The 144179-nt window shown below is 36.5% G+C and overlaps 6 protein-coding genes across 11 annotated transcripts; 3 read left to right on the top strand and 3 right to left on the bottom strand.

Annotated features, from left to right (window-relative positions):
• Positions 1 to 25795: 25795 nt before the first annotated feature.
• LOC105443813 (neurogenic locus notch homolog protein 1-like) lies at positions 25796 to 64389 on the top strand. Its single transcript, XM_030982314.1, has 32 exons — positions 25796 to 26024; positions 27801 to 27832; positions 29462 to 29621; positions 30054 to 30158; positions 30584 to 30688; positions 31102 to 31206; positions 31806 to 31910; positions 33796 to 33900; positions 34455 to 34559; positions 36445 to 36549; positions 37104 to 37208; positions 39093 to 39197; positions 39752 to 39856; positions 41552 to 41656; positions 42211 to 42315; positions 44200 to 44304; positions 44859 to 44963; positions 46848 to 46952; positions 47507 to 47611; positions 49496 to 49600; positions 50155 to 50259; positions 52143 to 52247; positions 52802 to 52906; positions 54471 to 54575; positions 55130 to 55234; positions 56929 to 57033; positions 57588 to 57692; positions 59576 to 59680; positions 60235 to 60339; positions 62093 to 62197; positions 62752 to 62856; positions 64358 to 64389. Exons 1-32 carry the CDS (start codon positions 25796 to 25798, stop codon positions 64387 to 64389), a joined length of 3393 nt encoding a protein of 1130 aa, XP_030838174.1.
• Positions 64390 to 66858: 2469 nt separating this feature from the next.
• Positions 66859 to 71699, top strand: LOC105443814. Its single transcript, XM_030982322.1, has 7 exons — positions 66859 to 66945; positions 67277 to 67304; positions 67729 to 67760; positions 68096 to 68123; positions 68534 to 68654; positions 70190 to 70246; positions 71519 to 71699. Exons 1-7 carry the CDS (start codon positions 66859 to 66861, stop codon positions 71523 to 71525), a joined length of 360 nt encoding a protein of 119 aa, XP_030838182.1. The 3' UTR covers positions 71526 to 71699.
• Positions 71700 to 90473: 18774 nt separating this feature from the next.
• On the bottom strand, positions 90474 to 93708 carry LOC115922757. Its single transcript, XM_030982329.1, has 3 exons — positions 93550 to 93708; positions 92543 to 92579; positions 90474 to 91859 (listed from the first exon to the last, which is right to left on the bottom strand). The coding sequence occupies exons 1-3, from the start codon at positions 93706 to 93708 to the stop codon at positions 91657 to 91659; spliced, it is 399 nt and encodes a 132-aa protein (XP_030838189.1). The 3' UTR covers positions 90474 to 91656.
• Positions 93709 to 95150: 1442 nt separating this feature from the next.
• On the bottom strand, positions 95151 to 100016 carry LOC115922759. The gene is made up of 4 exons (XM_030982335.1): positions 98976 to 100016; positions 96647 to 96703; positions 95293 to 95430; positions 95151 to 95222 (listed from the first exon to the last, which is right to left on the bottom strand). The coding sequence occupies exons 1-4, from the start codon at positions 99240 to 99242 to the stop codon at positions 95151 to 95153; spliced, it is 534 nt and encodes a 177-aa protein (XP_030838195.1). The 5' UTR covers positions 99243 to 100016.
• A 4861-nt stretch (positions 100017 to 104877) lies between these two features.
• LOC105444075 (sushi, nidogen and EGF-like domain-containing protein 1) lies at positions 104878 to 108965 on the top strand. Its single transcript, XM_011677860.1, has 3 exons — positions 104878 to 105189; positions 107931 to 108068; positions 108795 to 108965. Exons 1-3 carry the CDS (start codon positions 104878 to 104880, stop codon positions 108963 to 108965), a joined length of 621 nt encoding a protein of 206 aa, XP_011676162.1.
• Positions 108966 to 123343: 14378 nt separating this feature from the next.
• LOC105443805 lies at positions 123344 to 139973 on the bottom strand. Of its 6 annotated transcripts, none has more exons than XM_030982254.1 (18): positions 138941 to 139973; positions 138401 to 138477; positions 137017 to 137226; positions 136716 to 136757; positions 135857 to 135928; positions 134471 to 134794; positions 133595 to 133702; positions 132832 to 133061; positions 130060 to 130238; positions 129728 to 129827; positions 128848 to 129198; positions 128434 to 128551; positions 128003 to 128094; positions 127417 to 127537; positions 126621 to 126980; positions 125850 to 126005; positions 124709 to 124920; positions 123344 to 123785 (listed from the first exon to the last, which is right to left on the bottom strand). In XM_030982254.1, exons 2-18 carry the CDS (start codon positions 138408 to 138410, stop codon positions 123570 to 123572), a joined length of 2901 nt encoding a protein of 966 aa, XP_030838114.1. In that variant the 5' UTR covers positions 138411 to 138477; positions 138941 to 139973; the 3' UTR covers positions 123344 to 123569. The 6 variants fall into 6 exon arrangements, with proteins under 6 accessions (XP_030838114.1, XP_011675727.1, XP_030838107.1 ...); XM_011677425.2 differs by having other exon boundaries at positions 136716 to 136760; positions 138941 to 139972; XM_030982247.1 differs by lacking the exon at positions 138401 to 138477 and having other exon boundaries at positions 136716 to 136760.
• Between the last annotated feature and the right edge of the window lie 4206 nt (positions 139974 to 144179).

A 144179-nucleotide genomic window follows, 5' to 3' on the forward strand; every position in this document is an offset into this window, starting at 1 on the left:
CGGAATTTAGTGCATGTATTCACTTGTTTTCTTTTATTTCCTGGTGCTATATGCATGCACACACAAAAGGCGTTTTTCCTCTTTATTGAGGGGGTAAGATTTTTTTAATTCTATTTAGTTGTATCTTGTTTTCTTGATTATTTGGTCATTACCCAGTGATTCATCAATTGTTATACGTCACCATTTCATTCCTACCATTTCTGTAAAGTCACATAGATTTGAAAAGAAGTCTTCGGGTTATAGATAAAATACAAGATAATATCTTTCTTTTTCCTACATCCATGTGACTCTCTTCCAAATGTACTCTTGTTTTGTATTTACTGATTTTCTTTGTCTTTGCCGAACAATTATTTATCACCTTCATCCGTTATGCTGTGCTGACTCGCATGATTACCGTATCGTCATCACCACATAATTGGCATTATCTATATCAGGCCTTCTCAACTAGTTTATTAGAAGTGCCAAAACGAAAAGAATTTTTAGTTGAAGTGCCAACCAGTATGTTTGATTTCGCTGCGAGGGAGAGTAGCGACCGATCCGACGACGGGCGGGTTGCAGGGGCCGGAGCCCCCGGAAGCTGATGTATTTCAGGGCTTTCTAAAGGGTCAGATGTGGCATTTTAACACCTTTTTATTCTAAAATATAGAAATCAGAATTTCGTACAATTCCTGGGTATACATTCACACTAGAGATAAATTTATATGTAGTTATTTTGGTGCATTAAACACGGGAATTATCCAAATTAAGTGAAAATCAAACAAACAGAAACAATACAAGATGTTTCCAGAGATTGGCAATGTAAAAATTGGTAGCACATCGTAAAGCTTTTTGTTGTTTAGAGCTCAGGTCAGTTAAGAGTCGTATAAGATAGTAAAACAAGGTTAGATTACCCTTTTTTTCCTGTTTGTTAAGCAGACATTTTGGGTCTTTTTGATTTTGCTAATTTTTAAATTCTAAAATACATTTTTTTATTTATATATACCGTATATATATATATATATATATATATATATTTGTTTTGCAACAGTTGCGCTGACTGGCCGCAAGCGCCACAAGTGGCGCGCGCGCCGCCAGTTGAGAAGGCCTGATCTACATCATCATTGCATTCATCGATTGACTGTCTCATTATCGCATCAACGCCGTCATCGTCTTCATCATCGCCGTCTTCATCATCACCGGCTTCATCATCGTCTTCTCCATCATCGCCGTCTTCATCATTGTCTTCGTCATCATCGCCGTCATTATTGCCGTAATCATCAGTACTGTCATCATCGTCGACGCCATCGTCAGCATCATTTTACTTGACTTTGCCGTAACTGATTTGGTATTTTGAACGCTTTGCTGATATATTTGATGATCCCATTTTTGCTTGATTTTTGATGATTGGTAATTGTAATTGTTTTTGTATGATTTATTATTATTACTATATTGTGTTTTATTTTTTAACGTAACAGGGATTAACCTCCGGGATGTTTTATACGCCCTCAAGACGATTTAGTTCAAATGAAGTTAATTCAAAAGAGTCAATATCAAACAAATTAATGTCTTCGTTGATATCAGTCATTTTTACTGAAGAGTGAACATCGTAATGTTATGATGATGTGAGTAAAGAAACAAGATAAGGTGCAGGCGGAAGTTTTCATACGTGGTGCCTCCAATCCTGATTTCAAAGAGGTCGTCATTTAATAAATTGTTGGGTGAAACGGTTGATAACACGCTTTCTTGAAAATATAAAATCGACAATATTTTATAAAACTATTTCCCAAAATATTGGTTTTTTATCATTAAAGTAAAGACATATCTTCCTTCTCATTCATTAATGATGCTTTATAATTCTTTGATGCTCCCATACTTGAAATATGGTGGCTTAGTTTGGGGGTAACACATATCATTAGATTATATTACAAAAGAAGATTAGGCCTATTCGTAGTATTTATAATGCCCTCTTTCACTCCCATACAGACTCATTATTTTGTTTTATTTAGATACTAGAGGTAAAAGTTTCAATTTATGTATAATAATAAAAAATTACATGTTTCCATCTATTGTCAAGAATTATTATTTTTTCAATAACTCAGTCCATAATTACCCAACAAGACATTCAGGAGATTTTCATTTACCTCTTTTGCGGACCCTCTTAATAGCTCAAAATACATTCATATATGAAGGTCCACAATTATGGAATTCTTTGAGTAATAAACAATGCTCCATCAATTAACATATTTAGGAAAAAGATGGAATTGTTTTCATTACAATCTTATGAACCTCATAAAACTATATCGCCCATTTATTCTTTTCCCTCCTCATATCTGTCTTTTTTTTTATTTCTTAACTTAATTTTGCTTGTTTGTTGTTGCTTTTATTGAAAAAGATCATTATCTACTCGCTGACTCAAAATATAATTTCATATATTATATTGTGCCCTCTCTTGCATATCTCCTTTCTAATGCGCATTTCTCCTTGATCATCTTTTTCTCAACCCCACATGCAGCTCCTCGTTTTGTATTTTTTTCTGTACCCCGGTTTCTCACCTCTTGCTGGTAAAAAGAGTTGTGTTAATTATTAAATTTAATGAAATGTTATTAACATCACATCTCGTGAACAGAATATTAAAGAATATATAAAGAAGGACAAAGAAAACGAAGCTTTGTCTCGATTGTTTCAAATGTCAACTTTACTTGTAAGAGGTTGATTCGAAATTAGAATCTAACGATTATAAATCAAATCACTAATTGTACGCATATGTACTTTGTGGTAAAGGCAGGTTTTGGTATCCATTCCCAGGAATCTATAAATAATCATGAGAATCAGTTGTATTCAGACTAGGTATCAAGATTAGCCAAAAGAAGATAGGCCCTATAGTCTAAATTGGGCTCATTTGTCAGTTGTAGACGATCGTTCAAAATTCATTATTATAAACAACGGTTTGTCCATGTGAACGAATGACCAAAATGTATATCTATAGTTATGTTAGTAATCAAGTAGTATGAAGTCTATTATTTTGCTCTTGATCTTTGAACTCTAGTCGTTGTCAGGCTATCCCACAATAATTAAAGTGTATCATTGTGTTATTTGTTGTATTGGGAGTTAAGAAGGATAACACATGGAAACGTTAACTTATAGAAGAGACTTGTTTTTGGTCTGCGATACGATTGAATACCAGACATATGGGCCCGAATTCACAAAGGAGGTTTGTCGACAAACCTACTTTTGTTTAGCCAAACCTCCTTTTGTTCTTTACAAACCAGGTTTGTAATAAACGCATAAAAACGCGTCATATGACTTACGAAAACCAAGGTTTGTCGACAAACCTCCTTTGTGAATTCGGGCCAAATTGTTCGTATCTTTACTGAATGCATAATTATGTTGGGTCTAGGGCCGTTGTTCTGGTAGAATGTAATATGCATAGGCAGCTGCTCGTACATGTAGTACAGGTGTGCGAGCTTCCGCCATGGAGACTGGGAGTGCCATATTGCCATTAATTGGTGTGTAATTGAATCGCTTTCAACAATACAACTTTTATTTACAATGAAAGTGCGATGTTCAGTTACAACCAGGATCACAAGGTTTTACAGAGTTGTTAACTGTCGTTGAGTTTTCTCTCTGGTTTTTTTTAACCATGGGTCATGTGCGGCCAGTTTAAAAAGGAAACGAAGACAGTTTGTTAAACCTTCAAACGAAATAAACGGTCGGCTCCCTGTAATCGTCGTCAGGCAATAATTGAAGTGTGTTATGGTGTTATTTGTTTGTATTGGTAGTCAAGAGGAATGACAAATGAAATAAGATACGAAGTTATAGAAAAAAAACCTTCAATGATCTATTACCCATTTAATAAATGTTGGATCTAAGCCAACAGACTCCAATACTTCACCAAAAAAAATCATGGTCTATTGAATTGAAGCCGATACAAAGTCCCAGAATCTGACATAGAATTCCTTTGTAAGAACATCGACTTGTTACCATGGTTATTTTCCTGTAGGCATTTCGTTAACCCCTGTCTGGCACTATGCTTTTGTTAACTGGCCATCACAAATATCCCAAAATTCTTCTTGCAGGTGGTTACCTTTGATTCCTAGCGTTAATGTTCAACATACTTTGTTTAGTTCAAATAATAAAAATATCTTATTTCAATCAGAAATTTAATTGTATATTCTGTCTCCTCATTATCCACCAAAAGCTTACGAATGATTGATTCATTTTACTGCGCTTTTCAAAAAAAAACTTATTGCTTCTTCTCCACACTCAGTCCAGTTGGCTTTAGCTCGAATAATCAATCCATCTGAAATAAAGTAATACAACTGTAAGAGGATATCAGAAAGTATCTTAATTCTGTGTTAAAGGGCCCATGAAATCGAAATACAAGTGTATTCCTGTTGGTGTTCCAGTTCTGCATACATCTCATATTTTTATATGTAAACCTCTGAATTTGTTTCATAGATTTTTAAATATTTTTTGAAATATTTGTTTTTCAAACTTGCTAAGCTCCACCCCAAAAACCTCCAGATCTCATTCCCCTTGTGATATCATCTGCCAGTCATCAATGAGCTAACTTGAGAAAGTGGTTTGTATCTTTGCCGAAATCAACCACCTGTTACAATACGTAATACACTAGCAACATACAAGTTGCTATGTCAGACATGCTGTAGCATCACCAGGAAGACAAAGGCAATGATGATGTATTGTACATATATGTATGGATCCGAAGCATGCAAATCTATTATGAACGTATGCTAAGCTGGTGGAAATTACATACTATTGTCTATTTTAGAATATTAGTTAAGTCTGACATGTCTGACATAGCAACTTATATGTTGCTTTTGTTTGTGGTATTGTAACAGGTGGTCAACTTTGGCAAAGTTACATGCCACTTTCTCAAGCTAGCTCATTGATGACTGACATATGATGTCACCAGGGGAATAAGATCTGGAGGTTTTTGGGGTGGAGCTTAGCAAGTTTGAAAAACAAATATTTCAACAAATATTTAACAATCTATGAAACAAATTTAGAAGTTTACATATCAAAATATCAGATGTATGCAAGACTGCACACCAACAGGAATACACTTGCATTTCGATGTCATGGGCCCTTCAAACAATGATAAAACAAACGTAATGTTATTTAAACATATGTGTGGCTTACACCCAGTAAATAAGATCGATTGATCGATCTGTATTGAAAGCCATAAATATGTTTTAATAATTTTAAATTTCTCCCAGGAAGCATTACATTTATAAAAGTAATGTTGTTAGGCGCCCTACAAAGAAAGTTATATAATGTATCCTTTGGTCAACAAGTAGAATTTGTAAATATTCTGGGGCAAGTTTCCCTTTAAATGCAGAAGTAAAAGAAAATATAATATTCTTTTAATAAATAAAATAAAGAAATTGTTGAGTTGGTAGAAGCAGAGAGATTAAACAATGATGGGTAAAATTCAGTTAATTTAAGTTGTTTGTATATTCTAAATTCATTAATGTGGCATCCCTCACACTGTCCTTAACGTGGATAAATGAGGATTTAGATCAGTTGATTTCTGCTGTATGTGAGGTGAGAGGAGTCAAATTAACATAAAAACCTTTAATTTAGATTACCAGTTTGGGGGTCTGAAAGTAATGAAATTTAAATGGTTGATTATGGCACTTATGCAATCTCTCTGAAATAGGCCATTTTCGTAATGTTACCAAATTTAATGCATAAGTCTTTGTGAAGTGCCTCAATACAAATTGTTTTATTCACCTGATAGGAATAATAGTATTTCAATAGACAGAATCCGATCTGCATACATTAGTTGTTGCCAGGTTGGACAAACATTATGGATTGACCTACCTAGCAACACTTAATATATGTAGTTGCATTCTGACTATTGAAATACTATTGTTCCTATCAGGTGAATGAAATAATTTGTATTGAGGCACTTCACAAAGACTTATGCATTAAATTTTGTTACATTACGAAAATGGCCTATTGCGAAATGGACCTAGATATTGGAAACTGAATACTTCTAATCTCAGAGACAGCAATTTTAAGAGAGGAATCAGAAATATTATAACTAAATGTCTAAACAGTAATGAAAATTCAGATAATATGACATTGGAAATCTTAAAGATTAAATTAAGAGAATTCGTTCAGAAATTGATCATAGGTAAGTGTAAAAAGAAGGGAGAAAAAGAAAAATTAGAGATACAGTTGGCTAATTATGAACGTAATTTAGATAACCAACATGTTAACACATCAAAAGAAGCATATGTAAAAATGAAAGAAAATTTAGAGAGGTTATACAAAAACGAATGTAGGGGGGCTGGAATAAGGTCACGACTCAAATGGATAGAAGATGACACAAATACAAATCATTTTTTATCTCTTGAAAAGGAGAATGGTGAAAACACAATGATCACCCAATTGAAAGTGAAAGGGAAGAAAATGTTGTTACTATAATCAACAGCATGTTTTAAGAGAGGTCAAACGATACTATGAAGATCTGTGCACAAGTAATTCTATTGACTCATACCGTATTTATTACGACTATGTGTTCTCACAAGAAGTGAAAGAGCTCAGTCAAGATGAAATACGGAAATGTGAGGGTACAATGAATATATCAGAGTGCAAAAGGCTGTTTTTTCCGTGAAGAGGAACAAAGCACCAGGCATGAACGGCCTACCTATCGAGTTCTATCAAATTTTCTGGGATGAAATATGTGAACTTCTAGTCAATGCATTCAATGAATCTATAAGGAAAGGACAGATGTCAAAGAAAAGGGCAAATCACATTGGTTTATAAAAAGGGGAACAGCGATGAGTTGAAAAAATGCAGACCGGTTACACTGCTAAATTGTGACTACAAAATAATTGCAACAGTTCTGGCCTTAAGAACACAACAGATTTTAGCAAGTGTTATCATGGAAACACAAGTAGGATATATTGAAGGCCATTGACGGGGGTTTAACGTGATAATTGTGCACGATATGATTGTTGATATGCATGAGAAGACTCTTAAAGGAGCAATTATGATGGATGACTTCACCAAAGCTTTTGATTCCATTGATATACCTTTCAGAATGAAACGTTTGCAAAAGTTAAATTCTGGTGAGGAATTCCGGAACTGGGTCACGGTACTTTTCAAACAAATAGTAAGTTCAGTCATTGTTAATGGCCGGATAACAGAGCAGTTTCAAGTAGAGAGGGGAATTCGTCAAGGCTGTCCCATCTCCGCACTTTTGTTTGTCATTGAAGCCGATTCCTTTTCTAGCGAAATTCGTAAAATTATCATGTTATTATGTTTCAACGAAATCAGTGCATTTTGAGTTAAAGGTATTAATGCTGATGATACAACTTTCTGTGTGGGTGATGTCGGGTCATTAGCTGTAACTTTACATGAAATAGAAGACTTTGGAAAAGTGACGCGGGTCCTAATGTTTTGTTTTTTTTTAAATGCACTTTATGGATAGGTAAGAAAGATTAAACAAATGACCAAATTCCAGACATTGATTCGACATAGACAGAAAACCCAATAAAATATATTGGTTTTTTGTTTCATTCAATGAACAAATTGGGAAGATAAGTTGGCAAAAATGCAACGGCTTCAAGATAATTGGTGCAAGAGAAACTTAACACTTTTCGGTAGAGTGATGATTGTATAAAGATTGGCACTAGCCAAGTAGTGCAGGTGCATGTTTAATACAGTTCCACCATGATTATACAGAGTTTATATAAAATGTTTGTTTAATTCCTTTGGAACACAAGAGTAGAAAAGGTGAGAAGATGTGATGTTGTGAACAATTTTGCAATCGGTGGGCTGAAAATTGTTTATGTAGAAAATAAAGTGCTCAGTTGTACGCTAATGTGGTTAGGGAGATTGGTTAATGGCATGAATGCTATGTGGGAAAAACTTGGAAATTATTGGTTTAATCGTTTCGGAAGTCTAAATTTGATATTAAATTCAGTTTCAGTGATATAACGTCGATATATTTTTATAACCATCTGATACAGCAGGAAGGGGTTAATACACGATGTTGTTTTTTCTGGGAATTTTTTAAAAGGATGAATACAAAATGGAAAATATGTATTGAACTGAATTTATTACAAGTAAAAGAAAACAAATTGAGAGAATTTAATTGTAAAGTGTTGCATAAGTTATTGCCTGTGAAAAGAAATTTAGGTAAATGGAGAATTAGTGAAGATGCGAAATGCATTACTTGTCATGTAGATGAAGATATGATACATACCTTGGTTACGTGTAAATTAAATAAGACCTTTTGGGCATATGTTATCTGGTTGATTAAAAAGTTTGTCTATGTGCTTCTGAACTAAAAAAAGAGACTAGAAGCTTACAAGAAATGAACTGGTAAACCTTTGTGTAGAATTCCTAATGTATTATTTGATTTTGATATGAATGTGAAATGAAAGTCTTCAGCTTATGAATAAATGCTATCGAAAGAAAGAAAAAGATTGTTTGAATGCGAAAAAGTATGTTGATATGGAACGACTGTAATAATATTGTTGACTTTATATTCATTTCTGATCTAAGTTGGGAAAACATATTTTTTGGAATAACATTAATTGCTTCAGGAAAGGAGCAATTGGTAAATATTTTTTTAAATTCTGATAAAGTATTTGATTTTCATGGGAAGTGAAAGGAATTCATCTATAACCGTGGATGAAATTAAACGTATTTTTCAAAGAAGATGAATCGGCAGAAAAGAATTTGGCATTGACGAGAGTTAAACTTCCCCAGCATCTAAGAAATTTGGGAAATGGAAGTTAGAGAAGAAGACAAAAAGGGAGAGGACTTTGGGACAGATTGGATGTTTTAATAAAGGAATAACTTATGTATAATAATATGTTGAGAAATATGAAGATATAATTTTTAAAGAGTATCTAATTTTTATTCTGCAAAGAAGCGATGCTTGTTCTCGTTTTGGGGATGAAATAACTGTATATATTTAGTCTTAAACATTGTGAAGTTATGAAAAATGTATTTATGTTCTCGTTTATCAAATGATAAAAGAACTTTGTTATAATTTTGTTGGACTTTTGAAAAAAAATATATTCGACTGATACAAAAATCTGCAAATTTCTTGTAATATTTTAATAACACCTCTCTTACTTTCTTATACTCTTCGATCTTGTTTTTGATTTCTTATCCGATAAGGAGTTCATAATTGATAACCTCGTATTCTAACTCAATCCGTTTCGGATTACCCTCTTTAACTTTCTTCCTATTCTATATTTGTGTCATTCTTCGTATTTTAAACTTTAAATAATCCCATCAAAAAATGGGCTCAAATTAATCGCATTCTTTTCCCAAAACGGCAAATTTACTTTTCAGGGTTTCCCATTATATTACATTAGATCATAGAGAAGCATTAAGCTTCCGTTGCCTGGTTTTTCTTTTTTAAACCTACAAAATATTTTAATCACCGAGCCGTCTGTCAATATGGATGGAATAGTACATGTACTAGAATCTGATACAAAATCTTGATGCTCTTTAATCTTTAGTCATTAAATCTTTCCTTCTCGAAGTATATTTCTTAGATCCAGAATCATGATTGCGCTCATATCAATCATTTTTTCTATAAACAGAGCATGGACAAAAATTCATTTTTGAGGCACCTTGTCGATGGGGGTAAGTCATGGATATTCTCAACTCTTTGTTAGGTGTCCTGTACATGAGACCAAAAATTCGTTTGCTCTGAAAATATGTTTGGTGCATTAATTAATGTTCAACCAAATTAATGGTTTTTGCTCTATTTCGATGTGAACAAGAACATATCGACCTCCTGGTTCCGGAATTGATCCTTTCATAACATAATCAGAATTCAGAACCATTTCGAATGAAAATAAATATTCCCTAACCACAGTTTAGCCCACGTGTAAAGTGAATATCTCCTATTATTTGATTTCTCAAAAAAAATACCTTTCATGCTTCAGGCCTCACGTCATATAGAATGGAAAAGTGAAAATACCTTACATTGACTTAAATACTAAGCTTACTCTCCCTTGTCCATGACATTTGAAAAGGAAAATGAAAGAGGAAACGTTTATCTCTACTTCACATACACATTGGTGAAGGAGTCTAACTGCAAATGTATGACGTTAAGTTTCTCCGGAAATATGATTCTACTTTTTACCAGTCATATTGTGCTTAAAAAAATCCTCAACATTTACAAGCCCGGTGACTGTGTTGCCTTTATCATTTTAGTTTTAGTACTCTCTTGTCCGTCTGATTTAGGGAGAAAATCCCTTCTCCCTTTCATTTTTTAATTTTTCAAAAATTATTCTTCCTCTTCTTTTCCACCCTTTAATTATATCCTCCCCTTCATTCTTTTGTTTTCCCCTTTTTCTTTTTCTTCTTCTTCTTCTTCTTCTTCTTCTTCTTCTTCTTCTTCTTCTTCTTCTTCTTCTTCTACTTCATCTTTTTTTTCTACTTTTGTTTCTTCCTCACCATCTTTTCATCAGCACTGTAATTTATACCCCTCTTTTGTTATTTATTGTAATTGTAATGTTACATTTGCGCTTTTATGTATACAGTGTTTCGTGTCTACATTTTAATACACAGGTGCATAACCAAACCAAAACCAAAACCAGAAAGTTGTATTTCCCTTAATTTTTCTTTGAATTGTTATGCTTTACTGCTCAGCAAAGATAAAGATCCGGGATAGAGATTTAACTCATTGTCAAGATTAGTATTTTACCTACCCTTAAAAGGGCGTGTATGCGCGCGTTATTTTCTTGTTCTTTTTTGTGTGTCTGAGGCGGGCGCGCACGTCCTAATGGCGTACGAGTTGAGATATAAAGACAGGGAGGATAGTCCAGGCAGTATATTAGTAAGAGGCAAGAACTTGTAAGAGGAGGAGCCAGGGAGTTGAGCAACGAGAATATCACAGAAAGACAGACCAGGATCAGTAGAGCACAGAACGAAGGAAAAGAAGATACAAAATAAGAAATAGAATAATTGTTACTACTTCGAAGAAGGAGAAGGCGGAGAAGAAGAAGAAGAGGAAAAAGATTCTGATAAAATTGGAAGACTTATGACTCTCTAAGATGATTTGGAAAAAGCAAGTTGCTATTTTCTTCTGCGTCGCTTTCATCTGTGATGTACCAACGTCATCAGCAACTGCACCATTGATAGGTATGATCATACAAATAAGTTATATTCAACTTTACGAATTTAAAATATTTATATTTTAATAAGGTTTCTGTTTTTGTCTCTCGAAGACTTATAATTTATGTTTGATTATACCGCACAAATATCCCCACTCTCGCTCCCCCCCCCCCCCCCCCTCTCACTCTCGATCGTTCACACTAATTGTTAGTCATTGTTGGGCATAGATGAGCATAGTGTTTCAGAAATGATGACAAGAATGTTAGAATGATCCGAATGCTTTTTGTATTTTTGTTTCCTTGTTTGAGCAGGCGCGGATCCAGGGGGGGGGGGGCGAGCGGGCCTTGCCCCCCCCCCCGCAAAAAAAGAGAGAAGGAAAGAAGGGAAAGAGGGAAAGAGGAGAGAAAGGGAAAGAAAGAAGTAGAGGAAGAAGAAAAGAAAAGGGGAATAAGAAGAAGAAGATCGAGGGGGCCGAAAGGGCCTTGCCTCCCAGGCTGTTGCCTCGCCCCCCCCCCCCCCGCATCAAGAAAATAAGAGAGAAGGAAGGAAAGGAAAAGGAAAAAAAGAGATAAAGGAAAAATGAGGAGGAAGAAAAAAAAAGAAGGGGATATCAGATGCAATTTCCCGCCAACTAGTTGTGAATCGTGGGGGGGGGGGGCAAAATGCCTTTGCCTCCCCCTTCCCGCCCCCGCAAAATAAGAAAGAGAGAAGGGAGGAAAAGGGAAAGAGGAGAGCTAATAGGGAACATCGGGGGAGGGGGGGGGGACTGGTGTACTGATAGGGGGAGGGGACTTGAGGGAATACAATTCCTGATTTATTTTTTATTCCATACGGTGATTTAATGATGCTGAAATGACATAGTTTTCCGAGATTTTACTTTAATTTAAACTTTTTTATGCGCTTGTTGGAAATGACAAATTCCTACATTTACGGTATGCCTATGCTTATTGTGATGCCTACATGTCAGGGCCCACGGAACGGCGGGGATCGGGAGCCTCGAGCCCCCCCCCCCCCCCCCACTCAACTTTTTTGAAAAAGTATATTAAAGAGAAATAGAAAGAAAGAGAGCAAGAAAGAAAGTATAGTTAACTGCTAGTGTCACAAAATAATGAGGTATCAAAATATACTCATCTGACGGCAATCCCCCCCCCCCCAAAAAAAAAAAAAAAAAAAAAACGCTGGCCAGAAAGAAAAAAAAAAAGAGAGGAAGAGGACGTAAAAAGAAAAAGGAGCAAACAAAGAATATTTGTTGATATACAAAAAAAAGAATTAGGAGTCGAGAACGGTACAACGAAACGTCTTCTTTCTATAATAATGTAATGAAACGTCAAAGCTTCCGCGCTTCGCGCAAGAGGGGGAAGGGGACTTAGTTAAGAGTCGAGAAAGGTACAAAGAATTTTCTTCTTTCTCCAATGATTTATTGAAACGTAAAAGCTTCCGCGCTTTGCGCGGGAGGGGGAAAAAACTTAATCCAGACAAGGATTAAGAGTCGAGAACGGTACAGCGAATCGTCTTCTATCTCTAATAATTTAATGAACGTCAATGCTTCCGCGCTTCGCGCAGGATGGGGAAGGGGACTGAGTCAAGAGTCGAGAAAGGTACATAGAATAGTCTTCTTTCTTTAATAATTTAATAAAACGTCAGAGCTGCCGCGCTTCGTGCGGAAGGGGGAAAACTGAGTGCAGACAAGGATTAAGTGTTTAGAACCGTACAACGAATCGTCTTCTTTCTCTAATAATTTAATGAAACGTCGTAGCTACCGCGCTTCGCGCAGGAGGGGGAAGGGGACTGAGTTAAGAGTCGAGATAGGTAACAAGAATATTCTTCTTTCTCTAATGATTTATTGAAACGTAAAAGCTTCCGCGCTTCGCGCGGGCGGGAAAAAAACTTAATCCAAACAAGGATTAAGAGTCGAGAATATTATAATGAATCGTCTTCTTTCTCTAATAATTTAATAAAACGTCAAAGCTTCTTCGCTTCGCGGAGGAGGGAGGAGGAAACTCGCCCCTCCCTGCACCCACCCCTCCCTCATAACGTCACTGCTGATCACCATTATGTGCCAATATTTGGCTTGCATAATCTCAAACGTGCCCCCCCCTAAGAAATCCTGGATCCGCGCCTATGTTTGGTTTGGTTTGTTGATTATAATGATTATGACAAAACTTTCACAGGTGGAGCATATGGTGCCGCTATATTTCAGTTCCTTTATTGTTTGTCATGGTTGCTGAGCACCTTCGCGATGTTACTTTTTATTTGATTTATTTAATTTGTTTTTTTGTTACATTTTTATTCATGGTCTTTTTCTAAAGTTACAAACTAATTATAACATTACTATTGATAAAAATAAATAATATAATTGAAACATCATCAACGTAGAATACTTACAATACTAACCTTTATTGAAGTAATCATGAAGAAGGATTACCACGCCTCAAGCTTAGGCTATGTGGCAATCCTGTATAAAACTTAATAATTACTATATACAAAATTGATGTTAGGGATTGGAGAGAAAAGATATATAATAATAATAGCTAGTTCTTATATAGCGTTTTTCAGGGCCAAAGGCCAGGCTCTCAAGGCGCTTTACAGATATACATATTATTACCCCGGTCATCGGATACAGGCTTACCCGCACACAATGTATGCACATTTTTCACCCTGGGGAGTATTCCAGCCAGGCATCATTTTTAAAAGCGCACACTTGCTTATTTAAGCACTATTAGCTTTCGCATCCTACCGGTACCCATTTTACACCTAGGTGGAGAATAGCAAATGTAGATCAATGTCAAAGGACATTAGGGCGCTTTAGCAACGCGACGGAAGGCAAAGACGACGGGAGAAATCATTCGACCGAGATCGTTCTGTACTATTATATGCTCCCGTCTTCATTTTGTAACCTGTATAAAAGGCGCTTTTGCAAACACGACGGTAGACAAAAACGAGAATAACCGAGCTAAATAATCAATCTGCGCATGTGCGAACCTGAATTTTCTCCGTCTTGTTGATTTTCACGACCGTTCTCAGCTATAATAGCATTCGTTCCATAAACTCGACGGAAGAGTTGTATCGCCGTACAATAGACCATTTTCGTAATGTAACCAAACATAATGCATAAGTTTTTGTTAAGTGCCTCAATACAAATTATTTCATTCACCTGATATTAAGAATAAAAGTATTTCAATAGACAGAATCCGAACTGCATACATTATTTGATCTTGGTTGAGTAAATTCTCCCGTCCTCTTTGCCTTCCATCGCGTTGCTAAAGCGCCTTACTAGTGCCGCGGTTGGACTTGAACCGCGGACCTTGTGATCCACAGTCCGGTGACATATCCACTCGTCCACGACACCTCTATATAAACAGACGACAGCTAAAGATAGAGCGATACAGGTGATGGCTAGTAATATTATATGCTGAAAAGGAGATAACGAGATGGCGGAAGTGAGGAATGAAAGTCCGGGAGGTACAGATTTAGAGAATGGCGGGACAGAAAGAAAAGAGAGAGGGAAAGACGGAGAAAGAGAGAGAGAGAGAGAGACAGAGACAGAGATAGAGACAGACAGAGAGAGAAAGACACAACGAGAGAGAGAGAGAGAGAGAGAGAGAAGATTCACGTAATAATTCATTTGCGTTTGAAGTTATCATACTGATTAAAGGTAATACAAAGTTTTGGTATGGGGTCATGAATTTGGTTCAAATGAACATATTGGGAGCTATATTATGCGATTTTACAATATTCAATAATCGTTGTCGCGGTTGAAATCGAGTCTAAAGTGATGAAATTGTAAATTATAGCTCCCTCTCAAGACTGATATTACTTAAGCTTTAAAACAATATTTCTTGACTACAATAGACCGATTTTCTACTCCCGTTTGGAAACTTAATATAAACTGCATATTCTGAGATCTTCATGGTCACAGCTACCATTAAAGTGCGGGTTCATAGAAAATTACAAGTATGGCAAAGAGCGTATTACTAGAAACTGGTAAGCTAACAGGTGGCCATCATGCAAGTTTTCGGTCAATTACATATCGGGTGATTTATAAAAATACAAATAAAACAACCTCCATAGCATCTGGGATATGCGTTAGATTCGCCGGAAAAATAACAATGTTTTAATGCCGTCACAATATGAACCAACCCTGCCCAAGCAGACGACATCCCATAAAGAATGAACATAATTGCAATGCTTTTATTTTTCAAATGATAATGAGTTTAGTGTATACAAATGTGATGGAATCTTACACCATTCAAAAGGGGATATGACCCTCATTCTGATAACTATATTCTTTTGTTTGTAAATAAACAGGATAGGGGTAAATGAACAATAAAAAAAAAAACACTTTCAAATTAAAAAACCTCCGGAATAATAGCATGGACGTCATTTGTTCCCTCTTGAAACGCTGAACATGCCTGGGTGTATGCAGCTGAAAATACAATGGCGTCCTATTTTGTTTACAAGCGACGGATTCCTTTTTTCTTTTTATCCTTGCATTTTTCATCAAAATGATACCATGCACAGGGTTTAGAGTGAGGCAATAGATTAAACATTTCGCATGAGGGTATTGAAGTAAGAGAAATAACTGAAGAAAAGATGACAAAACAGGCACTGAAATTGTGTGAGATGTCATGGGACATCGTCTGCTTGTGCACATCATGTTCAACATGTGACGTCATATCTCAGCAGCGACCGGAGAGCTTTTCATGTGCTATGTCGGGGATGTATCTAAGCGTTTTTTAATTGTTAATAATCATTACTTCGAATGTTTCCAAGCATTGGCTTTTGATAACCTTGGCCAATCAAAGTGTCACTTTTGCAATAATGACATTAAAGTTAGTTTTTTTAAATCAATGAACCTTCTATTTAAATGGCCTTAGGCGCTATTTCAAATATTTGAAATTTACCGGGAGCACGGGTAAATTTTTGATTATTCAATTTCTCTAAAGCAGAAGTGTTTTAGGGGCTATATTTTCTGGTGCTAAGAATACATCCACAGGGGCATCGAAATATATCAAAACTTTTAAAAATTACTATCCATCCAATTATCAAAATTTTCCAAAACTTCGCAATACCTTTAAGGAGGTACTTTTTTTGCGGCTGGCATATATGAATAGAGAGAAGAGTGTGACCTGACAACATCTGGTAGTGATTTTCATATGTCAGAGACGGTGTGACCGCGTAGAATGTTACCCGCACCGATCGTCCGCCTATTAGGGATCGATCGAGAGCGGACGATCGGTGCGGATTTTATCCGCGCAGAATGTCCGTGTCGGACATTCCGTGCGCGCCTCAAATGTCCGACGGACAATCTGTGCGGAAGAGGTCTCGCACCAATAGTCCGCCTGCCGCACCGAATGTCCGTACTCTAGTCCACATATTCAATACAAGTATAAGTATGCTTAATGAATGAAACGACTGGATAACCCATATTCAGCTTTGCCAGCTAGCTAGGGATGACACTACAGGTCTTCCCGGCGCGGATCAAGGGGGAGAGAGAGAGAAGGTAAAGCGGAGAGTAAGGGAAAGGAAGAAGAGGAAGAAAAAAGAAAAGGGGAAAAAAGGAGATCGGGGGCGAAAGGCCTTCGTCACCCCCCCCCCCCCTTTCAGCAAAAGAGAGAGAGAGAGAGAGAAGGAAGGAAAATAAGGGAAAGGGAAAGAAGAAGATCGGGGGCAAAAGGGCTTTGCCTCCCAGGCTGTTGCCCCCCCCCCCCAAGCAAAAAGAAAGAGAGAAGGAAGAGAAGGGAAAGAAAAAGGGGAAAAGAAGAGATAAAGGGAAGAAAAGAAAAGAAGAGGGATATAAGTTGCAGTTTTCCCGCACACGAGTTGGGGATCGGGGGGGGAATGGCCCTCCCCCCCCCCCTTCTACAGTAAACTTAAAAGATAGAGAAAAGAAGAGAAGGGGAAGGGAAAGAAAGGAAAGGTACGGGAGATCAATTGTGATTTTTCCCACCAACGCGGTGTGGATCGGGGGCGAAAGGCCTTCGTCTGCCCTCCCCTGGCCCCTCAGCAAACAAAAAGAGAGAGAGAGAGAGAGAGAGAGAGAGAGAAGAAGGAAAAGAAGGGACAGGGAAAGAAGAGAAAAGAGGAAAGGAAGAAGAAAAGAAAAAGGGGTCCGACAGGGCCTTGCCGCCCATGCTGTTGCCTTCCCCCCCCCCCAAAAAAAAAAAAAAAACAAGAGACAAGGAAGGAAAGGGAAAGAAACAAAAGAAGAAAAGAGAAGAAGGGATATCAGTTGCAATTTTTCTGCAAACAAGATGTGGGTCGCGGAGAAAGGCCTTTGCCTCTGCCCCCCCCCCCCCTCCCCGCCAAAAAAAAAGAAGAAAAAGAATGGAAAGGAAAAGAGAGCCAAAATGGAACACAAAAGAGGAAGAAGAAAAGAAAGGGGTGAAAAGAAGCAGAGATCAGTTGCGATTAATCCCACCAACATCGTGCGGACTGGGGAGAGGGGGCGAAAGGCCCCTGCCTCCCTCAGCAAACTTAAATGAGAAAGAGAGAGAGAGAGAGAGAGCGAAGTAAGGGAAGGGAAAGGGTGAAAAAGAGGAAGAATAAAGGTGGGCAGATCAGTTGCAATTTGTCCCGATTTGTACCCCTCCCCCCTCCCCCCTATAAGCAAAGAGAGAGAGAGAGAGAGAGATGGAGAAGGGAAGTGAAAGGTAAAGAGGAGAGAAAGGGACAGAAAACAAAGAGGAATAAAAGAAAATGGATTAAGGAAGATCAGTTGCCATTTTCATTGGTTCTTCTATCATCATTGTACAACTATCAATGTACAAATGTATTTATATATTCATTTATTTATTCCTGTTTGATAACAAAATATGAATATATACTCACAACAGCAACAAAATTAAATGTAGAAGGAAACTATATCTAGCTGGGAGCAAGAAGCGCAGAAAATGATCATGCATTTGCATGTGCATGTAAGTGTATCATTAATATCATTCATATTGTTTATTTACATCTTGTGAAATAGTATGCATTCAAGCTTTGGGGATTTTTTTTTTGGAGTATTTGTATGAAAGAAAGCATTTTTGAGCTTATAATGCACATGTTGCAATTTCAGGTGCAACTTAGTGTTCAAATAAGGGTTACGCACGGCCAGGCATTAGTGTAGGAAATCTTTAAATGTTAATCAGGTATATGACTAAATTACTTGTCTCTTGCCTTACGAAAAAAAATATATTTAGTCAGGCCTGAATTGAGTCGCAAAACAATCATTGTGTTAAAAGGAAAAAACATATTTGATGACATTCGAAATTCCCCAATAACCAATACGATTGGAGATCGAGTACTCGTTTTGTTTTTCTTAAAAAATTACTCAACTATAAATAGCTGGCCCGGATACTTGGGCCTCTCACAAAACTCAATTATAGGCCTGATGTGTCGTCAGGGGCGTCGCTAGACCATTTTCAGTGGGGGGGGGGGGGGGTATAGAGGCCAACGATTACCGGCGAAAAATGTCAGACTTTTCTTCTTTTGAGGTGCACATGCAGCCTCAGACAAATGTGCCAAAGAAGTTTTGTCTTCTTGTGTTCCTGGAAACAAATTTTTTGGGCAATATTTTTCAAGTCCAGTTTATCTGTACGAGATTTATATATGAGTAATATTAAGCTTTAGTTGAGCTTTCATTGGGTCATTGTTCTTATCAGATACGTTTTGATCCCTTTCAAGAAAGAGAATGTTCTCTAGCAAGTTGCCGTTGTAACCGGGATTGTAAGGTAAATGAGAAGAAGAATGTGCACCTTTGAGAATGATATGTTATAGATTGGACTGTTGTTGAAAATCTCACAGATTGTTTTAATGTATTTGATAGGTTTCCTCTCATCGTCATACACATCTTGGAGGTTTGTTAGCTGCCAAGTTAATGCTACAAAGTCAATATCTCCGGCATACACTTCCCTCAACTCATCAGCACGAACAAAATATTGGGGGGGGGGGGCTCATGATAACCGAGCCCGGCCGAAATATTGGGGGGGGGGGGCTCAATGATATCTGAGCCCCCCCCCCATATAGATATATATATATATATATATTGTTGGGGGGGGGGCTATGCCCCCCAAGCACCCTCCGGTTCCTAAGCCTATGTACAGGTCAATGAAGTCTACTTTTTGAAACTTAAAGGGATTGGGTGACTTTGTCTCAGGTTCTGAAACAAAATCCTGGAATGATAGTTAGCGCTAGTTCTGATCGGAAAACGACCCAAATATCGAAGTATGGCTAGCTGCCCCAGGGCCTTGTCCTATATACGGATCAGGGAAAAAATACTTTAAAAAATTCGGGGCTACTTTTATGACTTTCGGGGGCTCTGTTTGGCATTTCGGGGGCTAATTCACCCTGAGCCCCCGTGTATTTTCCCCCCTGAAACGGATACGTGAGCGCCTTGATGGGTCCACTTCTAACTCGTGTTTTTAGCCCTTCTTTCTTTCCTTTTTCCTTTCCTTTCTTTTTCTTTCCTTTCCTTTCTTTTTTTTTAAAGAGGGGGGGGGGGGCGTCCGTCGCCCCCCGTATATCCGCGCCTGAGTGACACCCACATAAACTAACCTTATTTATTACCGAACAAAAATAAAGAAAGAGCCCCTTGACACCATAGGTCTAAGTATTCAGCCAGTTGCTACCCCCCCCCCCCACCAAAATAAACTTTAAAAGTGATTTTTTTTTGTTCTAATTTGATACCAGTGATTTGCAGATGCTGCTGAAACCGCCTTATTTTCCGGGATTTTTCCTCACCTTTTAGTAAATTATACTTTTTATGCGTTTGTGGGAGAATGATAAATATCAAAATTTACAGTCAGGCAAGAAATGTGCTTATTAACTATTTAGAGGCCTACTACGGCGGGCTTGGGGGCTCAAGGCCTCCCCCCCCCCCCACACACACACACACACACTTTTGAAAAATTATATTAAAAAGAATTAAATAGAAAGAAATAGAAAAGAAAGTATGCTCATGTGACCGTAATTAAATGCCCATACCCCTGAACTTATCTTTTGGGTCTACCAATATAGTTCTAATTAAGTAAAGTGTTTTTAGCTTATTTCCTACTATTGTCGTGCTATGGTTGTGAATCTGTCAGTGTTATATTTCTTTTGTTTATAAGTCATGATTATGTTGTTTTTTATCGACACGGCCCTGATTGAAACCAGTCTGCGAACTGTTTCGGGCTTTTACCGTGTATAAATAAAATAAACTCAAACTCAACTCAGTGACCTGCCAGTGTCATGAATAAGGTATTAAAATATGCTCATCTGACCGTAATTAAATGCCCCTACCCCCTGAGCATCCGCCAATTTGTGCTACGCTCTACCTAATTTTAAATACTCTAGCCTCCCACACTCACTTTCGACCCCATTTTTAATCACTTTTATTTCCCAATTAACTCCTTCATTAAACCTCGAAACGCCCCAATATACTTGGAGCGGGGCCTGTATCACGAGTATATACTAGTAGTGAGTTGGTTGAAGTACGACGCCACGTAGAAAAGTATAATCGATTACAACAGTTGTGGGGCCGATATCACGAGTTCATAAAATAAAGGTTTTAAAGAAAATATTCACTTCTACTTTCAAAAGGACTGGCCCATTTGCTTTAAAAAAATTGTCGAATTATTATTATGTAATTTCTAGAAAAAATGTCAACCACATGATTTACAATGAGTCTAAATACATTGATTTGCCGAGTTGCTTCCTTTTATCAAATATACACGTAAAATAATGGGGGGACAAAATGTGCGGATAGCAAACCGCACGGATCGTCCCTCGGACGATCCGTGCGAGCAGAAAACCCGCATATTATGTCCGACGGACAAACGAAACTGGTAGGACAAACGGCGCGGTCACACCGGCACGTCTGATAGACCTGTGTGCTAATTGGGTTTTGTGATTATTTATTAGTGCTCGAGATGAATAAATTAAATGTCTATTAACCATGGAACAATGGGTTTGCTCTATACCGTGTGATAGAAAATTGCTATTTTTTTAAAAAATCATCTATGAGCAGCAAAGTATTATACATCTTATGAAAGGGTGTTTTATCTTAAATCATTTGGTATCGTATTTGTGTGGTATGTGCTCACGCTTGGATGAACATGAGGCATTGTTTGCGAGAGTGCAAAAATCGACTTGCGCCAAAGTGATGCCTACAGCATGTATCATGTTGGGATTAGCGGAGTGAGAGAATGAATTAAATGTATCAAATGAAATGCATTGGATATGCTTTTTGCAGAAGCAAATTCACACACACACACACACACACACACACATGCACACACGCACAAATGTACGTTGATATTTGATATGTGTGGCATGATTGATTTTGTTAGGGATGTTATTTGGATCTGCAAAGACCGAATTAATACCCAAATCCCAATTGTTTTATTCAAACATCACACAAGCAACTTTGGCATAAATCGATTTTTGCACTTTCGCAAACAATGCCTCGTGTTCATCCAAGCGTGAATACATACCACACAAAAATTATACCAAATGATTTGGAATAAAACACTCTTTCATAAAATATATAATAATTTACTGTTCATAGATGATTTTTTAAATAATTTGCAATTTTCTAGGTGTAAACTTTTTTTTTGACTCACACTGTAGTGTGGTTCTAGGACACCTGCATGTACCCCATGGACATCCAACCCAGATAACCACCCCCAGTCAACTACCCCCTAGGACAACTACCCCCATAGGACAACTACATCCCGGACAACTACCACATTATCATAGGGGGTAGTTGTCCGTGGTTGTTGTCCTGGGGTAGTTGTCCTAGGGTTTTTTTATGGGGGGTAGTTGTCCGGGGGTAGTTGTCCTAGGGGGTAGTTGTCTGGGGGTAGTTGTCCCTGGGGGTAGTCGTCCTAGATGTTGTTTGTCCAAGGGGGTAGTTGATGGGGGTGGTTATCCGGGGGTGGATGTCCAGGGGGTAGGTGTCCGGATGCGCTATAATGTGAGCCCATGCATATACGTATTGCTTTCTTATGCAACATAAGAAGTTGATTAGTCTTTTATTTGCAGAATTTGCCGAAATCATATTGCAATATGATATGTGTGGAGGATTACCGAAATGCTTACTAGAAGCATAAAGAGTATAATTTGGTTAACTATTTGTGGTTATTTGTGAATACGGGACTTAGCAACCCGAAAGAATGTATTCAGATGTATATCTCATAAGAAACCATGCAGATACCTTCAACGGGTTCTCTCTTTGTAAATTTCAATAAACTTCTCGTGATAAGCCTGGCGTTGCTTCATTGTTACAACTGCGTATTACCCTTTTGTTGAAATGTACTAACTTGAACTCTTAGGAACCTATATAGGGCCATCTCTCTCTCTCTCTCTCTCTCTCTCTCTCCCTCTCTCTCTTTCTCTCTCTCTCTCTCTCTCTCTCTCTCCCTCTCTCTCTTTCTCTCTCTCTCTCTCTCTCTTTCTCTCTCTATCTCTCTATCTATCTCTATCTCTCTTTCGTTAGCTCCCCCTCCTCCTTCCTTTTCTTCCATTTGTTCTCCTTCTTCTTCCTTGTAAATCGTGTTCTCTTTCTTCTCTCCTCTTGCTCGCTCCCTCCTTTTTTCTCTCTCTTCCCCTTCCTCCTTCTTGTTATTTCACTTTTCTCATTCTCCTTCTCCCTTGTCTATCCTATTCCCTTCCATTTACCCTTTCTGTCCCTAAAGTAGGACGGTTGTATTGATATTTTGTTATTTATTCTTTCCAAGTTAGGTTTTCGTCAATACTATCTCCGAGAAACGTTAAACTCTCTCTCTAGATAAAGGTAGTCCGTCAATTATTTTTTAAATTAAATATATTAAACAAATAGATTTCTGCATATGTTTTATCAAAATGTGGGAAATTTGTCTCGTTGATATTTAAAGATAACTCCCGGAGGCAGGCGCGGATCCAGGGGACCGATTGGGCCTTGCCCAATCTAAAAAAATATTGTGACCAGAAATTTACCTTTTCGTTTTTTGCTGAAGGGGGGGGGGGGGGGGAGGGAGGTGTTTAGTATTTTTTGTTAAAGTCACAATGCCACTGAGCTAAATATCAACGCGATTTTAAATTTTCCGGGGTCAAAATAGACCAAAACAATTTAGTGCTCTCTACCTCCCCACCCCCTCCCTAATAAGGCACTGTCAGTGCCTGAAAAGGACGTCATACGTAGCAGTCCACTATGTCGACGTGCAAATCGAAAGGTCATCTAATGTTGAAGGGAGGACAACGACTCTTAGGTTGTCATTTCATGTAGATTGGAGAAGTTGTGGATCTGGTTTGTTGGTGTGATCGAGCTGTATGGTTAGTGTAATTTGTTTACCTGTCTGGTATGAATCTCACTGGTGTGACAGGCAGGGTATAAGCGAGTAGTACAAGTCGCAATTTGGAGAATGTAGTGTGAACGTGTCACGAAATTCTGCGGCAATAATTTGGGGTTTTCCCCTTGAGATCCCCGTATAAGCATTGTCATGAGTTTCGAAGTAAAATAATGTTGTTTGGCATGATAACCAAGAAGGATGTCCTACATCAACTTCGCTATTTATCCTCTTTCCAGGAACTTCTACACACAGGCTTTTTGAATAACTTTTCATCTACGCGGGGGGGGGGGGGGGGGGGGAGGCAAAACAGCCAACTGACAATGTTAGCCGAAGTGGAAATTAACTTTTTGATAACATTACTCTGCCTAAACTTAGAACAGTATCATGCACACATGAGAAATATAAATACCGATCGTTATCATATTACTCTTCTTAAGAAAACAAAATACTGGTAAAATACAAATATGGATGATGGCTAGGGAGCGTGCAACAACTTTTCATGGAATGTAAATTATATGTATTTATAATAAATATTTAGAAATAGAACAATGGGCACCATCACGCCTTTTATAACTGTTATTAAGTATGCTTAACCCTCATCCAGGGGCGTCTTTAAAGGGGGGTGTCAAGACCGGTACAGCAATTGTCGTCTTTCTATAATGATTCAATGAAACGTCAATCTCTTATTCAATACCAGTGATTTACAAATGTTGCTGTTATGACATGATTTTCCGGTATTTTTTCTCCATCTTTTTGTTAGTCATACCTTTTTATGCGTTTGTTGGAAAATAAGAAATTCCCAAATAACAGTCGAGCGAAAAATACGCTTATTTAGAAGCCTTTATATCATGGTCTGCAAAGTGGTTGGGCTCGACCCCCTTCCCCCCCCCCCCCCCCCCCCCAGCTCATTTTATGAAAAAGTATGTTAAAGAGAAATAGAAAGAAAGACAGAGAGAAAACATAAGTGACCTGCCAATGTCACAAATAAAGTATTAAAAATGCTCATTTGACCGTAATTAAATGCCTAAAATCCCAGAGTTTACGGGGGCTCCACCCCCGGACCCCACCAAGGGCCCTTAGGCGGTCCCCTGGATGCTCATCTGACCGTAATTAAATACCTTAAAAAAACAGCTTCCTGGGGTTAACCCCCCTGGACCCCACCAAGGGCCCTAAGGCGGCCCCTGGGTGCTCATCTGACCGTAAAAATATACCTAAAACCCCCGAGCTTCCAGGGGCTTAGCCCCTTGACCCCCTGCCAAGGCTCATGCCCTGGACCCCACGCCAAAATTACGCTCTACCTGAATGTAACGTGTAAGACAGGTGGTGATGCAGAATTTCCGTCTGCCCCCCCCCTTCCGAACGTTTTTTTTCTCATTAGGTCACTGCCCCTGGAAGGTGAGCCCCCTGGAATGTTTGCCCCCCCCCCCCCCTCCCAATCCCAAACTGCTTCCGGCGCGCCTGTATTGGGACATTATATTTTGTCGGTAATTGATGGCTAGTTTTGTCGCTAATCGTTGGCCTCTACAGCCCCTCCCCCCCCCCCCCCCCCACTGACAAGGGTCTAGCGACGCCCCTGCCTTCACTGGGATCGTCTAATGACAACAAAATCGGTCGTTATGTCACCTCAAAAATGTGTCTCTTTTTTTGTTGCTCGCGCCGCCATAAAGTATGGTGCTGAAGCAGTTTCTTGGACGAAATACAGATAATTACTGATGATGTATTAATTACAACATAGATGTTTGTACATGGTCCAAAATAATAATTGTTTTTCCTTTGAGACTGTCCTTTTTAAGTGCCTCTTTTTCCAGAATTGTTTTCTTTCGATGGTGCCCCCCCCCCGCCCTTCCCAACACTCTAAAATACGCCACACTGCCCCTGCACTAATGATTTGAAACTGTCTACAGAACTGCTAAAAATGTGATAAATATTAGAACCATATTTCAATTGGACCATATAAAGCACTGTACATAGTGTTAGTGTCATCACAAACGACATACGCAGTGACACCTTCAATGAAGACCATAAATATCCTTGGGTTTGAGAACTTTTTGAAGAATTTTTGCATGTTAGAGGGTAAGTAACAAGAAAATGAAGAATAACCTGCGTGCCATGACAAAAACATGAATATATCTTTGGTAAAATCACCTTAACTACACAGCCGGTGCAGGAGACATTTCCGTTGTTAGTTTACCAGGTCTTGATGGCCAACCTCTTATACTAAAATGGTCAAACTAACAAACTAACAGCCGCAATTGCTGAGTTGTAATGTTAAACTATTTTTAAACGAATATCCCCAGTTATTATCAAACATATTGTTTGCTTATTTTCTTTTTTGTTTGTAATGCATGTTTGTATTCTTGTCTACAGTTGCACAGTGTCAAATAGATTTCCGTATAAGGGTCACGATGGAGTGTGACCAAGAATCAGTGATCAGAGTCACCAATGGAGTATGTGTGACTGTTCCTTCTTGCGATGCTTTTGACCTCTCCCTGGCGAGCCAGTGTGCTTACACTAGCAGGACGGCAGAGTATGCTCATACCTGCGAGACTCGTAATCCATGTACCATCGCTGACGAATGCAGTGTGGGTGGACCATGCGCAGGGGAGTACAGTTACCTCCACGTGGAGTATGAATGTAAGTAGGTAAACAAAAAAGATGGTTAAAGCCATTGGAGACAATTATTGCATCATGTCTTTGAGATATTTTTAAGAATACCAGTAGTAACCAAACATAGCTATTTGGCATACGAAATAAAAAAATACAACAAAAATCGTTTGAGAGGTTATGGTATTGATTTAGAGGTACATTTTTTATAGTGCTTTCTTCGTCCAGAAGAGGTAATGATGTGTATTATATTGTTTTTGCTTGTTATTCAAACACGTTAAGGGCCATGATTTTGATTTAAGCATTTATGTTGTTGTTGTTTTTTATTTTTGTAATGACATAATGTCTTATTTTAAAGGTAATACAAAGTTTCTGGTATAGGGTAATGAACTTGGTTCAAATGAACATATTGGAAGCATATGCGATCCTTCAATATTCAGTGATCGTTGTCGCGGTAGAAAATATAATCTAAAGTTATGAAATTGTGAATAATAAACTCTTTATGTGGTAAAGTTCCCTCTCAAGGTCATAATATTAAATAAGCTATAAAACAATGTTTCTTGACTAAAATTGACCGATTAGCTATTCTGGTTTGGAAATTATATATCACAACTACATATTCTGAGATTGTTATGATCGCAGCTACCATTGTACGGCCGTAGGCGCTATTTGAAATGTATCAAAATGTACCGGGAGCACCAGTAAAATTGTTATATTCAATTTTTTCGAAAGCAGAATTGTTTTAGGGGCTAACATTTCTAGTGCTTAAAATACATCCACAGGGGCATCCAAATATGTCAAAATTGTAAAGAATCACTATCCATCCAATTTTCAAAATTTTGTATTACCTTTAAGCCATGTTCTATCTAAACCTAATAATCATCAACTATGTTATCTTAGGGACGTTGCGCTTCAAACATTTTTGTATTCATGCACTGTACCTACTATGTATTATATCTCAAAGTAACCCACTGAATTTTATTATCTGGTAACAATTATTTTACATGGTGAATAAATAAAACAAACAAACAAATAAATAGTGTCTGAATGAGAAGTAAATGGAAATATATTTGTTCAACCCATCTAATCTTTAAAAACACTGCATCTAACATTAAAGGTAGAATATGTCTGATAATGTGGGGTTTTAGGGTGACCAGAAGCTGTCGTCTAATAACCACATGCATAAAATGATAACACCTAATCCACTCTAAAAAAAATGAAAGTCGATGCGATCTAACTGGACTAAACACTTTTAGACCTTGCTCCAATTATAGACACCGTCAAAGTGGTGGAGAGATGAATATTATATTCAAATTAGAGAGACAAAGAGAGAGAGAGAGGGAGAGAGAAACATAGAAAATGAAATGGAAAGAGGGGAGGGATGTAGAGAGAAAGACGGGATTAAAAAGAGGATGAAAGGTAGTAAAGTCGACATGATAGAATGTTTGTGTTCGTGTAAGTGTGTGTGGTGAATGTGTTCTTGGGTAGAGCATACTTTAGAAGAAAGGGAAGAATGTGGATACATCACTACGTCAAGGGGAATGCCCATTACAATTTGTTTAAAGGTTTTCCCTACCAGAATAAAAACAGCCATTAGTTGATGCCCTGCCTTTAAATAGCATATTATTTGTCTTTATCAGATTATGTACACTTTACTCCTTTAATCATTTCCCCCTTGTCTCCTCTTGTATGTTTCTTTCTCCTTAATCTCTCTCTCTCTCTCTCTCTCTCTCAAGTTATTCTCAATTTAATTAACTTAATTATTACAATTTTTTCTCATTTTATCTCATTTCATATCATTCGCAGGTGTTCCAGGTATGACAGATGAGGCGACAATCGTGCGTTTTTAATCTTATTATCTTTGTATCATTTGCATCCGAATAGTTTGATTACATTATGCAGTGCATAATGCACATTTTCTATTCATGATATCAAAGTCAGAGAGAAATTCAAAAATGCAAAGGTTGATCATTATAAATCTTCCTCGGGTCCTATCGCTATACAAACTTCATGCTGTCACCAATGTATTTTGCCTCTTTGGCCTGACGTTATTTCAATATCTCGAAAGACGGTAATGCTACTCGATTAGAAAATTAGAACAGAAGAATCAACTTGGTATATAAACATTATATCCATCATTATATGAATATAAACCATTAAATAAGTCTTAACGATAATAAATGGCTCATTATAGGTGCCTGCTTCAGTGACTCGGAGTGCGGGTACAGCGGAAAATGTGTTTTGTCTAGATTGATGTGCATGTGTGCAACTGGGTACACTGGTACAAACTGTGAAATAGGTAAGATTTATTCAAACCTCTTACCTCTCAACTCAGGTTTTGCATCTCAATTCGATCACCAAATAAAAGATACGGTGTAAATTTAGGGCATTGGCCTTAATCATTTCATTTCTATAACGAACTGAAGAAGAAACTCTATTTTTAGAATATTTTATCTTTCACACTTACAAAAGTGTGAATACAAATTGATTGTCGAACAAAAATTCAAAGGTTGATTATTATAAGTCTTCCTCGGTTCCTATTGGTATACAAACTTCATGCTGTCACCAAGGTATTTTGCCTCTTTGGCCTGACGTTATTTCAATATCTCAAAAGACGGGAATGCTACTCGATTAGAAAATTAAAACAGAAGATTTAACTTGGTATATAAACATTTTATCTATCATTATTCATTATCACCATCTTAATCATCATCCTCATAGTCTTTAAAAATACTGTTATCTCTAAAATGCTCAACATCATCGTGTTCTTTTACTCTATCGTTGTCCTCATTGTTTTTTAAAGAACTTGAATATAAACCATCACATAAGTCTTCACGATAGTATATGGCTTATTATAGGTGCCTGCGCCGTGGACTCGGATTGCGAGTACGGAGGAACTTGTGATATGACTACATTGATGTGCATGTGTGCAACTGGGTACACTGGTACAACCTGTGGAACACGTAAGATTTATTCAAACCTCTTACCTCTCAACTTAGGTTTTGCATCTCCTTTCGATGACCAAATAAAAGACACAATGTAAATTTAGGGCATTGGCCTTGATTATTTCATTTCTATAACGAACTGAAGAAGAAACTCTTTTTTTAGGACATTTTCTCTTTCACACTTACAAAAGTGTGAATAAAAATTAATTGTCGAACAAAAATTTAAAGGTTGATTATTATAAGCCTTCCTCGGGTCCTATCGCTTTACAAACTTCATGCTGTCACCAAGGTATTTTGCCTCTTTGGCCTGACGTCATTTCAATATTTTGAAAGACGGGAATGCTACTCGATCATGAAATTAGAACAGAAGATTTAACGTGGTATGTAGATATTATATCCATCATTATTTATTATCACCATCTTCATCATCAACATCATAGTCTTTATAAATACTGTTATCTCTAAAAATTTCAACATCATCGTGTTCTTTTACTTCATCGTCGTCCTCATTGTCTTCAAAAGAACTTGAATATAAACCATCACATAAGTCTTAACGATGATAAATGGCTCATTATAGGTACCTGCGCCGTGGACTTGGATTGCGAGTACGGAGGAACTTGTGATTTGACTACATTGATGTGCATGTGTGCAACTGGGTACACTGGTACAACCTGTGGAACAGGTAATATTTCTTCAAACCGCTTTCCTCTCAACTCAGGTTTTGCATCTCCATTTGATCACCACATAAAAGACACTGTGTAAATTTAGGGCATTGGCCTTGATTATTTTATTCCTAAAACAAACCGACAAACGTGCTGTCGTTAAGGTATTTTGCCTCTTTGGCCTGACGTTAATTCAATATCTCGAAAGACGGGAATGCTACTCGATCATGAAATTAGAACAGAAGATTTAACGTGGTATATAGATATTATATCCATCATTATTTATTATCACCATCTTCATCATCAACATCATAGTCTTTATAAATACTGTTATCTCTAAAAAGATCAACATCATCGTGTTCTTTTACTTCATCGTCGTCCTCATTGTCTTCAAAAGAACTTGAATATAAACCATTACATAAGTCTTAACGATAATAAATGGCTCATTATAGGTGCCTGCGCCGTGGACTCGGATTGCGAGTACGGAGGAACTTGTGATTTGACTACATTGATGTGCATGTGTGCAACTGGGTACACTGGTACAACCTGTGGAACAGGTAATATTTCTTCAAACCTCTTACCTCTCAACTCAGGTTTTGCATCTCCATTTGATCACCACATAAAAGACACGGTGTAAATTTAGGGCATTGGCCTTGATTATTTTATTATTAAAACGAACCGACGAACGTGCTGTCGTTAAGGTATTTTGCCTCTTTGGCCTGACGTTATTTCAATATCTCAAAAGACGGGAATGCTACTGGATTAGAAAATGAGAAGAGATTAAACTTGGTATATAGATATTATATCCATCATTATTCATCATCCCCATCTGCATCATCAACATCGTTATAAATACTGTTATCTCTAAAAAAAAATCAACATCATCGTGTTATTTTACTTCATCGTCGTCCTCATTGTCTTCAAAAGAACTTGAATATAAACCATTACATGAGTCTTAACGATAATAAATGGCTCATTATAGGTGCCTGCGCCGTGGACTCGGATTGCGAGTACGGAGGAACTTGTGATTTGACTACATTGATGTGCATGTGTGCAACTGGGTACACTGGTACAACCTGTGGAACAGGTAATATTTCTTCAAACTTCTTTCCTCTCAACTCAGGTTTTGCATCTCCATTTGATCACCAAATAAAAGACACGGTGTAAATTTAGGACAGTGGCCTTGATTATTTTATTCCTAAAACGAACCGACGAACGTGCTGTCGTTAAGGTATTTTGCCTCTTTGGCCTGACGTTATTTCAAAATCTCAAAAGACGGGAATGCTACTCGATTAGAAAATTAGAAGAGAAGATTAAACTTGGTATATAGATATTATATCCATCATTATTCATCATCAACATCGTTATAAATACTGTTATCTCTAAAAAAAAATCAACATCATCGTGTTATTTTACTTCATCGTCGTCCTCATTGTCTTCAAAAGAACTTGAATATAAACCATTACATAAGTCTTAACGATAATAAATGGCTCATTATAGGTGCCTGCGCCGTGGACTCGGATTGCGAGTACGGAGGAACTTGTGATTTGACTACATTGATGTGCATGTGTGCAACTGGGTACACTGGTACAACTTGTGGAACAGGTAAGATTTTTTTAAACCTCTTACCTCTCATTTCAGGTTTTGCATCTCCATTTGATCACCACATAAAAGACACGGTGTAAATTTAGGGCATTGGCCTTGATTATTTTATATATATAACGAACTGAAGAAGAAACTCTTGTTTTAGAACATTTTCTCTTTCACACTTACAAAAGTGTGAATAAAAATTAATTGTCGAACAAAAATTCAAAGGTTGATTATTATAAGCCTTCCTCGGGTCCTATTGCTATACAAACTTCATGCTGTCACCAAGGTATTTTGCCTCTTTGGCCTGACGTCATTTCAATATCTCGAAAGACGGGAATGCTACTCGATCATGAAATTAGAACAGAAGATTTAACTTGGTATACAGACATTATATCCATCATTATTTATTATCACCATCTTTATCATCATCATCATCATCATAGTCATTATCACCATCTTCATCATCATCATCATAGTCATTATAAATACTGTTTTCTCTAAAAGTGATCAACATCATCGTGTTCTTTTACTCTATTGTCGTCCTCATTGTTTTTTAAAGAACTTAAATATAAACCATCGCATAAGTTTTAACGATAATAAATGGCTCATTATAGGTGCCTGCGCCGTGGACTCGGATTGCGAGTACGGAGGAACTTGTGATTTGACTACATTGATGTGCATGTGTGCAACTGGGTACACTGGTACAACCTGTGGAACAGGTAAGATTTATTCAAACCTCTTACCTCTCAACTCATGTTCTGCATCTCCATTCGATCACCAAATAAAAGACACGGTGTAAATTTAGGACAGTGGCCTTGATTTTTGCATTCCTGTAACGAACTGAAGAAGAAACCCTATTTTTAGAACATTTTCTCTCTCACACTTACAAAAGTATGAATAAAGCTTAATTGTCGAACAAAAATGCAAAGGTTAATCATTATAAATCTTCCTCGGGTCCTATCGCTATACAAACTTCATGCTGTCACCAAGGTATTTTGCCTCTTTGGCCTCATGTTATTTCAATATCTCGAAAGAAAGGTCGATACTCGATTACAAAAATAGAACAGAAGACTTAACTTGGTATATAGACAATATATCCATCATTATTCATCATCACCATCTTAATCATCATCATCATAGTGGTTATAAATACTGTTATCTCTAATATGCTGAACATCATCGTGTTCTTTTACTCTATCGTCGTCCTTATTGTTTTTTAAAGAACTTGAATATAAACCATCACATAAGTCTTAACGATAATAAATGGCTCATTATAGGTACCTGCACCGTGGACTTGAACTGTGGCATGTACGGAGGAACTTGTGATTTGACTACATTGATGTGCGTGTGTGCAACTGGGTACACTGGTACAACCTGTGAAACAGGTAAGATTTATTCAAACCTCTTACCTCTCAACTCAGGTTTTGCATCTCCATTCGATCACCAAATAAAAGACACGGTGTAAATTTAGGACAGTGGCCTTGATTATTTCATTCCTATAACGAATTGAAGAAGAAACTCTATTTTTAGAACATTTTCTCTTTCACACTTACAAAAGTATGAATAAAACTTAATTGTCGAACAAAAATGCAAAGGTTGATCATTATAAATCTTCCTCGGGTCCTATCGCTATACAAACTTGATGCTGTCACCAAGGTATTTTGCCTCTTTGGCCTCACGTTATTTCAATATCTCGAAAGACGGGAATGCTACTCGATTAGAAAATTAGAACAGAAGAATTAACTTGGTATATAGACATTATATCCATCATTATTCATCATCACCATCTTAATCATCTTCATCATAGTCGTTATAAAAACTGTTATCTCTAAAATGCTCAACATCATCGTGTTCTTTTACTCTATCGTCGTTCTCATTGTTTTTTAAAGAACTTAAATATAATCCATCAGATAAGTCTTACCGATAATATGTGGCTCATTATAGGTAACTGCACCATGGACTCGGAGTGCGGGTACCGAGGAAAATGTATTTTGTCTAAATTGACGTGCATGTGTGCAACCGGGTACACTGGTACTAACTGTGAAACAGGTAAGATTTCTTCAAACCTCTTACCTCTCAACTCAGGTTTTGCATCTCCATTCGATCACCAAATAAAAGACACGGTGTAAATTTAGGACAGTGGCCTTGATTATTTCATTCCTATAACGAACTGAAGAAGAAACTCTATGATATGAACATTTTCTGTTTCACACTTACAAAAGTGTGAATAAAGCTTAATCGTCGAACACAAATGCAAAGGTTGATTATTATAAGTCTTCCTCGGGTCCTATCGCTATACAAACTTGATGCTGTCACCAAGGTATTTTGCCTCTTTGGCCTGACGTTATTTCAAAATCTCGAAAGACGGGAATGCTACTCGATTAGAAAATTAGAAAAGAAGATTTAACTTCGTATATAGACATTATATCCATCATTATTCAATATCACCATCTTCATCAACATCATCATAGTCGTTATTAATACTGTTATCTCTAAAAGGATGAACATCATCGTGTTCTTTTACTTTATCGTCGTCCTCATTGTCTTTAATAAACTTGAATAATCATCATATAAGTCTGAACCATGATAAATTGCTCATTATAGGTGCCTGCGCCGTGGACTCGGATTGCGAGTACGGAGGAACTTGTGATTTGACTACATTGATGTGCATGTGTGCAACTGGGTACACTGGTACAACCTGTGGAACAGGTAAGATTTCTTCAAACCTCTTACCTCTCAACTCAAGTTTTGCATCTCCATTTGATCACCAAATAAAAGACATGGTGTAAATTTAGGGCAGGATTATTTCATTCCTATAACGTACCGACGAACAAATTTACTTTAAGAATGATTCTATTTTCCCCAATTGCAAAAGTGTGATTCAAGCTACAGTGTTTTACAGGAACGAGAAGGTTGATTACTTTAAGTCTTCTTTCGGGACCTAATGCTATACAAATTTCGTGCTGTCACCAAGGTATTTAGCCTCTTTGGCCTGACGTTATTTCAATATCTCGAAAGGCGGGAATGCTACTCGATTAGAAAATTAGAAAAGAAGATTTAACTTGGTATATAGACATTATATCCATCATTATTCATTATCACCATCTTCATCATCATCATCAGAGTCGTTATGAATGATGTTATCTCTAAAATTATCAACATCATCGTGTTCTTTTACCAATATCGTCGTCCTCATTGTCTTTAAAAGAGCTTGAAAACAATCCATCACATGAGCCTTAACGATAATAAATGGCTCATTATAGGTGCCTGCGCCGTGGACTCGGATTGCGAGTACGGAGGAACTTGTGATTTGACTACATTGATGTGCATGTGTGCAACTGGGTACACTGGTACAACCTGTGGAACAGGTAAGATTTATTCAAACTTCTTACCTCTCAACTCATGTTCTGCATCTCCATTCGATTACCAAATAAAAGACACGATGTAAATTTAGGACAGTGGCCTTGTTTTTTGCATTCATATAACGAATTGAAGAAGAAACTCTATTTTTAGAACATTTTCTCTTTCACACTTACAAAAGTATGAATAAAGCTTAATTGTCGAACAAAAATGCAAAGGTTAATCATTATAAATCTTCCTCGGGTCCTATCGCTATACAAACTTCATGCTGTCACCAAGGTATTTTGCCTCTTTGGCCTCACGTTATTTCAATATCTCGAAAGAAAGGTCGATACTCGATTACAAAAATAGAACAGAAGACTTAACTTGGTATATAGACAATATATCCATCATTATTCATCATCACCATCTTAATCATCATCATCATAGTCGTTATGAATACTGTTATCTTTAATATGCTCAACATCATCGTGTTCTTTTACTCTATCGTCGTCCTTATTGTTTTTTAAAGAACTTGAATATAAACCATCACATAAGTCTTAACGATAATAAATGGCTCACTATAGGTGCCTGCACCGTGGACTTGGACTGCGGCATGTACGGAGGAACTTGTGATTTGACTACATTGATGTGCGTGTGTGCAACTGGGTACACTGGTACAACCTGTGAAACAGGTAAGATTTATTTAAACCTCTTACCTCTCAACTCAGGTTTTGCATCTCCATTCGATCACCAAATAAAAGACACGGTGTAAATTTAGGACAGTGGCCTTGATTATTTCATTCCTATAACGAATTGAAGAAGAAACTCTATTTTTAGAACATTTTCTCTTTCACACTTACAAAAGTATGAATAAAACTTAATTGTCGAACAAAAATGCAAAGGTTGATCATTATAAATCTTCCTCGGGTCCTATCGCTATACAAACTTGATGCTGTCACCAAGGTATTTTGCCTCTTTGGCCTCACGTTATTTCAATATCTCGAAAGACGGGAATGCTACTCGATTAGAAAATTAGAACAGAAGAATTAACTTGGTATATAGACATTATATCCATCATTATTCATCATCACCATCTTAATCATCTTCATCATAGTCGTTATAAAAACTGTTATCTCTAAAATGCTCAACATCATCGTGTTCTTTTACTCTATCGTCGTTCTCATTGTTTTTTAAAGAACTTAAATATAATCCATCAGATAAGTCTTACCGATAATATGTGGCTCATTATAGGTAACTGCACCATGGACTCGGAGTGCGGGTACCGAGGAAAATGTATTTTGTCTAAATTGACGTGCATGTGTGCAACCGGGTACACTGGTACTAACTGTGAAACAGGTAAGATTTCTTCAAACCTCTTACCTCTCAACTCAGGTTTTGCATCTCCATTCGATCACCAAATAAAAGACACGGTGTAAATTTAGGACAGTGGCCTTGATTATTTCATTCCTATAACGAACTGAAGAAGAAACTCTATGATATGAACATTTTCTGTTTCACACTTACAAAAGTGTGAATAAAGCTTAATCGTCGAACACAAATGCAAAGGTTGATTATTATAAGTCTTCCTCGGGTCCTATCGCTATACAAACTTGATGCTGTCACCAAGGTATTTTGCCTCTTTGGCCTGACGTTATTTCAAAATCTCGAAAGACGGGAATGCTACTCGATTAGAAAATTAGAAAAGAAGATTTAACTTCGTATATAGACATTATATCCATCATTATTCAATATCACCATCTTCATCAACATCATCATAGTCGTTATTAATACTGTTATCTCTAAAAGGATGAACATCATCGTGTTCTTTTACTTTATCGTCGTCCTCATTGTCTTTAATAAACTTGAATAATCATCATATAAGTCTGAACCATGATAAATTGCTCATTATAGGTGCCTGCGCCGTGGACTCGGATTGCGAGTACGGAGGAACTTGTGATTTGACTACATTGATGTGCATGTGTGCAACTGGGTACACTGGTACAACCTGTGGAACAGGTAAGATTTCTTCAAACCTCTTACCTCTCAACTCAAGTTTTGCATCTCCATTTGATCACCAAATAAAAGACATGGTGTAAATTTAGGGCAGGATTATTTCATTCCTATAACGTACCGACGAACAAATTTACTTTAAGAATGATTCTATTTTCCCCAATTGCAAAAGTGTGATTCAAGCTACAGTGTTTTACAGGAACGAGAAGGTTGATTACTTTAAGTCTTCTTTCGGGACCTAATGCTATACAAATTTCGTGCTGTCACCAAGGTATTTAGCCTCTTTGGCCTGACGTTATTTCAATATCTCGAAAGGCGGGAATGCTACTCGATTAGAAAATTAGAAAAGAAGATTTAACTTGGTATATAGACATTATATCCATCATTATTCATTATCACCATCTTCATCATCATCATCAGAGTCGTTATGAATGATGTTATCTCTAAAATTATCAACATCATCGTGTTCTTTTACCAATATCGTCGTCCTCATTGTCTTTAAAAGAGCTTGAAAACAATCCATCACATGAGCCTTAACGATAATAAATGGCTCATTATAGGTGCCTGCGCCGTGGACTCGGATTGCGAGTACGGAGGAACTTGTGATTTGACTACATTGATGTGCATGTGTGCAACTGGGTACACTGGTACAACCTGTGGAACAGGTAAGATTTATTCAAACTTCTTACCTCTCAACTCATGTTCTGCATCTCCATTCGATTACCAAATAAAAGACACGATGTAAATTTAGGACAGTGGCCTTGTTTTTTGCATTCATATAACGAATTGAAGAAGAAACTCTATTTTTAGAACATTTTCTCTTTCACACTTACAAAAGTATGAATAAAGCTTAATTGTCGAACAAAAATGCAAAGGTTAATCATTATAAATCTTCCTCGGGTCCTATCGCTATACAAACTTCATGCTGTCACCAAGGTATTTTGCCTCTTTGGCCTCACGTTATTTCAATATCTCGAAAGAAAGGTCGATACTCGATTACAAAAATAGAACAGAAGACTTAACTTGGTATATAGACAATATATCCATCATTATTCATCATCACCATCTTAATCATCATCATCATAGTCGTTATGAATACTGTTATCTTTAATATGCTCAACATCATCGTGTTCTTTTACTTTATCGTCGTCCTTATTGTTTTTTAAAGAACTTGAATATAAACCATCACATAAGTCTTAACGATAATAAATGGCTCACTATAGGTGCCTGCACCGTGGACTTGGACTGCGGCATGTACGGAGGAACTTGTGATTTGACTACATTGATGTGCGTGTGTGCAACTGGGTACACTGGTACAACCTGTGAAACAGGTAAGATTTATTTAAACCTCTTACCTCTCAACTCAGGTTTTGCATCTCCATTCGATCACCAAATAAAAGACACAGTGTAAATTTAGGACAGTGGCCTTGATTATTTCATTTCTATAACGAATTGAAGAAGAAACTCTATTTTTAGAACATTTTCTCTTTCACACTTACAAAAGTATGAATAAAGCTTAATTGTCGAACAAAATGCAAAGGTTGATCATTATAAATCTTCCTCGGGTCCTATCGCTATACAAACTTGATGCTGTCACCAAGGTATTTTGCCTCTTTGGCCTCACGTTATTTCAATATCTCGAAAGACGGGAATGCTACTCGATTAGAAAATTAGAACAGAAGAATTAACTTGGTATATAGACATTATATCCATCATTATTCATCATCACCATCTTAATCATCTTCATCATAGTCGTTATAAAAACTGTTATCTCTAAAATGCTCAACATCATCGTGTTCTTTTACTCTATCGTCGTTCTCATTGTTTTTTAAAGAACTTGAATATAATCCATCAGATAAGTCTTACCGATAACATGTGGCTCATTATAGGTAACTGCACCATGGACTCGGAGTGCGGGTACGGAGGAAAATGTGTTTTGTCTAAATTGACGTGCATGTGTGCAACTGGGTACACTGGTACAAACTGTGAAACAGGTAAGATTTCTTCAAACCTCTTACCTCTCAACTCAGGTTTTGCATCTCCATTCGATCACCAAATAAAAGACACGGTGTAAATTTAGGACAGTGGCCTTGATTATTTCATTCCTATAACGAACTGAAGAAGAAAATCTATGATATGAACATTTTCTGTTTCACACTTACAAAAGTGTGAATAAAGCTTAATTGTCGAACAAAAATGCAAAGGTTGATTATTATAAGTCTTCCTCGGGTCCTATCGCTATACAAACTTGATGCTGTCACCAAGGTATTTTGCCTCTTTGGCCTGACGTTATTTCAAAATCTCGAAAGACGGGAATGCTACTCGATTAGAAAATTATAAAAGAAGATTTAACTTCGTATATAGACATTATATCCATCATTATTCAATATCACCATCTTCATCATCATCATCATAGTCGTTATTAATACTGTTATCTCTAAAAGGATGAACATCATCGTGTTCTTTTACTTCATCGTCGTCCTCATTGTCTTTAATAAACTTGAATAATCATCACGTAAGTCTGAACGATGATAAATTGCTCATTATAGGTGCCTGCGCCGTGGACTCGGATTGCGAGTACGGAGGAACTTGTGATTTGACTACATTGATGTGCATGTGTGCAACTGGGTACACTGGTACAACCTGTGGAACAGGTAAGATTTCTTCAAACCTCTTACCTCTCAACTCAGGTTTTGCATCTCCATTTGATCACCAAATAAAAGACATGGTGTAAATTTAGGGCAGGATTATTTCATTCCTATAACGTACCGACGAACAAATTTAATTTAAGAATGATTCTATTTTCCCCAATTGCAAAAGTGTGTTTCAAGCTACAGTGTCTTACAAGAACGAGAAGGTTGATTACTTTAAGTCTTCTTTCGGGACCTAATGCTATACAAATTTTGTGCTGTCACCAAGGTATTTAGCCTCTTTGGCCTGACGTTATTTCAATATCTCGAAAGGCGGGAATGCTACTCGATTAGAAAATTAGAAAAGAAGATTTAACTTGGTATATAGACATTATATCCATCATTATTCATTATTACCATCTTCATCATCATCATCAGAGTCGTTATGAATGATGTTATCTCTAAAATTATCAACATCATCGTGTTCTTTTACCAATATCGTCGTCCTCATTGTCTTTAAAAGAGCTTGAAAACAATCCATCACATGAGCCTTAACGATAATAAATGGCTCATTATAGGTGCCTGCGCCGTGGACTCGGATTGCGAGTACGGAGGAACTTGTGATTTGACTACATTGATGTGCATGTGTGCAACTGGGTACACTGGTACAACCTGTGGAACAGGTAAGATTTATTCAAACTTCTTACCTCTCAACTCATGTTCTGCATCTCCATTCGATCACCAAATAAAAGACACAATGTAAATTTAGGACAGTGGCCTTGATTTTTGCATTCATATAACGAATTGAAGAAGAAACTCTATTTTTAGAACATTTTCTCTTTCACACTTACAAAAGTATGAATAAAGCTTAATTGTCGAACAAAAATGCAAAGGTTAATCATTATAAATCTTCCTCGGGTCCTATCGCTATACAAACTTCATGCTGTCACCAAGGTATTTTGCCTCTTTGGCCTCACGTTATTTCAATATCTCGAAAGAAAGGTCGATACTCGATTACAAAAATAGAACAGAAGACTTAACTTGGTATATAGACAATATATCCATCATTATTCATCATCACCATCTTAATCATCATCATCATAGTCGTTATGAATACTGTTATCTCTAATATGCTCAACATCATCGTGTTCTTTTACTCTATCGTCGTCCTTATTGTTTTTTAAAGAACTTGAATATAAACCATCACATAAGTCTTAACGATAATAAATGGCTCATTATAGGTGCCTGCACCGTGGACTTGGACTGCGGCATGTACGGAGGAACTTGTGATTTGACTACATTGATGTGCGTGTGTGCAACTGGGTACACTGGTACAACCTGTGAAACAGGTGAGATTTATTTAAACCTCTTACCTCTCAACTCAGGTTTTGCATCTCCATTCGATCACCAAATAAAAGACACGGTGTAAATTTAGGACAGTGGCCTTGATTATTTCATTTCTATAACGAATTGAAGAAGAAACTCTATTTTTAGAACATTTTCTCTTTCACACTTACAAAAGTATGAATAAAGCTTAATTGTCGAACGAAATGCAAAGGTTGATCATTATAAATCTTCCTCGGGTCCTATCGCTATACAAACTTGATGCTGTCACCAAGGTATTTTGCCTCTTTGGCCTCACGTTATATCAATATCTCGAAAGACGGGAATGCTACTCGATTAGAAAATTAGAACAGAAGAATTAACTTGGTATATAGACATTATATCCATCATTATTCATCATCACCATCTTAATCATCTTCATCATAGTCGTTATAAAAACTGTTATCTCTAAAATGCTCAACATCATCGTGTTCTTTTACTCTATCGTCGTTCTCATTGTTTTTTAAAGAACTTGAATATAATCCATCAGATAAGTCTTACCGATAACATGTGGCTCATTATAGGTAACTGCACCATGGACTCGGAGTGCGGGTACGGAGGAAAATGTGTTTTGTCTAAATTGACGTGCATGTGTGCAACTGGGTACACTGGTACAAACTGTGAAACAGGTAAGATTTCTTCAAACCTCTTACCTCTCAACTCAGGTTTTGCATCTCCATTCGATCACCAAATAAAAGACACGGTGTAAATTTAGGACAGTGGCCTTGATTATTTCATTCCTATAACGAACTGAAGAAGAAAATCTATGATATGAACATTTTCTGTTTCACACTTACAAAAGTGTGAATAAAGCTTAATTGTCGAACAAAAATGCAAAGGTTGATTATTATAAGTCTTCCTCGGGTCCTATCGCTATACAAACTTGATGCTGTCACCAAGGTATTTTGCCTCTTTGGCCTGACGTTATTTCAAAATCTCGAAAGACGGGAATGCTACTCGATTAGAAATGAACGATGATAAATTGCTCATTATAGGTGCCTGCGCCGTGGACTCGGATTGCGAGTACGGAGGAACTTGTGATTTGACTACATTGATGTGCATGTGTGCAACTGGGTACACTGGTACAACCTGTGGAACAGGTAAGATTTCTTCAAACCTCTTACCTCTCAACTCAAGTTTTGCATCTCCATTTGATCACCAAATAAAAGACATGGTGTAAATTTAGGGCAGGATTATTTCATTCCTATAACGTACCGACGAACAAATTTACTTTAAGAATGATTCTATTTTCCCCAATTGCAAAAGTGTGATTCAAGCTACAGTGTTTTACAGGAACGAGAAGGTTGATTACTTTAAGTCTTCTTTCGGGACCTAATGCTATACAAATTTCGTGCTGTCACCAAGGTATTTAGCCTCTTTGGCCTGACGTTATTTCAATATCTCGAAAGGCGGGAATGCTACTCGATTAGAAAATTAGAAAAGAAGATTTAACTTGGTATATAGACATTATATCAATCATTATTCATTATCACCATCTTCATCATCATCATCAGAGTCGTTATGAATGATGTTATCTCTAAAATTATCAACATCATCGTGTTCTTTTACCAATATCGTCGTCCTCATTGTCTTTAAAAGAGCTTGAAAACAATCCATCACATGAGCCTTAACGATAATAAATGGCTCATTATAGGTGCCTGCGCCGTGGACTCGGATTGCGAGTACGGAGGAACTTGTGATTTGACTACATTGATGTGCATGTGTGCAACTGGGTACACTGGTACAACCTGTGGAACAGGTAAGATTTATTCAAACTTCTTACCTCTCAACTCATGTTCTGCATCTCCATTCGATCACCAAATAAAAGACACGATGTAAATTTAGGACAGTGGCCTTGTTTTTTGCATTCCTATAACGAATTGAAGAAGAAACTCTATTTTTAGAACATTTTCTCTTTCACACTTACAAAAGTATGAATAAAGCTTAATTGTCGAACAAAAATGCAAAGGTTAATCATTATAAATCTTCCTCGGGTCCTATCGCTATACAAACTTGATGCTGTCACCAAGGTATTTTGCCTCTTTGGCCTCACGTTATTTCAATATCTCGAAAGAAAGGTCGATACTCGATTACAAAAATGGAACAGAAGACTTAACTTGGTATATAGACAATATATCCATCATTATTCATCATCACCATCTTAATCATCATCATCATAGTCGTTATGAATACTGTTATCTTTAATATGCTCAACATCATCGTGTTCTTTTACTCTATCGTCGTCCTTATTGTTTTTTAAAGAACTTGAATATAAACCATCACATAAGTCTTAACGATAATAAATTGCTCACTATAGGTGCCTGCACCGTGGACTTGGACTGCGGCATGTACGGAGGAACTTGTGATTTGACTACATTGATGTGCGTGTGTGCAACTGGGTACACTGGTACAACCTGTGAAACAGGTAAGATTTATTTAAACCTCTTACCTCTCAACTCAGGTTTTGCATCTCCATTCGATCACCAAATAAAAGACACAGTGTAAATTTAGGACAGTGGCCTTGATTATTTCATTTCTATAACGAATTGAAGAAGAAACTCTATTTTTAGAACATTTTCTCTTTCACACTTACAAAAGTATGAATAAAGCTTAATTGTCGAACAAAATGCAAAGGTTGATCATTATAAATCTTCCTCGGGTCCTATCGCTATACAAACTTGATGCTGTCACCAAGGTATTTTGCCTCTTTGGCCTCACGTTATTTCAATATCTCGAAAGACGGGAATGCTACTCGATTAGAAAATTAGAACAGAAGAATTAACTTGGTATATAGACATTATATCCATCATTATTCATCATCACCATCTTAATCATCTTCATCATAGTCGTTATAAAAACTGTTATCTCTAAAATGCTCAACATCATCGTGTTCTTTTACTCTATTGTCGTTCTCATTGTTTTTTAAAGAACTTGAATATAATCCATCAGATAAGTCTTACCGATAACATGTGGCTCATTATAGGTAACTGCACCATGGACTCGGAGTGCGGGTACGGAGGAAAATGTGTTTTGTCTAAATTGACGTGCATGTGTGCAACTGGGTACACTGGTACAAACTGTGAAACAGGTAAGATTTCTTCAAACCTCTTACCTCTCAACTCAGGTTTTGCATCTCCATTCGATCACCAAATAAAAGACACGGTGTAAATTTAGGACAGTGGCCTTGATTATTTCATTCCTATAACGAACTGAAGAAGAAAATCTATGATATGAACATTTTCTGTTTCACACTTACAAAAGTGTGAATAAAGCTTAATTGTCGAACAAAAATGCAAAGGTTGATTATTATAAGTCTTCCTCGGGTCCTATCGCTATACAAACTTGATGCTGTCACCAAGGTATTTTGCCTCTTTGGCCTGACGTTATTTCAAAATCTCGAAAGACGGGAATGCTACTCGATTAGAAAATTATAAAAGAAGATTTAACTTCGTATATAGACATTATATCCATCATTATTCAATATCACCATCTTCATCAACATCATCATAGTCGTTATTAATACAGTTATCTCTAAAAGGATGAACATCATCGTGTTCTTTTACTTTATCGTCGTCCTCATTGTCTTTAATAAACTTGAATAATCATCATATAAGTCTGAACGATGATAAATTGCTCATTATAGGTGCCTGCGCCGTGGACTCGGATTGCGAGTACGGAGGAACTTGTGATTTGACTACATTGATGTGCATGTGTGCAACTGGGTACACTGGTACAACCTGTGGAACAGGTAAGATTTCTTCAAACCTCTTACCTCTCAACTCAAGTTTTGCATCTCCATTTGATCACCAAATAAAAGACATGGTGTAAATTTAGGGCAGGATTATTTCATTCCTATAACGTACCGACGAACAAATTTACTTTAAGAATGATTCTATTTTCCCCAATTGCAAAAGTGTGATTCAAGCTACAGTGTTTTACAGGAACGAGAAGGTTGATTACTTTAAGTCTTCTTTCGGGACCTAATGCTATACAAATTTCGTGCTGTCACCAAGGTATTTAGCCTCTTTGGCCTGACGTTATTTCAATATCTCGAAAGGCGGGAATGCTACTCGATTAGAAAATTAGAAAAGAAGATTTAACTTGGTATATAGACATTATATCCATCATTATTCATTATCACCATCTTCATCATCATCATCAGAGTCGTTATGAATGATGTTATCTCTAAAATTATCAACATCATCGTGTTCTTTTACCAATATCGTCGTCCTCATTGTCTTTAAAAGAGCTTGAAAACAATCCATCACATGAGCCTTAACGATAATAAATGGCTCATTATAGGTGCCTGCGCCGTGGACTCGGATTGCGAGTACGGAGGAACTTGTGATTTGACTACATTGATGTGCATGTGTGCAACTGGGTACACTGGTACAACCTGTGGAACAGGTAAGATTTATTCAAACTTCTTACCTCTCAACTCATGTTCTGCATCTCCATTCGATTACCAAATAAAAGACACGATGTAAATTTAGGACAGTGGCCTTGTTTTTTGCATTCATATAACGAATTGAAGAAGAAACTCTATTTTTAGAACATTTTCTCTTTCACACTTACAAAAGTATGAATAAAGCTTAATTGTCGAACAAAAATGCAAAGGTTAATCATTATAAATCTTCCTCGGGTCCTATCGCTATACAAACTTCATGCTGTCACCAAGGTATTTTGCCTCTTTGGCCTCACGTTATTTCAATATCTCGAAAGAAAGGTCGATACTCGATTACAAAAATAGAACAGAAGACTTAACTTGGTATATAGACAATATATCCATCATTATTCATCATCACCATCTTAATCATCATCATCATAGTCGTTATGAATACTGTTATCTTTAATATGCTCAACATCATCGTGTTCTTTTACTCTATCGTCGTCCTTATTGTTTTTTAAAGAACTTGAATATAAACCATCACATAAGTCTTAACGATAATAAATGGCTCACTATAGGTGCCTGCACCGTGGACTTGGACTGCGGCATGTACGGAGGAACTTGTGATTTGACTACATTGATGTGCGTGTGTGCAACTGGGTACACTGGTACAACCTGTGAAACAGGTAAGATTTATTTAAACCTCTTACCTCTCAACTCAGGTTTTGCATCTCCATTCGATCACCAAATAAAAGACACAGTGTAAATTTAGGACAGTGGCCTTGATTATTTCATTTCTATAACGAATTGAAGAAGAAACTCTATTTTTAGAACATTTTCTCTTTCACACTTACAAAAGTATGAATAAAGCTTAATTGTCGAACAAAATGCAAAGGTTGATCATTATAAATCTTCCTCGGGTCCTATCGCTATACAAACTTGATGCTGTCACCAAGGTATTTTGCCTCTTTGGCCTCACGTTATTTCAATATCTCGAAAGACGGGAATGCTACTCGATTAGAAAATTAGAACAGAAGAATTAACTTGGTATATAGACATTATATCCATCATTATTCATCATCACCATCTTAATCATCTTCATCATAGTCGTTATAAAAACTGTTATCTCTAAAATGCTCAACATCATCGTGTTCTTTTACTCTATCGTCGTTCTCATTGTTTTTTAAAGAACTTGAATATAATCCATCAGATAAGTCTTACCGATAACATGTGGCTCATTATAGGTAACTGCACCATGGACTCGGAGTGCGGGTACGGAGGAAAATGTGTTTTGTCTAAATTGACGTGCATGTGTGCAACTGGGTACACTGGTACAAACTGTGAAACAGGTAAGATTTCTTCAAACCTCTTACCTCTCAACTCAGGTTTTGCATCTCCATTCGATCACCAAATAAAAGACACGGTGTAAATTTAGGACAGTGGCCTTGATTATTTCATTCCTATAACGAACTGAAGAAGAAAATCTATGATATGAACATTTTCTGTTTCACACTTACAAAAGTGTGAATAAAGCTTAATTGTCGAACAAAAATGCAAAGGTTGATTATTATAAGTCTTCCTCGGGTCCTATCGCTATACAAACTTGATGCTGTCACCAAGGTATTTTGCCTCTTTGGCCTGACGTTATTTCAAAATCTCGAAAGACGGGAATGCTACTCGATTAGAAAATTATAAAAGAAGATTTAACTTCGTATATAGACATTATATCCATCATTATTCAATATCACCATCTTCATCATCATCATCATAGTCGTTATTAATACTGTTATCTCTAAAAGGATGAACATCATCGTGTTCTTTTACTTCATCGTCGTCCTCATTGTCTTTAATAAACTTGAATAATCATCACGTAAGTCTGAACGATGATAAATTGCTCATTATAGGTGCCTGCGCCGTGGACTCGGATTGCGAGTACGGAGGAACTTGTGATTTGACTACATTGATGTGCATGTGTGCAACTGGGTACACTGGTACAACCTGTGGAACAGGTAAGATTTCTTCAAACCTCTTACCTCTCAACTCAGGTTTTGCATCTCCATTTGATCACCAAATAAAAGACATGGTGTAAATTTAGGGCAGGATTATTTCATTCCTATAACGTACCGACGAACAAATTTAATTTAAGAATGATTCTATTTTCCCCAATTGCAAAAGTGTGTTTCAAGCTACAGTGTCTTACAAGAACGAGAAGGTTGATTACTTTAAGTCTTCTTTCGGGACCTAATGCTATACAAATTTTGTGCTGTCACCAAGGTATTTAGCCTCTTTGGCCTGACGTTATTTCAATATCTCGAAAGGCGGGAATGCTACTCGATTAGAAAATTAGAAAAGAAGATTTAACTTGGTATATAGACATTATATCCATCATTATTCATTATTACCATCTTCATCATCATCATCAGAGTCGTTATGAATGATGTTATCTCTAAAATTATCAACATCATCGTGTTCTTTTACCAATATCGTCGTCCTCATTGTCTTTAAAAGAGCTTGAAAACAATCCATCACATGAGCCTTAACGATAATAAATGGCTCATTATAGGTGCCTGCGCCGTGGACTCGGATTGCGAGTACGGAGGAACTTGTGATTTGACTACATTGATGTGCATGTGTGCAACTGGGTACACTGGTACAACCTGTGGAACAGGTAAGATTTATTCAAACTTCTTACCTCTCAACTCATGTTCTGCATCTCCATTCGATCACCAAATAAAAGACACAATGTAAATTTAGGACAGTGGCCTTGATTTTTGCATTCATATAACGAATTGAAGAAGAAACTCTATTTTTAGAACATTTTCTCTTTCACACTTACAAAAGTATGAATAAAGCTTAATTGTCGAACAAAAATGCAAAGGTTAATCATTATAAATCTTCCTCGGGTCCTATCGCTATACAAACTTCATGCTGTCACCAAGGTATTTTGCCTCTTTGGCCTCACGTTATTTCAATATCTCGAAAGAAAGGTCGATACTCGATTACAAAAATAGAACAGAAGACTTAACTTGGTATATAGACAATATATCCATCATTATTCATCATCACCATCTTAATCATCATCATCATAGTCGTTATGAATACTGTTATCTCTAATATGCTCAACATCATCGTGTTCTTTTACTCTATCGTCGTCCTTATTGTTTTTTAAAGAACTTGAATATAAACCATCACATAAGTCTTAACGATAATAAATGGCTCATTATAGGTGCCTGCACCGTGGACTTGGACTGCGGCATGTACGGAGGAACTTGTGATTTGACTACATTGATGTGCGTGTGTGCAACTGGGTACACTGGTACAACCTGTGAAACAGGTGAGATTTATTTAAACCTCTTACCTCTCAACTCAGGTTTTGCATCTCCATTCGATCACCAAATAAAAGACACGGTGTAAATTTAGGACAGTGGCCTTGATTATTTCATTTCTATAACGAATTGAAGAAGAAACTCTATTTTTAGAACATTTTCTCTTTCACACTTACAAAAGTATGAATAAAGCTTAATTGTCGAACAAAATGCAAAGGTTGATCATTATAAATCTTCCTCGGGTCCTATCGCTATACAAACTTGATGCTGTCACCAAGGTATTTTGCCTCTTTGGCCTCACGTTATATCAATATCTCGAAAGACGGGAATGCTACTCGATTAGAAAATTAGAACAGAAGAATTAACTTGGTATATAGACATTATATCCATCATTATTCATCATCACCATCTTAATCATCTTCATCATAGTCGTTATAAAAACTGTTATCTCTAAAATGCTCAACATCATCGTGTTCTTTTACTCTATCGTCGTTCTCATTGTTTTTTAAAGAACTTGAATATAATCCATCAGATAAGTCTTACCGATAACATGTGGCTCATTATAGGTAACTGCACCATGGACTCGGAGTGCGGGTACGGAGGAAAATGTGTTTTGTCTAAATTGACGTGCATGTGTGCAACTGGGTACACTGGTACAAACTGTGAAACAGGTAAGATTTCTTCAAACCTCTTACCTCTCAACTCAGGTTTTGCATCTCCATTCGATCACCAAATAAAAGACACGGTGTAAATTTAGGACAGTGGCCTTGATTATTTCATTCCTATAACGAACTGAAGAAGAAAATCTATGATATGAACATTTTCTGTTTCACACTTACAAAAGTGTGAATAAAGCTTAATTGTCGAACAAAAATGCAAAGGTTGATTATTATAAGTCTTCCTCGGGTCCTATCGCTATACAAACTTGATGCTGTCACCAAGGTATTTTGCCTCTTTGGCCTGACGTTATTTCAAAATCTCGAAAGACGGGAATGCTACTCGATTAGAAAATTATAAAAGAAGATTTAACTTCGTATATAGACATTATATCCATCATTATTCAATATCACCATCTTCATCATCATCATCATAGTCGTTATTAATACTGTTATCTCTAAAAGGATGAACATCATCGTGTTCTTTTACTTCATCGTCGTCCTCATTGTCTTTAATAAACTTGAATAATCATCACGTAAGTCTGAACGATGATAAATTGCTCATTATAGGTGCCTGCGCCGTGGACTCGGATTGCGAGTACGGAGGAACTTGTGATTTGACTACATTGATGTGCATGTGTGCAACTGGGTACACTGGTACAACCTGTGGAACAGGTAAGATTTCTTCAAACCTCTTACCTCTCAACTCAGGTTTTGCATCTCCATTTGATCACCAAATAAAAGACATGGTGTAAATTTAGGGCAGGATTATTTCATTCCTATAACGTACCGACGAACAAATTTAATTTAAGAATGATTCTATTTTCCCCAATTGCAAAAGTGTGTTTCAAGCTACAGTGTCTTACAAGAACGAGAAGGTTGATTACTTTAAGTCTTCTTTCGGGACCTAATGCTATACAAATTTTGTGCTGTCACCAAGGTATTTAGCCTCTTTGGCCTGACGTTATTTCAATATCTCGAAAGGCGGGAATGCTACTCGATTAGAAAATTAGAAAAGAAGATTTAACTTGGTATATAGACATTATATCCATCATTATTCATTATTACCATCTTCATCATCATCATCAGAGTCGTTATGAATGATGTTATCTCTAAAATTATCAACATCATCGTGTTCTTTTACCAATATCGTCGTCCTCATTGTCTTTAAAAGAGCTTGAAAACAATCCATCACATGAGCCTTAACGATAATAAATGGCTCATTATAGGTGCCTGCGCCGTGGACTCGGATTGCGAGTACGGAGGAACTTGTGATTTGACTACATTGATGTGCATGTGTGCAACTGGGTACACTGGTACAACCTGTGGAACAGGTAAGATTTATTCAAACTTCTTACCTCTCAACTCATGTTCTGCATCTCCATTCGATCACCAAATAAAAGACACAATGTAAATTTAGGACAGTGGCCTTGATTTTTGCATTCATATAACGAATTGAAGAAGAAACTCTATTTTTAGAACATTTTCTCTTTCACACTTACAAAAGTATGAATAAAGCTTAATTGTCGAACAAAAATGCAAAGGTTAATCATTATAAATCTTCCTCGGGTCCTATCGCTATACAAACTTCATGCTGTCACCAAGGTATTTTGCCTCTTTGGCCTCACGTTATTTCAATATCTCGAAAGAAAGGTCGATACTCGATTACAAAAATAGAACAGAAGACTTAACTTGGTATATAGACAATATATCCATCATTATTCATCATCACCATCTTAATCATCATCATCATAGTCGTTATGAATACTGTTATCTCTAATATGCTCAACATCATCGTGTTCTTTTACTCTATCGTCGTCCTTATTGTTTTTTAAAGAACTTGAATATAAACCATCACATAAGTCTTAACGATAATAAATGGCTCATTATAGGTGCCTGCACCGTGGACTTGGACTGCGGCATGTACGGAGGAACTTGTGATTTGACTACATTGATGTGCGTGTGTGCAACTGGGTACACTGGTACAACCTGTGAAACAGGTGAGATTTATTTAAACCTCTTACCTCTCAACTCAGGTTTTGCATCTCCATTCGATCACCAAATAAAAGACACGGTGTAAATTTAGGACAGTGGCCTTGATTATTTCATTTCTATAACGAATTGAAGAAGAAACTCTATTTTTAGAACATTTTCTCTTTCACACTTACAAAAGTATGAATAAAGCTTAATTGTCGAACAAAATGCAAAGGTTGATCATTATAAATCTTCCTCGGGTCCTATCGCTATACAAACTTGATGCTGTCACCAAGGTATTTTGCCTCTTTGGCCTCACGTTATTTCAATATCTCGAAAGGCGGGAATGCTACTCGATTAGAAAATTAGAACAGAAGAATTAACTTGGTATATAGACATTATATCCATCATTATTCATCATCACCATCTTAATCATCTTCATCATAGTCGTTATAAAAACTGTTATCTCTAAAATGCTCAACATCATCGTGTTCTTTTACTCTATCGTCGTTCTCATTGTTTTTTAAAGAACTTGAATATAATCCATCAGATAAGTCTTACCGATAACATGTGGCTCATTATAGGTAACTGCACCATGGACTCGGAGTGCGGGTACGGAGGAAAATGTGTTTTGTCTAAATTGACGTGCATGTGTGCAACTGGGTACACTGGTACAAACTGTGAAACAGGTAAGATTTCTTCAAACCTCTACCTCTCAACTCAGGTTTTGCATCTCCATTCGATCACAAAATAAAAGACACGGTGTAAATTTAGGACAGTGGCCTTGATTATTTCATTCCTATAACGAACTGAAGAAGAAAATCTATGATATGAACATTTTCTGTTTCACACTTACAAAAGTGTGAATAAAGCTTAATTGTCGAACACAAATGCAATGGTTGATTATTATAAGTCTTCCTCGGGTCCTATCGCTATACAAACTTGATGCTGTCACCAAGGTATTTTGCCTCTTTGGCCTGACGTTATTTCAAAATCTCGAAAGACGGGAATGCTACTCGATTAGAAAATTATAAAAGAAGATTTAACTTCGTATATAGACATTATATCCATCATTATTCAATATCACCATCTTCATCATCATCATCATAGTCGTTATTAATACTGTTATCTCTAAAAGGATGAACATCATCGTGTTCTTTTACTTCATCGTCGTCCTCATTGTCTTTAATAAACTTGAATAATCATCACGTAAGTCTGAACGATGATAAATTGCTCATTATAGGTGCCTGCGCCGTGGACTCGGATTGCGAGTACGGAGGAACTTGTGATTTGACTACATTGATGTGCATGTGTGCAACTGGGTACACTGGTACAACCTGTGGAACAGGTAAGATTTCTTCAAACCTCTTACCTCTCAACTCAGGTTTTGCATCTCCATTTGATCACCAAATAAAAGACATGGTGTAAATTTAGGGCAGGATTATTTCATTCCTATAACGTACCGACGAACAAATTTAATTTAAGAATGATTCTATTTTCCCCAATTGCAAAAGTGTGTTTCAAGCTACAGTGTCTTACAAGAACGAGAAGGTTGATTACTTTAAGTCTTCTTTCGGGACCTAATGCTATACAAATTTTGTGCTGTCACCAAGGTATTTAGCCTCTTTGGCCTGACGTTATTTCAATATCTCGAAAGGCGGGAATGCTACTCGATTAGAAAATTAGAAAAGAAGATTTAACTTAGTATATAGACATTATATCCATCATTATTCATTATCACCATCTTCATCATCATCATTAGAGTCGTTATGAATGATGTTATCTCTAAAATTATCAACATCATCGTGTTCTTTTACCAATATCGTCGTCCTCATTGTCTTTAAAAGAGCTTGAAAACAATCCATCACATGAGCCTTAACGATAATAAATGGCTCATTATAGGTGCCTGCGCCGTGGACTCGGATTGCGAGTACGGAGGAACTTGTGATTTGACTACATTGATGTGCATGTGTGCAACTGGGTACACTGGTACAACCTGTGGAACAGGTAAGATTTATTCAAACTTCTTACCTCTCAACTCATGTTCTGCATCTCCATTCGATCACCAAATAAAAGACACGGTGTAAATTTAGGACAGTGGCCTTGATTATTTCATTCCTATAACGAACTGAAGAAGAAACCCTATTTTTAGAACATTTTCTCTTTCACACTTACAAAAGTATGAATAATTATATAGAATATGTATAATTAATTAGAAAAGAAGATTTAACTTAGTATATAGACATTATATCCATCATTATTCATTATCACCATCTTCATCATCATCATTAGAGTCGTTATGAATGATGTTATCTCTAAAATTATCAACATCATCGTGTTCTTTTACCAATATCGTCGTCCTTATCGTTTTTTAAAGAACTTGAATATAAACCATCACATAAGTCTTAACGATAATAAATGGCTCATTATAGGTGCCTGCACCGTGGACTTGGACTGCGGCATGTACGGAGGAACTTGTGATTTGACTACATTGTTGTGTGTGTGTGCAACTGGGTACACTGGTACAACCTGTGAAACAGGTAAGATTTATTCAAACCTCTTACCTCTCAACTCAGGTTTTGCATCTCCATTCGATCACCAAATAAAAGACACGGTGTAAATTTAGGACAGTGGCCTTGATTATTTCATTTCTATAACGAATTGAAGAAGAAACTCTATTTTTAGAACATTTTCTCTTTCACACTTACAAAAGTATGAATAAAGCTTAATTGTCGAACAAAAATGCAAAGGTTGATCATTATTAATCTTCCTCGGGTCCTATCGCTATACAAACTTGATGCTGTCACCAAGGTATTTTGCCTCTTTGGCCTCACGTTATTTCAATATCTCGAAAGGCGGGAATGCTACTCGATTAGAAAATTAGAACAGAAGAATTAACTTTGTATATAGACATTATATCCATCATCATTCATCATCACCATCTTAATCATCTTCATCATAGTCGTTATAAAAACTGTTATCTCTAAAATGCTCAACATCATCGTGTTCTTTTAGTCTATCGTCGTTCTCATTGTTTTTTTAAAGAACTTGAATATAATCCATCAGATAAGTCTTACCGATAACATGTGGCTCATTATAGGTAACTGCACTATGGACTCGGAGTGCGGGTACGGAGGAAAATGTGTTTTGTCTAAATTGACGTGCATGTGTGCAACTGGGTACACTGGTACAAACTGTGAAACAGGTAAGATTTCTTCAAACCTCTTACCTCTCAACTCAGGTTTTGCATCTCCATTCGATCACCAAATAAAAGACACGGTGTAAATTTAGGACAGTGGCCTTGATTATTTCATTCCTATAACGAACTGAAGAAGAAAATCTATGATATGAACATTTTCTGTTTCACACTTACAAAAGTGTGAATAAAGCTTAATTGTCGAACAAAAATGCAAAGGTTGATTATTATAAGTCTTCCTCGGGTCCTATCGCTATACAAACTTGATGCTGTCACCAAGGTATTTTGCCTCTTTGGCCTGACGTTATTTCAAAATCTCGAAAGACGGGAATGCTACTCGATTAGAAATGAACGATGATAAATTGCTCATTATAGGTGCCTGCGCCGTGGACTCGGATTGCGAGTACGGAGGAACTTGTGATTTGACTACATTGATGTGCATGTGTGCAACTGGGTACACTGGTACAACCTGTGGAACAGGTAAGATTTCTTCAAACCTCTTACCTCTCAACTCAAGTTTTGCATCTCCATTTGATCACCAAATAAAAGACATGGTGTAAATTTAGGGCAGGATTATTTCATTCCTATAACGTACCGACGAACAAATTTACTTTAAGAATGATTCTATTTTCCCCAATTGCAAAAGTGTGATTCAAGCTACAGTGTTTTACAGGAACGAGAAGGTTGATTACTTTAAGTCTTCTTTCGGGACCTAATGCTATACAAATTTCGTGCTGTCACCAAGGTATTTAGCCTCTTTGGCCTGACGTTATTTCAATATCTCGAAAGGCGGGAATGCTACTCGATTAGAAAATTAGAAAAGAAGATTTAACTTGGTATATAGACATTATATCCATCATTATTCATTATCACCATCTTCATCATCATCATCAGAGTCGTTATGAATGATGTTATCTCTAAAATTATCAACATCATCGTGTTCTTTTACCAATATCGTCGTCCTCATTGTCTTTAAAAGAGCTTGAAAACAATCCATCACATGAGCCTTAACGATAATAAATGGCTCATTATAGGTGCCTGCGCCGTGGACTCGGATTGCGAGTACGGAGGAACTTGTGATTTGACTACATTGATGTGCATGTGTGCAACTGGGTACACTGGTACAACCTGTGGAACAGGTAAGATTTATTCAAACTTCTTACCTCTCAACTCATGTTCTGCATCTCCATTCGATCACCAAATAAAAGACACAATGTAAATTTAGGACAGTGGCCTTGATTTTTGCATTCATATAACGAATTGAAGAAGAAACTCTATTTTTAGAACATTTTCTCTTTCACACTTACAAAAGTATGAATAAAGCTTAATTGTCGAACAAAAATGCAAAGGTTAATCATTATAAATCTTCCTCGGGTCCTATCGCTATACAAACTTCATGCTGTCACCAAGGTATTTTGCCTCTTTGGCCTCACGTTATTTCAATATCTCGAAAGAAAGGTCGATACTCGATTACAAAAATAGAACAGAAGACTTAACTTGGTATATAGACAATATATCCATCATTATTCATCATCACCATCTTAATCATCATCATCATAGTCGTTATGAATACTGTTATCTCTAATATGCTCAACATCATCGTGTTCTTTTACTCTATCGTCGTCCTTATTGTTTTTTAAAGAACTTGAATATAAACCATCACATAAGTCTTAACGATAATAAATGGCTCATTATAGGTGCCTGCACCGTGGACTTGGACTGCGGCATGTACGGAGGAACTTGTGATTTGACTACATTGATGTGTGTGTGTGCAACTGGGTACACTGGTACAACCTGTGAAACAGGTGAAATTTATTTAAACCTCTTACCTCTCAACTCAGGTTTTGCATCTCCATTCGATCACCAAATAAAAGACACGGTGTAAATTTAGGACAGGGGCCTTGATTATTTCATTTCTATAACGAATTGAAGAAGAAACTCTATTTTTAGAACATTTTCTCTTTCACACTTACAAAAGTATGAATAAAGCTTAATTGTCGAACAAAATGCAAAGGTTGATCATTATAAATCTTCCTCGGGTCCTATCGCTATACAAACTTGATGCTGTCACCAAGGTATTTTGCCTCTTTGGCCTCACGTTATTTCAATATCTCGAAAGGCGGGAATGCTACTCGATTAGAAAATTAGAACAGAAGAATTAACTTGGTATATAGACATTATATCCATCATTATTCATCATCACCATCTTAATCATCTTCATCATAGTCGTTATAAAAACTGTTATCTCTAAAATGCTCAACATCATCGTGTTCTTTTACTCTATCGTCGTTCTCATTGTTTTTTAAAGAACTTGAATATAATCCATCAGATAAGTCTTACCGATAACATGTGGCTCATTATAGGTAACTGCACCATGGACTCGGAGTGCGGGTACGGAGGAAAATGTGTTTTGTCTAAATTGACGTGCATGTGTGCAACTGGGTACACTGGTACAAACTGTGAAACAGGTAAGATTTCTTCAAACCTCTACCTCTCAACTCAGGTTTTGCATCTCCATTCGATCACAAAATAAAAGACACGGTGTAAATTTAGGACAGTGGCCTTGATTATTTCATTCCTATAACGAACTGAAGAAGAAAATCTATGATATGAACATTTTCTGTTTCACACTTACAAAAGTGTGAATAAAGCTTAATTGTCGAACACAAATGCAATGGTTGATTATTATAAGTCTTCCTCGGGTCCTATCGCTATACAAACTTGATGCTGTCACCAAGGTATTTTGCCTCTTTGGCCTGACGTTATTTCAAAATCTCGAAAGACGGGAATGCTACTCGATTAGAAATGAACGATGATAAATTGCTCATTATAGGTGCCTGCGCCGTGGACTCGGATTGCGAGTACGGAGGAACTTGTGATTTGACTACATTGATGTGCATGTGTGCAACTGGGTACACTGGTACAACCTGTGGAACAGGTAAGATTTCTTCAAACCTCTTACCTCTCAACTCAAGTTTTGCATCTCCATTTGATCACCAAATAAAAGACATGGTGTAAATTTAGGGCAGGATTATTTCATTCCTATAACGTACCGACGAACAAATTTACTTTAAGAATGATTCTATTTTCCCCAATTGCAAAAGTGTGATTCAAGCTACAGTGTTTTACAGGAACGAGAAGGTTGATTACTTTAAGTCTTCTTTCGGGACCTAATGCTATACAAATTTCGTGCTGTCACCAAGGTATTTAGCCTCTTTGGCCTGACGTTATTTCAATATCTCGAAAGGCGGGAATGCTACTCGATTAGAAAATTAGAAAAGAAGATTTAACTTGGTATATAGACATTATATCCATCATTATTCATTATCACCATCTTCATCATCATCATCAGAGTCGTTATGAATGATGTTATCTCTAAAATTATCAACATCATCGTGTTCTTTTACCAATATCGTCGTCCTCATTGTCTTTAAAAGAGCTTGAAAACAATCCATCACATGAGCCTTAACGATAATAAATGGCTCATTATAGGTGCCTGCGCCGTGGACTCGGATTGCGAGTACGGAGGAACTTGTGATTTGACTACATTGATGTGCATGTGTGCAACTGGGTACACTGGTACAACCTGTGGAACAGGTAAGATTTATTCAAACTTCTTACCTCTCAACTCATGTTCTGCATCTCCATTCGATCACCAAATAAAAGACACAATGTAAATTTAGGACAGTGGCCTTGATTTTTGCATTCATATAACGAATTGAAGAAGAAACTCTATTTTTAGAACATTTTCTCTTTCACACTTACAAAAGTATGAATAAAGCTTAATTGTCGAACAAAAATGCAAAGGTTAATCATTATAAATCTTCCTCGGGTCCTATCGCTATACAAACTTCATGCTGTCACCAAGGTATTTTGCCTCTTTGGCCTCACGTTATTTCAATATCTCGAAAGAAAGGTCGATACTCGATTACAAAAATAGAACAGAAGACTTAACTTGGTATATAGACAATATATCCATCATTATTCATCATCACCATCTTAATCATCATCATCATAGTCGTTATGAATACTGTTATCTCTAATATGCTCAACATCATCGTGTTCTTTTACTCTATCGTCGTCCTTATTGTTTTTTAAAGAACTTGAATATAAACCATCACATAAGTCTTAACGATAATAAATGGCTCATTATAGGTGCCTGCACCGTGGACTTGGACTGCGGCATGTACGGAGGAACTTGTGATTTGACTACATTGATGTGTGTGTGTGCAACTGGGTACACTGGTACAACCTGTGAAACAGGTGAAATTTATTTAAACCTCTTACCTCTCAACTCAGGTTTTGCATCTCCATTCGATCACCAAATAAAAGACACGGTGTAAATTTAGGACAGGGGCCTTGATTATTTCATTTCTATAACGAATTGAAGAAGAAACTCTATTTTTAGAACATTTTCTCTTTCACACTTACAAAAGTATGAATAAAGCTTAATTGTCGAACAAAATGCAAAGGTTGATCATTATAAATCTTCCTCGGGTCCTATCGCTATACAAACTTGATGCTGTCACCAAGGTATTTTGCCTCTTTGGCCTCACGTTATTTCAATATCTCGAAAGGCGGGAATGCTACTCGATTAGAAAATTAGAACAGAAGAATTAACTTGGTATATAGACATTATATCCATCATTATTCATCATCACCATCTTAATCATCTTCATCATAGTCGTTATAAAAACTGTTATCTCTAAAATGCTCAACATCATCGTGTTCTTTTACTCTATCGTCGTTCTCATTGTTTTTTAAAGAACTTGAATATAATCCATCAGATAAGTCTTACCGATAACATGTGGCTCATTATAGGTAACTGCACCATGGACTCGGAGTGCGGGTACGGAGGAAAATGTGTTTTGTCTAAATTGACGTGCATGTGTGCAACTGGGTACACTGGTACAAACTGTGAAACAGGTAAGATTTCTTCAAACCTCTACCTCTCAACTCAGGTTTTGCATCTCCATTCGATCACAAAATAAAAGACACGGTGTAAATTTAGGACAGTGGCCTTGATTATTTCATTCCTATAACGAACTGAAGAAGAAAATCTATGATATGAACATTTTCTGTTTCACACTTACAAAAGTGTGAATAAAGCTTAATTGTCGAACACAAATGCAATGGTTGATTATTATAAGTCTTCCTCGGGTCCTATCGCTATACAAACTTGATGCTGTCACCAAGGTATTTTGCCTCTTTGGCCTGACGTTATTTCAAAATCTCGAAAGACGGGAATGCTACTCGATTAGAAAATTATAAAAGAAGATTTAACTTCGTATATAGACATTATATCCATCATTATTCAATATCACCATCTTCATCATCATCATCATAGTCGTTATTAATACTGTTATCTCTAAAAGGATGAACATCATCGTGTTCTTTTACTTCATCGTCGTCCTCATTGTCTTTAATAAACTTGAATAATCATCACGTAAGTCTGAACGATGATAAATTGCTCATTATAGGTGCCTGCGCCGTGGACTCGGATTGCGAGTACGGAGGAACTTGTGATTTGACTACATTGATGTGCATGTGTGCAACTGGGTACACTGGTACAACCTGTGGAACAGGTAAGATTTCTTCAAACCTCTTACCTCTCAACTCAGGTTTTGCATCTCCATTTGATCACCAAATAAAAGACATGGTGTAAATTTAGGGCAGGATTATTTCATTCCTATAACGTACCGACGAACAAATTTAATTTAAGAATGATTCTATTTTCCCCAATTGCAAAAGTGTGTTTCAAGCTACAGTGTCTTACAAGAACGAGAAGGTTGATTACTTTAAGTCTTCTTTCGGGACCTAATGCTATACAAATTTTGTGCTGTCACCAAGGTATTTAGCCTCTTTGGCCTGACGTTATTTCAATATCTCGAAAGGCGGGAATGCTACTCGATTAGAAAATTAGAAAAGAAGATTTAACTTAGTATATAGACATTATATCCATCATTATTCATTATCACCATCTTCATCATCATCATTAGAGTCGTTATGAATGATGTTATCTCTAAAATTATCAACATCATCGTGTTCTTTTACCAATATCGTCGTCCTCATTGTCTTTAAAAGAGCTTGAAAACAATCCATCACATGAGCCTTAACGATAATAAATGGCTCATTATAGGTGCCTGCGCCGTGGACTCGGATTGCGAGTACGGAGGAACTTGTGATTTGACTACATTGATGTGCATGTGTGCAACTGGGTACACTGGTACAACCTGTGGAACAGGTAAGATTTATTCAAACTTCTTACCTCTCAACTCATGTTCTGCATCTCCATTCGATCACCAAATAAAAGACACGGTGTAAATTTAGGACAGTGGCCTTGATTATTTCATTCCTATAACGAACTGAAGAAGAAACCCTATTTTTAGAACATTTTCTCTTTCACACTTACAAAAGTATGAATAATTATATAGAATATGTATAATTAATTAGAAAAGAAGATTTAACTTAGTATATAGACATTATATCCATCATTATTCATTATCACCATCTTCATCATCATCATTAGAGTCGTTATGAATGATGTTATCTCTAAAATTATCAACATCATCGTGTTCTTTTACCAATATCGTCGTCCTTATCGTTTTTTAAAGAACTTGAATATAAACCATCACATAAGTCTTAACGATAATAAATGGCTCATTATAGGTGCCTGCACCGTGGACTTGGACTGCGGCATGTACGGAGGAACTTGTGATTTGACTACATTGTTGTGTGTGTGTGCAACTGGGTACACTGGTACAACCTGTGAAACAGGTAAGATTTATTCAAACCTCTTACCTCTCAACTCAGGTTTTGCATCTCCATTCGATCACCAAATAAAAGACACGGTGTAAATTTAGGACAGTGGCCTTGATTATTTCATTTCTATAACGAATTGAAGAAGAAACTCTATTTTTAGAACATTTTCTCTTTCACACTTACAAAAGTATGAATAAAGCTTAATTGTCGAACAAAAATGCAAAGGTTGATCATTATTAATCTTCCTCGGGTCCTATCGCTATACAAACTTGATGCTGTCACCAAGGTATTTTGCCTCTTTGGCCTCACGTTATTTCAATATCTCGAAAGGCGGGAATGCTACTCGATTAGAAAATTAGAACAGAAGAATTAACTTTGTATATAGACATTATATCCATCATTATTCATCATCACCATCTTAATCATCTTCATCATAGTCGTTATAAAAACTGTTATCTCTAAAATGCTCAACATCATCGTGTTCTTTTAGTCTATCGTCGTTCTCATTGTTTTTTTAAAGAACTTGAATATAATCCATCAGATAAGTCTTACCGATAACATGTGGCTCATTATAGGTAACTGCACTATGGACTCGGAGTGCGGGTACGGAGGAAAATGTGTTTTGTCTAAATTGACGTGCATGTGTGCAACTGGGTACACTGGTACAAACTGTGAAACAGGTAAGATTTCTTCAAACCTCTTACCTCTCAACTCAGGTTTTGCATCTCCATTCGATCACCAAATAAAAGACACGGTGTAAATTTAGGACAGTGGCCTTGATTATTTCATTCCTATAACGAACTGAAGAAGAAACTCTATGATATGAACATTTTCTGTTTCACACTTACAAAAGTGTGAATAAAGCTTAATTGTCGAACACAAATGCAAAGGTTGATTATTATAAGTCTTCCTCGGGTCCTATCGCTATACAAACTTGATGCTGTCACCAAGGTATTTTGCCTCTTTGGCCTGACGTTATTTCAAAATCTCGAAAGACGGGAATGCTACTCGATTAGAAAATTATAAAAGAAGATTTAACTTCGTATATAGACATTATATCCATCATTATTCAATATCACCATCTTCATCATCATCATCATAGTCGTTACTAATACTGTTATCTCTAAAAGGATGAACATCATCGTGTTCTTTTACTTCATCGTCGTCCTCATTGTCTTTAATAAACTTGAATAATCATCACGTAAGTCTGAACGATGATAAATTGCTCATTATAGGTGCCTGCGCCGTGGACTCGGATTGCGAGTACGGAGGAACTTGTGATTTGACTACATTGATGTGCATGTGTGCAACTGGGTACACTGGTACAACCTGTGGAACAGGTAAGATTTCTTCAACCCTCTTACCTCTCAACTCAGGTTTTGCATCTCCATTTGATCACCAAATAAAAGACATGGTGTAAATTTAGGGCAGGATTATTTCATTCCTATAACGTACCGACGAACAAATTTACTTTAAGAATGATTCTATTTTCCCCAATTGCAAAAGTGTGTTTCAAGCTACAGTGTCTTACAAGAACGAGAAGGTTGATTACTTTAAGTCTTCTTTCGGGACCTAATGCTATACAAATTTTGTGCTGTCACCAAGGTATTTAGCCTCTTTGGCCTGACGTTATTTCAATATCTCGAAAGGCGGGAATGCTACTCGATTAGAAAATTAGAAAAGAAGATTTAACTTCGTATATAGACATTATATCCATCATTATTCATTATCACCATTTTCATCATCATCCTCAGAGTCGTTATGAATGATGTTATCTCTAAAATAATCAACATCATCGTGTTCTTTTACCAATATCGTCGTCCTCATTGTCTTTAAAAGAGCTTGAAAACAATCCATCACATGAGCCTTAACGATAATAAATGGCTCATTATAGGTGTCTGCGCCGTGGACTCGGATTGCGAGTACGGAGGAACTTGTGATTTGACTACATTGATGTGCATGTGTGCAACTGGGTACACTGGTACAACCTGTGGAACAGGTAAGATTTATTTAAACCTCTTACCTCTCAACTCATGTTCTGCATCTCCATTCGATCACCAAATAAAAGACATGATGTAAATTTAGGACAGTGGCCTTGATTTTTGCATTCCTATAACGAACTGAAGAAGAAACCCTATTTTTAGAACATTTTCTCTTTCACACTTACAAAAGTATGAATAAAGCTTAATTGTCGAACAAAAATGCAAAGGTTAATCATTATAAATCTTCCTCGGGTCCTATCGCTATACAAACTTCATGCTGTCACCAAGGTATTTTGCCTCTTTGGCCTCACGTTATTTCAATATCTCGAAAGAAAGGTCGATACTCGATTACAAAAATAGAACAGAAGACTTAACTTGGTATATAGACAATATATCCATCATTATTCATCATCACCATCTTAATCATCATCATCATAGTCGTTATGAATACTGTTATCTCTAATATGCTCAACATCATCGTGTTCTTTTACTCTATCGTCGTCCTTATTGTTTTTTAAAGAACTTGAATATAAACCATCACATAAGTCTTAACGATAATAAATGGCTCATTATAGGTGCCTGCACCGTGGACTTGGACTGCGGCATGTACGGAGGAACTTGTGATTTGACTACATTGATGTGCGTGTGTGCAACTGGGTACACTGGTACAACCTGTGAAACAGGTAATATTTCTTCAAACCTCTTACCTCTCAACTCAGGTTTTGCATCTCCATTCGATCACCAAATAAAAGACACGGTGTAAATTTAGGACAGTGGCCTTTATTATTTCATTCCTATAACGAACTGCCCGGCAAGCATTAGATGCATGTTCAAGTCCCGCTGGTTCAAAGATTTGTTTTGACTTGTTTTTCAATACAGATCGACCAATCGATCTTATTCACTGTGTGTTAGCCACAAATATGTTTAAATAATTGAAATTTCTCCCAGGAAGCATAACATTTATGCTTTCTGGGAGAATATTTATTGTCCTATGGCGGACTAATAAATATTAATGAGTCAGAAAGAATCAGGAGGGCTTAGGTATTTGTTCTAGTTCATCGTGACTGTGCCATGGACCAGTGATGGCCTGGTGGCAGAGTCGCTGCCCGGCAGGCAGGAGATGCAGGTTCAAGTCCCGCTGGTTCAAAGATTTTTTTAAAACTTGTTTTTCAATACAGATCGATCAATCGATCTTATTTACTGGGTTTAAGCCACAAATATGTTTAAATAATTGAAATTTCTCCCAGGAAGCATTACATTTATAAAAGTTATTGTCCTATGGCGAACTAATGAATATTAATGAGTCAGAAGGAACCAGGAGAGCTTAGGTATTCGTTCGTGACTTCATCGTGACTGTGCCATGGACCAGTGATGGCCTGGTGGTGGTAGAGTCGAATCCTCTCTAAAATGATCAACATAATCGTGTTATTTTACTTTATCGTCGTCCTTATTGTCTTTAAAAGAACTTGAATATAAACCATCACATAAGTCTTCATAATTATAAATGGCTCATTATAGGTGCCTGCGCCGTGGACTCGGATTGCGAGTAAGGAGGAACTTGTGTTTTGACTACATTTTTGCATCTCCCCTCTCTCTCTCTCTCTCTCTCTCTCTCTACCTGTTCTCAGTTTCATTTTCTCTCTCTTTCTTCTTCTAGCTTTTTTAACAAATCTTTCTCAGTTTTCTTTTTTTGTATCATTAATTTTTTTTTTTACTGTTTATCAGAAGAGATCGATGCTAGAGTATTTTCCCGAAGTTTGTATACACTATTAAACCTTGATAAACACAACGGGGCCATTGACGTGAAGGAATGTGTCCCTTGCAAAGGTACCAAGTGTTGTATGGAAATTACCTTTACTTTTAGATGGGAGTGGGGGAGCACAAATTAAAAAGAAGTCAATCTTAAAATGGCATATCATTCTATCTAAATAATTCGTTTAAGAAATATGTAATGATAATGCTCTGGAAAACGTCTGGAAATCGCTAGAATAACACGAGTGTCCGAACAGTAATACGTCACTAAAAACACACGTACACGAAATCACGCAATTGTCACTACACTATCACCCTTATAATATTATCCCTACCTTGGAGACCATGGTTTGTAAACCTTATACTCACGTTTATGTTTAGTTATGAAATTACATTTTCATAAACGAAATTATCACATTCTTTAGACGTTTTGAAATCGCGTCTCAGAAACACGTGAAGTGTTAGTGATAGTTTTAGCCACGTGATCATCACCAAGAAAGTTTGGGTAACTTTGATACCATTTAAAAAGGTGTTTTAAGACACATAATAATGACTAATTTTTCACACCTAAAAATCACGGATGCCCAGCTTAGATTAATAATCCGTTTGAGTCACGAGATCATTACCGCGGAACTTATGGCAACCTTGACCACCATTTAAAAAGGTGTTTTAAGACACCTCAGAATTACTAATTTAATACAACCAGAGATTCACGGACAGAACAATAAGACGATTAGCCGGTGTAAGTAACGTTATTATTACCATCAACCTTGGATAACCTGTAAAACCAATCGATTATAAACGTGCTTAAAAGACCAAATAATTACTTATATATCACCACCATCTGTGTGACCGGACCTTCACGGTGCGGATGAGAAACCTAGTAGGCCGTACGGGGTGAACAACGTGACAGTCCTTTGTAGGCCGTAACAAAACTTAGAGGTGGGACGGGAAGCCAGCACATTCCCCGGCATCTTACGGTTTTTTCAAGTTTTGTTACGTTCTGCCACGTTTAGTGCACGTTTTGTCACGGTTGCTTCACGGTTGCTGCCAAATAATTACTTATATATCACCACCATCTGTGTGACCGGACCTTCACGATGCGGATGAGAAACCTAGTAGGCCGTACGGGGTGAACAACGTGACAGTCCTTTGTAGGCCGTAACAAAACTTAGAGGTGGGACGGGAAGCCTTGTTACGTTCTGCCACGTTTAGTGCACGTTTTGTCACGGTTGCTTCACGGTTGCTGCCAAATAATTACTTATATATCACCACCATCTGTGTGACCGGACCTTCACGGTGCGGATGAGAAACCGTCCCACCTCTACGCATTTTGTACCATTTTGCCACATTTTGCCTGCTGCCCAGGGTGTATGGTAGCAGGAACAGCCTGAAGACCCTCGCCGTTCACCCCCGCCAATGAAGAGGAGCATGCTGCTGCTGTTAACCCGGTCCCTGAACTGGAACCTGAATCCGAGGCTGAGGAGGCTGGGGAGGCTGAGGAAGACGCACCAGCCTGGAAGAGGGCAGCCCACAGGGTCGTCACCACCTTTACTTCCTCAACATTTACTTCCTCCAGCAGCATGCTACGCTGCACTTTACTGCTTGGAAGACCTTCTTTTTATACCGTGGGCACAACCGTGCTCCAATACTGCCCAATACTGCCCTACATTTCATCCGTAGAGAGCCTTGACAGAACGTGAAAAACGTGTCAGACCTTGATCATAACGTGAGAAACGTGAGGGACCCCATCAGAACGTGACGGGCCGGGAGGGAATGTACTGGCATCCGTGGAAGACCGGGGCCGAACCGTAGTGCGCCTTGGAGCCTCCGGGACTCAGCAGCCACGGATACCGTGAAAGACCGTGAGAAAACTTGACAAGACCTAACAAAACTTGAACACAGAGAAAAATATTGCCAAAATCCCACGGCGCACTACGTTTCGGGCAAACGGTGCTGCCGTGGCCGCCGGGAACATAGTGTAAACATAGCATAAGAAAATCTATAGCTCTTAAACTATTCCGCATCACAACACAATCACGTCTGGTGGATTAATCCTGTGCTGAAATATACATTTCTTTCTCCTTCCCTTTCCATGACATTAAATTATCTCTCCCAGTTCTATGACACTCGGACCACAGTTTTTTCTCTTTCGTGGGTGATGAAATAATTAGTAGCCAACTAGTGATGTAGAGATAGTTTCTATATCTCTAAATACTTTAACTCTAAATTTGGGAAGAAATTGAGAAATAGAGAAAGGTGTAGCCATGGTACGGAAACTGTTATATTGTAATTTTTTTCTCATTTTTATTCCATTCATAGGTATTTCAGATACGACAACTAAGGCAACAATCGTGAGTTATCAATCTCCATATCTTTATATCATTCTAATTCGTATAGTGTGACGATGTTATGCAGTGCAAAATGCAGATATGAAATAATAATGACTACCATGAAAAATTACATTTTTTGACGTATCAAATAAACCAAGAAAGTAAAAACAATAACAAATTGTCAAAATCATTACACATCATCCTCCAACCGTGAATAATTCGTAAAAATCAAACTTTTAATGATTTTCATGAATACTATAAGAATCTTAAGAATCTAAATGACATTATTGGACTATAGAAACTTGATTTAGTAAATGAAATATCTGTAATACTCGTTTCTCTTGAATTTCAGGGACCTACTAGTCAAGCCCCAACATCAGGTAAAAAATTATATTCTTCTTTATAATACATGCACACAGAAGCTTGCGGGCTCACACAAACACACACTCCCTCAAATACCAACCTGCATGTTTGTATAATTAGAGTAAAATCATGGAGTAAAGTGCATTTTATATCAGATTGAGACCTCCCATCGAAATCTTTAACATGGAAGCCAGTAAGTTGCCAAGTAGGCTTTAATGACCTAGGACCTAGTTGCAAACTAGAACGTAGTAAGGTTATAAAAACTTCTTGCATTAGCTGACGGAGAGCATTTCAGTTGCCAACTTGGCTGATAGGGGATTTATGAATATGGGCCTGGTCAAATCCCTAGAATAGAGAAATGTGTAATCATGGAACGAATACTGAAATATTATAATTTGTTCTCATTATATCTCATTTTATATAATGTTATCCCATTCACAGGTATTTCAGATAGGACAACTGAGGCAACAATAGTGAGTCATCAATCTTCTTATCTTTGTACAGTGTATCATTCTCATCCGAATAGAGTGATGAAATAATGCAAATATATTATTCACGTTTTAATTGTCAAATAAAAACTATATGTTTTGACATATCAAATTAAACATCAAGCTAAAGTAAAACAATACAGAACGATTACCGATATAATCAGTACATGATCTCCTCCATTGAGAACAATTTGTAAACATAAAAATAGGTAATTTTAATAATATCCACGTATGCCATGATGATCGCAATGATTTTCTTGGACTGTATAAATAAGATGAAGTAAATGAAATATATGATATTCGTTTCTCTTAAATTTCAGGAACCTTCGAGTCAAGCTCCATTGTCAGGTAAATGATAACATCCTTCTGAAGAATACATGCACACAGACGCGTGCTGGAAAACTCAAGCAATCCCCCACAAATGTTCCTACATAAATGTAATTAAAGTCAAATGAGGGATGTCAAAGTGCATATGATATCAGAATGAAGCCTCTCATCGAATTCTTCAACATGGGGGCCTTTTAGTTACCAAGTAGGCTTCATGACCTAGGACCTAGTTGTAACGTAAAACCTAGTGAGGTTTGACAAATACTTCTTTATCTAGCTAACAGGGAGTATTTTAGTTGCCAACTAGGCTTAGGAAGGCTACATAAAATACAAATACCAGTACTTCTTAAGTTCGTCTTGCTTAGTCGCACTGTATCCATGTACGAAGTTTTTATGTCAAGAATGAAACAAACAATCCTCTTTCTCTACAGTTCTTTCGACGCTTGCGATCATCGGAATATATGGGGGATCGGTACTTCTGATCGTTCTGATCGTTTTGATCGTGCTTGTCGTCGTTCTGATCTGCGGACTGAAGAAACGTCCACCACCGAGGTATGCTGCATTTATTTTGTTGGCGCCAAAGACACCTACAAAACATATTCGCACGTTTCAATTGTTGATAGACAGAGCTATTGACAATGCCTTAGGTTGACTTTCAAGAAGTCTTTGCCATCATGGGATTTCAGCTATACCTACATTTATGTGTCCTTGTACAGGGCCTTTTAAAGAGGGTGCTCCGATATGTGGAGGTGTCATGGTATAGTGGTTCATTAACTTGTCATCTCTCTCAATCCAAGGGTTGAGGGGCCGAATCATAGCCAGGCACTAATATAGTATTAATGACTGCTTTGAGAGAAATAGTTGTTTTTATAAGCTCAAGGGAAGGTTAGAATTGTGCTATTACCCGAGGCGTGCCGAGGGGAATAGCCCAATTGTAACCTTCCCGAGAGCGTATAAAAACAACTATTTCTCGAATATTAAAGCAGTCATTAATACTTTTATATGCCGAAAAAAAATAGACTAAAAAATAAAAAATAAAAATACTTTTTTTTTTTTGGCGAAGGTGAGAGTCGAACCCTTGCGTACAATGAGTGATGAATCTTACACCAACGCCTTACACCACTCGTCCATCGCGCGCTGTTCACGTGCTTGGCAGTTTTGTACAATATATACATTAAAATGGATTGAAACCGGCTTCGGCGTGATGAATGCTTCGCAAAAGCTCCATTAAACGGACCCTTCTTTTACTTTTGCAATGCATATTGGCACGAACTTAGATCAAGATCTATCGGCAGATGTTGTTTTTTTTGTTTTGGAAGTTTATTTTCGTCTTCATGTCAACAATGCAAGATAAAATTGTCGGTAAGATCGATCGAGATTCAATTGTATTGAAATTACCGACCAATCCTTCGCACACATACGGTATCCTCGATCGCTCAAACCATTTTTTAACATGTAAACCTATGGGGTAACCATGGAGGCTGACCTATTTTTTTAATAACCATGGTTATTAAAAATATTAAATGTTTTATGCATGGTTACCGGGAATTTTACAAGAACAGTTGAAGTTTATGAATGCAATTTCGACCAATCAGATGGCTGGATTACTTAAGTGAGGTATATAACGTCCTATATAGCAAGAAATTAATCCACATTGCTACCCTCCATCCAGTAAATAGATTAGTGTCCGTAACGATGGACATTCATTGTAGTTTCCTGAGACCTGTAAAGGGCATAAAGACATCGTAAGTGTTTTAAGCTCTTTGTCAAACCAGAATATTATTTTCCTTAAAGTAGAGGGTAGGGGTTAGGGTTGTAATTGGCTTGTAGGTTTGGTTTCGGATTAGCGTTAAGTTTAGTTTGTTGGGTACCGTGTTAAGGCTAGAAACTCGTAGGAAATTAACGCAAGGGATACACATGGTCACCCAGAAAAATTGTCTTGTAATTATCGCGAGCTTCACCCAACTCCATCACATAATTATTTACTATTATCCCGTTTGTTTGTTTCCTTCATTTTCATTATTATGATAACCTTTCCTTTCATCCTCAAACTCCTAATATCGCTCTTACTTTTTTTCTTGTATTAGGAAGGTAAACCCTTCAACAGACCAGGCTGAAGTTCATGAAAACCCTACCTACGTCCAGTAAGTTCTTTTAGACATACAGCTGAGAACTGGTGTCAAGCAGTGGCGTTGTGAAAGGTTGATTAAATATAATTATTTGATGATAGTTATAGTAATGACAATATTAATTATAAGAATAACAATAATAATGATAATAATAACAATAATAAAAATAATAAAACAAATAATGATAATACATGTACTAATAAATAATGATAATGATAACGTTAATAAGGATGCGCTTATCACTACATCTAACACGGAAATGGGTATACGGGACTACACGCACATTCGTCATAACTGTTTGGGTCGAACACCTTAGCTATTACTAGTCATCTGCTGATTACGGGGGCACATTTCTTCTACGAGGGTATTGTTCTAGGTTGAAATAAAGAGGATTAGGAAGCTCAAACATTAATCTTCATCTTTACCGGAACTCCTAAATCTCATTAAACTTGATATAAAAGCTGAAAAGAATCGACTATTCCTTAAAGGTACTTTGTCCCCATTTGCAGGCCCCAGAAAATGAAAAGATTAAATTCCAACGGCATTTGAATGATAATACTAATTTAGAAATTCCCTATAAAAAAGGGGGCTTGAACATATCTTTAAGTGGGAAAATAACGACTATTATTTGTCGAATCTACTTAAGAGCTATAGATCCAGTAAGTAATATTCTGATTTTCAGACCATTGTACCGCATGGTCGTATGTTTTATGCTGCGCAAAGATTCAATCAGTTTAATTTTGGCCATTACAAGAAGTGGGTTATTGATGTAGACAAATGCTCATGTACCCTTTACAGATCATTTTATGTAATGTTATTACCAAGGAAGAAAAAAGCCAGTCAGTCACTCAATAGTGTCTGACAGTGAAGTCTAGCGAGTAAACAGGTTTCCTTGCATAATTTGAATATTAGGACACTGCTAACGTTTACATTTTACAGATAGGGCATACATGAGGAATTCATAATTTCTGCAAAGTTCTACAGAATTTGATGTTGGCTGCAAAAAGGACATAGTATTTTTAACATAAAATCTTTACTAATAAAAGTTTTTTTCTTCTCCATTCTGCACTTGGCCGCTCTGTAATTCATTTTCCTTTTTTTCTTCAAATTTAAGAAATTTAATTTAAGATAAGCAATGTCATGAAAGCTATTAATTGTTTCTTCTGAAATGAAACTGTGTACCATGTGGAATTTTGAAAGTGTATGCAGGTGTTATATCTTTATGATACGCCCTACTCAATTATAACTGGTCATTTTTTCTTCGTCTCTCTTTCTCTTTCTCTACAGTGCTTAGTCTTGGCAATAAACTTCAAAAAGGCGAGTGGAATGAAGAGTGAAGACATAGCTACTGGGTTATTTTAATCTCGTGCATGGGCAGATAAATTTGTCGATGCTTTTGGGGAGCTCTTTTACTTTTCATAATTTGTATTTCTTTTTCCTTTTTTTGATTCTAGAAATCGGTTCGTTGCTATTAGACATTTTTGTTTAATGTTCTTAAGTTTGAATGAAATACCTACGTCTCGTGATATGGTGGTATCGATATCTTGTTATGTATTGTTTCCAAGTTAGGTTTCCGTTAATGATAACTCGGAGAAATGTTGAACTTGTTTCTTTAGATTAAGCTATTCCATCAATTTTATTCCTGCATGTGAAATTGTTCCTAATGTTAATTTAATTTACCGGTGCATCAAGCTCGGAATAAACAAAATAGAGTAGTATGATTAGCGTATATATGTCAGATAGTGGAGAAGTTTGAAGTATTATTGATGTATTAATGAGAAATAGAAGTTGGTCTAGGATGGATCTTTAGGGGTGTGGCACATATTATGTTTGATAGTATTAGGATGTAGAGTTGTGTCATTCGAATTGTTTTCTATTAGATAAGTAGTCTTTGAACCAGGGGAGTGTGTTGTCTTTGATACCATAATGTTTGTAACGTGTGTATTAAAATTCTTTAATCTTAAGTATTAAAGGTCTAACTAAGGTCCATAAGTACACATGTTCACCATTACATAAAGTATTCTTAATATTATCATATAATTGGGGCAGGGCAAGATCGGTGGAGTAATTTTTTTCTAAAGCCCTATTGATTTCCATTTATTAGGTCGCATTTAGTCAGAAATGCATATATTACATTGTTTATTATTTGTTTCAAGATTTTTTGGAATGCTCGGTTACAATGATATTCAGGGGCGATTTTTTCAAGGGGGGGTTTTAAAATATTTTGCTCCCGAAAATTTGAAAATCGCACCGGCCGAAAAGTCGCTCAGTGGGGGGGGGGGGGGGGGGGGGGGGGGGGGTAAGCGGACACTTTTTTTTTAGACCAAAAAAAATTGCATCGACTCAGCCGCCAGAAAAGTCGCTCAGGGGGGGGGGGGGGGGGGGGGGGGGGGGGGGGGGGGGGGGGGGGGGGGGGGGGGGGGGTAAGCGGACACTTTTTTTTTTTTTTTTTGGTCTCAAAATTTCAAAATTTGACATTTTTTTACGTATGGGGGGGGGGGGTAATGTCACCTTATTTAGGTTAGCCGTGGGTATAATTTTTTTTTTTTTTTTTTTTTTTTTTTTAATTAAAAAAAAAAAAAAAAAAAAAAAAACCAAAGGGGGGGGGGGGGTTTTTAGGTTTTTTTGGGGGGGGTTTACAAACATTAAAATACCAAAGGGGGGGTTTGAACCCCCAAAACACCCCCCCTGCGTACGCCCCTGATGATATTAGACGGTAAATACTTAATTTTAAAGGTAAGGTCATCTTTTTTGCAAATAGGAATAACCTTCGCAATTTTAAGCGAATTAGGAAACATTCCAGAGGATAGAGATAGATCAAAAATATATCCAAGAGAAGGACTATCAGGCCAATAATTTTCTTAAAGCCCTACTACACAACTTATAGCTACTTGCGGCCTCTATAAAGCAAACAATGCTAAGCGGTGACCATCACCCCCCCCCCCTCATGGTCCCCTTTTATTATGTTGATTAAGAGCTGATTTGATGAGATAACCACCTGTCAGTGACCATGCAGGAAGGTCTAATACCTCTTGGCTAAACTAGTGCAGATAGGCATTAAAGACTAAGGCCAATCCAAACATACTTTGCTTTTAATAGATGCAGAAAAAACAAGAGAAACAGAGCAAAATAATTTGAATAAAAACGGATAACTAATATGGAATCTATGATTTTTATTAAAAGTATGAACAACTATAGAACATAGAAAATCACTACACAAATTGCAAACTTGGTTCTCAGTTTATAACGTCTTTGCCTCACTATTTATCAATTGCTTTATATATGTTTATCCCATTAAGTTCCCTTTTTATCCCCCACAACTTGATTTCCTCATGTCTTTACCCAGTTTATATGATTTGTTTCATATTACGTGCATGACATTTCCCACAATCTTTTAGGAACTTTTAAGAATTGATACTATTTTTAGGAATATTTTATATTCATTATCATTGATTTTTGGTTAAAAAGTTCATACAAATCCACATTTTTCATGATTTTACGGAAAAAAATTACTTTATATTAGTGCAGTGATAAGTTATCGATATAAAGGAAACAATAAGTGAATAGTAATGCAATGAAGTCACAGACTCATGAGTGTGTTGCAAATTTATCTCCTGATTTTTAAAGTTGTTCATGTTATTAAAAATTCAAAACTTCCTTATTTGTTATCCGATTTTGCTCAAACTTGTTATGCTTGGTTTGTCTGATTTGTATGCTTCTATTGAAAGTAAATTATTTTTGGAGTGGACTGGCCCTTTAAGGGGATTTGTACAATTTTTGTCGTTAGCGGATGGAGTTGCTAGGCTTTATTGATCAAGCTCTTTCGAATGGTTCGATAAAAAAATACTCTTTGCAAGTGGGTTAAAAAGAAATCGTTACGTTGTGAGTTATCGCTATCAATTTTGGCAGATAGCTTAGGCCAATGTTAATAAAGTATGAATTAACAAATTTGCTGCCTCAGTAGGGTCCAATAGTTCACGGCCATTTTCAAATAATTTTGGAGTGCTCGAGTGATTAGTTTTCTTCCCCATAATTCCATTTATTATATTCCATGTTGATTATATATTCCATATTGATTAGTGGATGTAATACATGAGAAACTGATGAATTAATCAGAGTTGCATCAGTGTTGTTTTGTAGGAAAGGCAACATTTATACATTAAAATCACCCATTATGAAGCATATTTTCTGTGTTGGACCGATAATAATTATTGTTGCCCTTTATATTTCCGATTCCGATGAAATTTGATTCGATTCCTTTAATGTGATTGATCTCCTCTTACGTAGCAAAACAGTAAAATATGAATAAAAATCACCTTTGAATACTGAAAGTAAATACATGAACTATGGCGATATAAGGATTACAACAAATATTAGACGGCGAGTGGTATTTCCTGATGTATTTCCTAAATTTCGATACAACATTTTCTAGAGTATGATTTTGGCAATCCTGGTTATTACCAACGCTCGCGACGATGAGGGAACTTCCTTTTATTTTGGTGAAAAGTATCTCACTGAGGGTGATAGTATTGCAGAAGGAGATTAGCTGTGCAGAATGAAGGCACGTGTAGAAGTACATAGATGAAGATGAAATGAAGATGAAAAGTGAAAAGGCCTAACTAAAATTCAAAAAAGGTATTTCCTGGATGTTAACATTTTTATTACTCTCCACTTACGTAGCAAAACAGTGAAATATGATAAATAAATCGCCTTTGAATACTGAAAGTAAATACATAAACAAAAAGATTACAAAAAATATGAGACTGCGAATGGTATTTCCTGATATAAAAGTCAGCATAATTGGAAAGAGGAAAAGGGCATTTTTTGAAGAAAAGCAAAGACGGAGGAGGAAAATAATTTGATTAGTCAAGTTTACATTTTATTCACCACTCACAATATCAAAGTGTCGAGTTAGTTATACAAAAATGGCGAGGTCGATTACAAGCGAGTTTAAACCAATATGTTCTATTTAAAAGTTAAAGATTACACATTATTTACAGTGTAAAATACTGAGTGAGGTCTTTCTACTGGGATTGTTAATGAATTCCGATACAACATTTTCTAGAGTATGATTTTGGCAATCCTGATTATTACCAACGCTCGTGACGATGAGGGAACTTCCTTTTATTTTGGTGAAAAGTATCTCACTGAGGGTGATAGTATTGCAGAAGGAGATTAGCTGTGTAGAATGAAGGCACGTGTAGAAGTACATAGATGAAGATGAAATGAAGATGAAAAGTGAAAAGGCCTAACTAAAATTCAAAAAAGGTATTTCCTGGATGTTAACATTTTCATTACTGTCCACTTACGTAGCAAAACAGTGAAATATGAGTATAAATCGCCTTTGAATACTGAAAGTAAATACATAAACATAAAGATTACAACAAATATGAGACTGCGAATGGTATTTCTGATATAAAAGTCAGCATAATTGGAAAGAGGAAAAAGGCATTTTTTTTGAAGAAAAACAAAGACGAAGGAGGAAAATAATTTGATTAGTCAAGTTCACATCTTATTCACCACTCACAATTTCATAGTGTCGAGTTAGTTATGCAAAAATGGCGAGACCGATTACAAGCGAGTTTTAAGCAATATGTTCTATTTAAAAGTTAAAGATTGCTCGATGCATTACAGTGTAAAATACTGAGTGAGGTCTTTCTACTGGGATTGTCAATGAATTACGATACAACATTCTCTAGAGTATGATTATGGCAGTCCTGGTTATTACCAACGCTCGCGACGATAAGGGGAACTTCCTTTATTTGGGTGAAAAGTATCTCCCTGAGGGTGATAGTACTGTAGAAGGAGATTAGCTATGCAGAATGAAGGCACGTGTAGAATTACTTAGATGAAGATGCAGTATAGATGAAAAGTAAAACTAAAATTCAAAAGGAATTTCCTGGATGTTAACATATTCATTGGGGCCCTCTTACGTAGCAAAACAGAAAAATATGAATGTAAATCGCTTTTGAATACTGAAAGTAAATACATGAACTATGGCGATACAAGGATTTAAAAAAAATATGAGATGACGATTGGTATTTCCTGATGTAAAAGTCAGCATATTTGTACTTAAATGTTCGTCTATATTGTGTGTGAAATGTGGAAAAATAAAGAATTGAAACTTGAAACAATATTTGCCTAAGACCCCGGCCCACAAGATAACCTTAACTATTTTAAACAGCCTACTAACTTCTTGTCTCATTATTATCTAAGTTCTCTTTGCTCACTTGTTCACTGCCCTATTGCTCTTATTCTAAAATTGTTATGAAGGTAATTTTAGACCCTAAAATGTGTGAAATTTAGCCAAAACGATTACACCAATTCAGTTTTTTTTTTAAATCAGTGACCGTTAATTAATCTATCAATTAATAATAACAATACACGGCCGGCTGGTTGTGTGTATTATAACGAACACGAAAAAGCCAACACACAGCCAACATCGGCAAATTTTTGAATGTTAGTGGGGCACCACAAAATTAAAAATCGTTATATTTATAGATATTTCAGCCGTCTCTAAACTGATTTAGATCGAGCAAAGATGATTTTGTATGTTCTTTCAAATTTGACACACAGTTTGTCATTATCTCACAAAAAAAAATATTTTGGGTAGCGCCCCCTGCAACAAAACTCAGCTATCCCTTTAACGCTTTTTTCAAAGTGCCTAATAGTCAATGTAAAGAAATGAGCAATGCAAATCACACAAATGTAATGACTTTTGACCCACATTGATTCAGACATTGAACAAAAGAATTTTGACAATACTTTTTTAAAAGTCTGCTCTTCAGGCACGCTTGATAGCACAATTATAAGAATGTTATTATTAGACAGGGTATACATTCGATTTTGCAATAACATATGATTCAAGGTCACATAGGTTTATATCTTTTTAATTAGAAGCTACCAAAGTAGTGTATACTTTGTTTTTATACGCACTGTATGGTCTTTAGTATTTATATTTTAATACACATAGGTGCGTAACCAAAATTGTCTATGTCACATCATTTTTTCATTGAATTTTTAGTGCATAATGCTCAGCTTTTATGTTTGTGTTTGCGGTTGTTTATATAGAGATTGACCTCGTTGTCAAGATTATTATTTAGCGTACTCGAAAAAGGATGGGTATGCGCGCGAGACTCTCTTGTACATAAAGCTTGTGTGTGAGCGGGCGCGCACGTTCTTATAGCGTCCGAACCTAAAATCAAGGACAGTGAGAATTATATAGTCCAGGCACTGGTCTAGAAAGAGGCCAGAACTTGTGAGAGGAAGAGCCAGGGAGTTGAGCAAGGAAAAAATCACAGAAAGACACACGAGGATCATTTGACCACAGAAAAAAGGAGAAGAAGATACAAGATTGAAGCAGAATAGTCGTTACTACTTAGGACAAGGAGAAGAAGAGGAAGAGGATTCTGATATAATTGACAGACCTGTCACTCTCTAGGATGATTTGGAAAAAGCGAGTTGCTATTTTCTTTTGCGTCGCTTTCACCTGTGGTGTACCAAAGCCATCAGAGGCAGATCAAAGTAAGATCATAAAAGATATTTATATTCAATTTACCGAATTTGAAATATTTACATTTTACTAAGGTTTCTGTTCTTGGCTTTCGAAGAATGATAATTTCTTTTCGGTTCTACAACACAAATTTTTACCCCCCTCTATTAATTGCTATAACTTTAAGGGATTTGGTTTGGTAAGAAATTCTACCCCAAAAAAATGTTGTGGTCATCATGATGAAAACAAAACTTACACAGGTGGAAAATATTGCCGTTATATTTCAGTTTTTATGTTTTTGTTTATGTTTTTTTCGTAGTTGCTGAGCACCGTCCGCGATGTTACTTTCTATTTTATTTATTTCGTTTCGTGGTCTTTTCCTAAAGTTACACACTAATTACAACATAATCATGATAATAAAAATTAAGAAATTCAATAAAAACATCATCAACGTATAATACTTACATTGTATTATAATACTAACATATGATTACAAATAATCATGAAGAAGGATTGCCACATAACTTTAGCTTAAATGCGTGATAATCCTTTATAAAAACTAAATAATACCTTCATACAAACTTGATGTTGGGTATTGGAGTAACAGATACAGTATATGATTAGATGACAGGAGATGATTGTAAATAGAGCGATAAAGGTGATGGCAACGCTGAAAAAGAAATAAAGAGAAGGCAGAAGTGAGGGGTGAAATGCGAGAATTACATATTCAGAGGACGGGGTAGAGAGGGGAGGGAGAGGGGAAAAGATAGACAGAGAGAGAGGGAGAGAAAATTCATGTAATGTTTAATTTGCGTCTATATTTATCATACTGATTAAGGAGGTACTTTTGAAAGAAAAAAATGAATAGAGAGAAGGGTGACTTCACTACATCTGGAAGTGAGTTTCATATGTCAGGGTCGGTATGTTTGATACTTCTGTGTGCTAATAAAGTTTTTCGATTATTTAACCGGCAGTTATTAGTGTTACAGGATGGGTATGAATAAATAAACTACATATTAACCATGAAACAGTGGTTTGGGTTTGCTCTTTAGTGTGAGCCGGTGCAGAAACGTAATGCTTTCTTCTTCAAGAGAATAATTTAATCTGTCTTTTATTTCGAAGAATTTGCCCAATTCACATTGCAATAATGTAGGGAGTATTGCCGTAATGAGTTATACAGCATAAAGAGGGTATCATTTGTTACAAATTATTCTTAAGTTTGAATCAAATACATACAGCTCGTGATACGGTGGTATCGATATTTTGTTATGTATTGTTTCCAAGTTAGGTTTCCGTCAATGATAACTCGGAGAAATGTTGAACTTGTTTCTTTTATAGATAAAGCTATTTCATCAATTTTATTCCTGCATGTGAAATCTTTCTTGTTGCTCTTAAACCAAAATGAGACCCTTTGGAGTTCATTGTTAATTTAATTTACCGGTGGATCAAGCTCGGAATGAAAACAAAAGGGAATAGTATGATGAGCGTATATCATATATGTGAGATTAGTGGAGAAGTTTGAAATATTATTGATGTAAATGAGAAAGGGAAGTGGGCCTAGTATGGATCTTTGGGGTATAGAGTACAGAAGCTGTAAAATCATAACACTTTCTTTTTGGAATTTCTGAATTTGTCTTCATTTTACGAAAGAGCATCCAGAATAATGTCTAAATGTCATAAATTCAATTGGATATGTTAAGTATGGGCTGAGATATGATCATCTGAATAAATAGATTTCTTATAGGAATTCAGTGTTATATTGCTCTGGTTAAGAACATTACGAGCCAGAGCAATATAACACTGAGTTCCTGTAGGAAATGTATGTATTCAGATGGTCATATCTCAGTCAATACTTAACATATTCAATTTGTTTTCGATTTTTGGACATCTTGTTTTATGCTCTTTCGGAAAAAAGAACAAATTGAGAAATTCCAAAAATAGATTTTTGATGACGTCACACTTCATCACTCTTTATGGTGCATGTTCTCTGTTGATAGTATTATGATTGAGAGTTGTGTCCTTCGAATTGTTTTCTGTTATATAAGTAGTCCTGGAACAAGGAGAGTGGGGTGTCTCTGATACCATAATGTTGTAACTGTTGAAAAAAAAAACCTTTAATCTTAAGTATTAAAGGGCTTAGGTCCATAAATACACATGTTCATCATTGCATCAAGTATTCGTAATGGGTGGAGTGATTGTTTTCTAAAACCCTATTGATTACGATTTATTTGTTTGGCGTTCAACAATAAGGGATAGAGCAACGTCGATCTGGCGCTGCTCAGTGGCTGCCGGGCTCACGATCAATTGGGCAAAAAGAATTTCCGTTTCGGTTTAATAAAATTTGGAGTGGACTATTAGGCTATTATTATTATTATTATTATTATTATTATTATTATTATATTAGAGTGTTTATTATTTGTTTCAAGATTTTGTTTTAATGCTCGGTTACAAAGATATTGGACGGTAATTACTTAATTTTAAAAGTAAGGTCGTCTTTTTTGCAAATAGAGATAACCTTCGCAATTTTAAGCGAATTAGGAAAAATTCCAGAGGATAGAGGTAGATCAAAAGTATATTCAAGAGAAGTACTATCAAGCCAGTAATTTTCTTAAAGCCCTACTGCACTACTTATAGCTCATTGAGGCCTCTATAAAACAAACAATGCCTAAGCGGTGACTACCCCCCCCCCCCCTCATGGTCCCCTTTCTTATGTTAATTAAGAGCTGATTTGATGAGATAATCACCTGTCAGTGACCATGCAGGAAGGTCTTATACCTCCTGGCCAAACTAGTGCAGATGGGCATTAAAGGCTAAGTCCAATCTACAAATAATTTGCTTTTAATAGATGCAGAAAAACAAGATAAACAGAGCGAAAGAATTCGAATAAAATTGGATAACTAATAAAGAATATATAATTTGTATTAAAAGTATGAAAAACTATTTCACTACACAAATTGCCAGCTTGGTCCTCAGTTTGTAACGTCTTTGCCACACTATTTATCAATTGGTTTAAATATGTTTAATTTTGTTTATCCCATTAAGTTCCCTTTTTATCCCCCAAAACTTAATATCTTTATGCCTTTGACCAGTTTATATGATTTTTTTCATATTGCGTGCATGACATTTCACAAAATCTTTTAGAAACTTTAAATAATTGATACTATTTTCGGAATATTTAATATTCATTATCATTGATTTTTGTTTTAAAACTTAAAAGTTTATAAAAAATTAAAACATTTCATGATTTTAATGAAAAAAATTCCATCATATGAGGGCACTAATATGTTATCGATATAAAGAAAATAATTATTGGATAGTTAGGCAATAAAGTAACGGACTCATGAGTGTGTTGCAAATTTATCTTGTGATTTTCAAAGCTGTTCATGTTATTACAAAAATCATAACTTCCTTTTTTTAATATGAGTTATCCGATCCAAACTAGCGTTGATTAGTTTGTCTGATTTGTATGCTTCTATTGAAAGTAAATTATTTTTGGAGTGGACTTGCCCTTTAAGGGGATTTGTACACATTTCGTCGTAACCGGATGGAGTTGCTAGGCTCTGTACGGCCATGCATTATGGCTCAAGGCATGGGCACACAGAAAGTTTTCTTCTTTTGGGGTCCGGGGGAAACTCAAAGAATTATTGATAATTTATTGCATTTTCTTTTCTTGTTTTTTATTTGTGGGAACTGCCCCCTACCCTAGCCCCCGCTGAATAGAGTCATGGTTCAGTGACAAAGCAATGTCCTCGTAACTGCAAGGCCCCACGATCAAAACCGTGTCGATGTGCTATATTAGTGCCCTTTTGTGGGGCATTATTCATCATTTCTGTCATTTATGACTTAAGGGCGTAGGTCCCTTAGTTGATAAGCATAGTAGCATACACATGCTTTAGCAGTCACGCAAAACAAACACCAGCAAATTATTATTCAATAAAATCTGAGAATGTATACTATTATCTAGATCTATTAGGAATAAATCATTTTTAAAATAATTCCATAAATTTGGGTAAAACAAAAGATAGTCCAACTTTATGAGCAACAGTGTATATTTTGTGTTGGACCGATACTAATTTTTGTTGCCCTTTATATTTCCGATTCTGATGAAAGTTGATTCGATTCTGTTAATGTCATTGATCTCCCCTTACGTAGCAAAACAGTAAAATATGAATAGAAATCACCTTTGAATACTGAAAGTAAATACATAAACTAAGACGATATAAGGGTTACAAAAAATATGAGACGGCGAGTGGTATTTCCTGATGTAAAAGTCAGCATAATTGGAAAAGAGACAAAGAAGAAAAACAAAAACGGACGAGGAAAATAATTTGATCAGTCAAGTTCACATTTTATTCACCACTCACGATTTCATAGTGTTGAGTTAATTATACAAAAATGGCGAGACCGATTACAATCGAGTTTTAACCAACATGTTCTTTATTTAAAAAGTAAAGATTACTCATGCCTTACAGTGTAGGATACTGAGTGAGGTCTTTCTACTGGGATTGTCAATGAATTGCGATACAACATAATCTAGAATATGGTATTGACAGTCCTGGTTTTTACCAGTTTCCAGTATCTTATTTGGATCAACGCTCGCGTCGATAATATTTATTTTGGTGAAAAGTATCTACCTTAGGGTGATAATGTCGCAGAAGGAGATTGGCTATGCAGAATGAAGGAGGCACAGTACTAAAGGCACGTGTAGAAGTACATAGATGAAGATTAAAAGTGCAGATGAAAAGTAAATAACTACAATTCTAAAGAAATTTCCTGGATGTTAACATTTTCATTGGTCTCCACTTACGTAGCAAAACAGTGAAATATAAATTAAATTCGCCTTTGAATACTGAAAGTAAATACATGAACTATGGCGATATAAAGATTACAAAAAATATGAGACTGCTAGTGGTATTTCCTGATGTAAAAGTCAGCATAATTGGAAAAATAAAAAAGAAAATTTTGTGAAGAAAAAAGAAGACGGAGGAGGAAATATTCTGATCTGTCAAGTTCACATCTCATTCACTGCTCACAATTTCATAGTGTCGGATTGGTTATACAAAAGTGGCAAGACCGATTACAAGCGAGTTTTAACCAATATGTTCTATATTTAAAAAGTAAATATTACTCATGCCTTACAGTGTAGGATATTGAGTGAGGTCTTTCTACAGGGATTGTCAAGGAATTGCGATACAACATGCCTTATAGTGTAGGATATTGAGTAAGGTCTTTCTCCTGGGATTGTCAATGAATTGCGATACAACATTGTCTAGATTATATGTTATTGACAGTCCCAGGTATTACCAGTTTGCAGTATCTTTGTTGGATCAACGTTTACGTCGATAAGGGGAACTTCCTTTTATTTTGGTGAAAAGTATCTCCCTGAGGGTGATAGTATTGCAGAAGGTGATTAGATGCGCAGAATGAAGGGGCGTGTAGAAGTACATAGGTAACAATAATAATAATAATAATATTTAGCTCTTATATAGCGCTTAATATAATGTCTATCAGCGCGTTACAAATATACTGTATTACCTCGGTCATTGGATTCAGCGCTTGCCCGCACACACTGTTTGCACAATCTCCACTCCCTGAGGAGTATTCCAGCCAAGCGTTACTTGACGTTCAAAAGCTATTTGATCAACAATGACGGTCGCATCCTACCGGGTACCCATTTAACACCTGGGTGGAGAGTAGCAAGGGCAGGTTAATATCTTGCCAAGGGATATTAGTGCCGTGTCGGGTTTTGAACCCTCGACCTCCCCACATACAGTCAAGCGCCTTAAACCACTCAACTACGACACTCCCACGAAAATGAAAGGTGAAAAGGCCTAACTACATTTACAAAGGAATTTCCTGAATGTTAACATTTTCATTGGTCTCCACTTACGTAGCAAAACAGTAACATATAATTTGCAATCGCCTATGAATACTGAAAGTAATTACAAGAACTATGGCGATATAAGGAATACCAACAAATATGAGTTTTCGATTTGTGTAGTGATTTTCTAAGTTTTTCATGTCATCAAAGATTGATAACTTTCTTATTAGTTATTTTGCTCAAACTTGTTTTGATTGGTTCGTTTGATTTTTCTGCTTCTATTGAAAGTAAGTTATTTTTGGAGTGGAGTTGCCCTTTAACTACTGAAAGTAAATTCATGAACTAAGGCGATATAAGGATTACCAAAAAATATGAGACGGCGAGTGGTATTTCCTGATGTAAAAGTCAGCATAATTGGAAAGGGAAAAAGTGCATATTTTGAAGAAAAAAGAAGACGGAGGAGGAAAATAATTTAATTAGTCAAGTTCACATCTTATTCACCGCTCACAATTTCATATTGTCGAGTTAGGTAGGCAAGAATTGCGAGACCGATTACAATCGAGTTTATAGCCAAAATGTTATATATTAAGAAAGTAAAAATTACTCATGCCTTATAGTATAGAATACTAAGTTAGATCTTTCTACTGGGATTGTCGATGAATTTGCGATATAACGTTTTCGAAGGTATGATGTTGGCAGTCCTGGTTATTATCAACGCTCGCGACGACAAGGGCAGTTTCTTTTTATTTTGGTGAAAAGTGTCTCCCTGAGGGTCATAGTATTGCAGAAGGAGATTAGATGCGCAGAATGAAGGGGGTATAGTACTAAAGGTACGTGTAGAAGTACGTAGATGAAGATAAAATGCAGATGAAAAGTAAATAACTGAAATCAAAAGGAATTTCCTGGATGTTAACATTTTCATTGGTCTCCCCTTATGTAGCAAAACAGTAAAATATGAATGTAAATCGCCTTCAAATACTGAAAATATTTACATGAACTATGGCGATCAGGCGCGTACGCAGACGGGAGGGGTTTTGGGGTTAACCCCCCCCCCCCCCAAAAAAAAGTAAAAAACTGAAATCAAAAGGAATTATCTGGATGTTAACATTTTCATTGGTCTCCCCTTACGTAGCAAAACAGTAAAATATGAATGTAAATCGCCTTCAAATACTGAAAATATTTACATGAACTATGGCGATCAGGCGCGTACGCAGACGGGAGGGGTTTTGGGGTTAACCCCCCCCCAAAAAAAAAATGATTAATGTGTGGGTATTGGAGGATAAAACCCTCCTCACTCAGAAAAAAATGACCTTACCCCACCCCCTCCCCCACCCCCTCCCCTCCCACTGAATGAAATATCGGTCGGCCCAATTTTTCAATTTCCGGGACAAAAAAACAAATGTACCCACGATGTATAAAAAAATGAACATGCAACAACTCTTCATGGAATGTCAAATATATATATATATGACAATAATGAATATTCAGAAATAGAACGACAGGCGCCATCATTCCATGTATTACCAATGATTACATAGTGACGAGTAAGTTATACAGAAATGGCGAAACTGGTTACAAGCAAGTATCAACCAATATTTTCCATAGTAAAAACGTAATGATTACTTTCTCTTTTTTACTATTTCGCTTTTTAATCTAGTCTCTTTTCGACCTCTGTCTCTCTTCTCAATCTTTAAATGTCATTTATATTTATGCTTTTTTTAATGTCATGACTCTCGTGTGAATTTATGTTTATTATATGACGTGTAAGGTGTAATAAATTATCTTGTAACTACATTGTATTTTTTTTTATGTGCTGCCAGTGGAGGTCAATTTTCTATGTTTTCATTATCAGTTTCAAAACAAAAAAAAGTATAGTGGCCATGGTAATATCCTATGTCAACACTTCTATTTATCCTCGTTGCAGGAACTTATATATATACATAGGCTTTATGAATAATTTTCCATCAGCCTAGGAGGCTAAACAGCCAACTGACAATGTTAACCGAAGTGGGAATTTACCTTTTGGCAAACACAATTACATCTACAATTAGGAAAGTATTTTGCACACATGAGAAATATAAATACTGAATCATTATTATATCACTATTTTCAAGAAAAGAAAATAATGGTAAAATACAAATATGCATGATTGCTAGGGAAAGTGCAATAATTCTTCATGGAAGATAAATTGTATGTAATATGATAATAATGAATATTTAGAAATAGAAAAATAGGCGCCCTCATGCCATGTATAACCAATGTTGATCGATTGAATGTAAAGTAGATTAACTGTCCTTAGCTCGATAGCATTACAGTTTAGACAATGCAAGAGTTTCCAAACTCAAGGGCACTGCATTTACTATACCTAATGTCATTCATGTTTAAAGACTGAGACATAATGAATATTCGTGCTATATGTAACATGTTCTCATCATCCCTCATCTCCCCAGAACAATATATTTTCCATACCCTTCCTAATAAGTGACCCTAATTAAAAGCGACTATTTTAAAAAGAGTATTTTTTTCTCAAATTTCCCGCAAATATTTTATCTCGTCAAATTTATCTCTTTAAGTATTATATTGAAGGTCTGTATTCATGTTCTCATTGTCCTTAATCCTCATCATGATTTTCTAATGATGGGAACAATATCGGTCTATATGTGACCTCAACAGTCGTTCTTTTCTTCTTTTTGTGCTCGGTCGCGTTGCTCGCGCAGCAGTTAGGTACGGTGCTGAAGCTGTTTCTTATATTCCCCTTTTATTTTCCCGATTATTTAGGTTTGTTCTTTCCATTTGGATTGAATGAAGGGGACGAATTCCTACCAGCTAACGATGATGGTTCCACAAACGAGCTACCAATCTCCGCCACCTTCTCGTTCTTCGATCACGACCATACAAGTCTTTTTGTAAGTCCCTCGTTGCTTGAACCAAATATTTTGTTTAAAAGAAATCTGTCGATCCCGTTACATGACATCAAATTTATGAACGCATATCATAAATTAGGTTATACAACACATTTTGTGTAACTTAACACAATCGATGTACCATGAACATGATAAAGATATCAAATCAAACAATTATGTAACTTATTTTAAGTTTTAAAAGGAAAGACATGATTTTAATAATCCCAGCGTATTTGACATCAGAGACTTGCTGCGGTTGTAACCGCTTAGGGCAGTCAAAGGACTAAGGCATCATCACCAACCTCTACTTTGTGTGCGTGTGTGTGTGTGTGTGTGTTTGTGTGTTTTGTCTGTTTATGGATAATTGGATAATTGAAAAAAAAATGGCTGTTTTTGTTCAAAACACTATTTTATTCCTCACCTAGCAACTTGGCGCAAGTGAGATCTGGCAGTCTTGTAAAGATTGTCCGATGTTCAGTCATGCATGCAGAGATTTAAATGAAAATGGTACCTAATTGTATTGGGACGATAACTCTATCAAGACATATCATGAAACTCATGATTAAATATTCATACTTCAAACAATACAACTTTTAAAACGTGGGACATTTTTTCTGACTCACTTTGTATGTGTCCTCTGGTATCCACACCTCCTGTATTAAATCTGCGTTGTACATTTCGAGATGCCGCCGTGAGGGACCCGCACGGGCAATATTCATTTTAAATGGCCCCGGACGGCAGACGCCTGTGAGGGAGCCTTAGGGTACACGTACGGACAGGCGCGCCGGAAGCATTTTGGTATTGGGGGGGGGGGGGGCAAATGTTCCAGGGGGCTCACCTTCCAGGGGCAGTGGCGTATGAGCAAAAAGGTTTGGAAGCCCCGGCAGGGGCGTCAAGGGGCCAACCCCCCCGAAAGCTTAGGGTTTTTAGGCATTACATTGGGTCAGATAAGCATATTGATATACCTTATTTGCGGTTAAAAGACATCCAGGTGCCTTATTTAAAGCAATTGATATGATTCGGAGGCTAAGGAGTTTCAGGTATTAAATAACGGTCAAATGAGCATTTAGGGGCCCGCCTTAGGGCCCTTGGAGGGGGTCCAGGGAGCAGAGCCCCCGAAAGCTCAGGGGTTTTAGGTATTTAATTACGGTCAGATGAGCATCCAGGGGCCCTATTTAAGGCAATTGATGTGGTCCGGAACCTAAGGGGTTTCAGGTATTTGATTACGGTCAGATGAGCACCCATGGGCCCACCTTGGGGCCTTTGGTAGCGGTCAGGGGGGAGAGCCCTCGGAAGCTCAGGGGTTCTAGGTATTTCATTACGGTCAGATAAGCATATTTTGATACCTCATTTGTGACATTGGCAGGTCTCTATTTTTTTCTCTCTCTCGTTTTTTCTTTATCTCTGTAACATACTTTTTCAAAAAGTGAGGGGGGCTCGAGCCCCCGAGCCGAGCCGTTTCTTCAGGCCCTGATTTAAAGGCTTCTAAATAATCATATTTGTCGCCCGACTGTAAATTAGGGAATTTCTAATTTTCCAACAAACGCATAAAAAGGTATATAAAAGGTATCGGAAAATCATATCATTTCAGCAACATTTGTAAAGCAGTGGTATCGAATAAGAAATACCCCCCCCCCCCCCCCCATCAGTAAGCTAGTGTTCAGGGGCCTATGTCTTATCACCCCTATAACAAAAAAAACTCACGCTTTTCCATCCTCTCACAATATTTCCACGATATGCGCGTATCGCTATAATAAAAACCTCTATTGATAAATATAGGTGGCATGCGGAATGTTTAGAAAATTGAATTCCTGTTAACTTTCCTTTTCTTTGAATGAAATTTTATATGTGATTTAATTCCAGTATTTATTATTGTTCTGTTCTTTTGGGTAAAAAATAAAAACCATCTTTACTCCTATACTGCATTTTTTTTCGGAGGGGGGGGGGGGGCGTTTATTTATTTTTTATTTTTTGTTTTGTTTGGGGGGGGGGGCAAAAATGCCCCCTGCCCACCCCCCCCTTACTTTCGGCGCCTATGCGTACTGAACCCTTGAGCACCGCAAGGCGCCAGAAAAGATTTTTCATGAGAATTGACCCCCCAAATCGTGAGGGGTCCATCCGGGCACTGTCCGGAGCCCGCATGGGACCCGTAAGCTGCCCTACAAGCCCTTTAAGGGCTTTCTACGGTCTCTCTTTCTCTCTCTCTCTCTCTCTCTCTTTCCTTTCTCCCTGTCTTTTCCTCAATTGCTCTGTCTTTCTTGGTCTCGATCCTCTCTTTCTCTCTTCGTCTCGATCCTCTCTTTCTCTCTCTCTCTCTCTCTCTATTTCCTCCTCCCTCTCTCTCTCTCTCTTTCTCCCTATCTTTCCCCCTCTAATTCCTCAACCTAGTTTTCTTCTTGCAATTTCTCTGTCTTCCTTGGTGTCTCTCTCTCACTCTTTCTTGATTTCTCCTTCTCTTGTCCTTGATTCCCCTGTCTCTCTTAGTGTCCCTATTTCTCTTTTTCTTCCTCTTGCTCTGTCTTTCTCTTCATTCCTCTGTCTTGTTTGATCTCTCTCTCTCTCTCTCTATCGTTGTCCCTCTCGTTATCTTATCCTCTAGTTCTAGCTTTCATTCCTTTTTTCTTCTTGTTTTGTGAGTATGTCTCTGTCCCTCTCCTTCTCTCATCCTCTTTTTCTTCATTCCAGGGGGCCGGGGGGGGGGCTCGGCCCCCTTCCCTAGGAAGTTTATCTTTATTTGTTAATAAAGAAAGGCCCCCTCACCTGGTGCTCAAGGGGAGGGGTGCGATTTTAAAATTTTCGGGGGCAAAAATAAATATTCACCGGCTGGCTGTTTCGTCGCTCATTAATTTCTCACGAAGTGGGCCCTCTCTTTGGCCCCCTCCCCTGCCGTCGACTGGATCCGCCCCTGCCTCTATTCCCCTCTCTTCAAAGATGTCCTCTCTCTCTCTCCCTCCATATATCTCCCCCTCTCTCTCCCCCTCTCTCTCCCCCTCTCTTTCTCTCTCCGTGGTCAAGTTAGTGATGACTGGTTGATACAAAATGATCAAAATCTAAAAGTTTATTGTACAGATGATATGTTTACCGCAGGCTGTACCTCAGTGAATGATACAAGAAGCATTAGAAGGTATATCAGATATTTTGCATTAAGCTCGAGAATATTACACGATTCGGAGACGAGTGCAAATATTAGCGAGCTGAATGCACTATCTGATATATCACGAAATGAAGCCATTATTATTATTATTATTATTATACATTAACAATTGAACTACAGTGAAACCTAAAGGAATGAAAAGATCACTGTTTTCAAAAAAACTTATATTCTAAAAACAGTTCTATAATTAAAAATAAAGATTTGAAGTAATGAAGCTTTAGATTTAACAGCTGCTCAAATATTTCATCTACAAAAATAATTTAAAAAATATGAAAAGTGTCTCTTACTATACGCGCCTTGTAAGATTTGAGAATAAAGCTGAATATACAAAGTCTCAAAAAGAATATTTCAGAAAGTAGAAGTTTCAGCTCAAAGGTATTTGGAGTGCCTACGTCAATCTAAGCATATTTATGACTTCGGATATAGAAAGAGTCATTTAACAAAAATAAATACATGATAAGAATGAGCACGGAAGAAGGCAAAATGTAAGGTATTGTACTGTTTATGTAATGTCAACGAATCTAAAATTCAAATTGTTTTAAAATAACATATACTAATTTCAATGATGTTTTGTTTTGTCTTCTTTTTGTTAATTTCTGTCTGTTGTACTTCTGTATAATTCACCTTATAAATCAGTTCTAAATTAAACAGAAAAATGCAGTAAACACAGGACACAACTTAAATTACCCACCTTATTGTTGTAAAAGGAATCTTTTCCCTTTTCATTTGTTTTCTTGTTTCAAAATTTGACCTGTTAATGGCACTCTGTTTTGCGTTTCAGCCACTTTAACAACGATAATTCATTGAAGGTTTTGTACAGAATTGCTTTTGTATTTAGTTTAGATTATGAAGTTATTTAAACTATCATACGACGTACGCATTGATTTATCTTATGTTTAGAATTCAGAAAAGATCAATTTCACACAATTATCTGAAATTCTTTACACTTTAAATCATCTTTTGTCTTAAATTCTCATCGATCTTCGGCAACTTAATTAATTGACGAATTGATTACTTCCAAAATGACAGTCAAAAGATCGAAAGGCACAATATTAATATATCATCAGGTAAACAAATATACACCGGTAATTGGATATATTCCACTACACTTCAGGCAACTAGAAAAAGGCTACTTATTTTCAAGGTTTAATAGGGATACTGAATCAACATACAAACAAACGGTTTGTATCTATATCGAAGTAAAATAAATTTTTCTTCAATTTATTTTATTACAATTTAAAATGTTCTTGTTTGGTCCTCTGAATTAACATTTTGATGATTTATAAAGCAGTTAGGGAATATCAGCCCATTTAGTTTAAATGCAGTATGCATAACTTTTCGTCTACAAGTTGGCTGGTTACATATTTTTCGCACTGTGACATTCAGCTGTTTTATGCTGTTAATGTTATTTGTTGTTGATATCTTTGTTCTTTTCACAGATCTTTCTGTGCAGTCATCAAGAGTATTCAATTGAAGCCCAGCCGCTTAATAAATAGTAACAAAAAGGGTTCTCTATTTCCCAAGTTGGGTGGAATGATGGGTGAGGGGGTTTTAGCTTCACGTGATGAAAAGAGGACACTTATTTTACTTTCATACCACAAATTTTTGTATAATATAATTTGCTATGTTATATCATGTAAGGATAACATGTTTGTTTTTCTTGACTTTATGCGTAGCTATCAAAAAAGATCAGCCATTATTTTAGCTTTGTTTTCTTCATCTGCTATCTTTTAATTACCAATTGAGGAAATTAGATAAGAATTGATGTAAAATTATAATCACTGTATCACGGCTAACAATCGAAACCACTCTCTTCAGAATAATAAAAAGTGTGTGAGGATGAACTACTTTTTCTCTGGATATCCGTGTGTCTCAGAGTAGGCTTGAATTTTATTTATCAAAAATATAGTTATGGCTTGTTATTCCGAATATAAACATCCACATATCCGAGTAGTTTTATTAATAAGAAACATTTTTTTAACGCATTTAAGCGACCATTTCGCCAGACCTGATGGGTGCAGCAGCTGCTTGTTAGTTGTGCGAGTAAGAGGGAGCCTAGTTCGACGGAGCAGCAGGAGCTTGGTTGTACGGGGCAACAGGAGCCTGGTTGTAGGGGGCACCAGGAGCCTGGTTGTACAGGACAGCAGGAGCTTGGTTGTAGGGAGCTGGAGCAACAGGCTGGCCAGCAGGGGGATACGCCTGCTGAACGTTGTGTCCGGGAGGGAGCTGAGCAATTCCCGCCGGCTGAGTGTACTGGTCTGCGTAGAGACAATGAAAATTCAAGGAATTAGTAGTATAATTTTCCTCTTACATCAATAAATCACGATAACTAAATTGATTGTATAGTGCAGAGTAACATTAAAATTCAAAGAAAGTGAAAGGAAGTTCAATCAAGTTATCGATAATGAAGCGTATTCATAAAAAATAAGCACATTCATTTCAGAATATTAACCATAACTGTGAAGTATTATCATTCAAACTTGCAAAATTGTCGCCAACTTTGTGTAGATGTATGTGGACAAGTCCGAGGTTTTGTTTCCGATACGCTACCGACCACATTTCAACGATAATAGTATACCTCAAGTTTGTCACACGTTGAACAATATTCTAGTTGGGATCTGACAATAAATCAAGTAGAATTAATAATTTATGTGTTTATTACGGGGTTTTGTTAATACCATAAAGTTTAATGAGAAATGGAACAGAGAAGTACACTTGCTAACATTTCACCAACAATCTAGCATTTAAAGATAATAAGATGTACCAATTTAGGTATAATAAAACATCCCCCAATCCTTAGCTCTGATATTGCTAGTATCACAGTCTATACTTCCTACCGTTTCCTTTCTATATCAACTAGTTAATGGAAATACCATGTTTGTTACCAAGTAACTATAGATCGAAGTTGAAACAAAAACACAAACAATCGTTATATACATACCGGTTGTCACAACCATCGGAATGTTCTGGTGGGTGTACTGCAAAGGAAATTGAAACAAGTACAAATAAATGTTAGATACAAACCAAATGAAATAAACAATGATAATAGCAATAGACCTGTTCTTCTTTTGTATAGTTTACAATACATATGATCAACTAATACTCTGTTGGACAGCATTATTCTGGCTTCGCATCCTGTTGCTGTAGTGCATATCATGTAATCATGGCAATGAATACATGTTATCAGGTACCCATTACTTCAGCTGGATTGAGAGTAGCAAATGTATATTGCCACATGCCATTGGTGCAGGGGAATCATATCAATTTGCAAATGATGTCCTTTGACAGTATTAAATGTCTGCTGTGCCTTGCGAGGGCTCGTACCTACGACCTTCGTGGGTTCGTAGTTCCAGTGAAGTCATATTACTTGTCCGACTGCTATACTGAAGCCAAGCATATTATAATGATAACTAGAAACAAAAAACAAATCACTAGGACATTATTGTTTTAATCAATCTACATGTGTAACTTTTTAATAAGGTCTTGTTAAATATCTGGTTAAAGGAGCGTCTCTGCAAAGTTTTTGACGGAACGGGTTTTAAGGGGATGATGTTGACTAAAATTGAAAAAATTGCTGGAATATACTGACATGCAGAGCAAAACAACAACAAATCTCGGTCATTCAAAGTCTTTTGAAATTGGCATACAGCCTTAAATAAATTTAGTAGGGGTGGCAACAACCCCGTGCCACCTCGACCTTTGCTCACGATTGATGTTTCTTCCTATAGGGAGCTTTTGTTAAACCAAAGTTGCTAAAATGTACCTGTAATGGAAATTAACTGGAAACAGCTACAAATATAAGTGGTTGTATTTCCCTTGTGACAATGGATTCCAACATCTTAGCGTAGATTTTCCACTCTAAAGGAAAGGAAAAATAACGTGACTCTCCACAAAAGAGAGTGGATGTCCACCCCTGTATATTTAGGGGTGATAGTACAAATAACTCACCACAGTGGTGGTTGTTGGTGAAGACGAGTGACAACAGGCCATGCCACCACAACAGAAGGCTGAAGCCACAATGGCTACCACCATCTCGATCAGGCCAAAGATGGCCAACAGTGAGTCAGATGCGATGCCTCCTTCCTGTTTTCGAATTCGAATAGTCATTTGTTTTAATTTCGTTTATATATTTATCTTCCCATTCATTTATTCATTTATCATTTTTTTACCTATTATTTACGTATATTTTCATTGTTTTATTTAGCTATTATTCCATTCATCCATTCATTCATTCATCCATTCAGTACATATATTCATATACACTGTTGGTCATAATGGTGGAATAATTTGTTTTAACCCAATTTATAGGTTGATTTTAACAATGATTTATTCCTATTAGATCTAGATAATAGTATACATTCTCAGATTTTATTGAATAATAATTTGCGAGTATTTGTTTTGCGTGACTGCTAAAGCATATGTGTGCTATTATGCTAATTAACTAGGGGACCTACGTCCTTAAGTCATAACTGACAGTAATGAGGATTAATGCCTCACAAAAGGGCACTAATATAGCTGATCGACACAGTTTTTATTCTGGGGCCTCACAGTTACGAGGCCATTGCTTAGCCACTGAATCATGACACAGCGGAGGCTATATAGGGTACGTCGCCGCCCCCGCAAATACAAAAAAAGGAACAAAGAAAATGCAATAAATTATCAATAATTTTTTTGCATTTCCCCCCGGTCCACACCGTTATAAATTCCTCTGTAGGGTAATGCATTATGGATCAAGGCATGCCCACATAGTGGATTTTGTTATCCTAAGGGTCGGGGCAACTTGCAATGAATTATTGAAAATGTATTACATTTTCTTTCTTTTTTTTGTATTTGTGGTGGCGGCGACGTACCCTAGCCCCCGTTGCGTACAGTCATGATTCAGTGGCTAAGCAATGGCCTCGTTACTGTGAGCCCCTAGGATCAAAACCGTGTCGATAATAAAGGCACTTTATTAGTGCCCTTTTATGAGGCATTAATCCTCATTACTGTCAGTTATGACTTAAGGACGTAGGCTCCCTAGTTGATGAGCATAGTAGCATACACATGATTTAGCAGTCACGCAAAACAAACACTCACAAAATATTATTCAATAAAATCTGAGAATGTATACTTTATCTAGATCTATGAGCAATAAATCATTGTTAAAATCTTTCCATAAATCGGGGTCAAAAAAATTATTCCACCATTATGGCCAACAGTGTATAAACAATTATTTATTCATATTTATGCATTCATGTATTGAATCAATTCTTCATAATAACAAATTTGAAACACTTGAAATTTAAGAAAATCTATAAATGCATATGGAAACATATACAATAGCCAATGGAAATCATAATAACATTTAATTTAGATTGTAATACTGACAAGTGGAGGGAAGGATGATGGAAGAAATTATTTTTAAAAACCAGGCCAATAAAAAACGAACGTGTTTATATAAAAGCATTTATTCAGTTAATGATAATACTGTTTTAAAATATTGATAAGAATTGAAAAGCACAAAAGACGAAAAGCATTCGAAACTGATGGGGTAAAGGGACATAAAACATTTAATCTAAAGAATCATAGAGATAGATCAGTAATGTTCTGATAGGAACTTTGTCTATCAAGAATAAACCATACTGCAACAATCATTTCATGGAAGGTCGTATTAAAGAGAAATGCATTCCAGCATGCAGTCTGTATACATACCACTATTCCTCGACCACTGTCGCCATAGTTATAGTAATAGGGATAGTTACTGGTCAATACTGCCCCAATGGCACCAACAATCATTTGAGCAAAGGCAACATTTGCTGTGATGATACACATCGTAAGATAGCCGATGATCTAAGAAAACAACATTTTTAGAAATAAATTGTTAACGAAAAAAAACAACAGCAAAACAAATGAATAAAGTTTATGTTAATAGCGGAACCGATGTATTATTTCATTGTTGTAACATGTGTAGTTGCCTATACTGTTGAGTGACACTATCATTTCCTCAGCTAAAATCGATTTAACAAGTCTTTAACTGGCCTTGGAATACATTTATTGTGTTTACACAGTGATCCGCCTCGAGGGTTGAAGCCGGGTTGAAGCCGCGAGGCGTGTAGCCTTTTGACAAGGCCTCGTGACTCTGGCTATTTCCCACCCCAATCAGCGGCTGAGATGAGTCTAGAGACCCGGGATGAACGAGCGATCGAGTGGCTTTAGCCGCGAGGCCTTTTGATTCTAGCTTTTACTGCTCTGCATGAACTATTCATGACTTTGGATTTATTGACCAATCAGAATGACCATCTCCCAGTTGATTTCGTTCGTGATTAGATCAATATCAAAACATGTAAGAAAAGTTAAAAGACGTAAACTAGTTTTGCTTATGAGATGAACATATACATGATTAATACAATATAACATATCCAAATCTATTTTACATGCAAAATTACAATAAAATAGGAAGAATTTGATGACTTGAGCTAACAATTGTAAGTGAGATAATTAGGCTTTCGCTGTATATAAAATAAACCAGTCCAACTCGTTTCGGTATTCGTACTACGTAGAGTTTAATGTGAACGTAATGAAAACTACATGCCGACGTCACGCGATGATATGTTCGGTGAGTGGACGTACCATTTCGGTAGAGAATTCTAGTCGGAAACAATGGTTAACATAAGAAATCCAAACCATATTACTAAAGGCTACTTGGCTGGGCCACTCGCTCTGGCGTTCACTCGGGTTTTCGCGATAAGTCTCTTTAGGCTACGAGGCGTGTTTATGTCATGTAAACGGGATTCCAGTGCCGGGTTCAACACGCCTCGCGGCTTCAACCCGGCTTTAAACCTCGAGGCGGATCACTATGTAAACACGGTAATTGATTGTGTGGGTGCGCAGTGCTTGGGTGTGCGGGTGCGTGTGCGTATGTGTGTGCGGTATATGTTTTTTTCGCTGTATACATAATTATTATGAGTCCTCGAAATCACAAGAAACGCATACATGTAAAGGGGTTATGGGTACTGAATACATATTTATAAAAGAGACTAAACTAGTTATACAAAAATATACATACCACGCAAGTGTTCTTCTGCTTTGAACATATTCCTAAGATACCGGTAGGAATGTAGAACTAGGTGAGGAAATAAATAACAGCCATTAAAATCAAAATTACAAAAGTCAACTGAATTTTGATATATATATATATATATATGCAAAATAACCCATGTTTTTTCTCTCTTAAATAGTTGCACTTATATTAACACGTATTGCTAACAGTAAACAATTTACAGTTTTGCTGAAATAAGATAAATATTTTTACAAAATTGCAAAGCATTTTTTTTGGTAGCGTGCACTGTGTATTATGCTCTAAACAGACACCAATATAATTACAGTTTAGTACTGATTTGAGAATTAGCTAAATGAAATATAGTCTAGTTTTGATATTTTTTTCTTTCTCAAACCAATCTTGTTTAAAGGTATTGCATAGTTATCGAATCTGTCTGTATAAAACCTCATGCCAAATTAAAGGGATAGTTAAGTTTTGTTGCAGAAGGCGCTTAACAAAAAAAAATGTGAGTTAATGAAAAACTGAGTGTCAAATTCGAAAGAACATTCAATTTAAATGACAAAATCATCTTTGATCAAAATAGGTTCAGAGACGGCTGAAATATCCATACATATAACGAATTATAATACTTGTGTACCACCACAAATATTAGATAATTTGAAAAAGCCGTTGTGAAACCGAAATAGCGCCTTTTACTTCGTATTTCAGCCAATACCGATGTTGGCTTTTTTGTTGGCATTTTTGTGTTGGTTATATTCGCAAAACCAGCCGGCCCATGTATTGTTATTTTTAAATAAATAATTAATTAACGGTCACCGTATTTTTTTTTAAAGAGAAGGTTGAGTTCTGGGAAGAGGTGAAAAATAATTTGTGAGCATTACTCATTCTCATTATGCAAGTGTGGAAGAACATCAGATAAGACATGTTCCCTGAAAAGCATTGCTCTTCAAATGCCTTCACATTCTAAATATGCATGTAACATCGTAAAAATCGGGGGGCGGCTTTTTACGCCACGTGTTCGTGTAGTCCCATATACATCTTTCTGTGTACAGTGTTTGTAACTTTACCAAGACTTGGCCAAATTTCTTATCAATTTGATGATTCCAGAACCTTGCAATACACACAAATTCTTATATGCTAAATGATCAACCTTTTCTGGTCGGTTCCACACCGTTTCTTTCACAATGCAATCGCATGACCAGAACTCAACTTCATCTTTAAGTGGAGTTGAATTTGTATGATCGCATCGACGAAATTTCACACATTTTGGGGTCTAAAATTACATTCATAGCAATTTTAGGCATACAGCCTTAAATAAATTTAGTAGGGGTGGCAAAGAGTTCTAAAAGAGCACTATAAATGATATATAGATAAAATAAGAGCTATAATTATGCACTTTGAAGGCATTTGCGGTTTGAAAACAGTACTCAACTATCCCTTTAAGTTAAATCTGCAAATCAGAATCGACTGGTTCGAAAGTGTTCTCGGCCTCAAAAGTGATTCATCAAATTTTAATTCATTCAGTTTATTAGAAAATTTATTTGAAATAATTTCAGGAAATATGAAAGATTACAGAATTGTCAAATGCGATTAATGTGTACAATGACAGAAGAGTAACAGAAAGAAGGAGTTTCGACAGGGTTGTTATGAACATTTACTAATTTCATCAAACTTTGGTAACATTTTTAAATTTTCATTTTCAGAAGAAAATTTTCTTAGACCTTAACTGAACGTAAACATGTGGGGCAAGATGTGAAGGTCCAAGAAAGCACATGTCTGTATTTAATACGCATAATATAGGCCTAAAATGTATTACAGTAAACCTCATACATGTGTACTTACAAACAAATGCAATAGGAATGTCAGGAAAGAGAGGAGAAAACAAAGATATATAATTACAGGAGACGTTTAAAATCGACTAAATAACGAAATGCACGCTCATGCAGTGTGGATTGGACTACACTATTGTACAGTGGGTATACAAAATTGTACCTAAATTCGGTAATTCTATTTCATGATGAAGAGCAATATGTTTTTTTATGTAATTCATAATATTTCTGCCAAGAGCGATTAAGCACCAGGGTCTTTAAAAAGTTTTGCTCATTACGCGTGACTGTAAAATGGCGCAGCGGACAAGTGAGCACTTTTCTTTATACGCACTGTTTGTCCCATAGCAATAATGCGTGGTGGTGGGATTGTGCAATAAGTCGTTGAAATTAATGTTCGCACATTTTACAGGGAATAATTGCCTTATGTTGATTTTTGTCGAGTTCTGGCAATCATGTATGGAAACAATTGGATACTCCAAAGAATAAAAATAAAAATGGCGACTTACCAGAACACTTGCCCAAATTCCCATGGCAACATAGCCTGCTGGGGTGCCAATAACAAACTCGGTAATGGCGACGACGATGCTCCCGATGCTGAGGGACAAATGTAGCAAACCAGTCGCTCTCCCGGCAGATCCGTTAAACTTCTGCGACACGCCACTCGTCGAGTTAGGGTTCTGCACCGTATTGGCATAGCTGACTGGAGCGGGCTGGTGGACGTAGACAGTCTGGCCCGGAACTCCGGGCTGGGTGGGATGAGACGTGGCCTGCATATCAGGGGTAACTTGCTGTGTAGGGTAAGAAGGTTTCGTAAAGACCGAACATGAGTTTTGAAGACCAATAGTAGGGATAAAACTTCACTTATGTTTGCAATTTGAGGACTGTATAGTGTTCCCTCTGGACTACCACCTCCTCACAACATTGACACGTGAGAAAGGAGGCGCCAATTGAGTGATTGATTAATTGAACTTTCTTTATTACTTTTTTGAAACATGCATTCCAAATAGCAGCCAAAGACTGAAACAAATTGAAATTACAAAAAAAATATATTAATTACATTAGAATACAATACATTTAAAATTGAAATACAGTTATATGCATAGTAACATACAAAGTAGGAATAAAATTGCACCTCAAAAATTAACACGGGAAGGGAAAAACACTGGGAAATGAAAAGGACAGACGACATCAGGTTTAGATAGAAGAAGAGGGAGAAATTTAGGTGAAGTTATCAAAATAATTTGACCCAGAACAATTATAATTTAGATTTATTGGCAGTAAGGTTTTGAGACATTATTGGATCAACATTGGCATTTTAAATAACGAAATAATTTCAACAAATGATTAGACATACTAATTGGAACACAAGGACATTGCAAGATAGCGAATACAAGCATGGTTAATCGATAAGTATTGCAATATATGAGTCCTGTATTCATCCAGTAGGACAACTTAAACAACTTAAACAATAACTATCCGTACTCCGTGCAACTACCCCCAAAACAATAGACCTACCTCTAGAATAATTGATTTAATCACCCTAAGAAGTTAATCACCGGATCACTACCCTCTAGTTTGTTTGTCCAAGGAGGACATGTGATATATTTTAAAGCGAGACTGCACTACATGCAGTACATTCGTATGTTAATTGAGAGCTGATTTGATGAGATAACCAAATGGCAGTGACCATGCAGGGAGGTCTAATCCCTGAAATTACTTATGTCATTATTTAAGTAGGCTGTACAAATGTTTTACTTGAGTATTTAGTTGATATAAGAAAATATTTGGAAGCAAATGAATAGAATGATTTTTAATGATTGTTGATATCCCCTCTATCTCTGAAGTGACCTATTTTAATAAAGGATAAGTACTAACAACATAAATCTGCAACATAAAAAAAAATCATCACTACCACACAAAGGATTAACGCTCCTATGCGGAAATGTCGACGAAAACTGACATGTTACCTCATCTCTAATTAAGGCATATGGCGTCATATATAACGACCTGCCATCGTAGGATGACTGTATGCATCCATAATGGCGTGCACAAGTGCACTCGAGTGTACTACGACGAGAAATGTACATTAAATGCAATGTTTGTTCAACAAGTTGAATAAAAAATATTGTGCACCGTTCAAGGTAATTACTTATCTCGTTTGTTTATCTGTCCATTTTAAAAAAACAAGAAATATATTTCAGTAGCCTACGAAAAAATGAACACCCATCGCCTAGGGCATAAATAAGATGTTAGTAAAATATGCATGTTCATCCAATTATCGTACAATAGGAGGTGAAAGGTCATTATGGCACGATTTTTCTACGCTATGAATCGCATGAGCTATAATGATATCATCCTTCGATCGTGTTAAAATAACGCATGAGAGCCATTTATGTTTGTGTGCAAATGTGGCGGCCTCGCAGACTTTAATTCACCTATATATTAACAATATATCATTTATAATAAGTCGAGTTTGTTGTTTGTACACTTGTGTGAAGTACAAAAAGCGAAACTGTGTGACACTTATACAATGGAAGATTTAACAATTCGTGATGGCGACAAAAAAGATGGCGCATATGATTTACCTGCATACAATGTGTAACCGTAGGTTTTTAAGGCGGTGAAGGGCCTTGCACACCGCCACATATCAATTTTAAAAAAAATAGACGATTGTGTTCTTTTCAAGTTCTTTCATCTGCTGCTCATAATCGGTCTTTCAAATGATGTTTATCTTTTTTTCGTATTCCTTTTTATTTTATTATTCTTGTTATATTTTCTGTGAGTTCTTTTCATATCATTTCGCTTGAATGTATCGTTATATTTAAACGTCTATTCACGGCATTCAATGCTGAAAAGCAGCTACTTTCTCGATGAAGAATGGTTCTAAGACAAAATTTAACCCCAAGAAGTCCATTTGTGTGCAAATGTGGCGGCCTCGCAGACTTTAATTCACCTATATATTAACAATATATCATTTATAATAAGTCGAGTTTGTTGTTTGTACACTTGTGTGAAGTACAAAAAGCGAAACTGTGTGACACTTATACAATGGAAGATTTAACAATTCGTGATGGCGACAAAAAAGATGACGCATATGATTTACCTGCATACAATGTGTAACCGTAGGTTTTTAAGGCGGTGAAGGGCCTTGCACACCGCCACATATCAATTTTAAAAAAAATAGACGATTGTGTTCTTTTCAAGTTCTTTCATCTGCTGCTTATAATCGGTCTTTCAAAGGATGTTTATCTTTTTTTCGTATTCATTTTGATTTTATTATTCTTGTTATATTTTCTGTGAGTTATTTTCATATCATTTCGCTTGAATGTATCGTTATATTTAAACGTCTATTCACGGCATTCAATGCTGAAAAGCAGCTACTTTCTCGATGAAGAATGGTTCTAAGACAAAATTTAACCCCAAGAAGTCATCTTAAATTGACCAGCTACAAACATTTCAGTGCTCTTATTATTGTACTCCTTCTCTTTGTTCATTTAAGAATGTCAAACAACTTGATTTGGTGAATAAATAATAGTAAATAATATACATTTCTGAAGCGTTGCTTTTGACCAAAAAAGCCTTTCAAAGCGCCTACATAACTATTTATACCTTCATAGATTATAAGTTATAGATTACAGGCTATACAATGCCAAGTCCAAGCTTTAGTAAATGAATTATTAACATATGTACATGATTATACAAACTTCGTAGGTGTGAGTTCACAGGAGCTAGTACTTTATAGTGGGCATGGTTGAAGATTAATGATCTCCGGTTCAGGATATTGTGTAAACAGGAAAGATTAATTTTAAAGACCAAGATGTAAACAAATCCCCGTAATTCTATATACTTATCTGTAACCACGGGGACGTTACTACCATTCATACACGATATCGATATATATTTAACAAACATTGATTTCCAATCAATATAAACAACATATTTTTTTTTCGTAATGAGTTGAGAGGTAAACAGAGCAAGCAAAAAATTAATTCGTGTACAGTACGAAAAATGGGAAATGTCTTTTGCTAAATGGAAATCTCTCGTACAAAAATAAACCCAACACTACCCAATGAAAAGATGGCCGAAATGATGCTAATATGACTCTGTACTGAATAATTTTAATGAAATGTCACATAACGGATTGCCATTCAGTCTAGTACCAGCATTTTAAACAGTCATAATGGAGTGAGTATTGTTTTCGGCACTATTTAATGCTTATATTGTCCCAAATCTTCATAATAATCTGGAATACATGAGTATACTATTTCAATTTGTAATTGTATAGGTTTCAAGATTTGCAAGCCTACCCTACAATATGACACTTTTGAACTTTCCATCAAATATTACAAATAATTCGCGACGACCTTTCATAAGTACTATAATATAGAAGTAATCTTGTTTTCAACTCATTGGAAGTGAATATACTATACAAGAGAACGGAATAAGTATTGTTGTTTATAGTATCACAAGTTGTATGATTTTCATTTACAATCAACAACAAATTTCAACACGTAATACACATTTCGGTTTTGATCCTCTCTTGCTCATAGCTAGTTTGTCTCTTGATCGATAATCCCTACTTTCTTAGAATTTCTCCGTGATCAGAGTCATATCAAAGGATACAACCACACAAACTGCATCCTCACCATTAACACCTCTGTGTCCCAAATATGCACCCATCAACAAAATGACGACTTAAAGTAAAATTAGACATGATTTATGATCTCATGATTTGAATCATATCAGCGGTAAGATAATACTATATAGCATTCAATAAATTATTCCTGTCAAAACACACTCAAATATAAATTTTGCTGGAACTATCGCGCTAACGGAGGAAAAACAAATTAGACTTACCTTGATTGTCTGTTTAAAATGTCTGCCTCAAACCAAGTCCTGTTACGATGCTGTAAAATCGCACGCACTGCAGTAGATATTATAATACTGCGTGTGGTATTTACAATAGAAAAATGGATCCCGGTTTTGTATGGAGTGATGAATGGGAGTAATGACAAATACACATTGGACGGATGATCAGTGTAGCGGGCGCTCCACTTGCCTTAACCCTAAAAAGGCCGGGCTATTTGAGGTCTTAGTACGGCCGGGGATGGGGGCCATTATGCCCCCCCCCCCTTAAGATTTTGGCCGTGAAGCGGCCGATCCCCGCGAAAATGTGCACGCATGTCAAGTGAAGTGTATAAAATTAATTTGATAATTTAAATTTTTTGAAAAATTTACTTATTTGCATATTTATGGTAATTTATGCGAATAAGGTCATTAAATCACATTTTTACCAATAAATCATATATTATTTATATTTAAGCATTCTTTTTCACTACATATATTCATTAGACCATTTGGAATAAAAAAGACGACAATTTTGTTTGGAAGAGCCAGCGTATTTCTATTGTTATCTATTGTTTTGATAATTTCTTATGTATTTCATTGTTTTTTTAACCTATGTATTTTATTTATTATTTTATTTCTTACTACAATTCAATTACAATACAATTTTGACTCCCAAAACAACCACCTAAACTTATAACAAACCCCAATAACCAATTTTTAGGAAAAATTACATTTACATGTTTTGTACACAAATCACAAAAATGAGCGATTTTCGGGCTGACATGCAAAGACAAAAGGTCACGTGACCTTGTAACTGTTGGTCAGATTTTCAATTTTGTTTTAAAGATGCGCAAGACTCGAAAAAAAAAAAGTCAGCGAGCGGCGGGGAGCCATCCATATGCGTTCCCGAGCAATCGGAAAAATCGTGGAGGGCCTTTTTAGGGTTAAATTTGACTTTAATAACATATTCAATTATGATTCCAAATAAATCATAAAAATCCCCATTTGGTTTGATTTCAAAATTCGAAAGTACAGGTAATTTAATTGTATACCACTTCATCAATGTTCGTGTATATGTATGAAGTGTTGCAAACGATGATCTTCTCCACACCCCACCCACCCCATCCCCTTCTCCCTCTCTCTCTCTCCCTCTCTCTATCTCTCTCTCTCTCTTTCTCTCCTTCTTTCTTGTCTCTATTCCTCTGTCTTTATTGGTCTCTCACTCTCTCTTTGACTCTATTATTCTCTTGTCCTCTATTACTACATACCATGCCTCTATTTCTCTTGACATGTGTGTGTTGGTGTGTGTGTGTGTGTGTGTGTGTGCGTATGTGTGTGTGTATATATCCGTACGAGCTGATTAATTTGTCTTCTTTTAAACTCCATTTAATACCGTTCTACTTTTTCAATTTTCCTCATGAATTGGCTAAAACAATACTTACTACCGCCTTCACTATATGTCTCCCCATTTCTTTGTTTTCGTTCCGTGCTTTTCCTCTCATTCTCTCTACGATATTCCAGCCTTGTCACTAAAATCTACTACTAATTGCTTTCATATTAATGTTGATGCAGGTCAACAATAACGGTGTCATCTCGTTCTTGGAAAGAGTTTCTCAATATACCCCTTATCCGTTTCCACTCGCTGACGGCCGACGACTTTTGACTCCATTCTGGGCTGATGTTGACACGCGTAATGGCGGAACTTTATCCTATCGACAAGTCTTACGATTCACCCAAAACGACGGCATATTCCTCGAAGCTGATGAAGTGATAAGAGCATCATTTGTTGACATGAGAGACTTTGTGTCGTCATGGATGTACATCGCGACCTGGGACAGCGTAGCTTTCTTTGGTGCTTTTGATACCTCCATCGTAAGTAAACTGGCTTGATCGATAGTTCGCCGCTGAACCTATGTATCATCTGTCGCCACTGTATTATGGATTTCGGGTTCTTTCTCGTGTTATGGCGATGTGATAACAAAAGAACCGACGAAATTCTACGAGAATAAAACATAGTCGGCATTTCTTATATAATCTTGCATTAACTTAAGGACATTGGCCTTTTTGAAAGACCCGTCAGCGAATTTGCATACATGATAAAAGGATAACAGCAGATATCAGACCCAAGTGCAAACCTCTTAGAAATAAAACTGAACAAACATGCGACAATTTGTAAACACTACTTGACTGATTATGCATTTTAGTCCGTTAAACAATCCATGTTTTCGCCTTTTTTCACTTTAATTGGTACGTCTTTATCTATCACTGAAATTACTAAAAGTTGAGAGTCATTTAATTCACCATCCTGCCGTGTTATCCGTTTTGTGTCATCAAATATTATACAAATAGTGAATGGCCATGAGTGCAATGGTACAAGATTTTGCACGAGGTGAAAGATAAGAGACGCTATATTCAACGAGGCGCAGCCGAGTTGAATACAGCATCTCATCTTTCACCGAATGCAAAATCTTGTTCCATTGCACGAATAAAGGCAATTCACTATTTGTTTTATACAACACCTTGTATGTTAATAGGCTTAAAAACAGTATTGGGGGCCTAAATCTCAACGATTTTTTTTTTAATTCATGAAATTGCCGATAGTGAGCGCGCACTATTAAGCAGGCAGCAAACCATGCGCATACCATGCGCCGCGCGTACAAAGATATATGTTTATTTTGATGCGGAGTGCAATGTCGATTGATTATTTGGTACCATTGCACGGCGACGTCACTTACCTCACCATATATTGTGTACATCGTTAGTGACGTCAGCGTGCAATGTTGCGAAAGGATCAAACGAAATTACACGACTGGAGAATGATGCCGTTCGGCAGTACTTATGGCGAATGTCATGTGATCAATAATTGACCAATTAGGTTGATTGGAGGATTGTTGGTCACATGATATTCAATAGATGTTATATTGCACGAGCGTGCATTTTTGGTTATATGCAGACTGCGTACCTCTCTGCCGTGCGCGTATCCCTGCGTGTATCTGACGCGAAGGCAATCTGAATGTAATCGAGAAGGCTTGACTCCAACTTTAATTTAATTTTGATATAAGGAGTAAAGCATAATTTGTTGATTAACGTTCTGTTAGATCTTTTTCGATGTTGTTTAAAAAAAATAATGAATGTTTTTCATTCGTGTAATAGTGCGAATATATTCGTTGAAAGATTAGCGTTAATTCTATTCAACTCATGAAAATATTCGCACTATCGTTCCATTATGGAACATCTGGATGAAAATGATATACTTGTAAAGTATCAACATGGTTTCCGCAGAAAGCATTCTACCGAATCCCAACTCATCACTACGGTGGAAAAACTATCCAGATAACAACCATCAAACAGACGTAATGATTTTGGACTTCTCCAAGGCCTTCGGCAAGGTTGCTCATCAACGGCTTTTAAGTAAGCTGAAATACTACAGAATTCGTGATGTGACCCTAAGCTGGATATCAACTTGGTTTACCATGACGCAACGACTGGTTGTTGATGGAGAGGCTTCAACGTCGGTTCATGTCACATCAGGAGTGCCTCAGGACACTTTTCTAGGTCCTCTTATGTTCCTCTTATTAATAAATGATATTGGTGCCGAGGTCGATTCTATCATCAAATTATTTGCGGACGATTGCCTTTTGATGCGGAGAATAGCATCTGTAGATGACACGATAAAACTTCAATCAGATATGGACAGACTCTTGGAGTGGGCTGATCGTTGGCAAATGCAATTCAACGCCAAAAAAATGCTACTCAATGCGAATTCACAGAAAGAGGCATCCCATAATGCACACGTATACTATGAGGGGAGATGATCTTCTAGGTGTGGCCAGCAAAGCATATCTTGGAATCGAGCTACATGAGCGTCTAAGTTGGAAATCGCACGTAGATGCGGTCACAAACAAGGCCTCGAGTACCCTTTGATTCATTCGGAGGAATCTTGGAAGACAATGTCCAAGAGAAGTGAAAAAAACTGGCATACTCTCTCGTACGGTCCCAGCTAGAGTATGCTTCGGTAGTATGGGACCCCAACAAGCGGAATCAGATAGACCAACTAGAGTAGGTCCTAACACGTGCACTTCGTTTCATTTGTGGAAACTACCAGCGTGATGCAAGTTTAACATCCATGCGAGAACAACTTAATCTCCCAAAACTTGAAGAAAGAAAAAAACGGGCATGTTTGTCAATGTTCTAGAAGATAGCAATTAAACGAAATTGCAATACCAATACCGGATTACAGAGGCAGCGAACTACAAGGAGGAGTCAACAACAACAATATATGAGAATAGGCTCTTCGATGGACACTTTCAAATTTAGTTATTTCCCCAGGACACTTAAGGTCTGGGACGAGCTACCTCAAATCATCGTTGAACTGCCTTCTTTGGAGCAGTTCAAGGTGGCTATTGAAACAATTTAGTTCCCTTTTCAGGAACTAGTGTACCGCATAGAGCTGTATATAACAACTCTATGCTTTACCCTCATCTAGATGCTGAACAGGCGTTGGTGAGTATCACCATAAAAGTAGAAGTAGAAGTATTGAACTCATAACCATTCATTATTTGTATAATATTATATCAAGATATAGATTTTGATAATGTTGATATCTACTTCAGAGGAATTCCTTTCAAGCTGTGATGGTGACAGATGGCGGACACTCCTTCGCCATCTTTAATTACGGTGATATCAACTGGACAACAGGAGCTGCCAGTGGTGGTAATCGTGATAAAGGTGTTGGTGGTATCCCAGCTCAGGTAAATCATTATGACGTTTGGTTTATACCTCCTTCTTCTTATAAACGAGGAACACGGTTGTGTTTATGATAACGAGCTCATGTATTACATTATCCCCCCCCCCCCCCATTTCTATGAAATAATACATCAGTCATACCCCTAAATTGACTCCTAGGCATCATTTGGTGTAATGTAATTTGGTCAGTTTGGTGTCGGTTGTGACTCTGGTATTATGGTCTAAATTTCCTTTCCATGATTTTGTTTTTAGTTTAGTCGGGAATGCAAAAGGCTGACGTGAACTGTGCAGTCACAAAGATTAAAGGGTGATGCTTCGGTGCAAGTAATGATGCACTGCTGGAAAATAAGACCCGTTCATATGCTATGCTGGATGTATCGATAACAGGGATTAAACAAACACTTTATAATCGTTACCTTAAAAAGAGAACATAATCAAAAATCAAAGCTAGTGTAGATTTTGATCGATAACGTAAAATCGAATTCTAAATCCGTTTGGTCTGTTTCCAACCATACAAAGAAAAGCAGTTTCGCAGTACCTTAGAGTCAGTCAAATTTGTCAAATTTGTTTCTCGCCAACTAATAGATAGAAAAAACCACTCTGACGACTTTCTCTCTTTCTCTTAGTTTTGTTAGGGGGAACAAACACTGAAAAGGGCAATATGACATGGAATGAGACAAGTTACATTAGTTCGGAAGTATTGCTTCAAATGTCACATTTTTGCCTCTTAGGTTGGATTCAACGCTGGTGACGGAGTGACCTTTTACAGTGTCCCTGGATCTCAAACAGCAGCCGTCGCCGATATCGAAACGACATCGAATATCGGTGTACCTGGAAGATGGGTGTTCAGGACAGACAACTCCAAAATCGAAGGACTAGAATGTACAACCTCCGGTGTGTAAACAATCATTAACATTCCTGCGATTTCTGACGAAATTATCATCATCATCATAACTGTCCTTTTACAAAGGGTTATTTACTTTCGGGTCATGATGACACCCCTTCTCTCCTCTTCTTCTTGTCTCGAGCACACTCCCCCATTTGAACCAACCTTACTGCTTTCTTTCTTCACCATTTCTTTCCAAGAAATCTTCGGTCTTCCTTTGCCCCTTGTGCTATCCTCTTCTAGATCCCACGCTCTTTTCACACGTTCATCGTTCTCTTTCCTCAACTCACGATCGATTCATCTCAATCGATTCCTCTTTACCACTTCACCTCAGTTTATCCCAACCTGGTCTCGAACCTATAATGACGCATACACGCATTGTATCATTGGATTCATTTTCACTTTCAATAACCAACCCATGACATTTTTTGCGAATCACCCTTCATTAAGGAGTTAAGGAGGCGAGTTGGCTCAGTCGTTAAAGCGTCTGCCTGTCGAACCAAAGATCTCGAGTTCAAATCCATCCCAGGCAGATTACTGAAGCCTGCGTTGTATAACGTGCCTCTCCCCTCGTTTCGTAGACGCAGACTAAAACACTCCGTCCATTAAATAGGACGTTAAATGGAGGCCCTGTGTAGAGGAAAGTCACCACCTTTGTACGTTGAGAACCCACTAGACTATTCGTATAAGAATAGGGGAAAACCCCGTTGTAATAATAATAATAATAATAATCTTTTAAAGTCCACTCCAAATGAAGAGACCCGATGGTACGTGTTTCAGTTCGCTTTTTGCCTCCCTTGCACAGGTGACGCCAAATACTTAATAATAATAATAATAATTCATACGGGTTTTAGCTTAGTCGCTTACAATTTGTATCTGTTTCCCAAGCAATTCAAATCAAACACATTGACAAGCTAATAGATGGGGCATTGTTCGACAAGGACACCGGTATTACACTGTACTTTGTTGTTGAAATGTGAATTAACAAGGCCACCGATTAGGTTGGAGGGGTATGAGGGATCCTTTCATCAGTTTGTACTCCCTTTCCCTTTTTTTTTCAACGCCGAACACACTGTTTTAATGTACATGTCGCGTGTAGCTCTGCACGAGAGGAGGGGGGGGGGGAAGGACGTCCAAATGGCAAATGAAAGAGATGAGATCGAGGGGAGATATGAAAGAAGGAAAATGAATGTGAAATAATATAAGGATATGTAAAATACTGTACTATTAAGTTGATCGGTAACGTGGGGACTATGATAAGTCTTTAATGAAATATAATGCTAGAGGCGCATTAAACGATTATCGAAAATTGCTTTGGGGTGATGCGATCTAAGTCCTAAATCATGTAGTGTAAATCAGAGAAGGAAAAAGAATGGAGGTATAGGAGTGAAATATGGAAGATATAAATGGGAACTCCCTCCCTGCATCTGGTTATACGTAGAGAACGTACATTGCGTAACATTTTCTATGCCATCAAGTCACTCAGCAAGAGATTGAGATAAGAGTTGAGTCGTTGAATGATATAATTATGTCAACATAACAGATAAAAATGTTTCTCAAGTGAATCGTTAGTTGAAGGCTGGTGGAATGTGACAGGGGCCACGCGAGCGTAGTAAATCAAGTTTAGGAGTGAATATATTTGCGGACTTTTCTTAGTCTTGCTATTGTATTACCGAACCCCGAACCGAATCAAAGTTCGGTTAAAAATTGCCGAACTCTGCCGAACCGGACCGAACCGAACCATAACATGGCGCGTGACTTACAGCTACACCACTGGTCATACGTACTATAGTTTACAGATTATAGTTTGCAGACTCACAATCGGATCCTGACGATCATCTTGTACTCTTGATCCTGTTGCCGATTCCAGAACTTCCTCCTGTAACACATGAATAAGTCTATATCAATATTCAAAGGCCCAATCTCCATTTCACAAATCAGCAGGGCAAGAGCTGTACATAGTTTGAAATTGCTTTAGCCCCGCTGTTGTGCAATAAATTAGTACTCTTTGTAGACATGCTATCTTTTTAACTATCATAGTAATAAAGTAAAATCCTGTCGACATAATTATAAGAATAAAATTCTCAATATTTTCAAGGACATTTAGGCATTTAAGGAGAAACAACTAATCATAGTTTACAGACTCACAATCGGATCCTGGCGATCATCTTGTACTCTTGATCCTGTTGCCGATTCCAGAACTTCCTCCTGTAACACATGAATAAGTCTATATCAATATTCAAAGGCCCAATCTCCATTTCACAAATCAGCAGGGCAAGAGGTGTACATTGTTTGAAATTGCTGAAGTCCCGCTTTTGTGCAATAAATTAGTACTCTTCGAGTCTTTGTAGATATGATATCTTTTTAACTATCATAGTAATAAAGTTGTTTGGGTGCTCATTATAATAGAATATCGTCCTGGTGGCCAAACCGCGGCCCGCGAGGTCTTCTGGTGCGGCAAGCGGAGCATTGAAAAAGTAATTGTAAAAATAGCTTATGAATGAAATGCGGCCCGCCTATAGTTGCGATGAAATAGGACATCTATTTCCAAAATTTGTTTTCAACATTCACAACATATTGATTCGTTACGAGTGGTTGATACAAAACTCCTCTTATTCCCTCTTATTACATTACATTAACGACATTAACATCATTCGCCGTGTTAAGTTCAGTTTGTAATTTCCGCACGCAGTAACGTTTGTGAATATGTTGTGAATCGAGAAATGATATGCCATACTTTTCTTGAAACTCACAACCATTTTTGGCTTGGTACGATGGTTCTGAAGCCTGACTTGCTGTAATTTGTCAATCAAATGCATCCCCGGAAATCACACTAAAATAGTAAGCCTGACTTTTTTCTCCTGATTTTGTTGTGTGCTAGTTTGTTTTTGCAAACAATGTATTGCATGAGTGTGTGTGGGGGGGGGGGGGGGGGAGAGAAGACTACCTACGGCCCGCAAAGTAATGCTAATCGTTCGCTGTGGCCCGCGAGCTTTAAAAGGGTTGGCCACCCGTGTTCTAAAGTAAAAAGAAAGTCCCCCAGAGATGCATACAAATTAATGGTAAAATAAAACAATGATAATAATAGCTAGTTCTTTATATAGCGCTTTTTGAGGACCGAAGGCCTCTCAAAGCGCTTTACAGATATATATATATTATTACCCCGGTCATTGGATTCAGGCTCCCTATATATATATATATATATATATATATATATATATATATATATATATTATTACCCCGGTCACTAGATTCAGGCTCCCTGGGGAGCATTCCAGTCATTTGTTACAAGCGCACACTTGCTAATGTACGCGTGCTTAGATAGCTAACAGGATTTCATAACGTGTCTAAATTAGTCTATCATGCAACAACAAAAAGGGTTTATCAAGCATCTCCCCGCATCAAAACGTCATTTTACGATGCCACATTCTGCGAACTTTAGCAATTAGATGTGAATGACCTGTACACAGTGGCGGATCCAGGGGGGGGGGGCCCGGGCTCCCCCCCCCCCCTTGAGAAAAAAATAATGTAAAATCACGTGATTTTTACCTTTTTTTTGGGGGGGGGGGTGCAAATGAATTTTTTTCGAGGACCAAAAAAAGAAAATGTGGTCACTACCCCCCCCCCCCCCCCACTGAGCGACTTTTCGGCCGGCGCTATTTTCAAATTTTCGGGAGCAAAACAAAAAAAATAGTGCTCACCCAATCGTTCAGTATCAATCGTATTTTCCCCTTTTTTTCCCCCCTGTTTTTGGAAGGGGGGAAAGGTCATCATACCATGATCACATCTTTTTCATTTAAAATTTACCTTTTGCATATATAAAGCTTTCATTTTCTGGACGGTACACGATTTGAGGAACATCGCTTCGAAAGTCACGTTTAATACAAGAAAATAATAAACTCCTACAATAATTTAGATAAGCCAACAATAATTATAATCAATATCAAGAAAATATAGTACATCATCTGATTATGGATAAAGCGCCAACATTATAATACTCAGATTCTTCACAAATTACGTACCTAAGCTTGCAAACGAAGGATTACAGAATTACATATACATGTATTTCACGATATCCTACAAGATGCTGCAAAATGATATGGAATTCTGCAACTCATTTTTCTGTGATTGACATATTGTGTGTCTATATGGATATATGGTCTTTGCTTAGGCTAAAATCAATCTATATTTAGATCACGTAAGCTTCGGAAGGAAATATTGATCTGTTCTATATCATAAACAGCACAAGTTAAATTGAATAACAAAAATTATTAATAAAACTGAACAATTATTTATTTGTACTTTACCTCGGTGTAACATTCACTGGACTGTTCTTGCCTTTTCTGCAGGAACAGAGAGATGAAATTATGAAGCAAATTGTTACCATAATTATTATGACATTCTCACGACAGAATTGCGCGATTCCATGTCTTTTTAAATGTCTAATACATATACAAGTACACATATTTTTTTTCATTTCGTAAATTAATTTCAGATCATTTTCCAGTGTTACCAGTCCTTGCAAACACAATGAATTATTGTAATTCAAATCTTTGTCCCCCTTATCCTCGAAATATAGACTATCATGCTGACAAAACAATCTTATGCTAGGCTTATGTTCCCGGCGGCTACGGTAATCACGTTTCAAACTAAATTGTGTCAAGGTAGTCTAAATATTTGCAGTACATTTTCATATCTTGTTCATTTTTACTCATAAATTATGTGCATCGTTCCATGTCATCTAAATGAGATATTTCGTCATTAGTTTACCTCTTGTCTACGTCTCCTTCGTTTCTGCAGTTGATGTATCCTCTTCTTTTCTTTAAGGTTTGCTTCTACTTCAGGCTAAATTTAGATTGGGGTATACATGGATGACGTAAAACAAATGGAGAGGGAAACCAGTTCAGTTAAAACATACAAATAAATAAAATCCAAAGAATTTCATTAGTGCTGAAAATAATAAAATGATAAACAGTTACCGTAGCACTGTAGATGACAAAAGCAAAGAAAGATGGAATGGATCAGTCATTCTACGTACATGAATTGCCCCTGTTCGTTCCTATTTCTATATTCCTTGTGGTGGTTAGAAGTATCACAAATGTTTCTACTTGGTTACACTTTTTCGACACCAGAAGTTATTAATGTAGATGTGCTTCTTTTATTCTGAAGGATTCGCAATCCACTTTGCACAATAGTGCAAAATGATGTGGACAAGGATAATGTTATACAAATCTTTTGCAATCATTCGATCTGAGGAAATAAAAGATTTCTCATACCGTAAAAGGAGAAATAGGACACCAAAATATTGATTCAGACATAATTATCTTAATGCAAGCTAACATTTTAATGAAGTAAAACTAATACATGTTCTATATTGTCAAGCTAGTTAAAAAAAAGACCACGACATTGCAAATAAAATATCACAATTGTATGGACATATCTGGTAACAAAACTTACCTCCAGGTGCTTTGCCTTGCATTTGGCCTTAGGCATTTTCGTAAGCTCAGATAATTATGATCCAACGATTATGCAGCCCCCTTGTAAAGTAAGTAAAACAATGATCATGTTACAAAGAGATATTGTATGTGATGATATCATTGAAGTACATTACTAACATAGAAAATCAACATTCTTCCATTGTTGAGTAGCCCATCAATCAATCCAGTAAAATTTGGAAAGCATCACAATGACAAATTAAAACAAAATAGTTAAATTTGATATTACATGATAATCATTTGACAAAAGAAGAATGCTTTATTATGCTCTTTGTAAATTTACTGCCTAAATTGCGCTATAGTAATAATTTAGTATCATGTCATAATAATGCTATGTAATTCCGAAAAATGACATGTGCTGTCTATATTTATCAGTGTTTAATTTCAAAAAAAGATTGAAGGTGTGATTCAATAGTTAGTCTATGGAATATATGGTATGTATAATGGACAAAACTTTCATTTGTAAGAAATGCAGAACATTTCCTTACAATAAACATGATAATAGAAAGTTACCTTAATTTGTCAAGCGGCACTTGTATTTGGTCCCAGTTAATTTTCTGTAAATTCTAAAAGAAGGACTAATTGGTTGCAAGTTATTTATGTACACAACGATTAGATCGACATCTCATTTAATCCCTCCCTAATGCATACTGTATAGTGTCAAAAACGCGTTCCCTTCTAGGGACCACCCACTTTAGAGCCAGAGGTTCCATCCATACCTAGCTTAAGATTGATTGATGTACGATATATCCTTGAACAAAATATGAGAGCAAAACTCATTGTGAAAATACATGAAACACTAGTGTTCCACGAAGTATTATATTATTTTTGTTTTGTTTTGTTTTTGTAACAATTATTATATCCATGTTTCAAATGTATAATGGTAGACATGCAAGCCAGGTTAGGTAATGTCCTTGTTAACTTTGATAGCATGGAATTATTTGCACGGATAATTTCCTTTCATTGGAAACTTCAAAAATATAATCAATGAATTTTACAAAAAAATATGTTTTAAAATACCTTTCAGAGATGTAAAAAATGAATACCGTAAATCTGACGTGTTTCATACTTTACCCTTTACAAAATATTAAAGCGGTGATGTCACCCTTCACTAGCAAGAAATATGAGTCATGAATACGTTCAGCATTGATGCACGCTTACGCGCAAAAAGAAATTAATTTTAGTTCATCGTCCCCTCCTCCTTCCTTTAGTTATCATCTGTTTATCTGATCATCTGGTAATACCCGATAAATATAATTATTTCCAAACAAAATCTCTTACCATGTAAAGAATGATATGACAATCTCCATTAATGATTGAATTTTACCTTTGTTTGGCCTCTTAAAGCGCATGTTTTAAATGATATAACATTTTTTGTTGCAATTGGCCAATTAGCCTTTGTATGTACGGTGCAATGGCACAGCGAACCTCACCATCCTTGCTTTTAACACAGAGAATAACTTTGAAAAAGAGAGACTATACAGTATAGGAATAAATTTCACTTACTCTGAAAAGTATGAGAGGTCAACTTGAAGGGCTGAGTTTGTGAGGGTTTTGCGGGTTCATCCAGATCTAGATTACAATATCTCCTTAATTTCAAAATACACAATTATCTATTAGTAGATCCGGCAACCATCCAACTTCACCAACAAAAAAGTCAGAGATGTTTATCTTCCTAATACACCGGACAACGCAGACCATGACATAACGCAACAACTACTTATGTGCTCGCTGCAACCTTTCGATTTGTCACACAATAAATAATACCCCCTCTACGTTTACATATCACACATTCCAGAAAGTAAAAATTGATATATAGCATGATACTACATATTATGTCCATTTAACAGGTTTTTAACTGAGAATAAATATGACAGTAGCCTGTTGGATTTTAAAATGTTTAAAGATTAACTCTTTCCCTGGCGCTACTTCAACAGACATACCAAAGCGCACAGCAGTTATACTTGGCCAATATACCTTTCATATACGATATCAAATAGAAAAATTTCGAAATGGTGATATTACTTCATATGAAATAATTGCAGGATGAACTACAGAAGAATATGAAAGATATAAAATTGAAAGGAGAAACTGCATCTAGCAACAAATATATAAATGAATTTGGCCAGATATAAATTGGAGGAATAATGGTGGTATAGTTTTTAGTCCTATAAAGTCTTCGTCCCCTATTCCAATGCAAATAATTGTAACAGAAGGTTAAGGTAAAGAAAGGGGAAAACAAGAAGAGAAGAGAGAAAAAGAAGAACTTAGAGAAGTAAAGTTTTAAAGGATAGAAAAAGTACGATTATATAAATGGAATGACGAATAATTGACAGTGTCGAGAGTACAACAAGTATAACCCTAACTACAGCCGCAACCCTAACCCTAGCTGTCAACCCTAACCCTATATACCGACTGAAGAAGAAGAATTACAAGAAGGATTAGAATGAGAATATTAGAAAATTTTCGAGCGCCACGAGCCCGAAGGAGGGGTGGACATGTGCGCTCTATCCGAATCCACCATTATCAATATTATTATTATAACTATTAGAACTTAGTAGTAATAGAAGTATAACCCTAATTACATGCAGCCGCAACCCTAACCCTAGCGATTGTCAACTCTAACCTACGTGTTGTTGCTGAATAAAAGAAAGAACGACAGAGATTCAAAAACATAAAATATAACAAAGTATGAAGGAACTGATGAAAATAGAACAAATGGGTGCACATGAGTTAAACAAGAATTGGTATAATTGAATAATACATGTAATATACAAGTTGATGAAGGGCATATGGGCAACTAAACTAGACAACCTTTTAAATATAAATGGTGTAGTTGAAAAGAGTGAATTAACTTAAACATTCTTCCCCTGAATAGTCTAAATAAGATTGGGAAGAACAAGTAAGAAGAAAAAGAATTACAAGAAGAATTAGAATGAGAATATATCATATAGATATATATATATATATATATAATATTAAAACATGAGCGCGACGAGCGTGTAGGAGTGGCGGACATGCGCTCTATCAGAATCCACCATTATTAATATTATTATTAAAATTATTAAAACTCAGTAGAAGTAGTAGTAGTAGTAGTAGTAGTAGTAGTAGTAGAAGTAGTAGTAGAAGTAGTATAACTCTAACTATATGCATCAGCAACCCTAACCCTAGCGCCTGTCAATCCTAACCTACGTGTCGGTGACGAATAAGAGGAAGAACGACAGAGATAAAAACAAATATAAAAAAGGGGAAAGTATGAAGGAACTGATGAGAATAGGACAGAGTTAAAGTAAGGGATGCAGATGAGTTAAACAAGAACTGGTAGAATTGAATAATACATGTAATATACAAATTGGTGAAGGGCATAGGGGCAACAAAAATAGACAACCTTTGAATAGAAATGGTGTAGTTAGAGAAAGTGAATTAACTTGAATATTCTTCCCCTGAATAGTTTAAATAAGAATGGGAAGAACAAGTAAGAAGAAAAAGAATTACAAAAAGAATTCGAATAAGAATAAATAGATTTAAATAAGAACATGACTGTTCGAGCGCCACGAGCCCGAAGGAGGGGCGGACATGTGCGCTGTATCAGAATCTACCATTATCAATATTATTATTATAATTATTAGAAGTAGTAGTAGTAGTAGTAGTAGTAGTAGTAGTAGTAGTATTAGTAGTAGTAGTGGTAATAGCTGTACCAATATCATTTTACATCTTATTGTTATTATTATTAATAGTAGTATTATCAGCATTATTAGCATGATTAACTGTACATAACCATTCTTAATACCCAATGAATTCAGGTGTAATTTGTCGGACGGTGTCGAGAGGCACTCATATATCTTAACGATAGTGGAGACAAAGAAGAACAGAAGATAAAAAAAAATGTGAGAAGGAGAAGAATCAGAAGGTAAATATAATAAGACTGTATTAAAACAAAAGCAGATATGCAGAAAAAGTTCAATAGCCCTCAGTTTTATGTTTCAAGAGGAAGAACATTTATGAGATTATATTCAAAAGATTAATTTATTAAAAGGGCAGAAAAGCAAGAGAATACATCACCAAGACAAAGATAATGACAATGATCAAAACGGAAGAAATTCATAGCTTTTAAAAGGAATTTTGTACAAGAAATACAAAATTTAAAACCGCCAGGAACAGCTGAATAACTAGAATATGCAGCTTGTATAAGCGTTTATTGTATGCATAATCCTTATTATGTGTTATCGAACAAGAATAATAAGGAAACAGAAGAGAAGAAAGAAATACAATTGAAAGGGAAGTACGCTTTGTTTTATGAGAAAATAAGAATCAAGAGAAAATGAAGACGAAATGGAAATTAACGGACCCCCCCCCCCCGAAAATCTGTAATTTCACTTTGTAATGTTAGACTAAAAAACAAAGTTTAAGACGAAAAAAAAGAGAGAGAGAGAGAGAGAGAGAGACGGAGACAGAGAGAGAGATAGTAAGAAAACATGATCGAGCAAAGTGCCCAGCACAGTATTGCATTAATCAATGGGCGTCAACGTACCTAGTTAACAAACAAAAAGCGTTTATGTGTGTGTATTTGGTAGGGTGGGGGCCGTCGTAGTCGAGTTAGTCGTAGTAATAATAATAATAATAATACTTATACTCAGTTTTTATTAAGCGCTTGGGGGGGGGGGGGTGGGTGGGCTGGGCTAACTTGTGTGGATTATGTTGAGCAGAGTCATCATTGTCACCATAATTGTAAGCTTTTCTTAGTAGTATTGCATGTACTTTCTTTTTTTCGATATTGAAATGATTTATTAACCTTTTTTTTTAAGGTATAATTATTTATTTTATTTACCTTTCGTTAATGATATGTATGTACCTAGTTTGTACATTATTTTCCATTATGTGATAAATACAGAAATCAAACATGCAAACTTATGATATGTCTTTGATCATTTCGTCATCAAATCTATTACAGTAATATATTTTTAAAAAAACGAAAGGATAAATGAATTCATAACTTATTATGATTCGCATCCCTTCTCATCTTAAAATCAATTCAAATGTCAACATTTCATCTCAGCATGTTTTTAAGAGTGATGGATGGATCATAAATAAGTTTTAATCCTTCAGAGAGGGTAACAAGGCAAACATTTCTTCTTAAGAGTTGGGAACTTGTCGTATTCTAGGTTTATTCTGTTTTCTGCTCCCTTGCCACCATCTTTTTCTTCAGAATTGACCCCCCCCCCCCCTCCCATAACACCAAATGGATCCTACCCTTAACCAATCCAACACTTACACAAAATTAAAACATACATCAACATTCCAATATCATTTGTGCTTTCCCTGAACAATGATTTAACATTTTGGCTGAACTATTTTCATCTTCCAATCCAGAAGCTTATAATTTAATGCACTAAGAAAAGAAGAGGAAAGGAATGAGCTTTATCTGTTTCTGGTCCGAAGACTTAAACCGGAGTTCCACTCAAAAAGAAAGAAAAGCAATGAAAAGTAATACAACAAGAGGAATGGAATGAGCTTTATCTGTTTCTGGTCCGAAGACTTAAACCGGAGTTCCACTCAAAAAGAAAGAAAAGCAATGAAAAGTAATTAAAAAAGATGAAAGGAATGAGCTTTATCCGTTTCTGGTCCGAAGACTTAAACCGGAGTTCCACTCAAAGGAAAAGAAAAGCAATGAAAAGTAATTAAAAAAAAAGAGGAAAGGAATGAGTTTTATCCGTTTCTGGTCCGAAGACTTAAACCGGAGTTTCACTCAAAAGGAAAAGAAAAGCAATGAAAAGTAATTTTTAAAAAGAGGAAAGGAATGAGCTTTATCTGTTTCTGGTCCGAAGACTTAAACCGGAGTTCTACTCAAAAGGAAAAGAAAAGCAATGAAAAGTAATTTAAAAAAAAAGAGGAAAGGAATGAGCTTTATCTGTTTCTGGTCCGAAGACTTAAACCGGAGTTCCACTCAAAAGGAAAAGAAAAGCAATGAAAAGTAATTAAAAAAAGAGGAAAGGAATGAGCTTTATCTGTTTCTGGTCCGAAGACTTAAACCGGAGTTCCACTCAAAAGGAAAAGAAAAGCAATGAAAAGTAATTTTTAAAAAGAGGAAAGGAATGAGCTTTATCTGTTTCTGGTCCGAAGACTTAAACCGGAGTTCCACTCAAAAGGAAAAGAAAAGCAATGAAATGTATTGAAAAAATAGAGGAAAGAAATGAGTTCCATAAACATGTGTAAATACAAAATTGCAAAGAGTTAAAAATTACTAACTCTGACTCGCTACCGCTCTATCACCACACACGCAATTCCGAGAATCTCAGAGAATACAGTAAACAATATAAATATTAGTATTAGTTTTTAACACACTTTATTTTTTGTGTCGAGGAAAAAAAACTTTACTTTTGGAAAAGAAGATCAAATGCAATGCAACAAGCAGAAAGCGTTAAGTCAACGTTATATGGTAAAAATGCATAGATATAAGAAATCGTAACGTGTCAAGCACATCTGTTTATCGCTTCACCGTATGCTCCAAAACTTCCCCCAAAACATGCGATTTACTAATGACTGCATCAATATACAAACCCAAATATATGTACATAAAATATACATGATTTTTTAAACTTAGTTTTTAGAAATATAATATATATAGGAAATAACAAGTTTTCCTTACTTTCCATAACAAAACAGAAATATACATGTTCCATATAAAGCCCGTCTGCACTAGTGTGGCCAGGGGGATTAATACTTCCCTGCAAGGTCACTGACCGGTAGTTATCTTATCAAATTAGCTCTCAATTAACCTAAGAAAAAGGGGATCATGTGGGACCAACAGACGCCGATTAAGCATTGTTTGCTATATAAAGGGCGCAAGTAGCTATAAGTAGTGCAGTGGGGCTTTAAATGGAGTTTTCCTGATAAATACAACAAAAAAAGAAAACAATGCAAGTTGCCTTTGACTGAGCACTGGCCTTGTCTATTCCATTCACTCCCCCCCCCCCCCCCCCGTTTTAACATATTTATTAATTCGATTAGTAGAATACGGGCCATTGTATTGAAATATATCACTTGGTACATGTATTTGACTTTTCATTTTTCTAAGTCTTCAATTGTAGGCCTCCATAATACTGTAAACATAATATTGGAAATAATGATCAGAAGTAAAAGAAAAATAAAGAAGAGTAATATGAATATAAGCTTAAAGTGCTATGTACAAGTTTATACCTTTACAAATTCCACCGCAGTACAACAGCATAACGAATACATTTCATCCACACTTACAGGTAACACGTCCCTTATATTTTGTGAGAAATAAAGATCATCGAAAGTTTGAGCAAAATTTCATTACCAATAGAAATTTATGAAATTTGAAATTTATAATCAATCAAACACATATTGGAACGCTGTTGGTCTTCCTTGCGAGACCCTCTCCCAATTGCTCAGTGCTAAAAAAGAAAAGGAAATCTGTTAATCTTTTTTTTTGTAAAGAAAACAACCCATGTAATGTAAGAAACAAACAATCCTTCCCTAGCAACAAGAATTTCTCTTTGTGTCAAATGGGAATCAAATGTTTGATTGATTACCACATCTTATTTTTTCAAATACTGTTTTACTTCTGTTATGGGATATTGCGTAAACATTAGCAGTGATCTAGTCTCTCATTTTCTTCTTTGATTAAACCAACTGATTATAAATGTGGTACTTCATTTAACTGTTGATTATTCCGTTTCGTATCCATTATTTTTTGGAACCTGGATTTTGCTTAAACCTTAAATGATCTATTTCTCCTATTTTTCTGCTTTTATCAAAAAACTTAAATATATACGGTAGGAAGTGTGAGATGTAACAGACCTTGCATGAATATAAACTATAAAGTTTCTAAGCGACAATTTCTTTAAATGCTTTACAATGTCATTGTAATTTTCTTTTTTCTATAAACAAGATTTAATATCTACATAATTATACACATACTCAAATATACACAAAAATGAGGTAACGGTTGCCTTAACATCCGTAACTTTCTTCCAAAGTGTCTTGGGTCCTGATCCCTCGGTCCTTCCTTGTTCGCCAATGCACAAAATATTTGCCATGATGTTTTAATGAAATACTGATGATGCAAACCTTCTTGATCCAGACCAGATTATTACATTAGAACATGTCTACAAAAGATCATATAATAACTGCCTGACAAAGTGTAGTGTATGCACAAGTATAAGTCTCATCAAACATTTACCATTTTAAAGAATAGGGAATTTGTTTCAAAAGTAGTGTTCTTAAAAAACTTTGACTTATCAAATGCAGGCGGTTACTATAGAAACCACTAGGAAAATACTACTCTTGGCGACAATAACATACATGCCCCTCTTTCTACATCTAGTCTTCCACGTATTGCTTTGAAACAGGTTGTTTGACTGGGTTGTGTCCACTGAACGTCGTTATAACATGATTTGGTTTGCGCAATACCGTGTGAGTCCAAAAAAGTTTACACCTAGGAAATTGTTAATTATTTAAAAAATCATCTATGAACAGTAAATTATTATACAGCTCATAAAAGAGTGTTTTATCCCAAATCAGTTGGTATCATTTTTGTGTGGTATGTGTTTACGCTTGGATGAACAGGAGGCATTGTTTGCGAGAGTACAAAAATCGACTTGCGCCAAAGTGATGCCTACAGTATGTATTATGTTGGGATTAGCGGAGTGAGAGAATAAATTGAATGTATCAAATGAAATGTATTGCATATGCTGTTTGCAGAAGCAAGGTCGCACACACACACGCACGCGCACAAATGTACGTTGATATTTTATATTCGATATTTGATATGTGTGGCATGATTAATTTTGTAAGGGATGTTATTTAGATCTGCAAAGACCGAATTAATACCCAAATCCCAATTTTTGTATTCCTTTATTCAAACATCACATAAACAATTTTGGCGCAAGTCGATTTTCGCACTATCGCAAACAATGCCTCCTGTTCATCCAAGCGAGAACGCATACCACACAAAATGATACTAAATGATTGAGGATAAAAGACTCTTTCATAAGGTGTATAATAAATTACTGTGCATAGATTAATTTTTAAATAATGAGCAATTTTCTAGGTGTAATTTTTTTTTGGACTCACAGTGTATGTTCTTCGTTAGGACATTTTCATATTCCTGTATTTTCATCAGAACTATCATCTGAACTTTCATTCTCGCTGGATTCACTCATCTGAAGCTGATTATCTGGGCCTAGTGTTCTGCTGAATTTAATGACAGCATCAGCTAGTAAATCTTCTATCTCTTTTATTCCTCTGTTCTTCACGGCCATGATTCCTTTCAGTTCTTGCTTGCTTGCCATAGGGGGGACATACCTGTCAGTATACTACAGCAAAGATAAGATCGAAAAGTACAAAATGCGAAGTACATTTCACTGTTAAGAAAAAATGAAGCACTTGAATGTACTACGTAACATTTAACAAAGTCATAAGCGGAGTTTTGTGGTGTAACGGTGAAGGGAGAAGAAGAGAATTTCTTGAAAATGATATATAGTGCAGCTGCTACATTATACTTGACTGCCCTGTAGCTGCTTATACGGAGACACAACAAAATCTATTCAAAGGCTTCTGAAGATATATTTTGTAGAGTAATTGAGATGCTAAGTGTTGTGTTGCACTTTTTCCCATTATTGGCTATATTTCTTTTTGCTTTTGTTATTCATTTCAAGGGGGATAACTTCTAATTTTAGAACTGTGGCAAACACTTCACACTTTATTCTTGGGATGGCTACTGTAAATCCATTTGTAGCCTTTTAATATATTGACTATTACTTACTGAGGCCTTATTTCTTTAAAGAATAAACACGTGAAATGTTTGTGATTTTTAAATGTTAAGGGAGGTTCTTTTACAGCTCTCATAGCGCACCACCTCGTAAGCCAATGCCTTTCATACGTACACCTTAATTGTCAAACTGGTGTAGATTAGATATGTACACTCCATAATATTTGCTTCAATCATGTATACAACGGTAACCTAACAATTTATATAATTACAAGAGTCTAACACATTATTTATCATGTTTTGGTTGATGAAAGCCATTGCCTGGTAAAACATCAGATTAATAACATGAACAGACTGATGTGTGTACCTTTTTTTTAATTTTTTTAAAAATCTTTATGAAGAGAATCAACATGTGCGGTGTGTCCAGGGTAGTAAGGTAATCGAAGTATGATGTAAAAATGAAACATGTTTTATCCTTCTATCATAAATTAGTGTTGGGAAAATGAAAAAAAAAACGCCTGGACATACCACACAATCAGCACAGCCAATCCCAGTGTCTGCAGTTTCCACAAGCCGTTGATTTTGTTCTTTTAAAGAAGCTAGCTGTTTCTTCAAGTACAGAAGCATGCTCCTCATCTCCTGTCTGAGAAGCACGTGTTCTTCTCTGTATCGCTGCACCAGTACAAAGAGGTCCACCATTTTCTTCTTCATATCCCATGGCAGAGAAGATGAGCTAGACCCTAGAAAATGTATATAATTTACGTTAATGAGTGGAAATCATGGCTGATAATGGATGTGCCAAAGTAGTGACGAAATGGAGTATATTCTTGACCTTGTTTTCGTGATAGCTGACACTGTTGAAACACAATAATAAATAAATTCAACCTTGGTGTAATTAATTGCCTTTAATAATAATAATAACAATACTTAGTTTTTATATATCGCTTAATACAATGTCTCTTTGAAAGCGCTTTACAAATATACTATTACCCCGGTCATTGGATTCAGTGCTTGCCCGCACACACTGTGTGCACAATCTCCACTCCCTGGGGAGCATTCCAGCCAGGCGTTACCTGACGCTCAAAAACTGTTTGACCAACAATGACGGTCGCATCCTACCGGGTACCCATTTAACACCTGGATGGAGAGTACCAAGTGCAGATTAATATCTTGCCAAAGGATATTAGTGCCGTGTCGGGATTCGAACCCTCGACCTTCGCATCTCGAGTCAAGCACCTTAAACCACTCGACTACGACACTCCTACATATTTGTTTTAATTTTTCATTTCCCGCAGATGGCAGAAATGGCTATTAAAAATATACGCACGATAAAGTAAAAAATATTTGATACAAATAATTACATATTTATTTCATATAACAATATTTAATACAAATAAGGACAAAATTCATTCTGAGGCAAGTCTAACATGATCTTCGTGAAGAATGTATAGTTGGAAAAATGGAAGCGAAATCATTGAACTAAAACAAAAATCTTTTCTCCATGCACTTTGACCTTGCAATCTTATTTAAGCGTTTATATTAATTATTGTTTTGATACTAAACCATCAAATACATTGAGGGTATTTCATACAATAATATCAATACTTTAAAACAAAAATACATCTAACGAAACGGGGGTGAATGTAAAAAAACACATCAATAAGCCTACCAGATTGATGCCATGGGAAATGTCCTTCAATAGCATCTACCACTGTCAACCGCTGCTCCTCTCCTGACAGCGTTGCAACTTTGTCAAGCTTTTCTTGCAGTTTTTCTTTCTCTAGTTCATTCTTTCTGCGTAACTTGGTTCGCTGCTTGGAACTGTCTACAATGAATGAACAACAAATGGAACCAATGACTGTGCTTTATATTCTGAATTGACACCTTTCTTACTTTACATTAAGATAAAAAGTCAAATAAAGCTCTTTGTATCAGCAAATTTAATTAGTAATTTAGGAAAACTAACCCGCGTACTGCTAGCATAAAGTTCTATGGTAACTTCTATCCTATCTCTGCATTAGAACAAAAATGGCTCTTTTATGACCCCGACCCCGACCCCGACCCCGCCGTTACCAGAAACATTTACGAGAATGTTAAAGAGGGATTGGAAGTCGTTCAGTGGGCACTAGTTGTTAATAGCCTTTAAGGTTACTGTACAGTGTAATATATCCAAATAATATGAGGTGTTCTCATAGACGACCTTCATTTTCCCACCGCATTATTTATAACTCCATGAATCAATGTTGGCACAATGAAGATGGGCTCATTTTTATAAAAAATAACTAAACGGTAAAATAATGTACAATGAAATGTAGTACTCCAAAGTGTAATAACAGAAAATCGTTTTCATAAAGTATAAAGCATACACTGAGTTTTTAAAGAAGGCATAATTTCTAGATGAACGATCTTGTATATAAAAATGTGTCTGGTGATGGGTTACCTGCAAGATTACTAACGGCCAACTTTCTCTGTTTAATTGAAAGAGCAATCAGCTCTACTTCTTGCTGCAGGAGAGAAATCTGACTCTCGATAGCAGCTTTCCTCCCCATCTGGAGAAGCGCATCTGGGCCAACGTTGAGACAGCGACAGAGTGTTTCCTCTAAGTTGGTAGAGTCATGAATCCTCGAAGCCTCGGCTTTCTTAGAGGCTTCCATGAAGAAGGAAGATGAGTCAAGGAGGAGACTTGTCTCTTTGCTTGAGGTTGACACATACTGCTCAAGATTCTTTGCTTCTTGTTCCAAAGTCCGTATCTTGAAGTATTTTTCTAGGTCAGTAATGTCAACCTCTGCTCGGCTTGATCCTATGGACAAAAATGAGGCACACTGATACATTGACTATAATGATCAACCACATCACACACCTGCACAAATTAAAACGATAATAATATAATAATAAATCAATGGGTTTCGGCCGGGGTTTAGGCAAATGCTGTTTGAGTTCTGAAGGAAGTTGAAAGAAATTCCCTTTGTCTCGTTTGAAGTAAGAACTAGACACAGAATACGACGCTTTAAAGTTTAATATATTTTCATATTATCAGGGTGACATGAGGAAGTAATGTTACCTCACTGACTCACCTTAACATTTAAAAGAGAAACCCCCTACATCGAGTAGTAAACTTCGTAAGCATTGTTCTATTCACACATATTCCTATGCTATATGAAACAGTGCTAATTCATTTAAAGTGTAGTTTAATATACCCATTAGTAATTGATCGCAGTTTTTTTTTTTTTTTATACCTTTCGCATGCTCCTTTACTTCCTCGTCCCACATCTGAAGAATATCTTCATTGACCTCACAATCCGCAGATGAAATCAAGGACTTCAGTTCATCCTCTGACCCTTTCAGGAAAATAGAATTCTGATATAGGAAAAGCAAAAGGGAATCCTTTGAATAAATTTCATTGCTTAAAAGAGTGATGCTATCATCTTAAATCCACCACAAGGTGGAACATGTTTCTAAAAAAAGTGAGATTTGTTTTATCATATTGAAACCAATCACAATTTTCGCCGGTGCACGACTCTGTACGTAGGGAGGGGGGGGGGGGTCGGGTGTCTGGAATGCATTAATATCGAGTGATAACGATAACGTGTAAAGATATATTTCAATAATAAAGATAGGAATCTATAGGTCATAAAGAACACGAACTAATTAGCGGATCATAGTTGGGATGGGAGTATGCTATAACCTAAAAACTGATTCAACAAGAAAACAAATCGGTTATTTTTTTTGGTTCCATCACCTGCGATATGTTCAGCACTGTGCTTAACCCGCATTTTGAATACTCCTTAATATTAATTGTTGAAAAGAACGTGGAATACTAACCCTTTTGTATCGTATACACAGCTGCTTAGCCATGGTGTTGACCTTTCGGTTGTTCCAAAAGAGAACATGCTCAGTAATTGTATCCTCACGAGCTGAAATCAATTACAATTAAAATATTGCCATCACAATTATGTACCTAAACTTTTCAAGAAATTCAATCATAAACGATAAATTCATATTAGATAATATGCACTGAGAATGCTTATAAGGATCGGAACCTGTGAACAGGTCCATGTTTTTGCATGCAAATTCGTTATGAATAATGGTAAGATTGTTTTGTCAATATTATTTTAATGATAATTATCTATGAGAGCCACAAACAAAGCTAGAAAACCGTTTGTAACATCTGCTATTTATTAACCGATTCGAAATTATAAATTTACGTTATCCAATTTACGTAACATTCACTAAGAATAGACACAAATGGTCACCTGCATAAGACATGTTTCTTGTAGTGGAGCCAAGCCTAGAGAGATATGAAAAGAACTGCTCCATGTCTTCACCAGCTCCTGCACATGCTCCTTGTTGATTACGGCCACCCCACAGAACCTAGTTAAATTCCAGTTCCACATAATATAGTACTTTAGTGAACTTTATAAAGTTTAGTATTTTGATGAAACATAATACTGATTACTAGGCATAGTTGGGGCTAACAACACTTTCTATTGACAACTAAGCTTAACCATTTAATTACTTATAAATACATTTGGAAGTTATTTCTTTAAGAATAATAAAATAATGGATAAAAAACAATTGGAAAAACAAAGATTCATTTAGATTAATAATATCATACCTAATCCATAAACTAGCTATCTTGTCTCAGGAAAATATCATATTTTGCTTACCTGACAAGACCACTGATGGGCCTTAGCGTGCATGACAGATAATGCTGGCTTCATGTTGGTCACTGCCTGCTTGAATCTATCATCCTTGCATGCTTGTTTCTTTGCCCAAGGCCAATATTTGCAGATTACATCTTGCCACAGATATTGTACCCCTAAGGGCAAAAGAAAATTTACTTGGATGTAATGCGGGTAAGCATACATTTCCCCAGTAAACATGTTAACTGCTTTCTGGGCCACTGCGTGCCTGCATCCCGCCACTTCCAGGCCGCATTCATCTAGTTTCCTCCTTCCCTTGCTTCTTGAGTTAGCTGCCCTCCAGGATGTGCTGCCACACATGTTTCCTGATGATTCCTGGTATAAGATTTAAAATAATTTGGTCTTCAAATAACTATACTCTTGGCCTTTAACATAGCTTAGTTGCCTTTGGAAGGAATTTTGTTGAAAGGGACTATTTGCAAAACATAAGGTAATTCACAATGCAAAAGAGGCCTAACCATCAACAGACATAATTATAAGCAATGATACATCAAGTTGTACCAATGATACATGAGTTATTGTGGTTGTGATTTGACTTGTTTAGAACGCCTGCATTTATATTTCCCAAATTAGAGTCATTGTAAAATACTTCATGTAATATCATTAATCAAACTCCATTAAGTTTTGTCTATAAAAAAGCGAGTATGTATAGGTTTACAAGATGCGTGCCACTGGCCCATCATGCGTCTATTCAAGTTATTCAATAACATTAACACAATGATACGGAAATCAAAATGTGACCCCCAGGATGACATATTCTACAATATTTCGGCACTTCAGAAAAGGCTCCACAATCTTCTCGGTGATTCATGAAGATAAAACTTTGATTTATAGAATAAAATACCTTCAACGGATGGTCCCTGGTGTAGACTGCATTCATGTGTTGTTTGACAGTCTCATTAGAGTCAATGAATACACCCTCATAATACGGCTTCCTTGATCCTCTGCGAACATGATATATATTTGGAATGTTCACCATTAATTGTAAATTAAAACTTAATGCACACAATTAATGACTGAAATATAACATCATTAAGTATCATATATTGTATAATAAATTCATTATCACCAAGGTTTTATTTTGTTAAAGTATACCCCCCCCCCCCCCCGGCATGAGAACATCGAATAAAGCACATTAAACATAGGTATTATAACAGCATTAGTATTCGTTCTTACCGAGGTACTTTGCTATATCTATAGACCTTGAAATTTCCGTCGACGTGGGCAGAGTGTTGTCCGTGGCTGCAAGCTGGGCAGGTCATTTGATTAGTCTCTTTTAAGCCCTTCATAGTATGCTGACAGTAACGGAACTCTGTCAATGCTCTAGAAAGCGCAGTCTTATTGATAGGCTTTCCCTTTAATGAGATAACAATATAATATTACAATTAGTACAGAAAAGCTGTAATATTCGACTGTACAATGTCTATCTGAATTTATCCTTAATTCTTAAAGATCTTTCTACTCGATGCAATAAGTCCATGACTGATATGGCCATGTTCATGTTATAATGTTAATTGATAGTTATGAAGGTTCATCATTTGAAGTGATTATATTTGATCAATAATCAACAGAGCAAAATAACGAGATTATAAATTTACAATCTGAAACAAAAATCTCCCTCACGACAGAAGATTTTGTCATTGTGTGAACCACATTGTAAGCTTTTACTTTGGTGCCACTTCCCAATAAACAAAATCACGTGAAAATCACGTCAATATAAAGGTATCGACTTGAGGAGAGTTACGTTCTTCAAACACCGGACATTTACGTAAATGTGTTAATACGTTTATTGCACTAGGTAACTTAAAACACACGTACACTAAATCACGCAATTATCACTGCAATATCACCATTATAATAACGTGATTATCCCTACCTTGGAGACCATGGTTTGTAAACATAATACTCCAGTGTTTGTTTGGTTATGAAATTACATCTTCATAAACGAAATTATCGCGTCACAGAAACACGTGAAGCGTTAGTGATAGTTTTAGTCAAAATATCTGCGTGAAATTCACGTGAATATTACGAGGCTGACTTGAGATGAATCATGTTCTTCAATCACGTGAAATGTACGTCGAAGAGGAAATATGTTACTGTAACCCGCGTTCAACCCAATAATTACGCAAATGTTACAATATAAATAAGCCAAAATAATGACGTTCTCATCCCGTTTTTGAACATCGTGTCTTGGATCTTTCATAATTACGTCCAGGCGCGCCGAAAGCAGTTTGGGATTAGAGGGGGTGAGGGGGGGGGGGTGGAGGGTGGGTGCAAACATCCCAGAAGAGAAAGCTAGTTGCAACTGGTCCAGTTGATGAACCAGTTAATACCAACTGGTAACCCTGGAAATTGAAATGGGCTCAATGATCCAGTTGATCCAGGCCAGTTAGAATTCAATTGGTCTAGCTGAGCCATTAGAACCATTTGGTAAAACTTCCAACCACTTGAATAGCAACAACACTTCAATACTGGTACGTCTGTATTTCCAATGTAAAGGCATTGGTAATAAGTAGACTTACATAATTTAATTAATCGAAATTTGTTCATGTACTTGTATTTTATTGAAATTATTTTAGTTCATAGTGAATGTTTCCCTTATTCATGTTTAACTATTATACGAAGTAGCGAAATGTCCTAATAACTGGTAATTTATATTTATAGTATTTTCGAAATGAATTGCATATAACTAAATCATCAGTAATTAAGAAATATGCTGTAAATTCAGATAAATTGTTTAAAAAACATAGATCTGCACGCACCCCATATTCAATATGCAAATTAATTGGTGTCAGCTGGTTCAACTGGAAATATGCCAACAGTCAGTCATCAACTGGTGCAACCGGAAATATGCACACTTCAGCTATCAACTGGTGCAATGAAATATGCCAACAGTCAGTTATCAACTGGTGAACATAGAAATATGCCAACAGTCACGGGATTATCACCACGTAACTTAAATGGTAACTGTGAAACCATCAAGACACCCAAGAATATCTCATTTTCACACCTGGAAAACACGGAATACCCAGCTTATATTAATAATCCGTTTGAGTCACGAGATCATCACCGCGGAACTGCTAGCAACTTTGACTACCATTTAAATAGGTGTTTTAAGACACCTAATAAATACAAATTTTTCACACCTAAATATCACGGATTCACAGCTTAGATTAGTGATCAGTTTTAACTACGTGATCATCACCGCGGAACTTATGGCAACTTTGACTACCATTTAAAAAGGTGTTTTAAGACACCTAATAATTACTAATTTTCACACCTAAATATCACGTATTCACAGCTTAGATTAGTAATCAGCTTGAGCCACGTGATCCTAACCAAGAAACTTATGGTAACTTTGAAACCATTTAAAGAGGTGTGTAAGACACCTCAGAATTACTAATTTAATATAACCAGAGATTCACGGACAGAACAATAAGACGATTAGCCGGTGTAAGTAACGTGATTATTACCATCAACCTTGGATAACCTGTGAAACCAATCGATAAAGGTGCTTACAAGACCAAATAATTACGTATGTATCACCACCATCGGTTAACGGACAAAAAACTCGTTGCTTGGTCAAGTGTTTATTTGGTCATAAACACTTGATTTACAGCGGTAAGTGGAATCACGTTACTCCAGTTGCGTGATAAATTGGTGGTTTTTAGGTTAGATGAAAACGTGAACAGGAGTACCTTTTTTGTTTAAATGAAGGCACGTGTCGATAACGTTTAAATCTAGTTCAAAAGGCACTATACTTTAAAATCACTTAAAATACACTCCCAAAAGAGGTTACTTTTTAGTGTTCTGTTTATTGGGTTGTAATAATGAAAGTATTATTTCCTGAGAAATGTCCAAAATTGCAAACAAATGAAAGCATAAAACGTGATGGTAATACTTCACTACTAACATTTATCTATATTACATTGGGATGAATTACTCAACTGTTCCATCGAAATCCTCAATGGCCTTTGCTATTGATGAAAGTGAAGATCCAGGCATGTTTTTGAGGAAGCAATCTATCCACTTTAGTAGGTCAGTGGAATATATTTGGCAAATACGGTTAGTGCTCCCCGGCCAGAACCCGTTCTCTATGATGCTTTGAATCTCCATCTCACTAGCAGCGTGGTGGCATGATTGGCAGATAACCTCACTGCGAGGGATGTGTTTACGACCTTTAAAACAAATATTTAAAAAAAAATAGTTTTCACATCTGAGTGTTAAACATGTTTTCTTGTAATCACTTTGATTAATATAACTTTTCATAACCTTTGATACCGGAGGCTTGGGCAGACCTGAATGCATGAAGCCTATACTTCAATATTTAATTCATCTTGAAAGCTTTTACAAAATGTGTACATAATCAACATAACTACATTAGTTGGTAAGACAATTGTCATTAGTGTTTTCTAATTGAATTATCCTGTTGAAAGTTCAAGTAAACTGTACATACATCAATATGTACGTAGCGAGTAATCGTCATTTATCGCACAACTGCTGCATGAGGGTTAGTGCTGCCACATTTCACGGTGATACCACATTACTTGTGAAAGCTGAGGAAAAGAAGATGTTTAAACGATTCAAATTAGACGTTATAACCATTTTGTTAAAGGTAAGGTTAAACCAAAGGGATGTCTGTATAATCCGGGGAACTGGGACTATAAGATAGATACGAATGACTAGCCTGTTCCATTTGTTATGCACGCACCTTTCATAGTTATGGCTATGTACACTGAGCTGGTTGTCCGTGTGCTGAAGCAATCCTCTCCATCACAGTTCTTACATTTCGCAGGAAGAGAGACCAGAAGTGGATTGTCTAATCATAAACAAACCAACCATAACATGTCAAATTATTTTGGTAGTAGATTTCAATTCCATGGCTTTATTATACAAAGATAATAAGAACCCCTAATATTTAGTTCAGTTGTTTATTTTAAGGCCAGGAAATGGTGTTATAACAACTTTTATTTCAAAAATTGATTACATTAAAAATAATGTAATGAAGGAACTTGTTAAGATACTTCTGGTATATTTTTAGATCCAAAAGTACTGAAATCATCAAACGAAACTGTAGGATTGCCAAATACCACAGTAGGTCTATTTCTACTTAAAAGAGATTTGGAACAGGAATGTAAGATTCATTATTATGTGTGTAGCATAAAAGTGTATTATGCTAAACATCATATTAACGAGGAATAATACAAATCCATATCCTTTTTCTCAGATTATGGTTAGTCTTGTGAATTGTATACTGGAACAAATACAAATTCAATTTCATGAATACTGAATCTAAATAATGCATAAATGAATCAATGGAATTTGAATTTGAACTGCCATCCCGAAACCTCTCCGAATCATCCCAACCATACATTGATTGCTAATGACATGTATGGTAATATAACTTGCAAATTCATTTTGAAAGTCAGAACATGTATGTATTAGAAAGTTAAAATCCTTAAGGAAAAGGTCTTCTGAATAATTATGAATCCTCCAGAATCAGTTTGAAACGCATGTCGAATCTCATACCATTTTCTCAATTCACACATGATTCTTCCCCGACGTTCTTCCTAGCTGTTGCACTTACCAATGGGAGCATTAACATAAAACCCATCTTCCCAGGACTGTCGATCGTGGAGGCAATGCTGTATGTGCTCTCTTGTGTCACAGTCCCTGCAAAGAAACCTTCTACAGTCTTTGCATTTAACCGATGCCTCGGAATCTTCACAGACATCACATCTACACTGATCTGGTATTGCTTCTAATTCAAGCATGTGATGGATGAGTGTTTCCCTGGACGACCTCCAACTTTCATCCAAGGATTCAAGCCGCTTAGTCCAAGAAGACGCCCCATCTTCTGGACTTATGCCAAATGCCTTTTGCAGCTCAGCAAGTAGACTCTCAACATCATCTATTGCAGACATAAAAAAAAAAACATTATAACAAAAATGCTACAGATTCAAGAAATAGTAACATCAGTAAGAATGATAATATGTAATTGTCAAGTTATTAATTGATCAGGTGGAGGGAAATTATCACCTGGTTCCGAGTTACGCTCAAAAGAATACACCATGATGAGATATGTGCATCTGATATATTTTACTGATTGCTTAATTAAACACTGTACAGTGCGTCCCAGAAAAAATGAAAACGAGAAATATCGATGTTTTATCATAACTTTACCACAATTATAATTAATAAATGACACATATTTGTAAAGCTTATATCACTCTCTTTCATTTGATGCAACTCATATGATGCATATTTCACGCTTGAGTGATTAAAATCAATTTGAAGTCTTTTGTCAATTCCGTTTGTTGCTATGGCAGGCAGCCAGTGAAAACGAATTCGTTTAATCAAATTATGAAAATGCAAGCATTACTTTAAATTGGTTTAATCACCCATGCGTGAAATATGCATCATATGAGTTGCATCAAACGAAAGAGGAGGACCTAGGCTTTACAAATATATGTCATTTATTAACAATTAATTATGATGAAACATCGATAATTCTCGTTTCGTTTCTTCTGGGACGCACTGTATACTTATTGCACTCCACGCATTGAGAGCATTATAGACTTGTCCCATCACTTGTTGCATTTTACGTTCTTAGACAAAGTATCCTAGTAAGTATCATTGCAACATGAACATTGGCTCAATATGATGACAACATTACTTCCTGACAGGTTTAGATTTCATGCATGATTCTCTGACAAATACTGACCAGGGAGGGTTCTATTACACTCTCCCTGTTATGACCTATTATACATGTACAGAACGTAACAAGAAATCGTATTTAAATGATAAGGTATAGCTAAGCTTTTTTCTTTTATGTAACACTGGTCTGCGTCAACTTCGCAGTTTGACCAATGTATTTCAGTGATCATCAATGACCACAGACTTTGAGCAACTTCTAAGAGTAATAGACAAACTTACTGACAAACAATGGTACCTCATGGTGCAAGACACATACCTGATTGCCCAGAAGATTCTAAAAACACTTCATCAACCTGGTGTTGATGTGGTGCGTCCTCCAATACGTGACCTGAACGAAATGAACATTTTTATGTTTGCTTCTTTATAGAGATAGATACGAAAGGTAAGACAATTATACAGGTAGTTTAAAGTAAACAAGGAGACGAAAACTGCAATCGCAAATACTTCATTTAATATATACTATCATCAAGATATGAAGGAAACGATGAGGAGCACAGAGATGAGAATAAAATCGGTTGAGAATAAAATAAAATCATACGAAGAAGAGAAGTTCCATGTTTTCAATACAAACAAACCACATGATAAAGACGTTATTTACGTCAAAAATTCGTGATGTAATATAAACTGTAGGATTTAAAACATGAATCTTCTCTTCTTCCTCAATTATTTATTGCGTCATCTTATGCTAACGCATGGACTTTTTATCGGATATAATTATATCGGATATATATACACTTCTATTTCCATCTGTCTCTCTTAGACGAGCACTCTCTCACAGTCGTGACCGAAAGAGCCAACTAATATCTTATGAATCTGAACTGACATATGAAATGCTGCAAAGGGAAATCATACATCGAGTATTTAAAGAAGATGGAACTTTAAATGTTGTCCTGACAGGACATCAATACATTCCAAAAAGTCGCCTGTACCATCCAAATACTCCACTGATTACAGAAATGGGAGTATACTGGAGTTGCTTGACATAATGAGTATCAATCATCTCCTACAATATCTCTTTATTGCTATAATGCAAACAGAAGTGATGAGGAACCGATGACTCATGCCGCATGTTACTAGAATATTAAATTGTAATGGGGAAAAGGGAAAATAATTACCATGCGGAGTTTCCCTCTGTGGTACTTGAGCCTTTGGTTCCCCTTCTAGTGGAAAAGTGAGACAGTGTTACGACGTCATTTTACAAACTGAGTCGCAAGTATGAAATTATATAACTGAGTCAATAGAAAGTTAATTTATATACTGCAATTGGAACAGGTAAGACACCATAAGATATGTATGAAACGAAACACATCACCTGCACTTGACATTCATAACGGCAGGTGCAGGGATGATTTTGATTCGTTTCTTTGAGCATGTGAATTCATGGCTCTAAACATAAATAAAATAATAACTACTTACTTCTTTTGGGGGCTTTTCTCTGTCTCTCCTTCGACCTTCTTTTGATAAGCCCAGTTTCAGGATCTGGTCTATTAAAGACCCACACTGTATCCTTTTTGCGTTTTGGCTTGGGTTGGAGTCCTAGGTCTTGAGCAAGTCTCTGGCCTGCCGCTTTAAATTTTGCATCCCAGTCTTCTGAGGTCAGATTACCTTGTTTCTTCCCCCTCTTTCCTACATAGAATTGTTAAGGAATATCACAGAGAGTGTGTAATAAAAGAACAATTCAATTTACATAAATATGCTGCAGTTTTTTATTTCTAAAAGGTACTATGTCTCATTTGCAGGTCAAAAAACATGAACAGGTTAAATTCCAACGGCATTTGAAAGACCTTGCTTTTTAGAACTTTCCTCAAAACGAATGACTTTGAAAATGGCTTTCTGTGGGAAAATAACGACCATTAGTTGTCGAATCGACATAAGTGATTGCAATTACCTAAGAAATAGTCTGATTTTCAGACCCTTGTACCGAATGGACCTACTTTTGTGCTGCACAAAGATTCAATCAGTTTAATTTTGGCCATTAGAAGAATCGGGTTATTGATGAAGACAAATGCTAATGTACCCTTTACAGCTCATTATTACCAAAGAAAAAAAGACGTCAGTTAGTCCTTCAATAGTGTCCGACAAGGAGGTCTAGATAGTGAACGGGTTTCCTTACATAATATGAATACTAGGAAACTGCTAACGTTTAAATTTCACAGATAGAAAATACATTACATATTCAGAATTCCTGCAGAGTTCTACATAATTTCATGTTGGCTGCAAAAGGAACATAGTATCTTTAAGGTAACGAAAGATATTCTTCAAGAAATAACTACAAACATCATAGGCTAACAGATCTGTCAAATACGATTTGTCATCAAATAGCTTGTTCTTAAAAGACATAATTATAATTATAATAATAATATCAATAAAAATATTAATAACAATATGATGATAATAATAATAATAATAATAATAATAATCATAATAATAATAATAATAATAACAATAATAATGTATATCATAATTATGATGATAATAATAATACAAATAATATTAGTAACATTAATAAAAATAGTGATGATGATGATGATGACAATGATGATGAAGATGACCATATAGTAATGACAATATGATAATAGTTATTATCAATTTAATAGTTATTATCAATAGTTATAATAGTTATCATCAATAGTTATTATAATAGTTATTATAATAGTTATGATCAATAGTTATTATAACAGTTCTTATCAATAGTTATTATAATAGTTATTATCAATAGTTAGTATAATAGTTATTATCAATATATGAAAACTAAATGATAAATAACTATTTCAAATGGAAAATGTCATGCACGCTGTACCTGCAGACATGCTGAAATAAGTGAAAAGTCACTTCTATAAATTATCCCTCAGTGATGACGTCACTCGGTCAATCCAACTGAAAACATTGAAAGGAAATATATAAATGAATTGCGCATGCTTGCATAGAGCATACATTTCGATGCCACATTTTCAATCAATTCTTGGGTCAATTCTGCAGTACGAATTCAAAGAAATTCATATTTCAATAACATATGGTAAAATGGAAAATAACTGTAAAATATTCAAACGTGAACTATAACAATGAAGATATGAAATACATATCACAACCACAAATTTGATACAATTTTCTCATATATATTTGAAAATATGTATCTAGTATACGTATGTACATTGTACATACACATTTCAGTATGTTGAGCTTAACCCATCTACAAAGAAATTATCAAAAGCACTTACTATACTACAATATTTGCAATCTTCAACAAAGAAAAATCCCTGAAATATATAGCTTACATGCGGTAAAATATTATCATGATTATTGTACATGTCACCTCTGAAATGCGGGTCGATGTACTTACCGGTCATGCCTTGGAGTAGAAACGCATCAGAGAAGTCCTATTTAGTCTGGTGAACACAATAACTCATCATTGTATTATTGCACAAGAAATAAATACCAAATATGCTAACATCTAACGATCACAATTAGTCAATAATGTTATGTTAAAAGTATACTATTCGTCATCGCTACCTCAGTGCAGTGGTAAGGATTCGTTGTCAACATTCAGGCGTCCAGAGTGCATACTACACGGGTATCTCATGTACATCGAATTGGCTACATAGTAGTGCGGTTTCTCCAAGAAATTTTCCAGTGCCGAAATTCCAAACAGAAGATTAGGCTCACGATAGTCTGAGTGTCCTAAACTTTCTTTGTTTCAGAAATGTCTTGCTCTAGCCAAAGTATCTATTTGCTCTAGCCAGGGAGGTGTCACAACTTCCTGCTCTAGCCCATATACTGACTGTAATTGATAATGTTAATCTGTGAGCAAGATCAATTAATATTGTTAATGGCTACTTATAGTGCTTTATAAAACCCGAGTCCTTCTCACACCCCTTACCAAAAAACACAAGCATTTTTTCGGAGGGGAGGGGGCCACTGATTGAAAAGTTGATCATCACGTACTATATGAATTCACTTGTAAAAAGGGGCTCTTGAATTAAATGACATAGCCGTAGAGACTATCATTTTTACATTTCAGGTGTCAAAATAGATCAAAATTACAATAGAAGAGTATATTATGTGAAATAATATGGAGAAAATTCGGTAAGGATATAGCCATAGGCCTATTTTAAGGTTCATCCGGCACTCAAGTTTTTGGGGGGCGAAAAAATACTTCAATTTATTTGCTTAATTACCCCTCACAACGAAACTTGGTTAGGCCTAGCTGGGCCTAGCTATAATCAATTGCGATCAAATTACATAGTAGGTCCATGGTATTTAAAGGAATTAAGGTGAATATATGGAGATCGAGGGGAAGGGGAAATGAAAGGGGGAAGAGAAACAGAGACAGACCTCGAAAGAGAGAGAGACTAGATAGAGAGAAGAGAGAGAGGAGGTGGGGGGGGGGAGCAAGCGCATAGCTAGGATTTTATTTCAAAGGGGGCAAATCACTTGGAGCGCGCGAATTGGAGGGCGCGAATCGCGCTCCCTAGGGGGTTGGTGCTAGGTAGGGGGCGTTTTTTAAGGGGGTGACCGCGCCCATCGCCCCCCCCCCCCCCACCCTGGCTACGCGCCTGAGAGAGAGAGAGAGAGAGCGAGAGAGGAAGGGAGAGAGAAAGAAAGAAATAGAGAAAGAGAGGGCTATTATTACCTTTTCTATAATAACCGTCTATGTCTTTTAGATTGCAAAAGCTAGACATACACAATATTTATTCGGGTTATCAGTAATAATCAAAATCTTAATGAGAATATAATAAGAATATTATGAATGATGATGGAGATCATGCTGATGAAAATGATGATGATATGGTAATAATGATAATGATAATTGTTATTTTCAATTACCATTACTATTTGTTTTATTATTTGTATTATTACTTTTGTTTTTGTTACTATCATTATTATCATTAAGATTATCATTATTATTGTTTTTATTATGGATATAATTATTACTGTTATTATTGTTACAATAATTGCAATTATAATATTTATCTTTAATATTAATATCATTATTACTACTACTAATTCTTCAAATGCTATTATAATTGTTGATATTGTTGTTGTATCTATCATGAATTACATTATCATTACTGTTTTCATTAAGGTAAGTAATCTAATACCCCCTCCCCCATCCCCATCCACCCCTGTCAAAATATGGGACCATAGATTTAAGAAAACAAAAAGTACTGCGATCCTGGACAAAGACTAGCTAAGCCATTCCGAGTGTCCGAGTTGGTCCTTGGGCGTCCTATATAGCCGATAAGCCTTTTGCTCGCCAGCCACTGAATTCTTCATCATTAAATAAAAGTTTAGCTTTTAAAAATCCAATTTATCCAAATCTATATATCAAAAAAAGTAAATCTAATTTTAAAGGAATAAAAATCCTGAGAGAAGAGGCGTAAATATTCACTTCTGAATGAAAAACGCCTATAAATTAAAACAACAACAACAACAACAGAGTTTGGGGTGGGGTACGATCACACCTGACACGCGCGAGCGGCTGCTGCACCCGCGCATGCCAAAGTGTACATCCCCGCGGACAACCACTCACACACAAACGTACATACATGCCCCATAAGCGGTAACCATCCCAATCCTAGTACCTATTTCATCACACTACCGCAAGATGGCAGCAAATAAATGGTCGCCCCAATAGCCCCTTAGAATGAAATAAATAGTCATTTTAAGGCGAAAGATACAATGCGTGTATATGTCATTATAGCTTCGAGACCAGGTTGGTTTATCCCAGATCCAGCCATTCCATGTACTCATTTGTGTTTTTGCTATCGGATCGCTTCACACCAAACATCAATAAAGCTAGATATCGTTCCTTTGTTTCTTTTTATATCAGCACGTTATATTCCCTTTGATATATTCATTGTGATAATAATAAAATTGGTGAAAATGAACTACTTTGCTTCGGTCAATTAGAAGATATCTAAAAAAATCATATTTGTAGTCATCTCTTGATTTATAATTAAAAAACCTGATCGAATGACAAGGTATTGTGTATGGGGGTCGTAGGCAAGAGAGTGTGTATGGTTCGTATGTGGGTGCTACGTGTGTGTCCCCCTCTCTTCTCTCTCTCTCTCTCTTTCTCTCTCACTCTCTTACCGTATGAACTTAAAGTGACTCGGTAACATTGTTGACGGTTGATGAAAAAACTGCGCTATTATTGTATGAAATGTTACTTTTTTATATTCCTTCTACCGTACTTACCTCTAATATGCAAGAAAAGCCTAAAAAGCCTCCCAACTTTGACTTTTTTAAACTGTTTTCCATGAAAAAAAACAGGCTTTTTAAAATCTTCCAACACTTAAATGTTTCGAATTGTATATAGGGCGAATTCACTGCTTTTTGACGATGCACATTCACCTTAACATTTAAATGAATTAAAATAATGTAGAAGGGAGAATTCTGAAATCGATCAGATCAGTTTTCCCCAATTTGTATCATTAATAATGGTCTGTTTTCACTTAAACTTCCAGATTATCTTTACATTTACATCTAGCACTGAAGTCACTACCTAAGAACCATTTTCTCTCATCTGAACAATATTACCAAGTCCCTTTAAGTACACTGAGGAGCATAATTTTAGTGTGCCACGCCCTCGTTCATACCATTTCGTTAACCAGAGGTTGGTTTTCCTCCTGACAGGTGACATTTCCTTGTTCCCATTGGTTGGTTCAATGTTTGGTGGAACTCAGGTTCTCATCAACGGACCGTGCTTTAATTCAACCAACCTGATTATCTGTGATTTCGACGGATTCGAGACTTCTGGAAGACTTTTGGAAGACGAGGTCGCCCTTTGCGTTTCGCCGACTTTCTACAAAGTTGGACAGATTACCCTGCGCGTATCTCTAGACGACGGACTCACGTTTGATTTCACAGGATTGTTCACAATTAGTAAGTTCATATGAATAGCATATTTTGTGTAAAGCTATAACATGTTCACATTAAAGGTAATACAAAGTTTTGGGAAAATTTGAAAATTGGGTGGATAGTGATTCTTTACAATTTTGATATATTTGGATGCCCCTGTGGATGTATTGTATAAAAAAAAATTAGCCCCTGAAACACTTCTGTTTTCGAGAAAAAATTAATATAAAAATGTACCGGTGCTCCCGGTAATTTTTGATAAATTTCAAATAGCGCCAATGACCGTACAATCGTAGCTGCGACCATGAAAATCTCAGAATATGTAGTTGGGATATATAATTTTCTAACGGGAATAGCTAATCGGTCGATTTCAGTCAAGAAACATTGTTTCATAGCTAAATTGATATCTTGACCTTGAGTGGGAGCTATACAACATAAAGAGTTTATTATTTATAATTTCATAACTTTAAACTCGAATTCAACCGCGACAACGATCAATGTATACTGTAGGAACGCATATGCTTCTAATATGTTAATTTGAACCAAATTCATGACCCCATACCAAAACTTTGCAATACCTTTAAGCTGTCATCACTCATCAGGTCAGAATTGTTGGCTTATGCTATAGCTATGCATTACAAGAAATCTTGCCGAAATTCTTAAAAATGATAGTTCATGAAGAAATAAATGATACGTTCATGATGTTCTAAATCTTATTCCAACCAATAAACAACTGTTCATGGCTATTAATTTTGCTTGCTTCTTCATTTGTTGGCATCGGTTCTAGGACACCTACCCCTGGACATACACCCCATGATAACCAACCCCAGTAAACAACCCCCTAGGATGACTGCCCCCGGGACAAATACCCCTGGACAACTACCCTCAGACAACCACCTCTAGGACAAATACTCCCGGACATCTACCCAGGGACGACAACCCCCTAGGGCGACTACCCCCGGGACAACTACCCCTTAATAGACAACTACCCCTAGGACAAATACTCCAGGACAATTACGCCCTAGGACAACTACCCTCCGGGCAACTATTCCCGGACATCTACCCCAGACTGGGGTAGTTGTCCCGGTGCGGTAGTCGTCCTAGAGGGCTGTTGCCCTAGGATAAGTTGTCCTAGGAGAAAGTTGTCACAGGGGGTAGGTGTTCGGATACGGTTGACAGCATCTTTCTCGAATAATGCCTAAATATTCATATTCAAGGGCTAAAACATAAACATATAACTTCAGTGCTTTAAAGTGCTTTGATAGGAGGTTGAGACTAGAGAGTGACTTGAGCATAAGTCTGAAAGATTAAATAGATTGCCGCGTTATCATGTTTTCGTACCTTGATATCATTCACAACATTGCCGTATGTACAAGTTCGTCAACATACCATTGAAACGAGGGTTGATTGCAAATATAGACGTTTCAAAGAATTGCCGACGAACTTGTTTTTACGAATATATCGTGAAACGATGCCTAGAATATCTATACAATGACCTTTTCCCCCTACAGTCAGTGTCGAGGACGTTCCTGATGGTGTATTTTCCTCAGTAACGGAAAGCAACCAAAAAGAATCCGACTTCGAGATCACGTGGAACACAGATGCCCTCGAAAGCGTGGACGAAGTTGACGTCGTTGTCTACGGCTACCGAGAGGACGATTACGTGGAGTTTAGTGGACCGTTGGTCATAGTCGCACAGGGAGTTGACTATCATGTCGGTT

This window comes from Strongylocentrotus purpuratus, unplaced genomic scaffold, assembly GCF_000002235.5.
Source record: "Strongylocentrotus purpuratus isolate Spur 01 unplaced genomic scaffold, Spur_5.0 spur5_contig_824, whole genome shotgun sequence".
Taxonomy (NCBI): Eukaryota; Metazoa; Echinodermata; class Echinoidea; order Camarodonta; family Strongylocentrotidae; genus Strongylocentrotus; species Strongylocentrotus purpuratus.

What these genes read in the sequence shown, in the direction of transcription:
- LOC115922757 (XM_030982329.1), bottom strand. Translation starts at nt 93,708, where the DNA reads ATGACTATTCGAATTCGAAAACAGGAAGGAGGCATCGCATCTGACTCA. An exon ending in CACCAACAACCACCACTGTG is followed by an intron (nt 92,580 to 93,549) that starts GTGAGTTATTTG and finishes TTTCCTTTGCAG; the next exon opens with TACACCCACCAGAACATTCC. An exon ending in TCCGATGGTTGTGACAACCG is followed by an intron (nt 91,860 to 92,542) that starts GTATGTATATAA and finishes GTCTCTACGCAG; the next exon opens with ACCAGTACACTCAGCCGGCG.
- LOC105443805 (XM_011677425.2), bottom strand. An exon ending in AGAATCTTCTGGGCAATCAG is followed by an intron (nt 134,795 to 135,856) that starts GTATGTGTCTTG and finishes TGTCTGCAATAG; the next exon opens with ATGATGTTGAGAGTCTACTT. An exon ending in AGATATAGCAAAGTACCTCG is followed by an intron (nt 129,828 to 130,059) that starts GTAAGAACGAAT and finishes TCATGTTCGCAG; the next exon opens with AGGATCAAGGAAGCCGTATT.
- LOC115922759 (XM_030982335.1), bottom strand. Translation starts at nt 99,242, where the DNA reads ATGCAGGCCACGTCTCATCCCACCCAGCCCGGAGTTCCGGGCCAGACT. An exon ending in GAATTTGGGCAAGTGTTCTG is followed by an intron (nt 96,704 to 98,975) that starts GTAAGTCGCCAT and finishes TTCCTCACCTAG; the next exon opens with TTCTACATTCCTACCGGTAT. An exon ending in ACAGTGGTCGAGGAATAGTG is followed by an intron (nt 95,223 to 95,292) that starts GTATGTATACAG and finishes TGATTGTTGCAG; the next exon opens with TATGGTTTATTCTTGATAGA.
- LOC105443814 (XM_030982322.1), top strand. Translation starts at nt 66,859, where the DNA reads ATGGTACGGAAACTGTTATATTGTAATTTTTTTCTCATTTTTATTCCA. An exon ending in TAGTCAAGCCCCAACATCAG is followed by an intron (nt 67,305 to 67,728) that starts GTAAAAAATTAT and finishes TCCCATTCACAG; the next exon opens with GTATTTCAGATAGGACAACT. An exon ending in GAGTCAAGCTCCATTGTCAG is followed by an intron (nt 68,124 to 68,533) that starts GTAAATGATAAC and finishes CTTTCTCTACAG; the next exon opens with TTCTTTCGACGCTTGCGATC.
- LOC105444075 (XM_011677860.1), top strand. Translation starts at nt 104,878, where the DNA reads ATGTTGATGCAGGTCAACAATAACGGTGTCATCTCGTTCTTGGAAAGA. An exon ending in GTGCTTTTGATACCTCCATC is followed by an intron (nt 105,190 to 107,930) that starts GTAAGTAAACTG and finishes TATCTACTTCAG; the next exon opens with AGGAATTCCTTTCAAGCTGT. An exon ending in TTGGTGGTATCCCAGCTCAG is followed by an intron (nt 108,069 to 108,794) that starts GTAAATCATTAT and finishes TTTGCCTCTTAG; the next exon opens with GTTGGATTCAACGCTGGTGA.
- LOC105443813 (XM_030982314.1), top strand. Translation starts at nt 25,796, where the DNA reads ATGGAGTGTGACCAAGAATCAGTGATCAGAGTCACCAATGGAGTATGT. An exon ending in TGGTACAACCTGTGGAACAG is followed by an intron (nt 60,340 to 62,092) that starts GTAAGATTTATT and finishes TGCTCATTATAG; the next exon opens with GTGCCTGCGCCGTGGACTCG. An exon ending in TGGTACAACCTGTGGAACAG is followed by an intron (nt 62,198 to 62,751) that starts GTAAGATTTCTT and finishes GGCTCATTATAG; the next exon opens with GTGTCTGCGCCGTGGACTCG.